The following is a 144,179-nucleotide window of genomic DNA, read 5'->3' as shown; positions in this document are numbered from 1 at the left end:
AAAGTCCTCCATTATAACAACATGAGGGAAAAATTCTATAGTCAAAAATATATTATAGCCTTCAATTGTAAAGTAATAGACAAACACTATGGGATCTATTATAACAAATGATGGAGAAAGCTTAGTGTGAGATGAAGGGCAAGAGAGAGAGATTTCAGCTAGCGTAGCAAGATCATTTTTATGCCAAGGCAGGCTTGTAATAGTTGTATATGTAGTGAGTAATAGGGGTCATTTTGGTAGTATGAGTAGTGAGAGAGTATTTTAGCTATGCTGCTAGGATTTTCTACTAAAGGATAGATAACTATTTATGAGTAGTAGTATGAGGGGTATTTATGAGCTAAGGGCTGAAGAATTTAGTTACTAACTTAAGTACTAAGAACTCAGAAGCTCATTAAAGAGCTAAGAAGATAATTAGAGCAAGAGAGTAAGAAGAGAAGTTATGAGAGATTAGTTCTTCTCTTGTGGTGTGGTGTGTCTTGGTGTGTTGATGAGGGGCTTTATTTATAGTTGAGTTTAAGGGGGTATTTGCAAAGAATCTTAACTAAAATATGTCCCAATTAGTAATAAATCTTCAGAAGATCCAACTTAGGATTTGACCAAGAATGGTATGTTCAACTTTAAGGAGTATTTGTTGTTTTAGGTAATATCAGTTGGAGGTTCTAACTTAATATTAAATGCTGGATTATCCTCAGCCAATGAGATTAAAGCATGTATTAGGGTTGGTGATCTTGGTTATCTGCTACTAGTATTAGAGTTCCTAGGGTAGATTGTGTCACCTCAAGCTAGATGTCAATCTTGGAGTCCCTTGCTGAAAACTCTGCTGGAGATGTTTTTAGTACCCTTCAAACCACATTTCCCTAAATTTCCCCATGGGGTTCATGTGCTTGGTTCATGAACTAGATAATACATATTTTTAGCAAGGTAGTAAGTTGTACAGTAATAGTTCCAAAAGCTTCCAAGGTTTGGTTATGGCTTCCCATAGCTTCTTGACTAAATTTGTTGGAGAAGAGAGGGAGAGTAGCTGACTTCAGCCTTCACACGTCAACACGGCTTTATGTCTTGTCAATCATCATAAAAAATCTACGTGCCAAGGAAGGGTTATAGCTCAACTTGACATGTGACCCCCTTTGACCTGATTTGACAAGCTAAAGGTGATTGCAATGGGTCCAACTGTCAGTCTAGTTGTGCTAAAACTGAATTGTAATCGGCCTAACCATTCTAGTCACCCACATGAGCTTGAGTTGCTGAGATTGGGCATGGGCTGGACTGTTTTAGCTAGGCCTTATCATTGAGTTTTTAGGGCTTGCATATCCCTACAAAATAAATAGTATTATCAATAATTTGTACTATACATGGGCTTTTTTAGTTGTAATTTCTTATGAAAAAATAAGTATAATTCCCATAAATTTTGTAGAATAAATAGTTTTATGAGATGGGTAATATGTCATAAATATTTTATGTTTCTCTTCAGTTATTATATTTGCTATGGGATTTAGCATGCCAAAATATGTTGTTGCCAAAGATTTTTAACTTTGGGATTTGAGCATAATATAATATTTTTGCTAAATAATACTTGGGCTTTGATAGAATAATTGTTTGCGCAAAAATTAATAGTTTTGGGTTTTTGATAAAATTTACCAAAGTAGTATTGGGCTTTTTGTAAAATGTTGCCAAAATAGTATTTGGCTTTTAATAAAATAAGTTGAGATTTTGTAAAATATTACTGTGTAGCAACGGCCTTTATAATAGGGTGTCATGTGGCAACATGCTTTGTAATATGGTGTCGTGTAGCAACCGACTTTGTAATAGGGTGCAGTGTAGCAACAGGCTTTGTAAAGAGTGTCTTGTAGTAACAGGCTTTGTAAAGAGTGTCGTGTAGCAACGTGTTTTGTAATAGAGTGCTATGTAGCAGCAGGCTTTGTAATAGAGTGCCGTGTAGCAACGAGCTTTGTAAAGAGTGTCGTGTAGCAATGATCTATATAATTGGGTGTCATGTAGTAACGGGCTTTGTAAAGAGTTTTTTTGGGTTTTGCCCACAAGATAAATGAGTTTGGGCTTTTATAGAGATGGTATAATTTTGTGACCCAATTTTGATAATAGTATAAGAAGTATTTGTGTGGGTCCAAGTTGGGCAATAATATGGGAAATATTTGTGAGGGCCCAAAATAATTTATAGGGCTTGTATGAGTATTTTTGGTGAGTGGGCAAATGAAATTAGAATATGAAAAATTATACCTCAACATGTTTGCAAAATAATCCTATTAGCATTCCATCAGTACTTTCAAGGGTGTTAGTGGGGTGATTATTTTTGCATATATGTACCTGACTTATTGGATTTTGATATACCTAACATGGTATCATTTAATATTAAATACTATTTTTTAGCTCATTTGCTAGAAAACTCAACCCTCTAAGAAGGCTTGCTATTAACCATCAATACCATGGATGTGAAATTTGAATGTCTTTACCCTTGTCTCCTTTGTTTGTCAAATTCTTTTAGAAGTGAGTTTATTTTGATACAATCGCTTATCATTAAGTCTTTTTTCATCATTCCACTACGGTAAAATTCCATTTTTGTGCCATAACATTTTCTTTCCTCAAACAAAATGATCATGTAATAAAAAACATAATTATTATGTTTATAGTTTTTTCGCTAAAATATGACCTTTCTCTCAACGGGAATCATTTACATTTATTTTTATTTTTTAAAATTTAATAGAATTAAATTAATATATTTGTATAAAAATTAGAAATTAGAAATGGAAGGATCCATATAAACCAATTATCCAAGCATTCCCTCAATTTTTTGGCTTACTTTTCAAGAGTTCAACTACATCCACATAATCATAAAAATTATCACAAGACAAATTACATGAGGACAAATCATAACAGAAAAATCGAGCTCAAAAAATGGCTTCAAAAAGTTGCTTGTTCCAATAATCAGAAGTCATAGTACAATCAAATAAGTACACTGAGTGCCTGAAGGTGTTGCTCTTTTCCCTACACTAAACTACCAGAAGTTAGTTTCTAAATTGCACTTTGAGAGGAGCATCCAATGTACTACACCATCTAACAAATCCAATTACTTCTGTTTTAGCCAGTTGTTTGAAGCTGCATGGTTAATCAGCATTTAAGGAAAACAAATGGTAAGTACAATAAATGTGCAACAGATAGAAATTATTTTTAAAAAAAAACTCTCAGATTTTTTAGGTGAAAAAACCATACCTGTGAGATACAAAGTGATAATTACAGAAACTATAATGGTAAGTGTGGATGGCTTTGCATGAACACCAGCTGAGGTTGACCTATAATAAGAATATAAATAGCTTAAGAAAACAAGTTCAATAAATAGAAATAGTAATAAAAGAATGACATCAAAAGTACATATGCCACTATGAAACCAAGCTACAAAGATTGATTCTTTGATGAAGTGATCAAGCAGATTAATTTTTTTTTTTTTTTTTTAAGAAAATCATGAGTAATAAAAGTCATGAGTAAATAATGACTAAATTGTTAGACTTTTCTTAATCATTGATAGAATGATCCTTTAGAATATAGTAATGTTTCAAATCAAATGCCACAAAAGCAAAATGGACTCAGTAACTGCTAAGTAAACAGAAAATTTATTTATGAACAAAATAAAATATCAGCGTCATCCATGACTTCACAAAACAATAGTAAGTGAAGAAATAAACCACAACAAAAGAAATTAAGCCAAGGAACCATACAAAAGGAAGGGGCAGGATAACATAAATAATCCTTTTTTTTTCTTTGCCTATAATATGAATTAAAAGTTAAGACATGAGCACTTAATAGAATTTACCATGACACTAGCTCCTTAACAGACTCAGTTGTGACTCCAAACTCAAACGGGAAAAGTGGATCATAGTGAGAATCCTGGAAATTCATTGGCAGTTGATCTACAGATCTAAACCATGTTCTAGGAAGCTTTCCACTGAATCCATAGTCACCATAAAGGACATCAGTCACACCTTGGCCCTCAGTTCCTGGTAACCATGCAGCCACCAGGGCATGAATTGATGAAAGATATGGTTCAATCACAATAGGTCTGCCAGAAATGACGACAACCACACACTTGACAGCCTCACAAACATTCTTAATGATGCTTGGTCCAGGATCCACCATAGTGAGAGTCATGCTGTCCCCTAACGTCTCGGAATAAGGGAGCTCACCAACAACAACAATGGCATATGCGAAGTTGTTAGACTTGACAAAGTCACTATCAGGATTTTCACGGTAGACAACTTCTGTGCTTGGGTCAACTGTTGAAGTTACAGCACCAAGGATAGTGGTTCCTACTCAGCAAAAGAAAATCCATCAATTTTATTGCTTACCAGTATTCATTATTCTCATGGGAAATGACTGCTACTGTACAAAACTAATCAGGGTGAATTAGAAATAGGAAAGCCAACCATAAAGCTGTAGCTTCTACCATTGTCTAGACAACACATGCTTATGTGAAGCATACTAAACACAAATGTGCTCGAGGACCTTCAAGCAATGGGCAAAAAAATTCCCATGAAGGTAGATTAGTCCCAAAGTCACTAAAGACAAATTTATACCAAGGAATATCCAGACCATCCAGTGTATTTCATCAAACTATGTAGCCAAGTTTTAATAAATTATCTGCAAAATATTCACTTGCATCCCAGTGTCACCATATAATTCCGAGTTATTTGAAAATTTTCAGAAGGGAACACTCATTTTCAAATATTTTCCAACCTAAATGGATTATCCCTACTTAATAGCAATACCTACCAGCCAAATTTCCAATATTGACACACTCAACAACTAGTAACTGGATCTTACATGTTATTGTTGTCCAAGTGATAGATGATAATAGTACTTAATGCATATTTGGTTCATGCGAAAGAACATACCCCTTGTATAGTTGTTACCACTAAATCCTTCCCATTCAATTGTCCAACCACCACATTGATAACCCAAATTGTCGGCATGAGTACCAGAAACTAAGATCTTTGGAGCCTTCTTGGATAGTGGTAATATTGGATTTGTTTTATTTTCCCCATTCTTCAGTAGCACTAGTGATTTCCTCACAGCTTCTCTTGCCAAGTCTCTGTGTGCCTAGTCAAGTAACAGGAAATTCATTTGCTCATAGCTGTTAATTTTTTATTTGCACTAGATTACCAAGCATATTTACAATATAAGGAGAGGCAAAGGAAGTCAGGAAACCACATTTTAGCCATAAAGAATCTCAGAAAAATTATAAAAACTATTTTGGCATGGGATTTTTTAATAAGATACAAATGTTTATCCCATCTAATTTAACCAACTACAATTGCAAGCCTAAATAGCAAGAGCAACTGGAAATATTTATAAGTTGACAGACAAATTCAAAAGCTGGGAACAAATTGACTGACCTGGCTACCAAGTTCATTGACTAGGCTGAAATCAGCCAGGGGATTCTCAAAGATACCCATGGTGAACTTTACTAGCAAAATCCTCGCCACAGCATCGTCAATGCGATCCATCGGGATGAAATTGTTCTTGACCAGGTAGGTAAGATCATCAATGAAATCAGTATAGTTGAAAGGGACCATTACCTGTTAAACACGAGAACCAAGCCTCTGAGTTAATTAAATAGTTTCATCTAGATTGGCATTTTTGTATGGAATACAGTACAACAGAAATGTAGTTTTCTTGTTCATTAGTTAATGAGATTTGTCCCAAAAGATCGCCACTGACCATGTCAATGCCGGCTTGAATTGCAGCTTGGACAGAGTATGTGTAGTTTGAATGCGGTGGTGAGGTAATCCTATCAACACCCTCCCAATCTGAGATAACAAAGCCCTGACAGTTAATAAAACATTAATTGTAGTTAGCATGAGACACGTGAAAAGAGATACCTACCATGGAACAATAAACAGTAACAACAACAACAACAATAAAATATTTTAAGTCTCATTTTGAAGCAAGATGTAAAGCAAGGGTAAGTAGAATATAATATGAATCTGGTAAAAATAAAAACATAATTTGTAGTGTAGATTGATGGTTGAAAACAATGAAAAAGTGACTGCTTGTGTAAATAAAAATCATTCTTTAAGGATTTTATACCTAGAAATTTAGAGAAACCTTAACATCCTTTCATTGATATAGTGTTGGATGGTCAAAATAACTTTTCAGAAAAAGAATGCAGCCAGAAGAAAATTGTTGACATTTGTTTTGGTGGGGGGGAGAGGGAATACGATAAAAGATATAAAATGCAAGCATATGAGAGAAACTCCATGTAGTACAAGATCAATGACTTGAGAAGTAAATAAGTGATATGCTTAAGTAAACAAATTAAGGGTCTGGAGGTAGTCTTCACAGAATGTTGATATATGTTCTAATGAAAAATGATATGAATCTTAAGAATTTAACAAAAGACGTGACTCTAGCAAGTGCCAGATTTTGAAAGAGATTTGTATAGCCTGCTGCGACTATTAAGTGTAGTTCTGCGTTTAATGCCACCATGAAATGGAACAATGAAGAATAGCATAGCTCACAATATAACTTGCAAGTTTTATATAATGAAAGAAGATTTTTTTTTATTGATTAAAACATGTAAGCCGGCAATATCTCAGTTCTGTGTCTGCCTAATTCTTTGTGCATAAATAAGGAGATGCAATCAGGCTATTGGTCTTCGGTGTCCATCTGATTACATTGTTAACAATAGAAAAACAACAATTAGATTGGAAATATAAAAAAGAACATTAACCTTAAACTTAAGAGTGCCTTTCAAGAAGTTAGTAACTAGTTCATGGTTTGCATGCATCTTTACTCCATTCCAGCTGGAGTAGGAAACCATGACTGTAGATACACCCTTGATGATGGCATCAGAATAGGCAGGCATGTGAATGCTGAGCAACCCATGCCGGTCAGTCACGGTGTTATTCTCATTGATGCCCTTGGTTGTCCCACCATCTCCTACAAAATGCTTTGCGCAAGCTGCTACCTTTTTCCTGCAGGAAATTTATAAATTAAATCAAGTAAATAGTGAACAATTAAATTAATAAAAAATATTTATTACACATAAATCAATCTAGGAATTTTTTAATTTTTGGGCTTGAATCCTGGAAAGTATGGAGTATGGCATTTTAGCTATGGAGATACTGTCCCTTCAATTAATAATTAAAGAATCATGAGAAAGGTAGGCATAGGGTAAATCATATTATCCATAAATGCCATAAGGTTCATACTTCCCACCAACATATGGAACTCCCTTCCGAGAATTAGAAGGAATCTCTCCTTGTAATCCAGGTATAATTTCTGTCATCTCTTGCACAATTTGGGGATCCTCACTGTAGCTTTCATAACACCGTCCCCACCTTGGATCTCTACAGACCTGGAGAAAAGATTTCAGGCAAATTTCAAAGTCATATAGCAAAACACATATAAGGCAATCATTTTGCAGCTTCAAATATGTAGCACACTATCTAAAACATTATGATTTTATTTAGGACTCTGCAGTATATCTTTTACCGCAATGCATGGAGCAAACACATAAGGAATCCCTGTAGCTCTGACTTCAAGTGCAGTTGCTTCACCAATCCTCCGCACCAGTTCAGGGTCCCTATGCATTACAAGATTATTTCAACATAAGGATACATATGTAGTTCAGTATCTTCCCAGTCAATGCATATTAAATCATGTTAAATGAGTTCCATGTTATATTACACCTCAACTCTTTGCATCAACATAATGAGACCTATTCAAAAGGAATGTAACTTTAACAGGATTTAGTTGAATTGATACATTTACTAGGCATTCCTTGTGTAACCAATGCCATATTGAATGTGTTCCAAACTAGATGCCAAAAGAATTTCATATATCTACTTGCCTCGTAGCTCCAAGACCAATGTTATGAGGAAATATTGTAGCATTATAGACATTATTGTGTCCATGAACAGCATCAATACCATAGATCATTGGAATGCCCAAACGAGTGGACATAGACCCTTTCTGAAATCCGTTAATCATATTTACCCAATCCTCTGCAGTAGCCTGTGGAAGTGGTGCACTTCCACCACCACTCAATACACTGCCTGCAAAAAAAGCCATACATCAGTCCACCCTCTGTTATATGAATTTATCTTTATTATAATTGGTATCCCAGTATTTCAATATTAAAGTGTTTTTAATTGTCAAGTTTCTTGGCCCCATATTGGCAATATGTCTTTCTGCTTTAGTTTATCTCTAATGAAGAATGGAAGAACAGACCAATTTTTATATTATAAGTAAAACAAACTATATATATAAGTAAAACAAAGTCAATTTTCAAAAAAGTGTCAGGGCAAACTTACACATAGAACAAGGTTTGAGAGAGAGAGAGAGAGAGAGGTAATTAAGTGAAGCGAAAAGCATAGAATCATCTACTAGTAGCTCAGAAAATTTAGTGTCCAAAGTTCAATATATACTTCTGTATTAAAGTCTGTACATAAATAGGAATTCCAGTATTCATATGCACTTATAATTTGATATTACAGTTCTGCATTATATGTATATAAAGCATCAAATAGAGTGCATAAGTAAGTCAAAATTTGTCCATGAAGTTAAATCATCAAGGAATTTTCTTATGAACATCAAAATTTATAACTTCCAAAAAGTTAATAAAATAATATCAATCAATTTGGTATCATTACCACCAGAGGGATTTCCACAGATTTTTCACTTCCAACTGTATGGGAACAGGTACAAATGAAATGATTTAACTTCAAAAAAAAAAATGCCACCTTTATGATTCAAAGTGTATCACACATTGTAGGACCATACAAACAAACGCTAAAATTGACCCATTAAAGATACAAATTCCAAAAGCACAAAGTGGGTTCATTGAAAACTAAACATGGAATGATGCCAAATGCGCATAGGGTAGAAGCTTTGATATGATTGATTTTTATCAGAAGTAAGTCATGGTGTTTAATATACATGGGAAAAGAATAAATCAAGTAACTCAAAAAAATAAACTTGAACAATAAGTTAAAGTTCGACTATATGTGTTCGAAACAAAATTAAATAAACCAACAGTGAATTTTTAATGCTCTCGGCTTGGCATTCACAGCCATATTCCCACATTTTTTTCACTTCCAACTGTATGAGAACAAGAACAAATGAAATGATTAACTTCAAATCAAACAAAAAAAAAAAATGCCACCTTTATGATTCCAAGTATAACACACAATGTAGGACCATAGAAACAAACACTAAAATTAACCCATTAAAGATTCAAATTCCACAAATCACAAAGTGGGTTCATCGAAAACTAAACATGGATTGATACCAAATGCACATAAAATAGAAACTTCGATATAAGTAATTTTTACCAATGTAGTAAGTCTTCATAACCTCAGCATTGGCCACACTCCTATCAATCTGAACCATCTGACCAATCTTCTCCTCCAGACTCATTCGACCCAACAGGTCCTTTACCCGAACCGCCACGGGTTGGTTCGGGTCTTTGTACTTGATGGACTCAGTCTCTGCCATTGCAGCACTCCACAACCACCACAAGCACACAACCCCCACTGCTTGGACTAATATCCTAACCATCTTCTTTCTTCTTTCACTTGCTACCCCACACTAAAACAAAGAAGACCCAGTTACTTAAACTGTGAAAAAATGACCCCCCCCCCAAAAAAAAAAAAAAAATTCATACCTTTTTGTTTCTGTTTGGTTGCTAAGAAAATGTTGGGAAAAAGAAAGGAATTTTAAAACTTAAATACTTGTCTATAAAGGATTCTTTTTTATTTCTTTTCCTGGGTCCAATCCAAAGTCTCAGAAAATAAGAAAAGCATCACACAGCTCAAAAGCACAAGATTCAGATTCACCATTTCCCTTAATTTGCTTTTGCTCACCTTTTTCTAAAAGCTTTCTCAGAGCCAAACGTACACCGTAGAAAACAGTCTCAGAAAAGAGAGAGAAAGATTACAGTAAAAGGAAAAAAAAGAAAGAAAGAAAGAAAGAAACTTTAGTCTTTAGGCCAATGGGAGTGGTGATAAGTGTCAAGTGTAGTTGAACAGAAAGAAAATGATGCACAAGTTTTATGCTTGTGCAACAGACCTACCAATTTTCAATCTCTGCTGAGTGCTGAGAGGTGAAGGCGGTAATAAAGACGAGAAGTGATAAGAGTTAAAAGAGACTAGAAGTGGGTTACACTGTCACAACTTCCATTCCATAGTTCTCCACGTCGGTCTTCCCAATATGTGACGTGGGAGTGGGCCAAACGTGTGTTTTAGTCGTGCGGTCACTCACGGATCATGCTTCATAGTCAAAAAGTCCTTTTCATTTTTTTTGGCTGAGCATGGTCCATGAAATCATGATAGCATGAGAATGTTTTCGGCGGAAAATAGGATATTAACAGTGTTGTTACAAGATTTTTATAGCGATAATTGCTAGTTTTATTACAAAGTAAATTAAAATAATAGCTTTTTTTTTATTATTTAGGTAAAATTTAAATTCCTAATCACAAATTTAATTATAAAAATTTTAACTAGTTAAGCTAATTATATTTAACATAATTTTTTTTATAGGCTAACATAATTCTTTTGAATTAGAACAAATTAGAAATTAATATTATAACCTTGGATAGGTTTGGTCGGATTTGGGTCCAACCAACATACAGGGTAACATTTATAACATTGATGGTGAAAGTGGCCCACTATTAGTCTATTACTATTTAGCAAAAAAATTAGCAATTTACCAATGTTTCAAAAATATATAGGAATCTACCACCTTTTTGAAACTCGAGTTTGTGAAACTCGAGTTTGCCATGAAACTTGAGTTCCAAAAACTTGAGTTCTTTGAAAAAATGTACTCTGAAAAATTTTAAAATTTTTTATGGTACTCGAGTTCTACCATAAAAAATTTTCAAGATTTTTTCCATGGTACTCGAGTTCAAGATTTTTTTTCATATTACTCAAGTTCCATAAACTCAAGTACCATGAAAAACTCGATTTCACCAAACTCGAGTACTCAAAAAGTGATAGATCTTTACATATTTTTGAAACAGTAGTAGATTACAACATAGTTTACAAAAAAGTATTATTTGACTATTTTCGCCTAACTATGTGTCTAGTATCACAACTTAAATTTGAGTAATTCACTACTTTCATCAATCCTGGACCACCTCTAAAGTGAAGTGTTCATATCTCCTAAATAATCCACTAAAAAAAGATTTATTATTTATCAGAAGGTATAATGATGTCTTGGATCGGGAAGGGTCAAACAATTGACTAGGCCCCATCGGGCTTTATTTCCAGGCCCAAGGGTTGGGTTATTTTTTTAATGCGATTTCTTAGATTCCTAAGAAAGTGGTTGAGAGTTGAAAGTTGAGAGAGTGCTTCAGTTCATTATCATTGGTACCCATTTGAGTATAGTTGATAAGAGCTGACCATTATTTATGCGCAACCAATTTGAGTAGTACGTGTATAATTTAGGCTATCAATAAAATACTATTAATTAATCATCAGAGAGAAGAAATATTTGAGGGTTAGGAGTTTGGCGATGTCTTTGGTATTGGTTGAAGTGGTACAGAAATTTGTAGTTGTGTGCGACAGAAGCTATGGGTGGGTTTTTAATTAGGTTTATCAAAGACAGGACAAACATGAAAATAAACAAAGTATTAGGTTTACTTCAGGGGAAAAAAAAGTACAGAAGACAATATTTTTCACTGCTCTCCCCCCAACTGTTGACATAATTTGTTGTAGTGTATAACAAAAATAATGTCAATTATAAACCCAAGTCTATGTCAATTATAAACCCAAGTCTTACTCCAATTACAATAAATCATATTAACAATTGTAAAAAATAAATTATATAAAATGTTGCCATTAACATTACTTGGAAAATAAAAGTATTTTCTTATGACAAGAAAATAATGTTAAGGTGGAGTTTGAACCATAAATTGACAAATTATTATTTACCAATTGAATTAATTAAAACTCACATTTCATTTAAGTTTAAGGTTGGCTTATTAAAGCATTACTCTTTTTTTTTCTTTTCTTTTCCTAATTCGTTCAGACCTTTTGATATATATATATATATATATATAGAGAGAGAGAGAGAGAGAGAGAGAGAGAGAGAGAGAGAGAGAGAGAGAGAGAGAGAGAGAGAGAGGTTTAAGAATTTTAAAATGGGTTTGAGTTGAACAGGAGTTTTTCCATGGTCACACACTTTTTCACACATTTTGGCACAACATGCAAATTTGTCAATGTATGATTAAATTATATCACTCACATATGGAAACCACTACTGGTATTTGTGAAAAAATAATCCAATTATCATTTGACATGTGTATTAGTTGTGACAAAGTGTGTGCAAAAGCGTATGCACTTTTAACACAACTTGCATATTAGTTAATGTGTGATTAGATTATATCACTCACATATATAGACCACTACTGGTATTTGTGAAAATTAATCCAATTATTAGTTGACATGTTTAATATTGTTTGGAAAGAGTTCGTATTTTATACCTCATATATTCATATCCAATCTGATTATGCAATTAAAATTACCAAAATACTCCCTTTTGATTATTTAATTTTCACCAAAAAAAAAACTAGGGTTTCTACCACAAAAATACATGTGCTACTCTTTTTCTCTTAAAAAATTTGTAAAAAAACAATGGATTGGCAAAGAACAAAATATATAAATGCTTTATATTCCTTCACTCTTGTGTTGTTCTTTTACTAGAGAATGTCTCTTATGACTCTCTCACAACATGTAAATTAGTTAATGTAATACTCACATATGTGTAGAATCCATACATACTGTGAATACCACGTACTATGAAAGAGATGTCTTATAAAATCACCTTATAATATAATTTTTTTCTTTTCATGAGGGATAATTGGATAAGTTGTGCTTTGCCAAATTGTGTATAATAGTTTTATTTATTTTTTGTTTCTATTACGATTCGAGGCTTGGCACACTTTTTTTTTTTTTTTTTTATAGGAAACTTGAAACGTTTAATTTGCCAAAGAAGTTTTTTGGTCTAAAAAGTAGAAAACTGTTCTTAAAATTGAAGTTACTAATAAAACATACCCTAAGCCTTTTTATATCTTTGTTTCCTATACCACCCATTGGACACTACCTATGGTAAGACAAATGAATAAATTTGGGATACATTTGGTTATATAAATATATATATATATATATATATATGTGTGTATATATTTTGAGAACAAGGTAAGTGAATTTTTATTAAAAAATTAAGACAAATCGGATTGGAGCACACACATATATAGGATGACTTTTTTTTTTTTTTTAGGGAATATTAGGATGAATTTGGGATGAAATTTCTAAATTGTAATGGGTTTGGTACGTAAAATGAGAGCCTTTGAGTTTGCTAACATATAGTTAATTCTTTCTTAAACCACTCACTATCATTCTTAACTTATTAAAAGAGGTTCTATACATTTTTTTTTTTTGTTTTTTTGTTTTTTTTATAAGAGGTTCTATAAATGTTCCACTTTTTCAAAATAATGATTAATAAAAAAACTTAAATAAGTCAAAATCTACCAAGCCGATACTAAAATAGCAACAACTAAACAATAATAGCTTAGCAAAAAAAAAAAAAAATATATATATATATATATATATATAGTGTGGACGAGGATCCCTAATCTCATTTAAGTGGGTTGCTAAGATGATTTCCGAGGATGCACCTCGGATCTCGGGGATGAGCATTGGACAACCACGAGATGAACACTCGTTGACCTTAGGGACAAGTAGTAACCATAGGAGGCTCATAAAGTTAAAATATCACAAAGGGAAGAAAGTAGATTTGGCATGGGTTATGAGAAGGGTGTAGAAGGTATCCCCTCCGCATTAAATGCGAGACAACTACTCCTCTAGCCGTATTCATGAGGAAATGACCATGAACAATGGTGGCACAGCTCAAATTGCAAGGCAGAAGCTTACTAGTATGTTCTGGATGAGATAGAAGTGTTGGGAATGTAATCTCAACCCTCCAAGTGTAAGATTAAGATAATCTATGTGTAAATATAAAAGGAAAAATAAAGATCCTTATAGATGGAGAAAGAGGGGGAGAGAAAAGAGGACTTTTTGAAGGAAGAAGAAAAGTACATGTGAAAAAGAGAAAAGGAGGCTTAGATATAAAAGATCTTCCTCGGGTTGAACCGATGATCCCTTTTTCTTCATAATTGTGTGATCCTAGTCATTTATTTGGCATTTCTTCTCATTGTGATTAACTTTAGCTCATTAAGTAGTCAATACCCTACCCATTTTCTAACAAATTCATTGTGGTAGGCTCATCAAGGTTATGAAACCCGGACCGGACCGTACGGTCCGACCGGAAAAACCTCGAACCGTTCAGTTTTGCGGTTCTTTTAGCATCAAGAACCGTTCTAGAGGACAAAAGCAGGAACCCGTGTGAACCGCGGTCGGACCTCACGGTTCTCAGAACCGTGATCGAACCGTTTCTCACGGTTCCTGCTTCCCTTTGAATCTGCAGCTTAAAAAAAAACACACACACACACAGAAAAACAGAAGAAAAAAAACACAACTGCTGGAAGTACATCATGTTTTCATAAACACTGCCACAGCCATCTCCAGAAAAAAAACAACATGTCTTCATGTTTCTTTTTCTTCTCTCTTCAGAGTACATCACGCAGCTCCCTCTCTTCAAAAACTCTTCTCTTGGGCGAATCAAGCTTTAAATTCCGGCTTTGTTCTCCCCCGGTAATGTGTGTGTGACACGGTGAGAGTATAAGAGAAAGAGGATGAGACAGAGAGAGCTAGAAATGAAGAAAGAAAAATAAAATAGAGAAGACGCTGTGGACAGTAGAGGAAGAGTCTAGAAAAATAAAACATGATGAGACTTGAGAGGAGTGGGTCAGTGGGGATGGGGATACGTGTGTGGATGAAAAAAATCAAGAGAAAAAAAAAAAAAAAAAAAGGAAAAGAAACGTATGGACGGAAAGAAAGTAAAAAGAATAAAAAATCACAATTAAATGGTACTATAATATTTTCACAATATTTCACAATAAATATTAAGTAATAGGTTGTTATTAGTTCATATTGGTGAGTAAAAAAATAATTTTAACGGTAAATTTAAATTAAAATTAGTAATAATTTTTTATATAAATTTTATTGTGAAAATATTGCTAAAAATATTGTAGACTTTTTCACTGCATCCGGAGACTTCTTTGTTGCTGCGTGCTTCAGTTATTTGCTGCCACAGTATAATGCTTGCCTGCTGTCAAGCACTTCTCCTTGGGTTTTGTTATTTATTTAACTTTAACATAAATGCATGGAGTCAGATCTAACTTTTGATATTTTTTTTCTTAATTCTTGATAAATGATGAACAGTGACTATTCAAATGGGCTTAAAAAAATATATATATATCCACAGTCAAATGGGCTTGGTCATGAGTAAATAAACTAATTTACCTCTTAACTATTTTATTGGGTTTCATAAAATAAAAATTATTGGGTGCTAAAGTATGCTTTGTCATGACTTAAAAATAATTTAAAAACTCAATAGTTATTTATGTTTTTTTAGAATTTAATAATTTTTATTTGTATTATGAAAGTTATGTTATAAAAAATACTATCTATACTTGTTTTGGACTATTTTAGTCAATTTTTCCTTTTTTTTATTTATTAATTTAATGTTTTATATATATATATTTAAAATAATTATTAAATTAATTATGACATCATCACGGTTCGACCACGGTTCGACCTCGGTTCGACCTTAAAAACCTTGAACCTCTTCCTTTTACGGTTCAATGAACGGTCCGGGTCTGAAAACCTTGAGGCTCATTAGGCCACTGTCTGGTCATTTTTGGGCTATAGGTCTATTTGTGCCGTTACATACATACATACATACATACATACATATATATATATATATATATATTATAATATAATATAATATAAAAATCTGTCATGGTTGTTTTTATTTTGCACAATTTTTACCACAACTTTTGTCATAAATTTTTTCATAATTTATTGAGGTTGTTGACTGTGAGTGGAAAAAAAATCACTATTATATGAACTTATCATTCACTAATCATAATAGACAATTTCAGCAAAATATGGGAAAAAATTGTGGCAAAACACAAAAAATTTCATGCCGTGCTACAATTCGATCTGATTCGATACAATATGCATGTGTTGTACGTATTGCTCTTTTGTTTAAGTCAGCCATATATATGTTGCCACCTGATTCAATACAGAATGGCAACTTAGATGCATTTAAAGCTATTTATCCAAAAAAAAAAAAAGGTTTGTTTAAAGCTATATATAGATCCTACACATGCGGTGTGGTGTGGTGTGGTGTGGACGTGGTGTACATCTTTCGAATCTTTGAGTTAGGTCCTACATCCAGATTTGCATCACCGATCACATTCACCAAAAAATCCCAAATGGTACTAAACTGTTGCGAGATATTCTATTATTCTACTTGCACTTTCTCGAACATCAGACCCATACCTCCTACTTGGGCCCCTCAAACATGTCAAATTGGTTAGTAACAATTTAGACCATACTTTATCATTATCAGCTAAGTATTATCAATCATGGCCTTGAAATTTTTAAAGTTCGACCATGCCGTTTTGTTGTGTATAGATTGAATAAATAACCTGCGCGCCCCGCATGACCCACCTTTACCAGTTTCGTGCTGCGCGGAATTCCCCAACCGCAAAGAGAGGTGATGAGATGAGTAATAGTTTTGCACACCCCACCTCGTCTTACCCACCGAATGCATATATATACACATATCATCTAATATATATTTAACTTATTTATACCTATAACGTAATGTTATTTTTTACATATTCTAGTTATATATAACATAATTTTTTATACTTGTTTTAGTAATATCTTCAAAATACTTTCGTCTAGTTCTCTGTTTGTACTTTGATGCACGATCTCCATTTCCCTTTGTATTTTATATGTATCTCATTAATGTTAGAGCAATCTCATTAGTATTAGTAAAATATCTTCAACTTGTCCTAAATTCAACCTACTCCACTACCGCTCCGAATGGGTCCTCACCCTAAAGAGGAGATAGGGCCGGGACAAGGCACCCATGGTCCGTCCCTGCCCCCAACCCATTGCCATCCCTATTAATGTGTGTAAATTGCTAATAGCATCTTGAATTAATGGCATTTTTACACCCCTCAACGGGATGCTCAAGATTTATTATCATGAGTAATGGTTATATACAACAACCATGTAATATGGATGTGGACCCTACAAGCAAGTGTGAGATCCATCTCTATGTAAGATGAGTGTTGTAAGCTGTTAGACAATGGAATATGTGCATGTTCTTAGGGAATATGTGGCTGCAGTACTGCCTAGTCTTTGGGCGAGGTTATCTTTGGCATGCAAGCTAAGAATATTTTCTTAGACTTGGTTAGCAGTTTATTTATTCATTTATTTTATCTTTGAAAATTGGCTGAAGTGGTTTACAGATGTATTGCGTTGCGGTTGTCAAATTTTTATTCAGATTCAAATCTTATAAAGAGGACAAAAAAGCATAAAGAGAAACAAAGAAAAATCTCTTCATATAACAAGGAAAATACAAAGAATGGCAGCTGTTAGTTAATCTAAATGTCTTCAGCACTAGTAACTTGTAATTGTAAGATTTCGTGAAAATGGTGAGACCATTAAACTTCAAATATTCCCTTGCAGTTTTTTAATCTTTTATTTTTTGGGTAAAAATTAATATTTCCGTGCAAGTCAGAACAAATGGACTAGATAGGTACAACAAATAAAACTCACTCCTGGAGAAGGAAGTAAATATTGTAAATGATTTACATTTACAAGTTGTTCCAGTGAATGAAAGTGACATCAAGAAAATAAAAATTAAAACAACAAAATGGTGAAGCAATTCATGGAAAATTATAGATGGGAGGTTTTTTTACCCCTCAAAAAAGTTAAAGCATTCATAGGGAAAGAATACTATGTAAATTGATAACAGTTAAGCAAGAAAGCTGATCGAGTACAGTCTCTAATAAGTTCAAGGAGAAGACTAACCGTGAGGCATTTACTCAATGGCATAAAGACAAGATTGCAATACTGTCTCGTCCTGCGTCTATCAATTCAATTTTACAATTAAATTATAATCACAGCACGTTAGACATCTACAACAAATAAAATAAAAAATAAAAAAACACCTGACGTGCATGTACCTAAGAAACATTTGAAACAAATGAAATCTACCATAGACAAAACTATTTACCAATTACCATGGATTCAAAACATTTGCCAAAGCTTTGAGAAAAAAATGAATTAGAAAAAGAAAAGAAAAATCATCAAGAGAATATATGAAGCCCCATAAAGGTTCCTTATACAATGGCAATATAGTCTTAGAAGCCTTTCAAATTATAAATCCAAGAAAATTGTCTAAAGAAACAGTGCAAGTGCAATAGTTAGACAGAAATTGCAAAATATGTACTTTTTTTTTTTTTTTTTTTTTGATAGCGCAAAATATGTACTTTGAAAATACATAACAAACTCATCATGAACACCATTTTTTTAAAATCTCTTTTTCTGTGGAAACATTCATTATTATCTTTTCCTGATGCATATATCTGTATATATTAGTTTGAGATATCTCTCTCTCTCTCTCTCTCTCTCTCTCTCTCTAACATAGCCCAAAGACAGAAAAACTGAGTTACTAGCTAATTGTAAGAAATCTGAGTATAGAAGTGGAGAAGAGAAATTCATTTACCTGAAATCTGAATCTGCTTGCATGTTGGTGGTTGACTAAGCCAAGTTGAGCAGAAAAGTTAATGGAGATTATAGACTTATTGTACAGAATAAGAGCGCTTGTTTTGACTTTTGAGTGAAATACTTTTTAGCAGCATGCCTTCGCCCAAACGTGAGTTCCATTTAAGAACGATCCATCTTTTTTGTTATGGACTATTATGTCCTTCATAAGTAGGTTCTCTCTTCAACTTTTCATTGGATAATTAAATAGACTAGGACATAATAATTTGGACATGGATTGCACCAAAAAATAATTAAATATATTGATTAATATAAGTTAAATGTATGGTTATATATATATATATATATATTTTTTTTTTTTTTTTAATTTTAGGATTATTGAGGTCTATATATATAATTGTGGTAACCTTGAATGATACACCAGTACTGGTACTGAAATATTTTATTTCTCTGAGTAAATCGAAACAGTTTTTTGTACTAAATTGACTTCTTTGACATAACCCCATAAGACTATATTTATTTGGATTGAGATCTTGTGCAATACATTGGGGTATTGCATGGTACAATTTTCTGACAATAAAATTTTTAACTTTTTTATTACGCTTTTCATATTTTTTTTATTCAAGCATCTAGATTGAAAGTTCCAAAAGGAACATTCTATTTGAACCCTTCAAAAGTATTGCATTGTGGGATCTCGATCCTATTCAATATTTTAAAATTAGTTTCTCTCAATAAAAATATTTCTCCTTCCACTTGTCCTTGTTTTATCTCTTAACCACCGAATCAATCATGTAAGGACCCAAATGACAACTCACAAGTCTATCAATTTGAAGAAACCTAACAAGTTAATGAGTTTTGGTGACTTAGAATCAAGAGAGTCAATTTCGTACTGAAGACCAGTTTGATCAAAAAAACAAAATATTTTGGTGCCAATCAATCAGTGGTAGCTCCATAAAATTTATTTTAGGGGCGGTCAATTTGAACAACTTATTAGTACTTTGTAATTGTTCTAAATATTGATTTTTTTTTTTTTTTTTTTTTTTGTATATAGCATTAATCATTAAAAAGATTTTTTTTTTTTGGGTCTATAGCATTAGACTATTAAGGATTCAACTCAACAATTCAATCAAAAATAATATTTGGCTTCACTCTTTACTAATCATGCCTCATATAATATAATAAACAAAGAGTAAATTACTACCCATTGATAGGTCCGTAAACTCCATACCCCTCTCATAAATAACAAATTATAAGCAATTAAGTAGTTTAAGATTTGTTTAGCTTTCTCAAAAGATAAATATTACTATTTATATCATTATTATTAAGCTATTATTAGCAAATTAAATTAATGAACTTAATATAATGTTTTTAATAAAATTCATAATAATATAAAATGATTAAATTGTGAGTTTCAGTTAGCTCTATTAGTAAAGTCTCTAATGATTGTATAAGAGATCTGGAGTTCAATCCCCACCTACACCAAAAGCTTATTGGTGTCTTAGTTTGATGATAAAGAGCTATCATTAGGATTGGACGCCATATGTTGAAACTCTCTAAAAAAAAATGATAAAATTGGTTATTCAAAAAAATATATATCAAATCTGATATTTTTGGTAAATAAACAAACATGTAGGAATATTTGTAAGTTATGAAACTTCAAAGGAAGCTTCCTTTAAACTTTAAACTATACTCCCATCACCTACCCATGGAATATCACATTTATCACTACTCTTTTTTATTTCCAAATCTCAATAGCTATCTTACTTTTTAGTTTCCCTTCTCAAATAAGTTTCAGGTGTCGACGTTAAAGAATAAAATTTCAGGCTTAAGCTTCCTCTAACATGCTTGTGAATTTCTGTTATCTTCTTCATCTTCTTCTTCTTCTTCATGTTTTTCTCCTCTTACCGTGTAGCTATGCATCTTTTAATTTCTTGATGGACCTTCCTATCTTTTTTCATCAGTTTTTAGTGTTAAGAGTGTTTAAATTTTTATTGTAGGTGTTCAAAATAAATAAATAAATAAATAAATAAAATATTATACTTTTTTTTTTTGCTTCAGGTTAGGGGGTTCATTTGTAGTTTGAAACCCCTGCTTTCAACATGGTGGCACCACTGCAGTTGATATCAGTGTATTGTTTTAAGCTTAATGCAATTATATATATATATATATATATATATATATATATTTTTTTTTTTTTTTTTTTCATTTTTTCTTTTTTGGGTGCAGGTCATGTCCAAATTATTTTAAGCCTATGCCTATGTCCAAGTTTATTTGACTGAACTTTCTCTTAGATAGTCAAATAGACTTGGACATAGGCATAGGCTTAAAATAATTTGGACATGACCTGCACCCAAAAAAGAAAAAATGAAAAAAAAAAATATATATATATATATATATATATATGTATAAAGGAGAAAAGCCCCTCATAAAATACAACACCCCTTAAACAAGTCCTTTTTGGGGAGGGGGGGGGGGGGGAATGCATGAGAGTGATAAAATCATTATTTTTTTATGAGAATTTTATTGATATATAAATATATATAGCTGTAAAATAAAGTTAATGTCAGTTAGTATAATCTATACATTTACTGTCATAGACTTAGAGTTAAGTGATTTCTTAAACCCATTGTTAAATACTGGAAGACAAAAATAAAATTAAGAAAAAAAGAAGAAAACAAAAACAAACAGTAGACCAAAAAAGAAGAAAGAAACAAAGAGCATAGTTAGGAATTCCATTCTGTTAAGCCCAAAATGGCTAGAATTTTTCATTCCAATTAATTAACCAGTATGAAACCACTCTTATATTTCACTTCATTCTAAATTCTGGCCCATTCTACTCCATTCCACTTGTTTTAGTCCATTCTACTATATTCCACATGGTATGGAGATAGTCAGTATATAAATGAATTATTAATTTTTTCCAAAATCTCACATATGATATCTTATTATTATTTTCCATAATAATGTGTTTTTCTTATTTACTTTATTCACATATGACATTTTTTTTCTTCATTAATATATGTTTTTTTTTTCTTTACTTATTTATGACATGTTATATATTTATATTATGTAATGGTGATATTAAGAATATGCATTAATTGATTTTTCAATTAATAATTTGGTATGGTATAATATCATATGATCAATGTAGACTTATGCATATAAAATTTTGAATATATATATATATATATATATATAAAATATGCTGTAGCTTTATGCAATGTTATATTACCTAATATTTTTTAATTGGATGCAAATTTTAGCAAATTTATCGTTAGATTACATTATCTTCGTATGTTCTCTATGCTTGCAAAATTTCAAGATTATCAAATATCAATAGTGATGTCTTCAATCAATTGTTTAAATTCAAGTTTTAGTAGTTTAAAATAATGCATCAAAGATGAGCTTTTTGATCGAATGATAAATAAAATCCGATTGACATGAAAATTGGCATGCATGGTAAGAACATATAGAATAGGTAATCCAACGGTAAGATTTTCAAAATATAAATTCAATAACAAGTTATTGGATAGCATAACATAACTTAGAGTTACATTTAATGTAACTTGAACCCAAATTATATATAGCTTTAGCAGTAACCCTGAAATGGTATGCAAAAATAGGCTGATACCGAAATATTTTGTTCCAATAGACAAACTGAAATGGAGTTTGAAACAGTATTTAGAACATGTCAAAGAGGCAAGGAGCAATAGATATAAGGAGAAGAAAAAAACGTCGTTACGATGATGGTAAGTTCAAGGCGAAAATGCAAAATTGACCCTCTAACTTTTAGCTTTTGTCATTTCAGTCCCCTAACTTTCAGTTTTATGATTTCGGTCCTCGAAGTTTCAATTTTTGTCAATACAGTATTCTGTTAGGTTTCAGTTACTACTACCGTTAAGTTTGACCCTTTTTTTTTTATGAAAATAATTTTTGTAATTAAAAGAAAATAAAAAAAAAAAGCCTAGAAAAAGAAAAAAGAAAAAAGAAAACATGGAACTTTTTTTTTTGTTGCTCGGAAAAATCAGAGCAACAAACCTTAGATCTCGAGCTTTCAGTCGGTTTGAAAAGATGGCTTGACTCCTCAAAGCCATCGAGAGCGTCGCCGCTGGCAGAGGTGACGCCGCTCCATGACAGCGGCGTGGTAGGACTAGCTCGCGTAGGCTCAACCTTCTTCTTCATGGTGGAGTCACCGTGTCTGGGCGCCGACTCGGAACAACGCTGGCGGACAGTCCAGCCGAGGTGGAGAACAGTCTGAACAGGCTTTGGCAGAGGAGGCTGAACTTGGAAGAGCCTTAACAAAAAATCCACCACCACCGTGTCGTCGGTCATAGCCTCCTTGACCCACTCATTGTCGCTCATATTCTCACTACGATGTCGTTTCAGGGAGAGAAAAAGAAGAATGAAAATCTTGTTGGTGTTGTTGTATAGCGTGTGTTTGTGTTAAATGATGGAGAGAGAGAGAGCAGAGAACGGGGAACTAAGGATGAAGACTGAAGGGGACCTTCCAGTTCCATGTTTTTTTTTTTTTTTTTTTTTTCTTTTAATTACAAAAATTATTTTCAAAAAAAAAAAAATGGTCAAACTTAACGGTAGCAGTAACTAAAACCTAACATAATACTACATTGACAAAAATTGAAACTTAGAGGACTGAAATGACAAAATTGAAAGTTAGAGAACTGAAATGACAAAAACTAAAAGTTAGAGGGTCAGTTTTACATTTTTGCCTAAGTTCAACATCTAAGTCTCACAACATTCTCACCAACAATGGTTGAAACTTCAACAATGTGGACTAGGTGTTGCAAGTACCAAAAAAAAAAAAAAAACTCACTTGAATCTGTACCAGTCCAAAACGAGTTTATTGCCAAAAAAACATGAAATTTGCCAAAATGATCTAGTACAGTTCAATATTTATGATGGTACAAATTAGCTTTGTTATGTACCATTTCAGGTGTCAATATGAAAAATTCCAATTGTACCAGCTTGTACGGTACGAATTTGAATTCCTTACTTTAATTTGAATGGGTAGATTAAAATAATGGTAAACAATAATGCCTCAAGTAAAGAGTACAAGTTGTAATAGGATCTTTTTCATTTGAAATAGATTCATTTTATGGTTTAGATTATAGAGATATTATTCCTACAAATTTTAAGAAACATTCATTCAATGTCATGTTATTTAAAATTTTTAAAAAAGTGACATGTATTGTTGGATTTAAGAAATAAAATCTTAATTATGAAATGGAGAGGATCTTATTCATACAAGTCGAAGTCTTATTTATAGGTAGTATTGTAAAAAGTTTATTGTTTTTATCGGTGAAATGATAAAAACTCTTACAAATAACATGGACTAAGTTTCTTTGTAGAGTAATTTGATTTTTTTTTTTTTTTTTTTTTGCAGTTGAAAGACACTCATATATAATAGAGAGAGAGAGAGAGAGAGAGAGAGAGAGAGAGAGAGAGAGCATAATCATTTGGGAGAGATAGCACAAAGAGATCTCTTTGTCGAGTGTTGAGTTTTTGTAGAGTGCAAAAATGAAGAAAAATTTATGAGAGCTTGTTTATTGTGTTAGCAGAAGATTACCATTTGATGTTTTATATAGGGTCTTAGACTTTTTTTTTTTTTTGAGAGCAAAGAATGTGTGGGAGAGCAAATAAAAATAAGAGTTTTTTCTTTGGTTGAGAGACACATAAGGATCACAAATTGAGTTTTTCTCTGGAATGAATTTAATTTTTGGATTCTATTACTAGAGAAAGTTCAAGTATTTAGAGTAGAGATGCCACTTCGAAGTTGATATTCTTGTATTTATTGTGAAACTCGGCCTTTAACTCCAACTTCAGAATACATTGTAATTAATTTGTTCATAATGGATTTGTTCGGAGCTGATTCCATACTTTTTCCCTTCAGGTGAAAGGATTCCTCACGCAAATTTTGGTGGTTATTTTGTGAGTGGTTTATTTGCTTTGTAGGTAAATTGCATTTTTACCGTAGAATTTTTGTTAGAGAATTTTTGAAACTATTTATTATAAATAACAACCAAGTTTAATTAATGTGGTAATTTTTTAAATGATTTAATTAATATTTACAAATATTTATAACCATATCTTGATTTATTTATTTTTATTATTTTTTTATACAAGATAGAAACTCTACTCCAGCCTAATCTAAATGTATATATATGTGAAACTCCTTTTAAATACTTGAACCTTGGCTCTTACCCCCCACGCCCCACACGTACTTATACTTGTGGAGTGATCATTGTACTAAGGGTATGCGATAGTACCATATCTTGATTTCAAATATTTAGTATTATCTAAAAATTAACGCGATAATTAGTTTAATTGATGCCCAGTTAACAACTTAGTGAACATACTAAACAAAATTTTTAATACGCAAATAGGACAGAAATGGGTGACGAAAATCACATACTTAGAAACTTTTGTAAGATACAATCATGTCTACTTTCTTTATGAAAAAAAAAAAAAAAAAAAAAAACGCCTTCCTATAATGGTAGTTTACGTTTGCACTGTTGGTTCAGTTGTAAGGCCATATCCAAATGGGAAGAGTGGATCATAGTTTGGATCCCCAATATTCATTGGGAGTTGATCAACTCGTCTAAACCAAGTTCTAGCCAACTTGCCAGTGAATCCATAATCACCAAAAAGAACCTCAGCCACACCTTTGCCTTCAGTACCTGGGAGCCATGCAGCCACAAGACCATCCATTGATTCAAGATATGGTTCAAGCACAAGGGGACGCCCGGAGATGACAACTACAACACACTTGATATTGCTGCATGTATTGTTGATTATACTTGGTCCGGGATCGGGGAGTGTGAGGTCCATATTATCACCATTAGTCTCTGCATATGGTTTCTCACCTACTACCACAATAGCATATGAGAAAGAACTGAACCTCACTGTGGCAGGGTCTGGGTTCTCAATGAATTCCACCTTGGTGCTTGGGTCAACAGTTTCTTGAATGCCTTGGAGGATGGTGGTTCCTGTCATAAAAAAAGTAGTTCTTTCAAAGAGATAGATTGCTGAATTATTGGAGGATAACCAAATGTAATTGCAAAAAGGGATTTAATTTGGAAAACTTGAAAATCATCCATTTTTATTAATGGCACTTAAAGCGAGCACTTTTTCTTTTATGGTGAACAATGAAAGCACCCCCAAAAGAACCAACTAGTTCCCACTTTCCAATATGGATAAATAGAGTTAGGATGTTTCATGTTAAAATGTTATGTTGTAACTTAATGGCAAGTTCATAACTACATCAAACACCTACTACCAAGTGATAGACAGTAAATTGAAATTATATTGGTATAGAGGGTTTTCAAAAAATCACTAAATAAATAAAAAACAGTAACTATCAAAAGTTTCATCACCACATAAATCATATCAAACAATTTCTTGAATCTTTTCCCAACAAATGTATGACAAACACAAAGCAGTAAGGCATGCACATGCAGCCCAACTCTATCTACTAATTATTGGTATATATCAGTACCATTATATACACAAAATACCCATATTATACATAGAAAATAATCTCATCCTATCTCAGTAAATTCACTCGAAAACAAATCATGCAATGCATACCCTAACCATAACATTATAAGCTACCATGAACATATTCCAAATAAAAGCGATCATTATTTGCATAGTCACAAAAGATATTTAAAAATGGACGAAAATTGATTGACATATATATAAATCACACAAATACAAGTACAACTAAAATAGAGACACAACACACACACACATCAAATGGATACAAGCCCTATTAACTCAAATCGAGAACCAAATACAAGTCCTAAAAACACGGTTATAGGACCTTTTTTTTGTAGTGAACAAACAATTCCTATTAATCTCTGCTGAAGCAAAACACACATACCTCAAGATGCAAAAATGCTTTTCTTCAACCTAAAATCTTGCCAATTGGCCAAGTTTTACAAATTATTCGCAATCTGTGTTGGAAATTTACTCTAGGGCTCAATTTATTGGCCTCATGGTCAATTTTCATATGATGGAAATTTAGTTATTTTAATTCTTTTAAGTCGACTTTATTCAGTGAGTAGACCTGGAATTCATGTATTGTTCACGAGTGCAATTTTCCGTCCAAGATAAACCTCAATTTAGAATGGACATTACAACAATTCTCAAATGATGAGATTAATTGGGAGAATTGAACATTTGGGGTAGGGACATTATAATTCATAATAAAGATTAGAGTGAAAAGTAAAATTTGCTCCCTTTTTAAATATTTCTCTATATGAACTTAGCTACAAAAACAAAGTCACCAAGCACACATCTAAGACCACATGCTAATGGGTATAGTTCGTATAACCCTTTTTTTGTGTGGAGAAAATAGTTCATATGACTTATAATTTGCACACAAATCTAATTGAAAAGAATATACATAGTAAGAAAGTAGACCTTTGGGGAAAATAAATTGTATAGCATTGGTAGTATATATTTACCAATTGTGAGGTCATTGCCACTGAGTCCTTGCCATTCGATTGTCCATCCACCGCATTGATAGCCCAAGTTGTCTGCATGAGTTCCAACAACAAGAATCTTTGGCTGTTCCTTGATGAGGGGCAAAAAACCCCCAGCATACGTAGGCTTTCCATTTTTTAATAAAACAAGAGATTTCCTCACAGCTTCCCTAGCAATATCTCTATTTTCCTAATGAACACATGGAATGTGACCAAGAGTTAGCCAATACAAAATATAACAAGACATTTATGTCAAAACTATAGACTATATATACGAATTAGATAGTGAATTATAACTAAGAGTTTTATACCTCAATTAGTTAGCATTTTTTTATATTTCCAATAAAGATATTCAGGATTCAAATTTTTTCTCTCCAACAATCAAATTATTAAAAAAAAAAAAAAAAAAAAATGAATTATATATTTTAATAGTTCTTATATAAATAAAAAAGGAAATAAAAGCTCATGGAAAAATTAACCAGGTTAAATAAAGAAATTATAAATTATAAAGTTCACCAAAAGTTATTCATTTTATATATATATATATATAGATATATATATATATATATATATTTTTTTTTTTTTTTGAGATACTTCATTTTTTTATACTATATGTTAGCTTTGGTGATGAAAAATTTTCCTCATCACCAAAAATACATTTTGTTATAGTGTATTCCTAGCTCAAATGACACTTTCTTAAGGTAGAGGATAAGGTAAGGGTCGAAGACGCTCTAAAATTAGGTATATGATTACCAAAAAAGAAAATATATGAAGAAAAAAAAAAAAAAAAAGGCGATTAGTTTGGGATATTAAGTGGCTAACCTGGGCTCCAAGCATATCAGCTAGACTGTTATCAGCCATAGGGTTCTCAAAGAGACCCAAGGTGAACTTAACCCGCAAGATCCTACTTACGGCATCATCTATTCGGCTCATGGGAATGACATTCTTATTAACCAGATCGGTCAAGCCATCAATAAATTCTGGGTAATTGTAAGGAACCATGACCTGCAACAAATATGAAATCAGGCATCTCTCTCAACCACAGCAATTTTTAAGACAAATATCGGTATATATGTGAAAAAAAACGTTTCTAGATTTTCATGCTACTATTTAGGGTAGTGAAAATAGATGTAAGAAGAAGGCCTCAGGGGGTTTTTGAATGATTCTAATATTCTCCTTAATTACATCAATTTGGTGTCGCTGTTAGAAATTTATCGGCATTCACAAGATAGTAGGTCCTACAGGTGGGTGCCATTACATATCATATGTAACAATGACATAAAATTCTTTTTTCTCTGCTCTAAAAAAATAAAAATAAAAAATCCTTGCAGATTCAAACAAAGCAAAAACGTGTTTTACCACTTCCCAACCATTAATGGATAAGGAAAAAAACAATTCTCATAATGGTGTACCTAAATTTTGAAGACTCATTGTCATAAATTTGTAAAAAATTAGAAAATATTTGCAAGACTACACAAAGGTTTCCAATGATATTGGAATAATTGTAGGCACTCAGTTTAACCCCAAAAAAAAAAATTTTGGGTAACCATGCACATGACTTGAAGAAATCTTTAGCTGAGTTTTGTAACTGACCATGTCAATTCCAGCTAGAATTGCAGCTTGAATAGAATATGTGTAGTCTGCATGTGGTGGAGAGGTAATCCTGTCAAGTCCTTGCCAATCTGAGATGACGAAACCCTGAAAGGTTCAACCCATAATTCAATTAGAAATATTCTCATGTATAAATTTTGTAAGAGAATGATAAAATATTACAAATTTTACTATATAAACTTTATAGATCGAAATGTCTTCTAACTAAATACAAAACAAAAGAAAAATTAAGAAATTAATTTATTATAATATTATTGAGGTGTCAATAATTTATTCATAATCATGTCAGTTTATAAGATTTATGAATTAAAATTGACAATAATTTAATAAAAATTACTAATAATAAATTAGAAATTACCTCAAAATGGAGTCTTTTCTTAAGAAACCGAGTCACCAACCTTTCGTTTGCATGCATCTTCACTCCGTTCACACTCGAGTAGGATACCATGATAGTAGAAACACCCTTAATGATTGAAATATAGTAAGGAGGCATGTGGATGCCGTACAATACTCGCGGGGTAACAATGGTGTCATTTTCATTAATGCCCTTCATTGTGCCTCCATCACCAACATAGTGCTTTGCACAAGCTGCCACCTTATTCCTGTATGCAATGCAATCATAAACATTGGTATGGATTTCACATATATTTGGCACTAGTGGCTATTGATTTCTTTTCTTTTCTTTTTGTAAACAAAAATTTGAATTTACCATCTTTGAAACAAAGATCAAATAAAGTAAAGCAAAGGAGACACTGATTCTTACTTTCCTTCAATATATGGATGGGAGACATAAGAATTATTAGGGAGTTCTCCTTGCAACCCTGAGATGATATCAGTCATCATTTTGACAATCTTGGGGTCCTCACTGTAGCTCTCGTAGCATCGACCCCACCTCGGATCTCTGCAGACCTGCATTATTCAACAGAGAATATAGCATTGATGAAAAAAGAATTGCTCATGTACTAAAATAAAATAAAATAAAAGTTTAGCACACGAGTGATTTTAGTAAAATTATTTCTTATAGATCTAACGTAAAGTGATCAACTTTAGTTCCTAAAAGACTTTGTTAAAAATTTATTTCCTTCTCCCTTGTTTGGGTGTGTATTTGTTTCTTTATATCAATTTAAATTTTAGAGACAAAAATTGTTCCTGTACTAAACTTTAAGGAAAGATATTATGTTTAAGAAAGTAGAAAAAAAAGAGCGAAATTCAGTTATTAAGGTTTTCTTCTATATAGAGTCCATTTCTATGAAGAAATTTTTACTTACCGCAACACATGGAGCAAATGTATAAGGAATTCCAGTGGCTCGAACTTCACGTGCAGTTGCACTCCCGATCCTCCTTATAAGGTCAGGATCTCTACAGTAGATCACAGAATGTGCATAACAAGTTTAATTCATGCATTGTGGAGTACCACAGAATAGTGGATTGATCTTATTATCAGTTTACATGTTGAATACAAAACAGAAACATTGTATTTAAAAACTAAAAGCAATGCATTTCTTATAAGGCTAAAATACTCATATTTTAAAAAATAAAAAATAAAATTAACTGTGAACCTCAATCAATATAGGATACATAGCTAGCAGAATAACAATAATTAAATGCAAAATCAGTATCTGATGAGTCAGAAAGGGGTAGAGTTGTTCTGATATCTAAGTCATCCTAAAATAAAATTACCATAATATTATACAAGCAGATTTATAATAAAATTTTGAAAAACAAGAATTAAAATACACTAGCCTCAGCACACACGCTTTACATGTATGATGAGACTTTTTTTTTTTTTTTTTGGGAGTTTAATATCATAATTTTTCAATTTGAATTTATCTATTGTTAGTGAGGTTACACAAGAAATGATTTTTTAAAAACTAAAATTTAGGAATTTGAAAATGAGTAAACTGATAGATTTAGTATGTGCTAATATTTAAAGGAAAATGTATCAAACGTATATGAAATATATTTAAATAAAGAGTGTGTTCTAATTTTTAAGAAAAAAGTTTCTCTAGTAGTTTTCTGTTTTTGAATTACAATTTTAACCTTATTTTTTATTTTTTAGGAATAATGATTATCTAATTAGATTAGAGGCATTTTTAACCTTTTTTTTTGAAGTCATAACTAATTTTTTGAATCATCTTAATATCTATACTAACTATAAGAAAATTCTCCATTTTGAACTGAACTTTTATGTGGTTCAAAAATACTCCAAAACTTTAACTTTAATAGAGAAAAAACTTGAGGATGACTCAGTAAAAATATAATTCCAACTCCACTTAAAATGCTTACAAAGTATAACACTTTTCTATTAATCTATGTCTTCAAAATAAACTTATTCAATTTTTTTTTTTTAAGAGGAAATTATGACACTAGACCCAAAAAAAAAAAAAAAAAAGCCTCATCGCACATGCAAAGCATATGTAATGAGGCTAGTATAGAGATAAATGCAGGGATATAAATGAAACGCATACCTGGTTTTATCCAATATTGATTATATATGCATTTTAAAATTTTAAGTGAGGTAACATGGGAAAGGATTTTTAAAAAACTAAAATTTAGGATTTTGAAAATGAGTAAACCAATGGGTTTAGTGTGTGCTAATATTTAAGGGAAAATGTATCAAACGTGTGTGAAATATATTTAAATAGAAAGTGTGCTAATTTTTAAGAAAAAGGTTTCTCAAGTAGTTTTTTGTTTTTAAATTTTGTTGAATTACAGTTTTAACTCTATTTTTTTTTTATTTTTTAGGAATAAGGATTATCTAATTATATTAGAATCATTTTAAACATTTTTTAAAGTCATAACTAATTTTTTTAATCATCTTAATATATAGAGAAAATATATAGAGATATAAATGAAATGCATACCTCGTTTTATCCAATATTGATTATATAAATGAAATGCATACTTGGTTTTATTCAATATTGATTATATATGCATTTTGAAATTTTCAGTAAGGTTATATGGGAAAGACTTTTTAAAAAACTAAAATTTAGGATTTTTAAAATGAGTAAACTTATAGGTTTAGTGTGTGTTAATATTTAAGGGAAAATGTATCAAACCTGTGTAAGATATATTTAAATAGAAAGTGTGTGCTAATTCTTAATTCTTAAGAAAGAAGTTTCTTTAGTAGTTTTCTATTTTTAAGTTGAATTACAATTTTAACCCTATTTTTTTATTTTTTAGGAATAAAGATTATCTAATTATATTAGAGTCATTTTAAAACTTTTTTGAGATCATAATTAACTTTTTGAATCATCTTAATATATAAAGATATAAATGAAATGCATGCCTAGTTTTATCCAATATTGATTATATATGCATTTTGAAATTTTCAAGTGAGTTTTGATTAGCTTTTTTTTCTTTTAATTTATAATTTATTTGTTTGTGTAGAGCATTCAAAACTTCTTTTTTTAGGTATAATTATATTTTTGTTAACTTCAAGCAAATATACTTTCAGTGAAAAAAACTAATCCAAAAAAATCATGTTGATCATGCACTTGCCTGGTCACTCCAAGGCCCACATTATGAGGAAAAATGGTTGCATTGTACGCATTGTTGTGGCCATGAACAGCATCAATTCCATATATCATAGGGATTGCAAGACGAGTGGACATAGCCCCTTTCTGAAAATCGTTCACTGCATCAATCCATTGCTGTGCAGTAGCCTTAGGAGCAGGGACACTCCCTCCACCACTTAATACACTTCCTATATATAGCAATGCCAATTTTTTCAATTTATTAAATCTCAAAAACACAATTCCTGAAATTATTGCTCAAGCAATTCAAGCAATGCAATAATAGAAGTCATTCAGTCACCAATAAAGAATTTATTCATGATTTCAGCAGAGGCATTGGCACGTTCAATTTGGACCATCTGACCAATCTTTTCTTGAAGAGTCATTCTCATCATGAGATCCCTGATCCTAATACGAATTGGCTGGTTCGGGTCTGTGTATGCCGTGTATCCTGTCACTTTTGCCATGTTGGATGCATAGCAACATAATACTAAAATCAAAAATCCCGGGAAGGGGGTTGAAATTCTTGCCATTTTGTCCCCCTACAAGTCCTGCGAAAATAAAGAATGAAAGGTGATATAGGAGACCACCAATAAACCAAGAACCATTAACATTGTATCCAAATGTATCGTGGTTACCATCACGCGTAATGGTAACTCTACAAGTACAAAGTTCTTGGGGGTAGGGATGGAAGAAGGGTCGAAATTCAAGTTTTTAGAAATGAGTTTCACGTATATATATACTTAAATTAAACTAGAATAGAATTTCTATTTTGTATAAAATAAAAAATGTATACGTGAATATAAAAAGTCATTGAAAAATCATGGTTTTGTTTCTAAGTTCACATTTTATGGAAGCTAAAGAAAAATATGATTATGAAAACCCAAGAAGTATGTGGAAAATAAAACTACCAGCAAGTCACAGGAAAAGAAGGGACAGATAAAAAAGCAATAAGAGAAAGAACTTACAGAAAAAACTAAAAAACTAACTGCAGTTTAGAAGATTGAAGATGGGTATAAATAAGGAAGCATAGTGGCATAGTGCTTGAAATGGACTGGAATAGGATTAGGAAAGTGTAAATATGGAAGGCATCATTTGCTAATATTTTCACAGGGTTACGTATATTCTGTTTGAAGCTGGGTTTCTCCTATAATATAGCGGGAGGTCAATGCATTTGTTGAATTTTGAAACACAATTCTGTCATTACTAAGTAAAGCTAGTCTATTTTGCGAGAAGGTATTTAGTATCAAACGATACCATATCAATGGTATCAAAATCCAAAAAATGAGATATGTCTGCAAAAATAACAATATCACTAATAAATAAAAGATATGTGTCAGTAGATAGTTATTTTTACAACCATATTTCTCGTTAATTTTATTTTAATAGGAATAACTTGGTATCATTCTATACAAGATACTTTATCCTTCTCTATCCACAAGCTCAACCTGCTAAGTTTGGTTGTTGGCTAAAGATTTTGGTTTTGGAGAAAGTTTGTATTGCTTTAATGAATCATTTATGTTGACAAGTGTGTTCTAAAAGTAAAAGCTAAAATGCATTTGATATTTTATTAAATACTATTATTTATATATTTTTAAAAATAAAATTTTTTCTAGAAAAAAAAAAAAAAAAAAAAAAAAAGACAATCTCTTGCACACACACACAAAAAGACACAATCACAATAAAGTTATGCGTTCAAACTAATGATTTATTTCCAAGATTTTTTTAATAAATGTTCAACAACAAGGTTTTAATGCCCTTTTTTTTCTTGAGATTAAAATCTTATTTTAGTCTAATCCAAGTGTACATGGGTGTAAAGTTTCTCTTTTGGAGACTTGAACTCCGACCTTTACCCCTTCCACAAGAACTTATAGTTATGAAGTGACCATTATGTCAAGGGTGCAAAGTGATATTGCCAATTTTTAAAAAATAAAATAAGATTCATTTATAGATAATTTACTGGTTTACATGTGCAAATTTATTATGGTTGTTTATTCTTCTCTTAAATAGACCCATTAAATGCCCCTTAATTGATTGTCCTATTTGGGTTTACTATTATTTCAATTATTTTTTGTTTTTCAAATAATCTAACTTTTAGAACATGTTTGGTAAACTATAATAGACACTGTAATGTAATAACTATTCATATGGTTTAGCTGTTCAGTAATTTGGTTATGTTTTTATTATAGGGAATAATAATTTTTTATGAATAACTATTCTTTAAAATTAGGAATAACTATTTCTCTCTAAGAGTAGGTGTAATAATTTATAACATTAATATATTTTCAAATAAACAAACTTTTCATATCCACAAAACAATTATAGAAATTAAAAAAAAAATCAAAAAATAACTCATCTCTCTCAAATTTAAAATATATTATTTTCTAAGAAATATAATTGTATAAGTGAGATATTTCTTAAAATAGATCTTAAGTTTTATTGTAATGCTACAACTTACAACCAAACTAATAAATTTTATCCCACGTTGGTTGTGTATCTAGTATCCGCTGTTTTTAACCCCAGTTTACAACTACAATGGTTAGGCCATTTTGTAGTTGTACTCTGATTATGTAACGTATTATAAATCTGGTTTAAAATATTAATATTACTATTTTAGTGTATGTTTTAATAAGTATTACTGTTTACAAAAAAAAAAAAAAAAAAAAAAAAAAAAACCCAACCAAACTAATGAATATGTTTGGTTATTTCATCATAACACATTTTATTTCCACTAATAAAGACTACCATTGCTATTGTAATTCACATTCAGTGTACCAAACGTGTCTTTAGCTTGTTTTGTTTTGTTTTGTTTTTTTGGGGAATAACTAATAAGCTAGTTTCTAGATTTTTGTCACACATTTAACATAAAAGTTACAAAAAACTATGTCTATTGATAAACATTGACCGAGGATTATGACATAAATGGTAATCTTTATTACTAAGAATTAAAAATGTTATAATAGAATAATTAAATAATGAAATTTAGTTACAAAATTTGTTGTATCCTAACTCAATATCTTTCTATTGGAGGTAAATTTTGACAAATCCACCATTAGATTATATCTTTTTCTTATATCCTCTATGCTTGCAAAATTTTTAGAAAATTAAAGATCAATAGCAATGTCATCAATAAATTGTTTAAATTGCAAGTTTTTTTAGTTTAAAATTATACATAAAATATAAGCTTATAGATCATATAATAAATAATATCCAATTGACGCAGAATTTGACTTGTGTATTAAGAACATAAAGAATATGCAATTCAATAGTTGAATTTTTAAAATATGTAGTAATATTTATTTTATTGAGTAAGTTTGTAACTTTAGACTATATCTAGTTTTGTAACTAAACTTTGTCCATAACTAAACCTATTAATAAGTTTGGTTGTAAGTTGTAATATTAGAAATAAACTTAAAATATATTTTAGGAAATATCTTACTCATACAATTATATTTACTAAAAACTAATATTTTTTAAATTTGAAAGAGAGATTAGTTTTTTTTTTTTTTTTTCAACTATAATACTATTCCCCTATTTAGAATCCTCATTTTAGATGCCCAAAGTACCCTCAAATTCATATGCATAGAAAGTTTAAATAATATGGTTAGACATGTAAAATTGCTAATTTTAAAACTCCTAAAATTTAGCTAAATTTTAAAAAAATCAATTTTTTCTCTCTCATGTTAGTCTCACTCTCTCAAACTACCGAATAGCTAAACCATTGGAAAACTATTATATTACCATGTCTATTATAGTTCACCAAATGTACTCTACGCAATAAACTACCGAAAACTGCGAGGTATCCAAATTGAATTTGAATGTTTATTGTTTTTTAACTTGTCACACACTTCAACATAACTTGGACATTTGTCAATGTGTTATTGGATTATGTCCCTCACATATGGGGACCACCATTGATACTTGTGAAAATTAATTCAATCTTCACTTGATATTTGTATTAGATGTGACAAAGTATGTGCAAGAGCCTGTGCTTCCAAACTTTTTGAATTTTTAAAGTTGTTAAGACTATAATTGTTTGGAAAGAGTTTGTATTTTATACCTCATATACTCATATCCAACCTAATTATGCATTTAAAATTACTAAAATTTCCCTATTGATTATTTTATTTACACACATAAAAAAAAAATTAAAAAAAAAAACTAAGGTTTCTACCACAGAATATGTGTTGTAAGGACTGAATTTGGATTGTACCTAGTATAGGGTTGAGTTTTAGCCCAATAAGCCCAAACAATAAATTTATAGAGCGTGGGTGAAAGAACTAGTCCTACTCCAGAAGAAATACAATAAAAGTTGCTGAATTAAGATTGTTAAACACAAATAAAATAAGAAAATCTGTCATCGGCACAGCTTGAGAAGTCTATGTTGTAATATCTTGTTTTTTTTAACAAAGTTACAAGAGTTCACAATATTATTACCCAGATTTCTTGATTTTTTTCGACCCCCCTCTTTAGGCCATCTTCCTATGCTATATACTACAATCTTGGTATCATCCTTACCATACACGTGTAGGTTAAATTCTAGGAACTCCTTCTTGCCCCATCCAACACCTCCCAGAACCATCAACTAGTAGCTGTAAGGCTGCTTGACCACTATTCAGGTATCACCTCCACATTAATGCAGTTAGAGAGTTAGTTGGGAGGCATTTAATGTGGAGGTAGCAGCTTTTGAAGATATTTGTTGCCTCCCCTTTGCTTATCTCTTATTCAATGTCCGACTTTTAGTTGTGATGCAACCTTAAAGAGTGTCCAGGGTGATAAGACATTCTTACTAACCTCAAATCTCCATTTCCGAGATGACTTTTCTCCTCAGACGTATTTTGAACTATCACATACAATCTTTATGTCTTCTTCTTATATCATTCCCATTATAACTTTATTTGACCATCCTCAGATGGGATAATATCCTCGGATTGGGTAATATCCTCAGATTGGGCCATAGGCCCAATCCATACAGTTTTAATAGTATCTTCTAGATAGTTGGCCCCCACATGTGTGATACTCTTTCTTCTAAAGAATCTACAAAAAATACAATGGAGTAGCAGAGGAAAAATCTTTAAATGCCCTTGTTCTCCTTCATTCTTGTAATGCTCTTTATTGAAGAATGTATCTTATGAGGTCTCTCCTTCAATACATGTGAGACCCACATATGTGTGGTCCTTTTACTGAGAGATTTATTGTTCTTTGTCAAATTGTGTTTATTGGTTTTGTTTTTTGTTTCAATTAGGATTTGAAGGTTGGTAACTTGGCATGCTTTAAGTTGCTAAAGAAATTTTTTGGTCTAAAAAGCATAAAACAGTTCTTAAAATTGGAAAACTTAAGGGGGGAAAAAGTTACTAAACTTACCCTAAACCTTTTTATATCATTTTTTCCTATAAAACCAATTGGATCCAACCCATGGTAAGATAGCTACAACTTTACTCACTTTCTTTTTATTAGATGTGAATTTTGAAAAATCCTCTATTAGATTACATTTTCTTCTTATTGCTCTATGTTTGCAAAATTTCAAGAAAACCAAAAATCAATCACTATGTTATCAATCAAATGTTTAAATTTTAAATTTTTGTAGTCTAAAATTATACATAAAAATTAAGTTTATGTATCGAATAGTAAATAGTATCTAATTAGCACGAAATTTGACATGCTTGTTAAGAATATAAAAAACATGCAATTCGATGATTAAATTTTCAAAATACATACTCATATTAATTTTTTTAGTGTAAGTGTAGAATACTGTTCAAACCGTTGTTGGACCATAAACCCACATTTAATTTGGAGGTGATGGCTACGAAGTCTATACGCCACTGTCTCCTATTCTTCTGACGAAGTCAACATTCTTGATACAAAGGCTATCTATTTCCCCTTTTTACTTATTTGGGGGAGGCTATTGTCTGACGATTGAGGAGTTGGTGTGGTCCTCGGCTGGCCTCTTCGAGGGCGTGTCCACTCCCAATTGACCTCCTTTGGTGGACCTCATGTTATCTTGGACATCTCGAGCTCCTGGCCTTTCTCTTTGGTTCCATTGGACCGAGCCCACTCTCCTCTTTCCTTCCACATTTCTGCCCCAACCCTGTTCCTTTTTCTCTGGCTCATGGGCTCGTAATTATTATTTGGTCCATACAACCCCCCACCCCAAAGGACAAAAAAGCATAAAGAAAAACAAAGAAAGAAAAGTCTCTTCATATAGTAAGGAACATATAAAGAATGACAACTATTAGTTAATCTAAATATTGTCAGCATTAATAACTTCCAATTGTAAGGTTATGTGAAAATGATGAGACCATTAAACTTCAAATATTCCCTTGCAGTTTATATATATATATATATATATATTTAGAAGCTTTTGAAAGATACAATCATGTATACTTCTTATATGAAAACCTAAAAAAAAAAAAAAAAACCTCTTCCTATAGGAGATGGTTGTTTACATTTGCTTTATTGGCTGAGTTGTAAGGCCAAATCCAAATGGGAACAGTGGATCATAGTGTGCATCCCCAACATTCATTGGGAGTTGATCAACTCGTTTAAACCAAGTTCTAGCCAACTTGCCAGTGAATCCATAATCACCAAAAAGAACATCAGCCACACCTTGACCTTCAGTACCTGGGAGCCATGCAGCCACAAGAGCATCCATTGATTCAAGATATGGTTCAATCACAAGGGGACGCCCGGAGACGACAACTACAACACACTTGATATGGCTGCATACGTTCTTGATTGTATCTGGTCCAGGAGCGGGGAGAGTGAGGTTCAAATTATCACCATTAGTCTCTGCATATGGTTGCTCACCTACTACCACAATGGCATATGCGTAGTCATTGGAAGTGATAAAGGCTGTGTCTGGGTTCTCATTGTAGACCACTTGGGTGCTTGGATCAACAGTGTCTTTAATGGCTTTGAGGATGGTGGTTCCTGTCATAAAATAGAAGTTCTTTCAATGAGATAGATTGCTGAATTTAAATGATAAATGGAAGGCTGATGTATTATTGGAGAATAACCAAATGTAATTGCAAAGGGAGATAATTTGGAAAACATGAAAATCATCCATTTTTATTAATGGCACTTAAAAGTGAGCACTTTTTTGTTTATGGTGAACAATGAAAGCACCCCCAAAGGAACCAACTAGTTCCCAATATGGATGAATAGAGTTAGGATATTTCATGTTAAAATGTCATGTTGTAACCTAATGGCATGGTCATAACAACATCAAACACCTACTACCATGTGATAGATAGTAAATTGAAGTTATATGGCTATAGATGGTTTAAAAAAAAAAATCACTATATTCTCTTTAAAAAAACAAAGAAGATAAACACAGTAACTAATTGAAAAGAATATAGTCAGAAAGTAGACCATTGGGGAAAAAAACATACCCGAAGTGAGGTTATTCCCACTGAGTCCTTGCCATTCGATTGTCCATCCACCACATTGATAGCCCAAGTTGTCTGCATTAGTTCCAGCAACAAGAATCTTTGGCGCTTTCTTGGGGAGGGGCAAAATAGGCCCAGTATATGCAGACTTTCCATTTTTCAATAAAACAAGTGATTTCCTCACAGCTTCCCTAGCAATTTCTCTATGTTCCTAATGAAAAAACATGGAATTTGATCAAGAGTTGACCAATACAAAATATAACTAACCATTTATGTCAATCTATAGACTATATATGAATTGGATAGTGGATATAACTAAGAGTCTTGTAACTCAACTAGTTGGCACTTTATTGTATTTTTAATGGAGACATCCAAAGTTTAAATTTCCTTCCACTCTTCTAACTATAAAATTATAAAATAAATAAAAAAAATCATTGAATTATATATTTAATATTTTAGAAGCTATTATATATTTAGAAAAGGAAATAAAAGCTCAATCGAAAAATTAACCAGCTTAAATAAAGAGATTATAAAGTTCACCAATTAGTCGTAGCTCAAATGGCATATTTTCTTAAGGTAGAGGATAAGGTCACCCTCTAAAATTAGGAATATAATTACCAAAAAAAAAAAAAATGAAAAACAAAGCTTAGTTTGGGATATTAAGTGGCTAACCTGGGCTCCAAGCATATCAGCTAGACTGTTATCAGCCAGAGGGTTTTCAAAGAGACCCATGGAGAACTTAACACGCAAGATCCTCCTTACAGCATCATCTATTCGGCTCAAGGGAATGAAATTCTTGTTAATCAGATTGGTCAAGTCATCAACAAATTCTGTGACATTGTAAGGACCCATGACCTGCAACAAAAATGAAATCAGGCATCTCTCTCAACTATAGCAACTTTAGACAAATATCAACCAAGCTTCAGGTAGAACTATGAAAAAATTATATTGAAAAATAACAATTCTAGTTTTTCATACTATCATTTAGGGTAGTGAAATTAGATGTAAGAAGAAGGCCTCAAGGGCTTTTTGAATGATTCTAATATAAGCAAAAATGCGCTTTGCTACTTCCCAACCATTAAAGGATGAGGAAAAAGAATTCTCATAAGGGTGCACCTAAAATTTTGAAAACTCATTGCCTTAAATTTGTAAAAAATTAGAAAATCTTTGCAAAACTACACAAAGGTATCCAATGATATAGGAATAATTGCAGGCACTCAGTTTAACAAAAAATAAATTTGGGGAACCATGCACGATTTGAAGAAATCTTTAGCTGAGTTTGTAACCGACCATGTCAACACCAGCTAGAATTGAAGCTTGAATAGAATATGTGTAGTTTGAATGTGGTGGAGAGGTAATCTTGTCAATTCCTTGCCAATCTGAGATGATGAAACCCTGAAAGGTTCAACCCATAATCCAATTAGAAATATTCTCATGAACAAAAGAGAAATTAAGGAAACTTATTTATTATGTTGTTGAGGTGTCAATAATCTACTCATAGTCATGTCAGTTTATAAGATTTATGTATCAAAATTGACAATAAATTTATAAAAACTACTAATACTGAATTAGAAATTACCCTGAACTTGAGTCTATTCTTAAGAAACCCAGTCAACAGCTCTTGGTTTGCATGCATCTTCACTCCATTAAAACTTGAGTAGGATGCCATGATAGTAGAAACACCCCTAATGATTGAATTATAGTAAGCAGGCATGTGGATGCTGTACAATTCGTGCTGGCTAACTATAGTGTCGTTTTCATTAATGCCCTTGACTGTGCCTCCATCACCAACATAGTGCTTTGCACAAGCTGCCACCTTATCCCTGTATGCAATGTAATCATAAACATTGGTATGGATTTCACATATATTTGGCACTAGCGTATAATAAAGGCTTTGTAGATACATACTAATAGAATTAATTGTGGCTATTGATTTCTTTCTTTTTTTTTTTTTTTTTTTTTTAAAAAAAAAAATTGAATTTACCATCTTTGAAACAAAGATCAAATAAAGTAAAGGGGACACTATTTCTTACTTTCCTCCAACGTATGGTCTGCCCAACCAAGATTTATCAGGGAGATCTCCTTGCAACCCAGAGATGATCTCAGTCATCATTTGGACAATCTTGGGGTCCTCACTGTAGCTCTCGTAGCATCGACCCCACCTTGGATCTCTGCAGACCTGCATTATTCAACAGAGAATATAGGATTACTGAAAAAAAAAAAGATAAAACTAAAGTTTAGCACACGAGCAATTTTAGTAACTAAATTTTAAAATGATTTCATTTAGTCTAATGTAAAGTGACCAACTTTAGCTCTGAAAAGACTTCGTGATCGATTTATTCCCTAACAAATTTAAAAATGATTACTTTTAGATGCCCTTATGGAGTGATGTCATGTCAATTTTTCAGTTGACCATATCATGGAAGGGACTAAAGCAATCAATTCAAATTTCAGAGACTAAAATTGCTTTTGTGCTAAACTTTAAGGACAAATACAGATGTTCAGGTTATCTTTATATATAGTTCATTCCTATGAAGAAATTTTTACTTACCGCAATACATGGAGCAAAAGCATAAGGAATTCCAGTGGCTCGAACTTCATTTGCAGTTGCAATCCCAATCTTCTTTATAAGTTGAGGATCCCTATAGTAGATCACAGAATGTCACAGAATAATGGATTGATCTTATCAGTTTACTTGTTGAATACAGAACAGAAAAACTCATATTCAAAAAACTAAAAACAATGCATTTCTTATAAGGCCAAAATACTCATATTTAAAATAAAATAAAATAAAAAATCAAATCAACTGTGAACTTCAATAAATATAGGATACATAGCTAGCAGAATAACAATAATTAAATGCAAAATCAGCATCTGATGTGTCTAAAAAGGGTAGAGTTGTTATACTATTGATCTCAAGTGGATGAACAGATATCTAAGTCACCCTATTTATTGTCAAAAGAAAATTACAATTAATATCATTCAAGCAAATTTATAATAAAATTTTCTAAAACAAGAATTAAATATAATAAAATACATATACACGAAATGCATATATACCGGGTTTTATCCAATATTGATTATATATGCATTTAGAAATTTTCAGGTGAGTTTGGATTAGCTTTACTCATTTAATTTTAATTTTTTTTGTTTGTGTAAAGCATTCAAAACTTCATTTTTGTTAACTTCTTGCTCAAACGCACAAAAATCATGTTAATTAAGCACTTGCCTGGTGACTCCAAGGCCCACATTATGAGGAAAAATGGTTGCATTGTACACATTGTTGTGGCCATGAACAGCATCAATTCCATACATCATAGGGATTCCAAGACGAGTGGCAAGAGCCCCTTTTTGAATTTTGTTCACCGTATCAATCCATTGCCGTGGAGTAGCCTTGGGAGCAGGAACACTCCCTCCACCACTTAATACACTTCCTATAGCAATGCCCATATTATTAGAACCTCAAAAACACAATTAGAAGTTATTCAATCCCATTTGCATAGCATACCAATATAAAATTGCTTCATGATTTGTGCGGTGGCATTGACACGTTCAATTTGGACCATCTGACCGATCTTTTCTTCGAGAGTCATTCTCTTCATGAGGTCCCTGATCCTAGCACCGATTGGCCGCTTCGGGTCTTTGTATGCCGCGTATGTTGCCGCTTGTACCATGTTGGATGCATAGCAACATAATACTAAAAGAAAAATTCCCAGGAAGGAGGTTGAAATTCTTGCCATTTTGTCCCCTTAAAAGTCCTGCAAAAATAAAGCAAGAACCATTAACATTGTATCCAAATGTGTTGTTGTTGTTTATCATCAGGGAAAAAAAAAAAAAAAAAAAAAAAACTTACAGGATAAAAATAAATGGAGTTGAGAAGATTTTGAAGGTGGGTATAAATAAGGAAGCTTATTAGTGGCATAGTGCTTGAAATAGACTGGAAAAGGATTAGAACAATGTAATATGAAAGAAAAAAGAAAAGTGACATCATTTGCTGATTTTGAATGCATTTTTTGAATTTTGAAAGGCAGCTCTGCCATCGACAATTAAAAGCTGGTCTTCTCTCAGTTCTCTGCCCAAAAGGTCAACTGGAGAAACTTTGTCGATTGCTTTAATAAATGGTTTATGTTAACTGTGTTTAAATGCATTTAATGTTTTATTAAATAAATTTTTTGACACTATGGTAAGTCAAGAAAAAAAAAATTCAACCCAACTTAACACATCACATAAATTTAACCTAATCCAACTCACATGAGTTGGATTGGGTTGGATTGAACCCATAGGTTAGACAAATTTTTTGTTATTATTAGTATTAAATTGACTAGGAAAAAATATAAATATAAATATATTAAAAAAAACTCAAAAATTAGTATCAATGTAACTCCTTAAAGGCAAACAAACACTAATGACTAGACAACAATAGTTATTTACTAGGGTTTGTGTAAACTAATTGGTTTTTATATAAGATAGAAAGAGCTGGTTATTTTAAAAAATTTATTAATTATATAATATTTTTTAAATATATATATTAAATATATGGGTGGGTCGGGTCGAGTTTGGCAGGTTTGGAATTTTATGACCCAAACTCAACCCGACCCGCTATCAAAAAAAATTTTGTAACCCAACCCAACCCACCAAGGTTTTGGCGGATTGGCGAGTTGGCTGCACACCCATAGTTTTTATGGAAAAAAAAAAAAAAAAAAAACACAATTACAATAAATTTATAAGTTCAAACTAATGATATTTCCCGATTTTTTTTCTTCTATTTTTTTCTTCCCAAAAGAGACCTGGCATGTTAAAAAATAATAGATATTGAGATATTCTTTTTTTTTTTCAAAAATAAAAAATAGATACTTAGCCACAAGCTTTTAACGCTTTTTTTTTTTTTTTGGTATAATTGAGATAGAATTCATACTTTAGCATAATCTAAGTGTATATGTGTGTAAAGTTATATCTTGAAGACTTAAGTCATGACCCTTACCCTTTTCTCAAATTATAAAATTTAAAATAAAATTAAAAAAAAAAAAAAAAAAAGTCATGACCCTTACCCCTCCTATTAAAATTTGTACCTATGAAGTAACCATCACACTAAGGGTATATAGTAGTATAACAACCCAAAACAAACATTAAAAAAAAAAAAAAAAAAAAAAAAAAAATCTATGCTATTATAATTTAAGTGAGGGTAGTTTTGTAACCCCTTCCCCAAGATATTTCTAACAAGTGGCACATATTGCTCCACCGGAAGGATTGCTAAAGTGGTCATTCCAACCAATAAAATGATGTCACCTATGCAAATATATGAGTCAGCTTTCTAATCAAGACAAGAAATGAAAAATAAAAGGCCAAAATACTAAACCCACCCTTTAAGTTTTACCACTTTTCATTTCAATCCTCTAAATTTGGGTTTTGTCATTTTAGTTTTCTAAGTTTCATTTATTCCCAATTGAGTCCTCCGTTAGTGTTTTGTTAGTTGTTGTCGTTAACTTACCAAAACGATGCAGTTTTGGGAATTTTTTTTCTAAATAACAATAAATATTAAAAAATTTAGTTAGTTGTTACGTTTCAAAACAATGTTGAAAACTAGCATCTCGAGTGTCTAAAACTCGAGTTCTAAGATAAAACTCAAGTTTTTAAGTCTCGATTTGTAAGAGGATTGGTTTAAAGTGAGAAAAAAATCGACGTGAAAATCGAGTTTTAAAGACTCGATTTCCATAAATTGCAGAAAAACGCCGCTATAGGGCTTTAAAACGTTACTATAGGGCTTAAAAATGCCACAATAGGGCTCCCTAAACTTGGTACTTATAAAAAAAAAAAATTTGCAGGAAAACGCCGCTATAGGGTTTTAAAACGTCATTGTAAGGCTTAAAAACGCCATTATAGGTGAAATTTTTTTTGCATGAAACTCGAGTCTTAAAGACTCGAGATCTATGTGGCATTTTCACACTCGCAAAGCGAGTCTTTGGGACTCGAGTTCTAATATAGATCTCGAGTTTCTAAAACTCGAGATGTTACTTTTCTTAAATCTTTCAAACCGTTCCTAACTTACTATTTTGAATCACTATTCACATCTGTTCTGCACAAAACCTCCAGTTTTGGTCTTTAGTTAATATTTATTTTTTATTTCTTAATTTCACAAAAACATTAATTAAAAAAAAAAAACAAATACTAAATTAGAGGGGAACGACATCTTTCCCTCCCTCACGCCCTTGAAGAAAAAAATTAATCCCCACCTCTCACACTCGACATCTAAGAAACTGGGATGAGAGAGAGGGGGAAAGAGAGAGGAGTGAGAGATCAAGAGGACCGGGGGAAAGAAAGAGACCGCAATAGAGAAAGAGAGATCGAGAGAGGGAGAGACCGAGAGGGGGAAAGAGGGAGAAGAGAGATCAAGAACTGGTGTTTATGACAGCTCGGTCTAGGGATACTCGATGGCTTCGCTCCGGTCGAAGAGGTGTACTCAACGACTCTGAAATTTTTTGGGTAAGTTGAGCTAGGTTTTCAGTTTCAATTTTTGTTCTTGTGGATATTAGCTTAATTGTGGGAGCATTACTTATTTTGAAGCACATATTCTAAGAACGATTTTGCTCTCTTAAAATGATTTAGACATAACCCACTATATTTTATGTCCTAGATCAATGAACCATTGATTACTATCATTATTATTAACTATTGAGAGAGTTTCTTTACATTTTGGAAAGATTTTGACAGATGTGAAGGTTGATAGTATTAACTATGTAATTGTTTAATTATTGTGAACATTATACATGTTGCATGCTAAGTGTTTGGAAAAATGCCTATATGAGTTAAGGGACTGAATTTCTTGGCTTGTGTTGTGATGATTGTCATACGAGGTTGTAATTTCATGTGTGCTTTCTTCAACAAGTGTTTTACTTTGACTAATTTTATCATGGTTTGATAATGACATATTTTGTATCAAATTGGTAAATGCACATTGTTTGCAGTCAGGAATCAAAATGCTTGATTGTGTTAGGGTCCTTTGGATCACTTGTACACTTGTTTGATATCCTTTGAGGATAAGTGCCTTGGGATAGGCAAGTTAGGCTCTAGGCCCTCAATTTGATTTTAGGGGATCATTTTCGATCTACGAAGACAAGTTTGATGGTACTTTGTAATAGGCCTTGTTATTAGGTGGTGCTCGATTGACATAATATTGGTTGGCCATCCGAGGTAAGTGGCTTCTCAATGGGATAGTGTCATGTTGTGTGTGTGTGTGTATATATATATTGTAGGAAGGCAAAAGTCTGGCCCATACTGGGCCCAATTCAAGTATCTCTAAGTTTGGGTTTGGCCCAAACTTAATGAACACTGAGCTACAACACAAACTTACATGTCCTTGGTAAGCAAATCTGAACAAACCCCACTACCCCGAGGATGGAAGGTAATGTCTTGGGGGAATCCGCTTGCTAAACATGAGATAAGGTGTCAGGCACAAGTGATATAATTACAATAAATTTATGCGTTCAAACTAGTGATTTATTTCCAAGATTTTTTTTCCCCAAAAGAGTCCTTTTAAGGACACGTGTTAATATTCAACCACAAGCTTTTAATGCCCTTTTTTGTATTTTTGAGATAGAAATATTACTTTAGCCTAATTTAAAAGTATGTTTGGGAACAGTTTATTTAATTTTTTGTTGAAAATATTTTACTGAAAGTATTCTAAAGTATACTTGTACCTTAAAAAAATTGAAAAAGTGAGAAAATGCGGAAAAAAAAATAAGATTTTAAAAAGTTGTACATAAAAGCTAAAAAAAGTTAAAAGTTAAAAGCTAAAACCTAAGCTTATAAGCTGATGCCAAACAATCTCTAAGTGTATATGTGCGTAAAACTCTCTCCTGAATACTTAAGCATTTAACCTTACTCCTCCCACAAGAACTTGTACTTGTAGAGTGTATATGCCAAACATTTTTTTTTTTTTCTTTTAGGAAATAACTAGTAAGCTAGTTTTTAATTTTTTATCACGCGCACAATTAGTAAATACGTGTAAGATAATCTTACACGTACTTTTGTAATAATTTAAAAAACTTGCATCTCCCAAACATTTGTCAAATGTACGAAATCTTAAAAGTGATTTTGAGATTGGAAGTACCATACACTGCATTAGGGGGGGGGGGGTGTAAATACCCACAGTTGTTATTTTACAACCAAAACCCCGAAAAACATGCTCCATCCAGGTTGGCAAATAGTAAGTTTCTACATATACAACCCATTGTTCAAAGGTTGTAAACTTAAAATCTAATATTTTATTCTCTCTCCCATTCTTCTTTCTTCTTTGACTCTTCCTCTTTTCTATCTCTACTTTTCTCTGTCTATCTCTCTTTCTATATCTCTCCCCTCTTCACTCTATATTTGATTTTTTTTTCTCTCTCCTCAATTTCTTTCTGAGTTGTTTTTGGTTGGTTTGAATAGGTGGTTATTGGGTTTAAAGTGGTGGGTTATTTTAAATGGTTGCTCCATTCGCATTGGTGGTGGGTTTCGGTGGTGGTCGTGTAGGTGTTGGATGGGTTTCATAGTGGAGATCAGGTTTGGTTATAAGTCACTATGGAGATCAAGTTTGAGATTAGGTTTGGGTTTCAATTGTCTTTCCCTTTTTAGTCGTTTGGGTCTCAATTTCGGTGGTGGCCAGTGTGGAGAGGGCTGGAGCCGTGGCTTGAATCAGTTAGGGCTAGGTTGAATTGGTTGCATGCGATGGGTATTTTGGCTTGGGTTGAATCAGTGTAGAGATTGGGTATTTTGGCTTGGATTTTAATGGTGTGGTTGGGTTTTTGGTTGGTTTTGTGTTTTGGTGGTGTGGATCAGCGATTGGTTTTGTTGGTTGATTTTGGTGTTTAGGTGGTTGTTGGCGGCATTGGGTTTGTTTGTGGTGGTGTAGCGGCATCGGGTTCAGTGGTTTTGGGTTATTTGATTTGGGTTTTTTGTAACTTTTTTTGTTGGTTTTGGGTAATTTTGGAATGGGTTTGTTGGGGTTTCGCTATGTTTATTTTGGGTCTAGATTCTTGTTGGTTTGGTATAGATTTAATTAGTTGATTTTGGTAGGGATGGATTTGGTTGCTAGGCTTGTGGTATAGATGGGTTTGGTTGTTGGATGCATCGAGAGGAGAGGAAGACTTTCTAGTAAGCAATAGCAGAGTGAAAAAAAAAATGGAGAAGAGAGAATTAATTTGTTTAAATTATTTGTTGATATAGAAAAATAGAAACTGAGATGTTGGGTGAGTTGTAAAATGAAATGGTAAAATAAATAAAATAGATTTTAAGGGTATAAAATAGGAACTTTTTTGCATCCTCGGATGCTAATGCTCTTACAGATCAGATAAAAATTAGTTTGTAAAACGGCTTTTTAAATGTTTAAAAGATAAAACTTGATGGATGTTAACTTGGCATTAACGTAAAAGTTCAAAGTTCAAACACATGTATAATACAAGTAAACATATTTTCTATTTATAGTTAGTAAAATATGGTATGAGTTTAATATATGGAAAGTTATATATTCGTATATTTTTTAAAATTATGTTTCGAAAATTCGGCATAAAAATACAAAAATGGAAGAAAAAAATGGTACATGTATATAGTATGTTGTGTTTATCTTTAAAAAAAGTCATAACAATAAAATGGAGACATTTACCCTTTTTTGTCAAATAAATAGAATAATCTTTGTATCACGACCTTTACTTCTAGTCATATGTGATTAAATTAACATCTCAAACAAATTTCTTTTAGAGTGATACTATAAATACTACAAATTTTACTATATGTCTTACATAAATGTGTCATTCATAAAAGATAATTTGAACATTGATTTTTTGTGTTAAAATGAAACCAATTACGTTCTTTATTATATAAGTTTATAATTTATATATGGATTCCAGTTAGTTCAATTGGTAAAGTATCTTATGTTTTAATAAGAGATCTGGGGTTTAATCCCTACGTACACAAAAAACAAATTGGTGTCTTGGTTTGATGATAAAGAACAAATATCACAAAAGCGGATGCCGTAGATTGAAAGTCTATGGAAAAAAAAATATATAATTTATATGTAGTAAAATTTGTAGTAATTTTAGATTTTATTTTTTATTTTTTATAAAAATTATCATTTTAGCATGGGGAGCATACAACATAGACTCTAAAGCAACAAACAAAATTGGGATGTATGTTTTGGCAAATTTTTATATTTTTTTTGGTTTATAATATTAGCAAAAGATTACGATTGGGTGTTTTAGGTTCTTTGAGTATGTCCAAATTTTTGTATTATTTAAAGAGTGAATAATTACATTTACCCTTTACCTACCTACTTTTTCAAATGCACTCTTTATCCTTTCTTTATCTCATTTAAATATTATTTCTTTATTTGTTATTTTTTTTTATTCATTCCAAACAACCATATTTTTTTAAATCTCCCAATATAGTGAGTTGTTAGTGTTTATTGTAATTCAAAATTTATCAAATTTATGTTGTTCCTAAGCAATTTTTTTTTTTAAATTTTAAATTCTATGTAATTTGAAATTTATCAAATTTGTGTGATTTAGAATGAATTTAGCTCAATAACATAATTTTCTCTAAAAAAATTCATTAATTTTACCTTTTTTGGGATTATTATTATTATTTTTTATTTTTTATTATTCATTAATTTATTATTATTCGAAAATGAAGAAAAAAGTATGGGACAATAATTTTTCTAATTTATCATCAACCCATTTTTTCCACCATACACGAACACACCCCTTTTGTATATACAACCCATTTTTCCACCACACACTCCTTTAAAATTACAATTTGCAACCCATTCTCCACTGCATACCAAAAGTTTAGAATAGAAAATATCTCATCCCTAGGAATGGACCTAGACTTGTAGTTAGGGGGGCAACTTTGTAGCTGGTTATGTGCGGTGGCTTAGCCTATAGGTGTTGTTTTTTCTTCTCTTTTTTTTTTTTTTTTTTTTTTTTTTTTTGAATTTGGTGCGTGTTTTTGGGTAAAATTGGTTGATTAGATTTTTTTTTTTTTTTTTGCTTCATTATTAGTAATTTTTGTTGCTGGGCTAATTTTTTTGGGATTGAATATTTTGTTTTAAATTTTAAATTTATAGATTTTTTTTGTGGTCTTAAAAAATGAAAATGTTAGAGCTACAAATGTTTTACAAATTACTGATATGGTAAGTGGTTATTAATAAGTAAAAAAGTGATATAAACGGCGGGTTTAGATACGAACTAATAAAAATTTGCTACCTCAATAATTTGTAAAAAATATTGTAGAAAAATTTGTGATTATAACATTACTCTTAAAAGAATTAATGATATTATTGAAGGGGCAAAGTGTAATTTTAAAGAAAAAATTTTCTAAAACTAATACCTAGTATATATTCTAAGGCTACCTCCATCCCTGCTCATCCCAAAACAAAAACTCAAACTTAAAGACTCAAACAGAGAGAGAAAACTGGTGGAGAACAAAGACCCATAGAGATCCTTCACACTAGAGAGACAATCAAGTTGTCTTCGTCTTCTCATGATGTCTTTCAGACCATGCAAAGCCTCATTGTCAATCTGCTCCGCCTCCACAGCAGCTTGTCCTCCTCCCCACAGCCAACAACATGCAGCTCAGATAGGTCTTTCTCTTTTTTCTTTTTTCTTTCATGCTATTATTATTCTGATTTCATTAGGCTTATGAGAAAGACTATTTTTGTTTTGGAATCTTTTGATTATGTTTTGTGTTTTTGTTCTAATTGTGGTATGTTGTATTTTGTAACCGTTGAGAAAAAGAAGCAAGAGAGTGTGAAGAACGAAAGAGAAAAGTGATGAGAGACAGAGAGAGAATAATTTTTTATTCAATTGGGATTATTTTAAGAGAGAAAAATGTTTGGAGTTACTATAGTAATTGCTACAGTGCTCTCTATTCTCCAGGAGAGCTACTGTAGCAACTCTTAGCCCTCATTTGGGAGGAGAAAATAGAATGAAATGGAAATGAATAAAAAGAATAATTTTATAATATTCTTTCATTCTCTTGTTAGAGAGTTTAAGTAAATGGGTAGGAATACTCTTTATTATCTTCAAACCTCAAATTTTCATTCTCCCGAAATTGGAAGAAATAGGAGGGAATGAAAATAAATTTGATGAATTTTTTTACTAAAACTCTCAAAATATCCCCATATATTCAACCATTTATTTTAAAATTGGGGTCCAATAGTAATATTGTCATAAAATAATTTCATTCCATTCCCTCTATGTTACTCCCAAACAAGATTACTTACATTCCATTCATTTTCATTACTTTTCATTCCTTTATTTTAAAACATCCAATAAGATTACTTAATTCTATTTCATTCCATTCTATTCCATTCCTCTCTCTTGTTTAAATACATTCTATTCCATTTTACTCCATTCTCTTATGATCATTCAATTTTATTCCCTTATGAACACCCAAACAAAGCCTTACTTTTGTGATACTATATATACAATGGAATGGCCCATTGTTCCCTTTCTTGTGACTTGAGAGAAATTTCTTTAAAGTTTCTTGTAAAAATGTTTCTTTTCTTATGTTCTCTTGGAAATTAATGGAGTATTAGCTATATCTTTAAATAATTTTATAATCAATTTCTTAACTCATCACTAAGCCAATATCATTGTGCAGAAAAGTGCAATATTCCAGCTGCAATGATGTGTTGATCCTGTAGCTCATGTAACAAAGTACTTCCTAAGGCTTGCACTCCAAAAGAAAAGCAAATACAACATCAATGTCATAGACTCATAGTGGTGACTCTAGAGAGGCACTATGAAGAAATGGCAATATTCAAACATAAAGTCTGATGCATTTGCAACTCTAGAAGCAAACAAATTTTGTCAGATTAGAAGCTTTTGAGTTTTGACAAGAAAATTTCAACATCTCAAATATTTAGAAGCTTTTGAAAGATACAATCATGTACTCTTATATGAAAACAAAAAAAAAACCTCTTCCTGTGGGAGATGGTTGTTTACGTTTGCTTTATTGGCTGAGTTGTCAGGCCAAATTCAAATGGGAAGAGTGGATCGTAGTGTGCATCCCCAACATTCATTGGGAGTTGATCAACTCGTTTAAACCAAGTTCTAGCCAACTTGCCAGTGAATCCATAATCACCAAAAAGAACATCAGCCACACCTTGACCTTCAGTACCTGGGAGCCATGCAGCCACAAGAGCGTCCATCGATTCAAGATATGGTTCAATCACAAGGGGACGCCCGGAGATGACAACTACAACACACTTGATATGGCTGCATACATTCTTGATTGTATCTGGTCCGGGAGCTGGGAGAGTGAGGTTCAAATTATCACCATTAGTCTCTGCATATGGTTGCTCACCCACTACAACAATGGCATATGCGAAGTCATCAGAATTGATAAAGGCAGGGTCTGGGTTCTCATTGAAGACCACTTGGGTGCTTGAGTCAACAGTGTCTTTAATGGCTTTGAGGATGGTGGTTCCTGTCATAAAATAGTGGTTCTTTCAATGAGATAGATTGCTGAATTTGAATGGCAAATGGAAGGCAGATGCATTATTGGAGAATAACCAAATGTAATCTTGCAAAAGGAGATAATTTGGAAAACATGAAAATCATCCATTTTTATTAATGGCACTTAAAGTGAGCACTTTTTCTTTATGGTGAACAATGAAAGCAGCCCCAAAAGAATCAACTAGTTCCCAATGTGGATGTTTTTTATATAAAAAAAATACAGGTTCCAAATATGGATGAATAGAGTTAGGATGTTTCATGTTAAAATTTCATGTTGTAACTTAATGGCAGGGTCATAACTACATCAACTATCAAGCACTTACTACCAAGTGATCGTAAACTGAAGTTATATGGGTATAGAGGGTTTAAAAAAAAAATCACTAAAATCTCAGTAAAAAATAAAGAAGATAAACAATAATTATCAAAAGGTTCATCATACATAGTTATATCATCACCAGCATAAACCATATCAAACAATCTCTTGAATATTTACGCAACAAATGTATGACAAACACAAAGCAGCAAGGCATGCACATGCAACCCAACTCTACTAATTATTCGTATATATGAGACCATTTATATACACAAAATACCATATTATACGTAGCATACAATGTCATCATATCTTAGTAAATTCAATCGAAAAATAATCATGCAATGCATACCCTAATCATGAACATATTCCAAAAAAACAATCCTTATTAGCACAATCACTATAGATATTTAAAAATAGAGCAAAATTGATCATCTCATATATAAATCACACAAATACAAATACAACAACTCAAATAGAGACACAACACACACACACATCACATAGATACAAGCCCTATTAACTCAGATTGAGAACCAGCACACACACATATACATCATACAAATAAGACCTACTAATCTCAGCCAAAGCAAAACAGATATACCTCAAGATGCAAAAATGCTTTTCTCCAACCTAAAATCTTCCAAATTGGTCAAGTCTTACAATCATGCTTGATTTGTGTTGGAAATTTACTCTAGGGTTTCAATTTATTGGTCTGATGGTCGATTCTCATATGCAGGAAATTTAGTTATTTTAATTCTTTTAAGTCGACTTTACACAGTGAGTAGACCTAGAATTCATATATTGTACGCTAGTGCAATTTTCTGTCCAAGATAACCCTTAATTTAGAGTGGACATCTATCATCACATCAATTCTCAAACTACGGGATTAATTCCAAGAAAAATTAGGATGAAAAGTAAAATTTGCCTCTTTGGTTTTTCACCACATGAACTTAGCTACTGCGCACACACATACACATCACATGGAATTCATTATAATTTGCACACAAACCTAATTGAAAAGGAAATAGTCAGAAAGTAGACCATTGGGGGGAAAAAACAATGTATAGCATTGGTAGAGTATATGTACCAGAAGTGAGGTTATTGCCACCAAGTCCCTGCCATTCGATTGTCCAACCACCGCATTGATAGCCCAAGTTGTCTGCATGAGTTCCAGCAACAAGAATCCTTTGCGATTTCCTGGGGAGGGGCAAAACAGGCCCAGCATATGCAGACTTTCCATTTTTCAATAAAACAAGTGATTTCCTCACAGCTTCCCTAGCAAGTTCTCTATGTTCCTAATGAGAAAAACATGGAATTTGATCAAGAGTTGACCAATACAAAATATAACAAGCCATTTATGTCAAAATCTATAGACTATATATGAATTAGATAGATAGTGGATTATAATCAAGAGCCTTGTAGATCAACTAGTTGGCACTTTCTTGTATTTACAATAGAGACATTTAGGGTTCAAATTTTCCCTTCCCAAGTCCCCCAACTATCAAATTATCAACAACAACAAAAAAAAAAAAAAAAAAAAAAAAAAAAAAAAAAAAAAAACAATAGTGGATTTTATATTGTAGTAGTTAATATATATATATATATATAAAAAAGGAAATAAAAACTCATGGAAAAATTAACCATGATAAATAAAGAGATTATAAAGTTCAAAAATTAGTCCAAAAAAGAGATTAGTTTGGGATATTAAGTAGCTAACCTGGGCTCCAAGCAAATCAGCTTGACTGTCATCAGCCAGAGGGTTCTCAAAGAGACCCATGGTGAACTTAACCCGCAAGATCCTCTTTACGGCATCATCTATTCGGCTCACGGGAATGACATTCTTATTAACCAGATTGGTCAAGCCATCAATAAATTCTGGGTAATCGTAAGGAACCATGACCTGCAACAAATATGAAATCAGGCATCTATGATCTATCTCAACTATAGCAATATTTTAGACAAATATCAACCAAACTGGTAGAACTATGAATAAGCTATATCAGTATGTGAAAAATAACATTTCAAGATTTTCATACTGCCATTTAGGATTTTATGTAACAGTGACATAATATCCTTTTCTCTCTGCTCTCAAAAAAAATTCCTTGCAGCATGAAAACAAAGCAAAAACGCGCTTTATTGGATAAGGAAATAGAATTCTCATAAGGGAACATATCTAAATTTTGAAGATTCATTGTCATAAATTTGTAAAAAATTAGAAAATCTTTGCAAGACTACACAAAGGTTTCCAATGATATAGGAATAATTGTAGGCACTCAGTTTTTAAAAAAAACAAATATAGGGGAACCATGCACATGACTTGAAGAAATCTTTAGCTGAGTTTTGTGACTGACCATGTCAATTCCAGCTAGAATTGAAGCTTGAATAGAATATGTGTAGTTTGCATGTGGTAGAGAGGTAATCCTGTCAATTCCTTGCCAATCTGAGATGATGAAACCCTGAAAGGTTCAACCCATGATTCATTAGAAATATTCTCATGCATATATTTTGTAAGAGAGTGATGGGATTTTACAAAATTTACTACATGAACTTTACAAATTGAAATGTCAACTTCTAAATACAAAAACAAAAGAGAAATTAAGAATTATTTATTTATTTATTTATTTTTTTATGTTGTTGAGGTGTCAATAATATATTCATTGTCATGTCAGCTTATAAGATTTGTGTACTAAAATTGACAATGACTTTATAAAAACTACTAAAACTAAATTAGAAATTACCCTGAAGTTGAGTCTATTCTTAAGAAACCCAGTCAACAGCTCTTGGTTTGCATGCATCTTCACTCCATTCAAACTTGAGTAGGATGCCATGATAGTAGAAACACCCCTAATGATTGAATTATAGTAAGCAGGCATGTGGATGCTGAGCAATTCGCGCTGGCTAACTATAGTGTTGTTTTCATTAATACCCTTGACTGTGCCTCCATCACCAACATAGTGCTTTGCACAAGCTGCCACCTTATGCCTGTATGCAATGTAATCATAAACATTGGTATGGATTTCACATATATTTGGCACTAGTTTATAATAAAGGTTTTGTACATACAGTGTGCAAAACTTTGGAAATTTACCATCTTTGAAACAAATATCAAATAAAGTAATAAAGTAAAGGAGACACTAATTCTTACTTTCCTCCAACATATGGTCTGCCCAACCAAGATTTATCAGGGAGATCTCCTTGCAAACCGGAGATGATCTTAGTCATCGCTCGGACAATTTTGGGGTCCTCACTATAGCTCTCATAGCATCGACCCCATCTCGGATCTCTGCAGACCTGCATTATTTAACAGAGAATATACGATTGATGAAGAAAAAGAAGATAAAAGTCTAGCACACGAGTGATTTTAGTATCTAAATCTTAAAATGATTTCATTTAGTCTAATATAAAGTGATCAACTTTAGAATCTAAAAGACTTTGTGATCGATTTATTCCTTATCAAATTTCAAAATAATTACTGTCATTTCAATTTTTCATTTCACCATGTCACTAAGGGACTAAGCGATCAATTTAAATTTCAGAGACTAAAATTACTCTTGTGCTAAACTTTTAAGAGCAAAAACAGGTGTTCAGGTTATTTTTATATATAGTTCATTCCTATGAAGAAATTTTTACTTACCGCAATACATGGAGCAAAAGCATAAGGAATTCCAGTGGCTCGAACTTCACGTGCAGTTGCAGTCCCAATCTTCTTTATAAGTTGAGGATCCCTATAGTAGATCACAGAATGTGTATAGCAAGTTTAATTTATGCATCTTGTGAGTATCACAGAATAATGGATTGATCGTATCAGTTTATATGTTGAACACAAAACAGAAATATTGTATTCAGAATCTAAAAGCATTGCATTTCTTATAAGGCTAAAATACTCATATAAAAAAACATCAGATTTTCTGTGAATTTCAATCAATATAGGATACATAAAAATGATTAAAGGCAAGATCAGCATCTGATGTGCCTAGAAGGGGTAGAGTTGTTATAATTTTGATCTCAAGTGGACGAACCCGTAACTAAGTCGTCCTATTTATTGTCAAAAGAAAATTACAATTAATAGTATTCAGGCAAATTTATAATAAAATTTTTTAAAACAAGAATTAAATGCAATAAAATACATATACATGAAATGCATACCTGGTTTTATCCAATATTGACTATATATGCTTTTAGAAATTTTTAGGTGAGTTTGGATTAGCTTTTTTCTTTTAAATTTTTAATTCAATTGTTTGTGTAAAGCATTCAAAACTTCATTTTTTAGGTGTAATTATATTTTTGATAACTTTTAGAAAATGAACTTTCAGTAAAAATGCTAATTCAAACCTCAAGCACTTGCCTGGTGACTCCAAGCCCCACATTATGAGGAAAAATGGTTGCATTGTACACATTGTTGTGGCCATGAACAGCATCAATTCCATATATCATAGGGATTCCAAGACGAGTGGAAAGAGCCCCTTCTTGAATTTTGTTCACCGTATCAATCCATTGCCGGGAAGTAGCCTGAGGAGCAGGGACACTCCCTCCACCACTTAATACACTTCCTATAGCAATAACCATTTTTTTTTTCAATTTATTAAAATCTCAAATACACAATTCCTGAAATTATTGCTCAAAAAATTCAGGCAATGCAATAATAGAAGTCATTCAATCTATATGCATACCAATATAGAATTTATTCACGATTTCAGCAGTGGCATTGGCACGTTCAATTTGGACCATCTGGCCAATCTTTTCTTCAATAGTCATTCTCTTCATTAGATCCCTGATCCTAGCACCAAGAGGCCGTTTCGGGTCTTTGTATACCGCGTATTCTGTTGCTTGTACCATGTTGGATGCACAGCAACATAAAACTAAAATAAAAAATCCTAGGTAGGAGGTTGAAAGTCCGGCCATTTTGTCCCCCTACAAATCCTGTTAAAATTAAGATTGAAAGATGATATAAGAGTCCAACAATAAACCAAGAACCATTGAAGTTGTATCCAAATGTATATTGGAAAACTTGTAAGAATCCTAAACTAAGGCTTTGTGTTAGATGAGAAAACTAATGCACAAAATGTCTTCTTGAGAACAAAGAAGCTTCTAAAACAAGTCATTGATCATGGAGCATTTCTAAGTTCTACTTTCCGTGGAAGCTAAAGAAGAATAAGATTACGAAAATGAAACTAGCAGCAAAAGTATCTGGAAAAGAAGGGGTAAATTTAAATAATAATAATAATAAAAAAGCAATAAGAGAAAGCACTTACACGAAAAAATAAATGCAGTTGAGAAGATTGAAGTTGGGTATAAATAAGGAAGCCTAGTGCTTGAAATAGACACGAAAAGGATTAGAACAATATAGTACGATGGAAAAGAAACGTAACAACCAGCTTTAGAGACATTATTTGCTAATTTTTTTTCACTGGGTGTTGTCTGTTTGAAATTGAACGTGGGTTTCTCCTGTAATGTAGGGGGAGGTTAATGCATTTGCTAAATTTTGAATCGCAACTCTGTCATCACCAATTAAAGCTGGTCTTCTCTGCCCACAAGCACAACTAGCTAAGTTTGGTTGTTGCCTAAAGATTTTGGTTGTGGAGAGAGTTTTTTTTTTTTTTTTGATGAGGTTGCGGAGAGAATTTGTTGATTGCTTTAATGAATGGTTTATTTTGACGAGTGTGTTCTAAAGTAAAAGTTAAAATGCATTTAATATCTACCAATCCATCTATACTATATACATATAAGAGAGAGAATCACCTCTTTTTGAGCTAGACTTTAACGTGGTTCAAAAATATTCTTAGACCTTACCTTAAAATAGGGGACAACCTAGTTAAAATATATCTCAAACTCCATTTAAAATACTTATAAAATAAGACACTTTCTTACTAATTCATATCTTCAAAACAAATTTATCCAAAAATTTGATAAAAAAAATTATCAGTCCATTTTGAAAAACAGTCTAAACAGATTAATCTCTCTAAATGAGAGCTTTAAGGCTTTATTTTTTTAGTTGTGTCATAATCTAAAAATTTAAATGAATGGAAAATTATGACACTAGACCAAAAAAAAAAAAAAAAGCCTCATTGCACGCACAAAGTGCATGTGATGAGACTAGTACTACTTATAAGAGGATTCTCCTCTTTGAACTGAACTTTTATCTGATTCAAACATACCTTCATTAATGAAGAATAACTTTTCTTAGAAATAAGGTCATAAATGTTAAATAATAAATTTTATGGGTAAAACCCAATCCAATCCTACCAACACACATTCAACAATATCAAACGCACATCTAAATGCATGAAACATTGTTAAAATGCAATGAGAATGCAATACATGAGCATATAACATCAAATCAAAAACACCCAACCCAACAATTTCACAAAAATCTCTTTGAACTGAACTTTTATCTGATTCAAACATACTCTTATTAATGAAGGATAACTTCTCTTAGAAATAAGGTCATAAATGTCAAATAATAAATTTTATGGGCAAAACCCAATCCAATCCTACCAGCACACATTCAATAATATCAAACGCACATCTAAATGCATGAAACATTGTTAAAATGCAATGAGAATGCAATACATGATCCTATAACATCAAATCAAAAACACCCAACCCAACAATTTCACAAAAATCTCAAAACCCCAAAAATTTTCAAAAACCCCAAAACCTAGGTCTAAAAGTGCATGAATGCATGAAAAAGAGGGTTTAAGAATACTTACCAAAGGATTAAAGCTTGATCTAGGCCGAAAAACACGAGGGGAGAGGGTTTTGAGTGAAAGAAAGGGTTTGGAGTGAGAGAGAAAGATTTTCTGTCGAGAGAGAGAGAAGTGAGAAATGATATTTGCTACGCGCTCAGCCCTTAAATAGAAATTGCAGCTCAATGGATCGAAGTATTTGTCGAAATTTGTCAAGCACTAAATCTTGACAGAAATGAATCTGTCGAGGTGCTGTCGAGGATCTGTCGATGGCAAGAACACTTCAATGGATCGAGAATCTGTCGAGAATATATCGACCAGATAGAAGGTTTAGAAAAATGGCTCGATGGATCGAAGAAACTGTCGAGAATCTATCTAGAAGAAACCCAGAAAGCTCGATGGATAGAGATTCTGTTAAGATCTGTCGAGAAAAGAAGAAAGAAGGGCTCGATAGAAGAGAATCTATCGAGAAGCTGTTGAGCTTAAAGAAAATGAGGTTTCAAGAAGGGAAAAACATAGAGAGATGAATGCACAAGAAAGCTACTCAAACAAATATCCAACCAACATGTTAAGCCCTTAAAACATCTCTCAACAATAATGTAAAACATTCAAGATCCAAAACACACACATACACACTAAACAAGTCTAACCAATTTTATATTTCAAAAACAAGTTAAGACAGTTTAGTGAGCATATATTAACACATGTATTCCTTGTGATGGCCAAATCATATTGTACCTGCACATGTATCAAAAGTAGTAAAAAATTTTGCGTGTTGTGTGTGAAAACATAGCAAGAGTGCATAAATGTCTCATATTATGATGATTTGAGATATGAGAAAATCAAATACACTCACACATAATCATAACTGCTTGATGGGGACTGTCACCTTCGAGGTACATCCTATAACTCCCACATGTCCTAGAAACACGCTTTCAATCATATTTAAAAGCATTTTGATTCTTTTTTACTTTTGTTTTTCTTTGCATATTTTCTTTTTGAACATATAATGCATGGGCATATAAAAGAAAAGAAATACCCAATTATGTAAGCCAAAAACATCACAATTTTGTTATGTCGAAGCACATAAATGTTATACATGATTGGCGGGCTTTAGTGGTGAGGTAGTCATTTATGCCTTTCTTTTAGGATTTTCTAGTCCTTCCCGTCAAAAAAAGTGATATGAGTGTTAAGATATAAGAGATAACTTAATCGTACTCATCACAAACACAAGCCACAAAGCTCACTTACTTAGTTGTGCATTGAGATGCTCATCTAAGCTATAAGAGATATAAAGTTTAGAAAACTTTATTTCAATGGCCATCCAAGGTACACAAATACCAATATACATAAATACACACTGTTTTTGTATTTTTCTGACTTTTCAATATTTTTTATGAAAAGCAAAAATAAACAAAAATTGAAAAACAACCAAGCAAAAAATAAAGAAACACGCAAAGCATGAAACTAGATGCAAATGCATGAGAAAGGAGGAGAAAGAGGAGAGATCACTCCGTGGAGATTACACCAATGTTTTGGCGTAGGAATTCAAACCATTTGCTATCAAGAGGTTTAGTAAACAAATCGGCCTTCTGATCATCAGTATGGATGAACTGAAGAGTGAGTGTGCCATCTTCGACAAGCTCCCGAATGAAGTGGTGTCATATCTCTATATGTTTTGTTTGAGAATGTTGAACAGGATTTTTAGAGATGTTAATGGCACAGGTATTGTCACAATAAATGGTAAGATATTCTTGACGAATACCATAATCAAATGGGAGTTTTTGCATCCACAAAAGTTGGGTGCAATAGCTACCGGCAGCAATATATTCAACCTCAACAGTGGATAATGAGATGGAATTCTGCTTCTTACTCATCTAGGAGACAAAATTATTACCCACATAAAAGCAACCCCCCGAAGTACTTTTTCTATAATCAGCATTCCTAGCCTAGTCTGCATCAAAATACTCATCTAAGATTATTACCCAAATCAGCAGTGGATTTGACATATTTTACAATTTTTTTATAAAAGTAATCATATGAGACTCTTTAAGGTTTGCCTGATATCTAACACACACTCCTACACTGTAACTAATGTCAGGTCTACTAGCAGTAAGGTAAAGGAGTTTACCTATCATACTTCTATATAAAGAAAAATCAACACTTTTGCCGAACTAGTCAACAGTGACTTTAACATTAGGGCTTATGGGGGTTCTAATAGGACTAGCAGAATCCAAACAAAACTTTTTCACAAGATTTTTGAAATATTTAGATTGAGATATGAATATACCTTACTCTTGCTGACGAATCTGCAATCCAAGGAAGGAATTTAACTCTCCTATCATGCTCATCTCGAACTTAGCTTGCATAAGCTTTGAAAAGTCATGAGCAAGTTCATCCTTTGTAGATCCGAAGATGATATCATCAACATAGACTTGAGCTACTATTAACTTGCCATTCTCCCTTTTGATAAAGAAAGTTTGATCAGCATGTCCTCTTGTGAAACCACGTGAGATCAGGTATTGTGTAAGCTGGTCATACCAAGCTCTAAGTGCTTGCTTTAGTCCATAGAGAGCCTTCTTGAGGAACAACACATGATCCGGAAAGTGTGGATCAATGAATCCTTTAGGCTGAGCAACATAGACACCTTCTTTAAGAAACCTGTCCAAGAATACACTCTTCATATCCATTTGGTAAAGCTTGAACTTCAAGTGAAAGCCAGGGCTAAGAGAACCCTAATGGATTCCATGCGAGCTACATGAGCAAATGTTTCATCAAAATCTACTCCTTCGACTTAAGAGTACCCTTGGGCCACTAGATGAGCCTTGTTGCGAATCACATTTCCCTCCTCATCAGTTTTATTACGAAATATCCACTTTTTGCAAATGATGTGCTCTCCTTCCGGTCTAGGGACTATGGTCCAGACATCATTCCTTTGAAACTGGAGCAGTTCATCATGCATGACCTCAACCTAGCTTTCATCTTGGAGAGCACCCTCAACCTTGGTGGGTTCAACCTACGACAAATAGCAAGAATAAGACACAAAGTTAGCAACACATTTATCAACTGTACGATTTTTTAGTGTAAGTTCATTCATATTTCCCACAATAACTTCAGGAGAGTGATTCAGCTTGATCCTTGAGGAATGTCCTTTCTCTTCATGAGATTCAGACTTAGGTGATGTAGGAATATTTGTTGAGACTTCTATAACACTTGGAGTGCTTGGAGAAACGGGCTCTTGGTCAACTTCTTCATGAACAACCTTAGGCTTTGAAGGAAGAATTTCCTTAGGTATTTCCTCACTACTTTTCTCAGAACCAGAATCTGAAGCTTCATCAATAACAACATTAACGGTTTCCATCACCTTCTTGGTTCTTTTGTTGTACACCCGATAAGCTTTGCTTGTGGAGGAGTATTCTAAAAATATTCCTTCATCGCTTCGGGAGTCAAACTTTCCCACATTCTCTCTATCCTTAAGGATGAAACAAGTACTTCCAAAGATTCTAAAATCTTCACATTCGGCTTCTTCCCTTCCATAATTCATAAGGAGTCTTCTTTGTACCGGGTCTAAAATATACCTTGTTAACTGTATGACATGTGGTGTTGATTGCTTCTCCCTATAAATTTCTAGCCACATTCTTATTGTGTAATATGGCTCTAGCCATCTCCTGAATGACTCTGTTCTTTTTTTCTACTACACTATTTTGCTGAGGAGTAATAGGAGCAAAGAATTCTTGAGATATACCAAATTCAGTGCAAAAAGATTCCATGTGTGAGTTCTCAAATTCTTTACCATGATCACTTTGAATTTGATGAATTTTCATGTTCTTCTCATTTTGCAATCTTGTATACAAAACTTCAATGTGCTTAGGAGCATCTGACTTGTATCTTAGAAGAATGACCCAACTGTACCTGGTGAAATCATTTACTACAACCATGATGTATCTCTTTCCTCCAAGAGATTCGGTTCTATTTGGACCCATGAGATCCAAATGTAGTAGCTCCAAAGGTCTAGATGTAGCTGATGTCTGAGTGCCTGGATGTTTTGCTTTCGTCTGTTTCCTAAGCTGACACGGTCCACACACAACATTGCTAACCATGCTGAGCTTTGGTATTCCCAACACCGATTCATACTTAGATACAATTGACAGATATTTGTAGTTAGCATGTCCCATTCTTTGGTGCCATAAGTCTTCATTTGGCAACGAATACTATTGCACACAATATTAGCATTAGATACCAATCCATAGCAGTTATCCAAAGTGCGGACTCTGCTTATGAGTTTCTTTCCAAACTCATTCAAAACGAGACACTTTCCTTTTTGAAAACAACACCATGAAGTCTTGATCACGTATCTAACTTATGCTCAACAAGTTCGCTCTCAGACCTTCTACATACAACACATTTGTAATTTCTAGCAGTCTAGGTAGAGAGACGGTTCCCTCCCCTTTTATTTGTGATTTGTTCCCATCACCAAAAGTGACATTTCCACCTTTCTTAGACTTGAAATCCTTAAAGAGAGAACGGTCTCTAGTCATGTGTCTTGAGCATCCACTGTGAAGGTACTATAAACACGTGTTCATTACCTTAATTGCAAACTTCATCATAAAGCACACTTCATGCTTGCTTGACAAATCAGTAGGAATGGTTTTCTCTCTCATTTGCCATTTATGAATAAAACCTTTAAGTTTCATCTTTCTCATACGAACTCCTTTGCACATCTTCATTTTGAGACAGTCTAGTTTCTTCCTTGTCACACTAAGACATTTTTCAATAATCATCAAAATAGCTTTCAAATAACTTTTAGACTTATATTTTCTGAAACACTCAATCAAAATAGAGATTAGAAAAGCAAGATGTATTTAAAGATCTTTTCATGCCACTTATAGCCATGACAATAAGGGTCAATGGATCACACAGTAAATATTAAACTTAATCAGAATGTGTCCACTCTAATACCACTTGATAGACAAAAAATGTATTGACCAATTTGGCAAATTAATTAATTAATTATCCAAATTAATTATTTAAGACAATTTAACATGCAATAGCATGGTAGCACAAACAAATCACCAACTAAGTTAAATGCAACAGAAAATAAGTTTGACTCGGATGATTTGTTTATGAATGGAGAAAACCACCGAGGCAAAACCCCACTGGGTGAATTTAAAGTCACTATTCCTGAGAATCCACTATTATCAAAACAAACAGTTACAAGTAAAAGGAATCCCAGTACCTAATACCAACTTACAGTTGAACCTTTACCCCAATACCCAATTGGACTTGTATTGTAACGGCAATCTCTCTGTTTAATGCACGAATCCCAGTATGTGACTAACCAATGATTCACAGATCCCAATACGTGACTAACACACCAACTTGAGGAAGATTGTTGGCTGCAAAGTTCTTTAATTCATCAACAGTGAAGATTAGGAAGCTTCTTGGTCACAAAACCCTTAGCGTAAAGACGTAGTAGCTTCTACAGAGAATATGATGAACTAGAGCAATTTCTATCTTCGGTCATAATATGCATGGATTATTCTTTTACAACACCTTGCATCTTCTTTGATGGCTCTTAAATTAATCCTTATATATGTCTAGGGTTGTGAAAAAAGAAACCCTACACAAATACTCAAGGATATACGTGTAATTAGATCTGGAAAACCTGATTTCGTAAATCTCGACAGATACAGCTTGTGTCCAGCTTCTGTTGAGCTTCAATATTAAATCTCAATAGAAGTCTTTTTGTCGAGACTGTTGTCAAGTTTTAATGAACAACACTTCCTTCACTTGTTTCTTGGTCAGACTTGCATGGGTTCAATACTAAACTTGAACACTTGTTTTTTGAAGTACTAAACCCATCCAAGATCTACCAAATTACAAGTAAAGTGCGTTTTGTCAAAAGATTAACCAATTACATCAAATATGTCCCTAACAAAAATAACTTTCCAAGGTAAACCATGCTAGCTTAAGGTAGATTTGGAGGTGGAATTAGCATGAATCCAATCCATGATAGGTTCAATAAATGGTCCTTTACAATCATAGGGAACCCCCAACTCCCTCCAATAGGAATTTGCATAAAAGCATTCTTAAAGGAAATGATTTAGGGACTCATTTCCCTTTATAGAAGATCGAACAGACGCTATCAAGGGTAAAACCCCTTGAACCCAACACTTTGCAAGTAGGAACACTGTTATGCCAGCACAACCATTGAAAAAATATATATAATTCGAGGTGTGATTGAAACTTTCCATAACTATTCACAAGAATCAGAAATTGGGTTCAAAAGATTTAACCCTTTAGCTAGTAAATATGCAGATTTAAGAGAGAATGACCCATCCTTAGAATAGGCCCAGTAGGAGGCATCCTCAGAGCCTAATTCCACGGAAAAGGGAACAACTTGAATTGCTTTACACACATCATCAGGTAGAGCAAAGGAAAGAACATGGTGAAACTAGTTACTCCCCTGATTTCTAATATCAACCACATATAGACTGTATTCTTCTCGGGTCTGAAGCCCTTCCATAATGGAAGCCAGAATTCATACCAAAGATTGGTGGAAGCACCATTTAAAATCACCCGTTTGAGCCCACTATGTAAAATATAACCACCCTTTTTATATGCAGCCCAAATCTTGGAGCAAGAGAGCTTCGTTCCCTTATATGAAATCCTAGCATCAGTGAAATATTTGGTCATCAACATTTTTGCCCAAGGGGCCTCTTGCTCATTAGCTAAACTCCAACACAACTTAGTAAGGATAGCCTCATTTCTTGTTCTCATTTCCAAAATACCAAGTCCCCCAAGATGCTTAGGTAGGGTAATAGTACTCCACTTGACCGTATGAAGTTTCTCTTCTCTTGAGTTGACCCTCATAAAAAATCTTTATTTAACTTATTCACTGCTTCACATACTTTTATTGGAGGAGCACAACATTGTATATAGTACTCCATGATTGGGGTAAAGGCAGAATTGATGTGAATTCTTTTGCTTGCTAGTGACAAAATCCTTGCCTTCCAACTACCTAGCTTCTCTTGGGCTCTCTCAATCACAAAATTAAAGGCATTCCCATTTCTCTCTTGATGATAGATAGGAAACCCCAGATATCTCCCCAGATTGGTAGTGGCTTGAATACCAAGATGTTGGCGTATGACTAGTTTCTTCTCAGTGTTTTCATCAAAGGCTTTTAGGCATAGATCATAAATAAATACTCTTAAAAAAAATTAATTTACGAGTAGGCCTTTCTCAATAATTTACTTGAATAGTTGGTGACTTGGCGGTATGTCTTAATTTAATTTATTCTTTTGTTTTCAATTTCTTATAAAATACCCTCTCTTTGACTTTTCAAAAGCAAAACTTCCCTTATTTTTTAAGAGTGCGCTTGTGATTAATAAAAACTAGCTTGTAATTTTGTGAATATACATGGATATACTTAAAAGATATACATTAAGATACATAATATAATTCATATATATATAATTTAAATACTATTGATATATAGTCATTCTTATATTTTGTTAACTCTTCAAAAAATCTTGTAAAAATATTATTAAGTAGAAAATGTAAATTGTCCATATTTTTTAATTTTTTTTATTAATTCTTAATTTTTGATATTGTGAAGCACACTTTTTTTTTTTTTTTTTTTTTTTTTTTTTTTACAGTGAATTAATTATAAACTCTCTAGTTTTTGTACTTAATAACTCACTTGGATGAATATTTATGATGTGATTTTACATTTAGCTCAAAAATTAAGAAATAAAACTCTAAAAAAAAAAATTAAGACACATAAGATAAAATTGGACTTCAATTGTAGAATTTAATTGAATTTTCTCTAATTTTTACCTATCAATCTATATATAGATTATTTTTATAATATTCCTATTGAAAAAATAAGTACCAGAAGGCTCAAACTGTATATAAGAGGAATTAAAATTCCATTAGGCTATGAATCATTGATTTTTGTTTCTTTTTACTCAATGTTGAATGTTATATCTTTAAACATATTTTATGTTCGCTGTGTGTGTCCCTTTAGTTAAATTGAAAATTATTTATTTATTTATTTTTTATTTGTTGAGAGAAACGTAATTATTTTGAACTCGAATAAAATTTGAGTCAGTGTAAGCAACTTTCTTCTTTCAATTTTTTTTTTTTTTTTGGGTTGGATGTAAAATTTTAAATAAATAACCTCCTAATGCACGCATTGAAAAAGTATAGACCAAACAAAGAACCAACTTTTTGCTGGGTACAAAAGGAACTCTGATCTTTATTTGTAGAAGAAGTTATACTACGACTTGTTGGAAACAATTGAAGCTCATAAAACATCACAATCCCAAAAAGGCAACCCAAAAGTAAGTCTCAAAAGCCCGTAATATCATCACAAAACCAATGCAACCAAAAAGGAATAGTCTCATTGATAGGAAAACTCAATTGTTATGCAACTTCAAAAGTATCACGTATATAAAGGTATGCACAACTCGCAAAGCTTTACCAATCAAAAGCATCGAACATCGTCACAGTTTATCTGTGATAGAGAGAGGCATAGAATTCAAACAAAAAAGCAACTAAAATGGCTATGAAACAACGATCTGGAGGGATTTCGGCCATCCTTCCAGGACAATCTGTACGTTCAGTATATGAGAATTTCCAGCCAATTTCTGAAAGGAAGGAAGATGAAGGATCTACAATTTTGCTTGTTCATCTTCCTGGTTTGTTTAAAAGCTTACTACTCATCTTATATTCATTTACTAATTTACGTTTTAACATGCCATCACGCAATTGTTTAAATATAAGTTTTATATTAGTAGTTGTTGCTTAGATTTTCCCATTAAACTCAACCATGTGTTGTACTTTAACTAAAAGAATTTGGTCTAGAAAATAAATAAATATATTAGAAAAGTAGATTCATGATTCAAAATGTTTCAATTATTTATTAGGATTTTAGAAGAAAATTCTTCCGACCCATCACATGAAAATTTAAATTAATATACTCCTACACATTTAATTGTATGAATTTTTTTAATAGTTATATGACTTGTTTAAATTACTTAAATGAAGTTTCAAAAACCATTTACCTTAACCTCAAGAGGCACAAAGCTAAGAGAAAAAGATCTTCTACAATTTAAGTCCAGTCCATTTTGTCCATTTCTTGGTTTAAATTAAATTTTACAAATTTAAAGATATAGGGTTCAATTTCAAATTTTCCTAAAAAAAAAAAAAAAAAAAAAAATAAAAAATAAAAAAAAAAAAAAAAGAAAAGATGTTCAATTTCAAATCAACCCCTTTAATGTTTTGCTTTTTCAGGCTTTGTGAAAGAGCGAATAAAAATCATATATCTGATCAACGCTCGTATGGTAAGGGTTCATGGAGAACGACCACTTGGAGATAACAAATGGAGCCGTTTCAATGAAACTTTTCCGGTTCCAGAGAATTGTGACGTAGATCAAATTCATGGCAAGTTTAACCAAGGAATACTAACCATTACAATGCCCAAGCAGGTCATAGCAAAAGCTGGTCCTAGTAAAGAACAAGCTAAAGCAACTCAAAAAGCTCCACACCCTCCAAAATCTAGTGCTGAGACAGAGCCTCAAAAGGTCCAAGAAGTTATTCCTCCTAAACCTACTTCATCTACGTGGGATGAAAAGCAAAGGGAAAACAAAGCTTCCATTAAGCCAAAGGTGCAAAAGGGTGTGGAAGATGTTCCTCCAAAAGCAACTTCAACTGCCATAGACTCAAAAAAGAGGGAAGTGAAGATTGGTCAATCTGAGAGCCCTGAGAAGGCACAGAAGGGTCAGGATGTAACTCCTCCAAAAGCTACTTCATCCTCAGATACCAAAAGGCAAATGAAGGAAAAGAATGTGGAGTTAAGAGATTATAAAATTGTTGAAAAAAAGAACTTTGAATGGATCGGAGCAAAAGAGAATGAGAAAGGTGTAGAAAAGAATATGGTCATCAAGGGAAAGGAAAGTGGTGAGACAAGTGCAAAGTTAGAGATGGGTGAAAGCAGTACTGCCTCAAAAGTTTCAGTGGAAAAGAAAAAGAAAAGGAAAGAGATATATGGTGGTGATAATAAAGAAGAGCCTGAGTCTAATGGAGTTTATCATGATGCTGAGGAAGAGGGATTCAAGGGTGTAACAGTTTCTGCTATGAAGAGAGTGAAGAATCTAACCAAAAGGGTCAATGAAGATGAGAGGCAGATGCTGGTAAATATTGGTGCAGCAGTTCTTGTGATTTTTGCACTTGGAGCTTATGTCTCCTACAGCTATATCTCCTCTGGAAGAGCCAAAAACTAGTTCTTATAGTACTTTCCTGTGCTAACATAAGTTCCAATTTGTAAAAATAAACTGCCTATGAATCCCATTGTGTAATATTTGGCAAGCATCAACTCTTATATTGCAAAACATACTGATTACAAGTTACAAGTTTGTAGTGCTCTATGTTTGTAATTCGAAATTTGAACCCCATCTCCTCCTCCCCCACTATCTACCTATCTCAGAAAAAGGGAAAAGAAAAGAAAATTACGATAAATACTGGTAAAAAGGTACAACCTGTTAGAGATATATTAGCTCATTAGCATAGGCCCAAGCCTAATTCTACTTTGTGTGCAAACCAAGTTTCCTACTTGTACTAAAAGTCTATTAGTTTAGGGTTTAGTCTACTATATATACACATGTTATAATTCATTGTAACACAGGATTTGTATTACACTCTAATATATTATTAATGTAGCCCTTTTAGGGTTTCCTCCGTGGATGTAGGCCGTTAGGCTGAACCACGTAACCCCCGTGTGTTACTATGTTTTATACTTTATACTTTTGCTTCCGCATCTATACTAGCATATTCAACATGGTGTATCAATGGTAATATTTAACATGGTATCAGAGCCACCTTCTTGTGACCATGGTTTTCTGTTCTTATGGTATATTTAAGAGCAATCTTTGTCTTCCTCGGTGTTTTTTTTTTCGCTGCGTTCATCTTCTTTGGCTTCCTACTGCTGCCGTCAAAACTCTCTGGTATAGTCAAGCCACCGTTAGAAGTCGCATCAACACTGCAAGATTATTGCCTTCCTCAAATTACCGTCACAGACCCAAACTTCATTCAAGGGACCTTCTCAACCTTATCAAATCTTCACCATTGATGAGAAGAGAATTGTGTCTTCAACGGGCGCATTAGCTTTGACGAAAATCCCAAAGTTTTCAAGGGACCTTCTCAACCTTATCAAATCTCAAGATTTCATCAAGTTTTCATCTTGAGTTTGAGAGGGGGTGTTAGAGATATATTAGCCCATTAGCATAGGCCCAAGCCTAATTCTACTTTGTGTACAAGCCAAGTTTCCTACTTGTACTAAAAGTCTATTAGTCTATTAGTTTAGGGTTTAGTCTACTATATATACACATGTTATAATTCATTGTAACACAGGATTTGTATTACACTCTAATATATTATTAATGTAGCCCTTTTAGGGTTTCCTCCGTGGATGTAGGCCGTTAGGCTGAACCACGTAACCCCCGTGTGTTACTATGTTTTATACTTTATGCTTTCGCTTCCGCATCTATACTAGCATATTCAACATGGTGTATCAATGGTAATATTTAACACAACCAAAGCAAGAGATGGTTAATAATTTAATTGGTTACATAGCATTTCTTAACCAGAAAGGATGAGCTCATTATTAATTTTTTTTAATATATACCAAACGATTTGGGGAAGCAACTAGTTGCTGTTATATTATTGATAGTAAAAGGACCTAAGATGCTCTACGTAATTTCTCCCCTTCAATTATTCTGTCTGCTACAATTCCAAATTTTAGGTTGTCTTGGTCACCTAATACAAAAGTAGTTTCTCTTATTCATTAACATCAAAGAAGTAAACAAAAAACCTTTTCTAGCACAAGTTGTGTTAATGCCCAACACTGGGACATCCTGCTCTAATACCATTTTAAATTGCCGATTGTCTCAAAAGCTTAAACTATTGAAATATGATAACTTTAATCATTTAACAACATACTTCTAACAAATTGATAAGCTAATTTATGCAACAATGTTATCCAATCATACACCATGAAAATTATTTTGCAATCCCATCTTAAGCTTTAAGATTCAGGCCCATCATGAATATATATAAACCTATCACTTCTTCCATTATCTATTGACCTATAAGATTCAAATACACACTTGCATTCCAACACATGCACAATAGTAGGAAGTCATTATCTCCAATCCGGCTTTTCTACAGAGGGCGTTAATGTGGTGAAGATATAGATGTGCCCAGCATCTTCTTCCTCAAGACCGTGATCATCAGCTTTTGGCCCGAATAATTGCAATGCCATTGACATATGTAATATTTCTTTGCTGGAGTAGTCAAGCTTATCTTGTCATTGCCACTGTCAAAGGCTCCCAAGTTCGGAGATGCGAGGCACGTATCATATCCAGTAGCATTGACTACTATGACATTGTGCTCTTCCTTGGCATAGTTGAAAACTAGTAAACATGAAAGCAAAGTTGTAAATCACACAAACATTTTAGACTAAAATTGGTATGTGGTCGAATTTGTTAACTAGATTAATGTTGCCTATCGAAAAAAAAAAAGTTAACAAGATTAATGTTCCATTATTGGATTGACTAACATACAACATTTTAAGTTATTAACTAAATCACCCGAGTTCAAATATTTCAGAACTTTAAGCTAAATATATAGAACTAGTGAATTAAACAAGGCTTATTTGTTTCCTGAAGAAGACCAATTGTGAGAAGGGGATTTTTTTTTTTTTTTTTTTGGTTCCAGCACATGCTGCATATATAATAATAAATATTCATTAAATTCTGTTGAAAATTGTTTGAGAAAAGGAACAAAAAATTTATACTTCTAAAAGTAATTTTCACGGAAATTCTGTATAAAATTGTTCCATTTCAAGAATCTTGTTTAATTTTGAATCGCAACTCTGTCATCACCAATTAAAGCTGGTCTTCTCTGCCTACAAGCACAACTAGTTAAGTTTGGTTGTTGCCTAAAGATTTTGGTTGTGGAGAGAGGGTTTTTTTTTTTTTTTTTTTTTTTTTTTTTATGTGGTTGCGGAGAGAATTTGTTGATTGCTTTAATGAATGGTTTATTTTGACGAGTGTGTTCTAAAGTAAAAGTTAAAATGCATTTAATATCTACCGATCCATCTATACTATATACATATAAGAGAGAATTTGCCTTTTTTAAATTGACTTTAATGTGGTTCAAAAATATCTTTAAACCCTACCTTAAGTAGGGACAAAAGTTAAGGACAACCTAGTAAAAATATGTCTTAAACTCTATTTAAAATGCTTACAAAATAGGACACTCTCCTACTAATCCATATCTTCAAAACAAACTTATCCAAAAATTTGATAAAAAAAATTCTCAGTCCATTTTGATAAATAGTCTAAACAGATTAATCTCTCTAAATGAGAGCTTTAAGGCTTTATTTTTTTGGTTGTGTCATAATCTAAAAATTTAAATGAATGGAAAATTATGACACTAGACCAAAAAAAAAAGAGCCTCATCGCACGCACAAAGTGCGTGTGATGAGACTAGTACTACTTATAACATGATTCCCCTCTTTGAACTGAACCATTATCTGATTCAAACATACCCTCTTTAATGAAAGATAACTTCTCTAAAAGTGCATGAATGCATGAAAAAGAGGGCTTAAGAATACTTACCAAAGGATTAAGGCTTGATCTAGGCCGAAAAACACGAGGGGAAAGGGTTTTGAGTGAAAGAAAGGGTTTGGAGTGAGAGAGAAAGATTTTCTGTCGAGAGAGAGAGAAGTGAGAAATGATATATGATACACGCTCAACCTTTAAATAGAAATCGCAGCTCAATGGATCGAAGTATCTGTCAAAATTTGTTGAGCACTAAATCTCGACAGAAATGAATCCGTCGAGAATCTATCAACCAAACAAAAGGTTCAGAAAAATGGCTCAATGGATCGAAGAAACTGTCGAGAATCTATCTAGAAGAAACCCAGAAAGCTTGATGGATCGAGATTCCGTTAAGATCTATTGCGAAAAGAAGAAAGAAGGGCTCGATAGAAGAGAATCTATCGAGAAGCTATCGAGCTTGAAGAAAAGGAGGTTTCAAGAAGGAAAAACATAGAGAGATGAATGCAACAAGCAAGCTACACAAACAAATATCCAACCAACATGTTAAGCCCTCAAAACATCTCTCAACAATAATGTAAAGCATTCAAGATCCAAAACACACACACACACTAAACAAGTCTAACCAATTTTATATTAACACATGTATTCCTTGTGATGGCCAAATCACATTGTACCTGTACATGTATCAAAAGTAGCAAAGAATTTTGCGTGTTGTGTGTGCAAATATAGCAAGAGTGCATAAGTGTCTCATATTATGATGATATGAGATATGAGAAAATCAAATACACTCACACACAATCATAACTGCTTGACGGGGACTATCACTTTCAAGGTACATCCTATAACTCCTACATGTCCTAGAAACACGCTTGCAATCATATTTAAAAGCATTTTGATTCTTTTTACTTTTGTTCTTCTTTGTATATTTTCTTTTTGAACATATAATGCATGGGCATATAAGAGAGAATAAATACCCAATTATGTAAGCCAAAAACATCACAATTTTGTTATGTCGAAGTACACAAATGTTATACATGATTGGCGGGCTTTAGTGATGAGATGGTCATTTATGCCTTTCTCTTAGGATTTTCTAGTCTTTCCCGTCAAAAAGAGTGATATGAGTGTTAAGATATAAGAGATTACTTAATCGTACTCATCACAAACACAAGCCACAAAGCTCACTTGCTTAGTTGTGTATTGTGATGCTCATCTAAGTAAAAAGAGATATAAAGTTTAGAAAACTTTGTTTCAATGGCCATCCAAGGTACACAAGTACCAATATACACAAACACACACTGTTTTTGTATTTTTTTTTACTTTTCAATTTTTTTTTTATGAAAAGCAAAAATAAACAAAAACTGAAAAACAACCAAGCAAAAAATAAAGAAACACACAAAGTATAAAACTAGATGCAAATGCATGAGAAAGGAGGAGAAAGGGGAGAGATCACTCCATGGAGATTACACCAATGTTTTGGCGTAGGAATTCAAACCATTTGCTATCAAGAGGTTTAGTAAACAAATCGGCCTTCTGATCATCAGTATGGATGAACTCAAGAGTGAGTGTGCCATCTTCGACAAGCTCCCGAATGAAGTGGTGTCATATCTCTATATGTTTTGTTCGAGAATGTTGAACAGGATTTTTAGAGATGTTAATGGCACAAGTATTGTCACAATAAATGGTAAGATGTTCTTGACGAATATCATAATCAAATGGGAGTTTTTGCATCCACAGAAGTTGGGTGCAGCAGCTACCAGCAGCAATGTATTCAGCCTCAACAGTGGATAATGAGATGGAATTATGCTTCTTACTTATCCAGGAGACAAGATTATTACCCACATAAAAGCAACCCCCCGAAGTACTTTTTCTATCATTACCATTCCCAGCCCAGTCTGCGTCAAAATACTTATCTAAAACATCATTGGTGTCCTTGCTATACCACACTCCGAAATCGGCAGTGGATTTGACATATTTTATGATTTTTTTTAAAGCAATCATATGAGACTCTTCAGGGTTTGCCTGATATCTAGCACACACTCCTACACCATAACTAATGTCAGGTCTACTAGTAGTAAGGTAAAGGAGTCTACCCATCATGCTTCTATATAAAAAGAATCAACACTTTTGTCTAACAAGTCAATAGTGAGTTTAACTTTAAGGCTCATGGGGGTTCTAACAGGACTAGCAGAATCCAAACAAAACTTTTTCACAAGATTTTTGGCATATTTAGATTGAGATATGAATATACCTTACTCTTGCTGACGAATCTGCAATCCAAAGAGGGAATTTAACTCTCCTATCATGCTCATCTCGAACTTGGCCTGCATAAGCTTTGAAAAGTCATGAGCAAGTTCATCCTTTGTAGACCCGAAGATGATATTATTAACATAGACTTGAGCTACTATTAACTCGCCATTCTCCCTTTTGATAAAGAAAGTTTGATTAGCTTGTCCTCTTGTGAAACCACATGAGATCAGGTATTGTGTAAGCCGGTCATACCAAACTCTAAGTGCTTGCTTTAGTCCATAGAGAGCCTTCTTGAGGAACAACACATGATTCGGAAAGTGTGGATCAATGAATCCTTTTGGCTGAGCAACATAGACATCTTCTTTAAGAAACATGTCCAAGAATGCAGTCTTCATATCCATTTGGTAAAGCTTGAACTTCAAGTGAAAACTAGAGCTAAGAGAACCCTAATGGATTCCATGCGAGCTACAAGAGCAAATGTTTCATCAAAATCTACTCCTTTCACTTGAGAGTATCCTTGGGCCACTAGACGAGCCTTGTTGCGAATCACATTTCCCTCATCATCAGTTTTATTACGAAATATCCATTTTCTGCCAATGATGTGCTCTCTTTCCAGTCTAGGGACTAAGGTCCAGACATCATTGCTTTGAAACTGGAGCAGTTCATCATGCATGACCTCAACCCAGCTTTCATCCTGGAGAGCATCCTTAACCTTGGTGGGTTCAACCTGCAACAAATAGCAAGAATAAGACACAAAGTTAGTAATATATTTATCAACTGTACGCTTTTTTAGTGTAAGTTCATTCATATTTCCCACAATAACTTCAAGAGAGTGATTCAGCTTGATCCTTGAGAAAGATCCTTTCTCTTCATGAGATTCAAACTCAAGTGACGTAGGAATATTTGCTGAGACTTCTACAACACTTGTAGTGCTTGGAGAAATGGGCTCTTGATCAACTTCTTCTTGAACAACCTTAGGCTCTGAAGGATGAATTTCCTTAGGTATTTCCTCACTACTTTTCTCAGAACTAGAATCTGAAGCTTCATCAATAACAACATTAATAGTTTCCATCACCTTCTTGGTTCTTTTGTTGTACACCCGATAAGCTTTGCTTGTGAAGGAGTATCCCAAAAATATTCCTTCATCACTTCTGGAGTCAAACTTTCTCACATTCTCTCTATCCTTAAGGATGAAACAAGTACTTCCAAAGATTCTGAAATACTTCACATTCGGTTTTCTTCCCTTCCATAATTCATAGGGAGTCTTCTTTGTACCGGGTCTGAAATATACCTTGTTAACCATATGACATATGGTGTTGATTGCTTCTCCCCATAAATTTCTGGCCACATTTTTATTGTGTAATATGGCTCTAGCCGTCTCCTGAATGAGTCTGTTTTTTCTTTCTACTACACTATTTTGCTAAGGAGTAATAGGAGCAAAGAATTCTTGAGATATACCAAATCTAGTGCAAAAAGATTCCATGTATGAGTTCTTGAATTCTTTACCATGATCACTTCGAATTTGATCAATTTTCATGTTCTTATCATTTTGCAATCTTGTACACAAAGCTTCAATGTGCTTAGGAGCATTTGACTTGTATCTTAGAAGAATGACCCAAGTGTACCTGGTGAAATCATTTACTACAACCATAATGTATCTCTTTCGTCCAAGAGATTCGGTTCTATTTGGATCCATGAGATCCAAATGTAGTAGCTCCAAAGGTCTAGATGTAGTTGATGTTTGAGTGCCTGGATGTTTTGCTTTTCTCTATTTCCTAAGCTGATACGATCCACACATAACATTGCTAACCATGCTGAGCTTTGGTATTCCCAACACCAATTCATGCTTGGGTACAATTGACAGATATTTGTAGTTAGCATGTCCCATTCTTTGGTGCCATAAGTCTTCATTTGGCAAACGAATACTATTGCACACAATATTAGCATCAGGTACCAATCCATAGTAGTTATCCAGAGTGCGGACTCTGCTTATGAGTTTCTTTCCAAACTCATTCAAAATAGACACTTTCCTTTTGAAAACAGCACCATGAAGTGTTGATCACATATCTAACTTATACTCAACAAGTTCGCTCTCAGACCTTCTACATACAATACATTTGTAATTTCTAGCAATCCAGGTAGAGAGACGGTTCCCTTCCCTTTTATTTGTGATTTGCTCCCATCACCAAAAGTGACATTTCTACCTTTCTTAGACTTGAAAACATTAAAGAGAGAATGGACTCCAATCATATGTCTCGAGCATCCACTGTCAAGGTACCATAAACATGTGTCCATTACCTTAAATGTAGACTTCATCATAAAGCACACTTCATGCTTGCTTGACAAATCAATAGGAATGGTTTTCTCTCTCATCTACCATTTATGAATAAAACCTTTAAATTTCACCCTTCTCATACGAACTCCTTTACACATCTTCATTTTGAATCAGTTTAGCTTCTTCCTTGTCACGCTAAGACCTTTTTCAACAATCATCAAAATAGCTTTCAAATAACTTTTAGACTTATATTTTCTAAAACACTCAATCAAATAGAGATTAGAAAAGCAAGATGTATTTGAAATAAAAAATCTTTTCATGCCACTTGTAGCCATGACAACAGAGGTCAATGAATCACACAACAAATATTAAACTTAATCAGAGTGTGCTCACTCTGATACCGCTTAATAGGCCAAAAATGTATTGACCCATTTGGCAAATTAATTAATTAATTATCCAAATTAATTAATTAAGTCAATTTAACATGCAATAACGTGGTAGTACAAACAAATCACTAACTGAGTTAAATGCAGCGGAAAATAAGTTTGACTCGGGTGATTTGTTTACGAATGGGGAAAACCACCGAGGCAAAACCCCACCCGGTGAATTTAAGGTCACTGCTCCTGAGAATCCACTATTATCAAAACAAGCGGTTATAAGTAAAAGGAATCTCAGTACCTAATACCAACTTACAATTGAACCTTTACCCCAATATCCAATTAGACTTGTATTGTAGCGGCAATCTCTCTGTTCAATGCACGAATCTCAATACGTGACAAACCAATGATGCACGGATCCCAGTACGTGACTAACACACCAACTTGAGATAGATTATTGGCTGCAAAGTTCTTCAGTTCATCAACAGTGAAGATTAGGAAGCTTCTTGGTCATAAAACCCTTGGCGTAAAGACACAGTAGCTTCTACAGAGAATATGATAAACTAGAGCAATTTTCATCTCCGGTCATAATATGCATGGATTATTCTTTTACAACACCTTGCATCCTTTTTTACGGCTCTTAAATTAATCCTTATATACGTCTAGGGTTTTGAGAAAAGAAACTCTACACAAATACTCAAGAATATGCATGTAATCAGATCTGGAAAACCTAATTTCGTAATTCTCGATAGACATAGCTTGTGTCTAGCTTCTATCGAGCTTTAATATTAAATCTCGATAAAAGTCTTTCTGTTGAGACTGGTGTTGAGTTTTAATGAATAGCACTTCCTTCACTTGTTTCTTGGTCAGACTTGCATGGCTTCAATACTAAACTTGAACACTTGTTTCTTGAAGTACTAAACTCATCTTAGATCCACCCAATTACAAGTAAAGTGCGTTTTGTCAAAGGATTGACCAATTACATCAAATATGTCCCTAAAAAAAATAACTTTCCAAGGTAAACCATGCTAGCTTAAGGTAGATTTGGAGGTGGAATTAGCATGAATCCAATCCATGATATGTTCAATAAATGGTCCTTTACAATCATAGGGAACCCCCAACTTCCTCTAAAAGGAATTTGCATAAGAGCATTCTTAAAGGATATGATTTAGGGACTCATTTCCCTTTATAGAAGACCCATCCTTAGAATAGGCCCAGTAGGAGGCATCCTTAGAGCCTGATTCGAGGGAAAAGGGAACAACTTGAATTGCTTTACACACATCATCAGGTGGAGCAAAGGAAAGAACATGGTGAAACCAATTACTCCCCTGATTTCTAATATCAACCACATATAGACTGTATTCTTCTTGGGTCAGAAGATAAGAGACCTTAAAGGAAGCCAGAATTCATACCAAAGATTGGTCGAAGCACCATTTCAAATCACCCATTTGAGCCCACTATTTAAAATATAACCACCTTTTTTATATGCAGCCCAAATCTTGGAGCAAGAGAGCTTCGTTCCCTTATATGAAATCCTAGCATCAGTGAAATATTTGGTCATCAACACTTTTGCCCAAGGGGCCTCTTGCTCATTAGCTAAACTCCAACACAACTTAGTAAGGATAGCCTCATTTCTTGTTCTCATTTCCAAAATACCAAGTCCCCCAAGATGCTTAGGTAGGGTAATAGTACTCCACTTGACCGTATGAAGTTTCTCTTCTCTTGAGTTAACCCTCATAAAAAATCTTTATTTAACTTATTCACTGCTTCACATACTTTTATTGGAGGAGCACAACATTGTATATAGTACTTCATGACTGGGGTAAAGGCAGAATTGATGTGAATTCTTTTGCTTGCTAGAAACAAAATCCTTGCCTTCCAACTACCTAGCTTCTCTTGGGCTCTCTCAATCACAAATTAAAGGCATTCCTATTTCTCTCTTGATGATAGATAGGACACCCCAGATATCTCCCCAGATTGGTAGTGGCTTGAATACCAAGATGTTGGCGTATGTCTAGTTTCTTCTCAGTGTTTTCATCGAAGGCTTTTAGGCATAGATCATAAATAAATACTCTTAAAAAAAATTAATTTATGAGTAGGCCTTTCTCAACAATTTACTTGAATAGTTGGCGACTTGGCGGTATGTCTTAATTTAATTTATTCTTTTGTTTTCAATTTCTTACAAAATACCCTCCCTTTGACTTTTCAAAAGCAAAACTTCTCTAATTTTGTAAGAGTGGGCCTGTGATTAATAAAAACTAGCTTATAATTTTGTGGATGTGCATGGATATACTTAAAAGATATACATTAAGATGCATAGTATAATTCATATATATATATATATAATTTAAATACTATTAATATATAGTCATTCTTATATTTTGTTAATTCTTTAAAAAATCTTGTAAAAATATTATTAGATAGAAAATGTAAATTGTCCATTTTTTTTAATTTTTTTTATTAATTCTTAATTTTTGATATTGTGAAGTACTTTTTTTTTTCTTTTTTTTTTTACAGTTTATTAATTCTAAACTCTTTAATTTTTGTACTCAATAACTCATTTGGATGAATATTTATGATGTGATTCCACATTTAACTCAGAAATTAAGAAATAAAACTCTCTAAAAAAAATAATTTAAGACACATAACATAAAATTGTACTTCAATTGTAGAATTTAATTTAATTTTCTCTAAGTTTTACCTATCAATCTATATAGATTATTTTTATAATATTCCTATTGAAAAAATAAGTACCTGAAGGCTCAAACAGTACATAAGAGGAACCAAAATTCCTTTAGGCTATGAATCATTGATTTTTGTTTCTTTTTACTCAATGTTGAATGTTATATCTTTAAACATATTTTATGTTCGCTGTGTGTGTGTCCCTTTAGTTAAATTGAAAATTATTTTTTTTATTTTTAATTTGTTGAGAGAAACGTAATTATTTTGAACTCGAATAAAATTTTAGTCAGTGTAAGCAACTTTCTTCTTTGTTTTTCTTTTTTTTTTGGGTTGGATGTAAAATTTTAAATAAATAACCTCCTAATGCACGCATTGAAAAAGTGTAGACCAAACAAAGAGCCAACCTTTTGCTGGGTACACAAGGAACTCTGATCTTTATTTGTAGAAGAAGTTATACCACGACTTGTTTGAAACAATTGAAGCTCATAAAACATCACAATCCCAAAAGGCAACCCAAAAGTAAGTCTCAAAAGCCCGTAATATTATCACAAAACCAATGCAACCAAAAAGGAATAGTCTCATTGATAGGAAGACTCAACCGTTATGCAACTTCAAAAAGTATCATGTATATAAAGGTATATATGCACAAATCGCAAAGCTTTACCAATCAAAAGCATCGATCATCATCACAGTTTATCTGTGATAGAGAGAGGCATAGAATTCAAACATAAAAGCAACAAAAATGGCTATGAAACAACGATCTGGAGGGATTTCGGCCACCCTTCCACGACAATCTGTCCGTTTAGTATATGAGAATTTCCAGCCAATTTCAGAAAGGAAGGAAGATGAAGGATCTACAATTTTGCTTGTTCATCTTCCTGGTTTGTTTAAAAGCTTACTACTCATCTTATATTCATTTACTAATTTACGCTTTAACATGCCATCATGCAATTGTTTAAATATAAGATTTATATTAGTGGTTGTTGCTTAGATTTTCCCATTAAACTCAACCATGCGTTGTACTTTAACTAAAAGAATTTGGTCTAGAAAATAAATAAATGTATTAGAAAAGTAGATTCATGATTCAATAATTTTCAATTATTTATTAGGATTTTCGAAGAAAATTCTTCCGACCCATCACATGAAAATTTAAATTAATATACTCTTACACATTTAATTGTATGAATTTTTTTAATAGTTATATGATTTGTTTAAATTACTTAAATGATGTTTCAAAAACCATTTACCTTAACCTCAAGAGGCACAAAGCTAAGGGAAAAAGATCTTCTACAATTTAAGTCCGGTCCATTTTGTCCATTTCTTGGTTTAAATTAAATTTTACAAATTTAAAGATATAGGGTTCAATTTCAAATTTTCCTCCCAAAAAAAAAAAAGAAAAAAAAAAAAAGATGTTCAATTTCAAATCAACCCCTTTGATGTTTTGCTTTTTCAGGCTTTGTGGAAAAGCGAATAAAATTCATATATCTGAACAACGCTCGTATGGTAAGGGTTCATGGAGAACGACCACTTGGAGATAACAAATGGAGCCGTTTCAATGAAACTTTTCCGGTTCCAGAGAATTGTGACGTAGATCAAATTCATGGCAAGTTTTACCAAGGAATACTAACCATTACAATGCCCAAGCAGGTCATAGCAAAAGCTGGTCCTAGTAAAGAACAAGCTAAAGCAACTCAAAAAGCTCCACACCCTCCAAAATCTAGTGCTGAGACAGAGCCTCAAAAGGTCCAAGAAGTCATTCCTCCTAAACCTACTTCATCTACGTGGGATGAAAAGCAAAGGGAAAAAAAAGCTTCCATTGAGTCAAAGGTGCAAAAGGTTGTGGAAGATGTTCCTCCAAAAGCAACTTCAACTGCCAAAGACTCAAAAGAGAGGGAAGTAAAGATTGGTCAATCTGAGAGCCCTGAGAAGGCACAGAAGGGTCAGGATGTGACTCCTCCAAAAGCTACTTCGTCCTCAGATACCAAAAGGCAAATGAAGGAAAAGAATGTGGAGTTAAGAGATTATAAAATTGTTGAAAAAAAGCACTTTGAATGGAATGGAGCAAAAGAGAATGAGAAAGGTGTAGAAAAGAATATGGTCATCAAGGGAAAGGAAAGTGGTGAGACAAGTGCAAAGTTAGAGATGGGTGAAAGCAGTACTGCCTCAAAAGTTTCAGTGGAAAAGGAAAAGAAAAGGAAAGAGATATATGGTGGTGGTAATAAAGAAGAGCCTGAGTCTAATGGAGTTTATCATGATGCTGAGGAAGAGGGATTCAAGGGTGTAACAGTTTCTGCTATGAAGAGAGTGAAGAATCTAACCAAAAGGGTCAATGAAGATGAGAGGCAGATGCTGGTAAATATTGGTGCAGCAGTTCTTGTGATTTTTGCACTTGGAGCTTATGTCTCCTACAGCTATATCTCCTCTAGAAGAGCCAAAAACTAGTTCTTATAGTACTTTCCTGTGCTAACATAAGTTCTAATTTGTAAAAATAAACTGCCTATGAATCCCATTGTGTAATATTTGGCAAGCATCAACTCTTATATTGCAAAACATACTGATTACAAGTTACAAGTTTGTAGTGCTCTATGTTTGTAATTCGAAATTTGAACCCCATCTCCTCCTCCCCCGCTATCTACCTATCTCAGAAAAAGGGAAAAGAAAAGAAAATTACGATAAATACTGGTAATTAACAAGGTACAACCAAGCAAGAGATGGTTAATAATTTAATTGGTGACATAGCATTTCTTAACCAGAAAGGATGAGCTCATTATTAATTTTTTTTAATATATACCAAACGATTTGGGGAAGCAACTAGTTGCTGTTGTATTATTGATAGCAAAAGGACCTAAGATGCTCTACGTAATTTCTCCCCTTCAATTATTCTGTCTGCTACAATTCCAAATTTTAGGTTGTCTTGGTCACCTAATACAAAAGTAGTTTCTCTTATTCATTAACATCAAAGAAGCAAACAAAAAACATTTTCTAGCACAAGTTGTATTAATGCCCAACACTGGGACATCTTGCTCGAATACCATTTTAAATTATCGATTGTCCCAAAATCTTAAACTATTGAAATATGATAACTTTAATCATTTAACAACATACTTCTAACAAATTGATAAGCTAATTTGGGCAACAATGTTATCCAATCATACACCATGAAAATTATTTTGCAATCCCATCTTAAGCTTTAAGATTCAGGCCCATCATGTATATATATAAACCTATCACTTCTTCCATTATCTATTGATCTATAAGATTCAAATACACACTTGCATTCCAACACATGCACAATAGTAGGAAGTCATTATCTCCAATCCGGCTTTTCTCCAGAGGGCGTTAATGTGGTGAAGATATAGGTGTGCCCAGCATCTTCTTCCTCAATACCGTGATCATCAGCTTTTGGTCCGAGTAATCGCAATGCCATTGTCATTGCCACTATCAAAGGCTCCCAAGTTCTGAGATGCGAGGCACTTATCATATCCAGTAGCATTGACTACTATGACATTGTGCTCTTCCTTGGCATAGTTGAAAACTAGTAAACATGAAAGCAAAGTTGTAAATCACACAAACATTTTAGACTAAAATTGGTATGTGGTCGAATTTGTTAACTAGATTAATGTTGCCTATCGAAAAAAAAAAAAGTTAACAAGATTAATGTTCCATTATTGGATTGACAAACATACAACATTTTAAGTAATTAACTAAATCACCCGAGTTCAAATATTTCAGAACTTTAAGCTAAATATATAGAACGAGTGAATTAAACAAGGCTTATTTGTTTCCTGAAGAAGACCAATTGTGAGAAGGGGATTTTTTTTTTTTTTTGGTTCCAGTACATGCTGCATATGTAATAAATATTCATAAAATTCTGTTGAAAATTGTTTGAGAAAAGGAACAAAAAATTTATACTTCTAAAAGTAATTTTCACTGAAATTCTGTATAAAATTGTTCCATTTCAAGAATCTTGTTTAAAAATTTGTCTATAAATCTCGAGAAATGTCTATCATTGACCAAGAGTCTTATAACTCAACTAGCATCTTTTACCCTTCTAACATTTCTAACCTAAACATTTAGAGTTCAAGTCCCCATTATAACTATCGAATTATCGAAAAAAATGAAATTACAAAATAAATAATTAAACTATCCTTGAGAGTCAATAAGTACTTGCACAATTAATTACCTAATAAGTCTCCAGCATAAAAAGTCTTGCCATCTGCCCATGCATAGTAATCAACTTCATAATTCCAGCCATTCTCATCTCCAACAACATATTCTTTTGCAAACACCAATTCTGGAAGAACCAGCAATCCAATCCCAATAGTAAGAGCAATCATTATTGGCAACATGTTAATTATGCTAGTTCTTGTTAATTTGTCCCTAGAAATTAATTCAGCTATACCCTATAAAATTCATTTAAGTACAGGAACAAGCTAGTCGTATTTTGCACTTTTATGTGAAAAGCTGGCTGCTAGATAATTAGCAAAGCGTAAGACAGGCTAATAGCTATTAATTAGTGCTTTGGTGACACCGTTTTGATAAAAGTTAATTTCTTTGCTATAATCTTCTTATTGGAAACATAGTCATACTGTGTCGTGTTTTCCTTTTGTTCTGTTTTCTCTATGGTTAATGTTGTTGTTGTTGTTCTGTGCGTGTATTCTGAGTTCCTTTTATTTATATTTTAGAGTTTTGAAAGGATTATTAAATATGTAGTGTCTGTATCAAAACACATAATGGAATACCCTACTTCAACATGAGATGAACATAACATGTCTAACACAAAATTGTCACCCCTATAATCCATTGCACCATTTTCTTATTTTACCATGATTGGTCATGAATAATAAGTTTACATTATTGCAGCAGTAGAGCCACGTTCAATTAATTAGGCGCAATTTGTAAAGAATTTATGTTCATATACAAAAATTGAGTGATTTAAGGTTTTTTTTTTTTTTTTTTTTTTTTTGGCAATATTACACCCACTAAAAATTATAGGGTTATTTTTGAGAACTTCGATTAAAAAAATTGGTAGTCCATGTAATTTTAAACATATTGGCATATATAGAATAAAATTAAGTACACCATATTTTTAAAACAAAAATTAAATGGCAAGTTTTAAATAGTATTTTTAAAAGTAATGTCAATAGTGATCTCAAATAAGAAGTCACATAAAAAAATAAAAAAAATAAAAACTAGTAAAATTTTGCCACTTAGACATCGTTGTGAAACAATTGTGATCATAGTACTTATAAGGTTTTTTTGAAACCTAATTGTATTTGATTGGGATTAGGACCCACCTGAAATAATATTGTTATGATTTTTAATGAACTAAGCCTATAACAGCCCAATCCAAAAGAAAAAAAAAGAACAAAAAAAAAGTCAGATTTTTAAGGCTCACATGTGCCCCACCTAACCCATCCTCCCCCACCACATATCTCACAATTCTCTCTTTTCTCTATTTGGCCGGTCACTCTTGTTCTTGTTCTTCCTTTCTTTTTCATTTTCACTCAACACAACACACATGCACGCACTCCTTTCCCTCACTCTCCCACCAGTATACTCCTCATCACCTCCACCATTTTTTTTTTCTGGCAAGATCACTGGAAAACCCTCAAGAACATCACACCTTCACATAAGTTGTTTGAGGTAAAATTTCTAATCTCTTTTTATGGGAATTATGTTCTTGTTTGAGGTTATTTTTACCCAAACTTTAATAATGATGTTTTTGAGATTTATGAGCTTCTTGGGTGATATGCTTGTAATTTTGTATATGGATTTTTGATTCGGTGGACTAATTTGATGAGTGGGTTTATGGTTTTACTAGTGGTGGCTAACTAAGGATTGTGAATGGTGAAAATTTAGAAGTTTTGAGCTATATCATATGAAATAAATGGTGAATATAATTTTTATGGTTTATTTGGAGCTAGTAAAGATTTAAATTGTTTGTTTTGAAGGATATTGTGATTTTGGTGTCATGGGTCTCTTGATGATGTTGTGAATATCTTGTGGAAACTACACATAAATTATTGAGGTTTTGATGTTAGAGATAATATCTTAAATGATTTATGAATATAATGGGTGTCAATACCTTGTAAAGGAATTGGTTGAGAAACTTTGGAAGTGGAAAATATTATTTGTGAGGCTAAATCTAGGCTTGTCTAATTTAGTGCTTATTTGGTAATTCCTAATTATGTAGCTAGATACAATTTCAAGCTTTATGCTTATTGTGATAGGTTTGCTTGGTATTATTTAGGTTCTAACTAATCTTATTTGGAGCTTGGAAAATTAGGCTTTTGCGGGTTGCAATATAAGTAGCTTTTTAATGGGATATTTTTTGCAAAATAACCGTGTTGCATAAATGTCATTTTTGGGTCAAACACATTTTGAAAAATTATTTGCGGGATTATACTTTCTTAAAAAGTGTTGTGTTGTGACCTTATTGTATAGGACTATTTATGAAAAATGACATCATATTTGGCAACGCATATGAGGAAATGCATTATTTGTTAGCATGGAAAAGAGTAGCATCTTTGATTAAATTCTTGAGAATGAGTTTTATTTCTGATTACATTATTTGCAAAATTAAAGATGCTTTGATATTTGGGAAAATTGATACAAAATCTTCTTGACAAGAAATGAGTTTGAAAGCTTTGAGAACTTTGTGAATATTTTGGATATTTCAAAGGTTTTTGTGAAACTATTTGAAATTAAACTGTGTTTTGAATTCCTGTAAATTATAAGCTCTTTATGTTTTAAGCTATGACATGTGATTACCCGGTGATTACCCAACTAGATACTCTAGTCAGTGTGACATTGGTATCTTAGCACCCGTCTTTGTGATGGTTATGAGTTCCGGCTTTGTGTCGGCGAAGAGTTCCGGCTTTGTGTCGGCAGATTAGTTCTGGCTTTGTGTCAGCAATAAGTTTCGGCTTTGAGTTCCGGCTTTGTGTCAGCAGATCCATTCTGACTTTGTGTCAACGATGAGTTTCGGCTTTGTGTCATCAGATAAATTCCAGCTTTCTGTCAGCAATTGTCATGTGGCCTTAGGTTAGATTTTCCGGTTTGGAATGGTGGTGTTATTGCTCACAATGTATAGTACGTAGTTTCATGTTGAGATATATTGAGAAATATTATATATGTAATTTCATGAGAGCATTTTGAGAAGCTTTGTGCCCTGTCATTTTATTTATTCTTATCATATTATTTTTGGAAATGGTTTTGTAGAAATTATTTGGAAATTCCCAAATTAAAACATGATTTGTAAATTGTTGTTATCATGAAACTTACATTTCCCCCTTCCCCATTAATTATGCTATTTATTAGGTTCTATCTCATTCTATTATTTTACAAACTTCTTCAAAGTAGGCAACTATCGTTTTGAGATAGCTTTTTGGTGGCTAGCAGTGGTTAGACTAACTGTTGATGGAGGTTGACTTTTGTGATGAAGATAAATAATGATGTATAACTTAGAGTAGGCTTGACTCAATTCTTTTGTATCTAATAGTGGTTATGACTTTATTTCCACTAATGGGACAAGTTGATGTTATGTAATTATTTTATTCAGATCTCCATTTTTTTGTGACCAATGGTCATTGTATTTATTGCATAGAGCTCTGACTTACTTTTGGAGTATATTTAATGGAATTATTACGATAATTCTTAATGTTGGTACTTGATATGATTTAACTTGGATTAAATTGTTGAAATGAACAAAATCTACAGGTATTTTTGAGATGTTTTTCTCATGCTTTGGGCTCTTTTGGGTTTGGAGCGTGACAAAGTCTCCTTGGGGGTCCAAGGGCAACGCTCCCAGGAAAATGTTTTTGCCCATTTTGTAACCTATTGTGAATCTTGTGCGTATGATAGAAAAACTGTTTTTTTTTTTTTTTTTAACTCACATAAAATAAAAATAAAAAAAATAAAAACTAGTAAGACTTTGCCACTTAGACATCATTGTGAAACAGCTATGATCATAGTACTTGTTAGGTTTTGTGGAGCTCAGTTATATTTTATCAGGATTATGACCCAAGCCAAAATAATATTATTATGGTTTTTAATGGGACTAAGCCTCCTTGGGGGTTCGGGCAACACTCTTGGGAAATTTTTTTTGCCCATTTTGTAGCTCATTGTGAATCCTATACGCATGATAGAAAAACTGTTATTTTTGAGATTAGGGTTTTGGTGTTATTTTTTAGAGAGAAAATTATATTGTTGCATCTTGTATTTTTTCCTAAGAATAGCGAAATCCTTGCAACTCCGTGATGTAGGCAAATTGTCTAATCATGTAAATATTGTCTTGTGTGATTGTTTGTTTGTTTTTTTTTTTTTTTTTTTTTTTTTTTTTTTTTTTTTTGCATGTTTTTCTCTATTTTTACATCTTACAAATCTGGAAATTTCGTGAATATTCCCTTTTAGTACGGGTCTAAAAAAATACTTGTCTAAGTATGGTTACTTAAACAAATTTCCTATAGTTTATTTAAAAAACACCAGTGTTTTGCATCCTTTATATTCCAATTTTTACGCTAGCTGGAAATTTAATTGTTTGATCAAGGAAAAGAAAAGGATAAAGAAGAAATGGATAATCCTATATTTAAGATCTATTTTTTAACAATTATGGAAGTATATAAGTAACAAAAATGTGGCCCATAATAGAAGCAACCCTGCCAATCCCGCCCATGAAAACAGTATCAACGAGACCAGTATAATAATAATTGAGATTTTTTTGATGAATATAATAATGATTGAGATAGGGACCTATAATCAAAGAATTTGCACTAACAAGCTTATAAATCTAGGATTTCTCTATGCCTAGGAAATGTACAAAAGCTAATCACGCAACGTATCATAATGATTCTTTAGTGAGATCATTACTGTCTTAGGCAACTGAGTGCTTGAATCGATGCCACACCAGTCCAAAAATCTTTGTTTTTTTCTTTGCAAGGTATCCCATTAAAACGTCAGCCATCTTACCACTAGTGACTAGTTCATCATTATTGATTATAATAATAAGTTAGGGTTTTCCTCTCATTATTTATTAGTTTAATTATATAATTCATTATTTTACAAATTCTATTATTTAGTTTTTGAATAAGGATTTTCTTAAGTAGTTATTATATTGGTACATATATATAATTGTTGGTAACTTTATTAAAATATTTTTTAATTAATTATGAAATTCATATTTTATTATTCTTTAAACAAAATATGAATTTATATTCTATAAAAGCGTAGAGTGGAAATCCCAACCTTATCTTTAATATTTATAATGAAAATCTTTGAATTTTTTTGACTTCTTTTAATGTTGCCATAAAAGTTTTGAGAGCTACATTTTTTATGTCATTAGTGTAATATATATTTTTACTGATTTAAAATTTTATAAGGATTTTCTGTAAAATCTTTTATATTTACAACTTTATTTTGTATCATGTTACGTTATATTTTCTTTAAATGGTTGAATAAATAGCTTTATATACAAACACAATCAATAAATAAATATCTATTAATATATATATATATATATATATCATAATTAGTTAATTGTGTCTTTAGGAAATATTTTAAATAGAGAGAATATCATATTTTATTAAACTTTCAAATGCACTAGCATACTAACTAGTTATATTACTTAAAATAAATAAAAGAGAGAGAAAGAGAGAGAGACTAAGATAATGTGGTATCACCAATTTTCCATGAAGACATGCAAATGTCATTTTGGATTTTTCTATAGATAATAATGCCATACTTGCATTTTACCCCTTACGAGCTTCATAAATAAAAATTGTTTAGTAGTCATTCACACAAAATTAATGTTGTTTGTGAGATTCAAATAAGGTTAAAGGGTTTCTTAAAAAATAGGTAAGCTTTATTACTAGTATGCAAAGACCACCATCAACAAACTAGTTCGAAAATAGAATTTCGATAAAATAAATAAAATGGCTTGTTCTAGAAAATTAAATAAAAAACATAGAGCAACAGTCTCATGCTACGTAGGCCAAACACCTGTCCTTTATTAATTATTATTTGAGTAACAAAAGGGCAAAATGCCTAAACAACATTAAAAAAAAAAAAACATAGAGCAACAGTCTCATGCCGTGTAGGCCGAGCACCTGTCTTTTATTCATTATTATTTGACCATCAAAGGCAAAATTCCTGAACTTTATTCGCCATTATTTAGTACTACTATTATTGAAATGGTGAATAATCTCTTCATTCCCCACTACTAGTGGATCCTTTGCTTGGAGGATCAGATGACTGTCCAGGTTCAATATGTGGAAGTAGCTGTAGAATGAACAGCAAACAAATCAACATGTCACTCATTTAGCTTGAGCTTAAGCAAGAAAATTAATTTAGAGAGAGTGAGAGGAACCTCAAAATAGGCTTCCAATTTGTTCTCCAGAATGTTATATTCTTGTTTCATGGTAGGAAGTATAGTCTTCATCCTGCTCATAGTTATTGACAAGACCATAATTCGCAACAATGCTTTAGCACTTATACTAATAATTAATGTGGCCTTCAAATTCAATATGTTTATGAAATAACATAAACTTCTAACAATGGCAGTAATAGCATTCTCCCAATAATTTTCTATGAGATATTTCATATGATACTCTACGCTCATTTGTAAATTGTAAAACCTATATATCTCAATCCTACAATTGTATAACATACGGTGAAAGTGTCACTTTGATTTCAGATTTCAACATAATAATAATTAACTATTAGATACTCCTCTAAAATCATAGATGAGAGAACAAATTAAAGATAAATAGATAAGTTTATATCTAATACTACAACTTATCATGACATGAGGAAACAGATTAAGTATATAAGTATAAACTTACCCTTCCATGTCGCCTGCTTCGTAACATTGCAGCATTTTCTCAACTTCAATAGGCACCTTTTTAGCTCCAATTCTGCAGATAACAAAAAAAATAGAGGTCATGTCCAGTGCAAAATAAAGGAAAGAAAACAAATCTTAAAAAGAAGAGTTTTTCTTTGTACCCGAGGCAGCCGCTTTTCAGTCTGTGAAGAAACTTTCCCAGTTCAGTGATATCGAGGGGTTCATCAGCCTTCAAATGTAGCCTAATATTATTTAATCATAATCCAATCACAAGGGGTGTAAGTTTAGAATTTGAAGATAATATTATTACTATTATCATTGTTGTTACATTATTTTTTTGTTAAAATTCATAAAATTTGCTCAGAAAAGAAACTAACTAATGTGATTTAAACTAAGTAGAAAAACATCATAAGAAAATTTATACTATGCAACTCACAGAGATTCTTCTATGCCAGTGACATTTTTCAGTGAGTCAGTTAGAAATACATTTATAACATTCTTAACAAAGTTTGGGTCGCTCGCATCCTCCAATTTCTCCAATTCAATGAACTGTTCATTTAGGAGTCCCTGCAAAACAATGGTACTTTATTAGCACAATTTGATTATTAGTACTATATCTTAGCATCTGAGATTCTGAATCAAATTTTAACTTTCTTATTAAAAAGTTTATGAAAATCATTGGGATTTCCGGTTTTCACACTTCCACCATAAATTTTGGTGAACATTATAATATGCAACATATATTATGTCTAGTATTATAATTTATACAAATTAAATAAAATGACTGAAGGCATAATACAACATTTTAACAAAGCCCCCCCACCCCCCAAAAGAAAAAAAAAAAAAGAGATAACTAAAGATCTATTTTCGTGGTAAGATGGTAAGTGCATAATTAAGTTTTATTTTGCTACTCATTTGTTCTATTTTTAATAAAATATTCCCCCATAAATATTTCAACAGTAAGCTTCTAGGGGGAAAAAGGAGAGGGGGTTGCATATTCAAATAATTTTCATGAAGGGAACTAAAACTGTGGTATAAATAACCATGCAGAATATTACAGTATATGGTAATGGGGTATTGAAAATGAAGTGAAAACAACTACAACGTTTTTTCAGCAAAGAACTAAAGAAGAGAAAAACCTCGTCAAACAAGGATTGCCTCATGGAGGCAATCTGTTGTTGCAAGGAGCTGCCAGCCATTCTTACAGAAAACGGTGAAATCAAAACAACAATTAAACTAAGATCAAATTTTTAAGGCTTGAATGACAAATGGAAAGCCACTTGGGCTAATATATAGGCAGAAAATAAATTAGAGGAAAACACATGTTTAGTGTGCATTAATTAATTGATTCTGAAAGGTATAATTACAAAATCTAAGAGGAAAATGGCTTTAATTTTTGACATAGTTACTGCTTAGTAATATTAACCAAGAGGCAACAATCAGAATATGTAAACATAAAAAAGCAATGACTACAACATAAAAACTATGTGATAAAAAAATCATTTAGAAAATATGACACAATAATTATGTGAAAAGGAGTCATCTAAGAAATGTGTGAATATGTGAGACTGACAGTTGCCATGTTTGCAGGACAGTTAGTGGACTCGAAGAATTGAAGTGTCAAGGCATCCTATTTTGATTATTGAATTAGCATTTTAATATCTTTTTTTTATCTTCTTTCACCGAGGATGAAACAAATGAATGGATTTATATACTTTTATGTTTATAGAATTTTATTTTTCCTTTTTTTAATCCATTAGTTAACTATCCAATGAAAGCTAGTGATAAAAATTTGTTAGGAATACACATGTAAATGAAGTTCCCTATGAAATAAAAATGACAAAAGAGAGTAGTTAATATATATATATATATATATATATTATGAAAAGAGTAGTTAATAATTAATATAATATAGTTGGACCCATGGCGTAGCTTATATGGTTGTACCATGGTACATTCCAACTAAATGTAATAAAATTGGTAGTATTGAAATCTTGAGTTGGAGACACAATTTTAATTATGAGTAATAACATGTCTGTAACACTTTTTATCCTAAGTTCTAAAGCAGTTATAAGAGCATATGACAATCGAAGCAATTTTATAAATAACTTTTTGTATAAGCATTGAGAAGTGTATCAAAGATAGGAGAGTCTACTATGAGGATATTATAATTTCTCCAAAGGTAGACAAATCTTTAGCTCTTCTTAATGTTATCAGGTTAATCTATGATACACATCTTATATAAAATTACCATTTAGCTAAAGGAAAATGAGATTTTGCTATACTGCTTATGCAAATATACAACTCCATTAGTTATGTTAGGAGGACAGTCAACTTTGTGGCACCCATTCATTGGCTAAATTTGCTAGACTGATTGATAGTGAACTGGTATGGTCGGAAGAATCTCTACCACCTGCTCTTGAGGCATTGTATTTTGACAGTTGCAATCTTATGAATGAATGAATTGGTTCGTTTTCCCAAAAAAAAAAAAAAATACAAGTCACTATAACTTATACAAAACGATTTTTTTATTTTATTATTATTTCTTTATGTTATCCAAGAATTAAGGGAAAAAGTTGATGATGATAGTTGTTTGAAGGGAGAGAAACAACTACAAAAATTATAAATAAAATTTATATTTTAATAAAATAGAGTATATAATACATAACCAAATGTGGATGTTTTGAAAAATGGCTAGCTAAAATTTATTTTATAAAAAAAAAAAGTAGGTTTTTATTTTAAGTGGACAATAGTTTTTGCATAAATTAATGTGAATGCTTTAGCTATTTAGAAATTATCCGCCACAACAAACTATCCACTTGTCTTTTTCATGGTTTTTTTGAAAACAAACTGATAATTTAATTAAGAAGCAAAATGTGCTAAATCTTTTATGACAATTAGGCATAAAATGAACCAACTAACTAAAATGAACTCCTAAAACAAAAAAACAAAAAAAAAACAAAAAAACAAAAAAAAACAAACAAACAAACAGGATAAACCTTGACCATGACAATTAATATAGACACATCGCAATTCTGGTATATATCCATAAAATAGTGGAATATTGTGTTCCTTTAGCAATTTTACATATATATATATATATATATATATGATGCCGGAAATAATACCACCAGTGAATCACACGTTCCTCGTACGATCGCAAATGGCACCTGCACAACGAAAAGGAATAACCTAGTGGGGAGTACCGGTGTGGTACCGGCCAAACACCCTCCGAAGGTCAAGTTAGAATTATTCTCACTGCTCTAGAGTGCTAGAGAGGGTAAATTATGCGTACCTTGGTTTGTGAGGGTGCTTGGGTTTTTATAGTAGCGAGGGCTGCCCCTCTTTTCCTTGGAGTAGAAGTCTTTTCCTTATAGGAGTCTTCTTGGGCGTATTTTACGGGATTCTTTCCATATAGAAGTCCTTAGGTTTCATGAAATGTGGGGAGCAAGTTATTTACTTGTACACGTAAACGTGCAGAACAAACATTCCATAGACTGACGCCGTCAGTTTATGTTATCCCGTCAGTCTACGCTTATCCCGTCAACTTCAGGATGTTCGGCCCTATGTGGAGTTCTTTTACTTCAGGTCACCGTCAGCCTTGAAGGAATGCTGACGGCAAAACCATCTCGTCACCCATGTCAAGTTTGTCCCGTCACCCTTGTCAGGTCTGTACCGTCACCTTTGTCAAGTCTGTCCCGTCACCTTTGTCAGCATAATTTTATCCTCATCAATATATATATTGAGTAATGTAATATTGCTTAAACTTACATTAAGTGTAGTATATATATAGTTGGGTTCAAGTTACACTTGATTTAAATTTAAACAATGTTACATTACTTAATATTTTAACATTGGATGTAAATTTTGACAAATCCACCGTTGGATTAAATTTTTTGTTATTATCCTTTATTTTTGCAAATTCTCAAGATAATCAAAGATCAATAACTATGTCATCGATAAATTATTTAAATTCAAGTTTTTGTATTTTAAAATAATGCATAAAATATGAGTTTATGGATTAAATAGTAAATAACATTCGATTACTACAAAATTTGACATGCATGTTAAGAACATATAGAACATGAAATCTAATGGTGAGATTTTTAAAATATAAATTCAATAACAAGTTTTTTTTTTTTTTTTTTTTTTTTTGAGAAACTTCAATAACAAGTTATTAGGAAATGTAACATTACTTAGAGCTCGTGTAACTTGAACCCAACTCAATTATTTGAATTCAAGTTTTTGTATTTTAAAATAACATATAAAAGATGAGTTTATAGATAAAATAGTAGATAACATCAGATTGGTACAAAATTTGACATGCATGTTAAAAACATATAAAACATGAAATCTAATGGTGAGATTTTTAAAATATGAATTCAATAACAAATTATTGGGTAGTGTAATATTGCTTAGAGTTAGTATAACTTAAACCCATCTCTCTCTCTCTCTCTCTCTCTCTCTCTCTCTCTCTCTCTCTCTCTCTCTCTCTCTATATATATATATATATATATATATATGTAAGCGACTAAATTTCTTGTTTGAAATAAATCAAACAAGTAAAATAGTTTCACAAATGCGAATTTGTATTTATGATTGTGTGGTACAATTCTCTGAAATTACAAAAGAGTGATCCTCTGATTCGATCTCCTTGCAAGACTTATTGATTGGATTTGTGGTAATGTGGTTTTGACTTGAACACAAAATATCCTTCAATTTGGTTGAGGGATGGATCGAAGATTACTGAAACAGAATTACAATGAATCTCTGGCTATGAGCTTGTTTAGAAATCCTTTGTTCTTCGCGTTCTTCGTGTTCTTCATGCGTTCTTCGTCTTCGAAGGTTTGTGGTGGAAGTTCTTCAGAGCTTTAGAGGCTTGAATCCGTTGAGCTTCACTGATTTGTGGTTTGTTGATGTTTTCGGACACTTCTGGCTTGATTCCCGTGAACTTTAGGATCTAGGCAGATGATCTGGATGATTCTGCTTCGAATGTTCTCCGATTTTGGGGTTGAAGTTCTTGAAGTTCTTGAAGGCTTTGAGGCTTGATCTTCGCAGAGCTTTTTCCCTTTTGAATTCTGGTCCTCCTAAATGTCTCAGGAAGGCTTCTATTTATAGGAGTTTTGGGGTGGGTGAGCGATACGTGGCGGAACTTGATTGGTGACACATGTCACAGCCTGATTGGTCCGCTTGTGTCATCGCTTACACGTGCTGGACTGCTTGAGTCATCGCTTACACGTGCGAGCCTGCTTGAGTCATCGCTTACACGTGTGAGGCTGCTTGAGTCATCGCTTACACGTGCGCTGATGCGTGATTGGTTCTTGCATGACACTTGGCAAATTTCTGTTGGCTTCTGAATAGTGATAGCAAAACCTAGCAGTAATACATGGTGCTCTGTAATTGGCTGTATTTTGTGGACTTGGTAATGTGACGTGTCAGCTTGCGATAGGTCGGGAATTTTCCCTCTCTACAAATGCCCCCTCGAGACTCGTTCACGCACACAGTCTTGGAGTGTGGTATGGGAATGAGTTTCGAAAAAATTGATTTTTGGTACTTGACTCTTTAAGTGAAGTAGTTGAAGGTGGTGGAGTTGAAAAAAATTTTCAAAATGATATACGCTAAGTGTCCGTTTGGAAACAACTTATCTAACTTTTCACTAGCAATTTTTTACCAAAAGTGTGCAAATTATACTTGTAAGGACACGATTTGTAACGACCCAAAACGATACTGGGTTCGCACGTAAATAGGCCCAAACAATATAATTTGTAGAGCGTGGGTGTTAAGAGCTAGATTAACTTTTGTGGAATGAAAAGATTCACCCTCACGTATATTGAAGGCTCAAAGCTGGCGCAACGATCATTTTGTTTTCGTAATCGATATAGTTCTTTCGCTTTTTTATGTTCTTCTTCCCCAGTCTGTGCTTTCTTTCTTTCTTTTTGTGTTCCGATCCCCTTTGGCGCGTTCTTCTTTCAGTTTATATACCACCCTCTGTGTTCCATCCTCACCACACACGTGTAGGTTGGGTTCGGGGGATTTCTTTCTGTCCCATCTAGCACCTCCTGGAACTTCTTATGGGCAGCTGTAAGGCTGCCTCCTTACTGTTCAGGTATCACCTCCACATTAATGCGGCCAGAGAGTTGGTTGAGAGGTAATTAATGCGGAGACAGCTGTAGTTATAGATATTTGTTTGTCTTTTCCTTCTTACCCTTGGTCTGTTATCCCATCTTCAGTGGTGACATAATTCCGAGGTCCGGTTGTAACAAGACCGCGTCTTGATCATCCTCGGACGCATATTGCCGAGGAGTATGGCGTCCTCGGACGAATACGGAACTCTACTTTTGTGATATTGACTACCATCCCCCCTCGATAATCACCCTTATGACCTGACTTGGCCTCCTCGGACTGATATGCATCCTCGGATGGGCCACAGGCCCAACGATCCTGACCTTAATAAGCCTGTTGATTGACTGGCCCCCACAATACTTGTACCTTGAAAATTTTTGAAAAAGTGGGGAAAAAAAAAAAGCAAAAAAAAGTGAGATTTTAAAAAACTGTACATAAAAAATAAAAACTAAAAGTTGAAGCTGATGCCAAATAGGCTCTAAATACAACAATAGTTTTTAAATCTACACACACTGAACATGAGTTTGATTTTCTTGTAGATAAGAAAATTTCATGAATTTTAATTTTTATAATTCAAGACATGTTCTTTCCTTAAGTCATTACGTAATTATCATTTAAATTATATTAATAAAACTCAATATTTTTTAAACATTTTAAAGCATTTTTTTAATTAAATAAATTAAAGATTACATATTAGAGTATGATAATGGTTTTAAGAAAAATTAAATTTATTGAAAATAATTATTTTACATAAATTAAATTATAAATGCCACTTTTATTTTCCTTAACATATATAAAATGCACTAATATTAAAAGAAATATAATAAAAATGCTAAATAAAAAAATTTTCATATGTTTACTAATGACAAAATAGAACATGTCCTTTAATCATAAAAATCTTTTTTTCTAATGGGAAAAAGGTAACAAAATGAAAAAGAAAAAAAAAAGTGGAGTTTTATTTGTATGTTTTTAAAAACAGATGCATGAAATTCTCATAAAGTTAATGAGTTTTATATGGTATTAAAATTATATTATATATTATAAGGAAAAAGCTAGTCATTAATATTTTAATAAGGTCTACACTACATACAATTTTTAAATTTAAAAATAAATAAAACCCCATAACTTGATTTCACGTTTATGCTTAAGTGAATGGTTTTGACTTTTGAGTGAGTACAAGTGTTTCAAATTGAAAGCATACCCACATATCCAATGCATGCCCTTGGATTTCCAGACAACAGATCGACTGTGCACATTGGTGCCTATGAGCCAGCCCATATACATTATTTATACACGGTGAATCGTTTAGTGATGGAAATCTCAACTTTTTATTCTTATATGAAACTATATACATAAAACCGTTTAGTGATGGAAATCTCAGCCTTTTATTCTTATATGAATCTATATGCATAAAAAAAATGTATGTCATATAAAGTTAATTTAATTCGTATAAGAATTTTGATACCTATTTGCTAAAAGAAATATCAACTCATTAAAAATTTCTAAGAATGATAATGAATATCATCATTTTCCAATAATAAACAACTAAGATTTGCTAAAATCTTGTCACAATAGTTAAATTTTTATAACGAATTATGTCATATGCTACAATTGAAACTCTTCTTCAATTACTTTCAACCATACACAATGAAAACTCTATCATTCATACTTTCTTCTTTATCATTCTACACAAGTTTAGGTGCAATCTTTAGCTTAATTAGTTTTTAATTAACACATATTTTAGGCAAGAACAGAAAAAAGAAAAAAATAACAAAAGGCATGTGTCATCAAATTTTTCATTAGATAAATGATAAGTATCAACGATTTAAACCTAGAAAATTAATGTTCTCAAGGTAATGAATAAAATGCCTTATATTATCATTAGAACTTTCTAAGGATTACTACCATCTAAAACTCAAAATGCGTGAAGAAAAATTTTGGAATGTTAAAATTTAGTTGGAGTATTTTAGACATTACATAATAGAATATTTTAAGAATAATAAGCTTTTATTAGGGTTTAACTGAGAGAATAATAATATGACATATTTGCTCTTTTCTAAAATAGTAAAGGGGAAATTGCTTGATTTTAAAGTTTAAGGAGGAATTGTGAACTACCCCAAACAATTTTTTTTTTTTTTTTTTTTTTTTTTTTTTTTTGTAAGTGTGAACTACCCCAAACATAAAGGATGAAAAGTGTTTTAATCCTAAGTTTTTTTTATGTTTATTTTGTGTGTGTGTGTGTGTGTGTGTGTGTGTGTGTGTGTAAAACTATGTTTTTACTTAAAATGGTACATAAAGAGAAAAAATACAAAACAAAATACAAAAATTCAACCCAAGAACATTGTACGTGAAATAGTGAATTCTGGCTCACCAAAAATTGACTAATAAAAAGAAATTCTAGAAACACAAAGAATGACACAACATTTTTATAATACCTGTATAACTTTGTTATATTTACTTTGACTCATAAAGAATTGATATCTCAGCAATTGTGAAAATATTGTAACGACAACAAGATGACTTAACATTTTCACAAGAGAAATGGTATGTTCACGATCTTTTCATTACAAATTATAAATAGTAAGTTGTTATAGATTTCTATTGGTGAGTAAAAAAATAATTTCATTAATAAGTTTAAATTAAAACCAATAACAATTTACCACCTATGATTTGTTATGAAAGTATTATGAAAAATTTTGTGGATGTAACACTTCTTTTTTCACAATAATTTTATTTTTAGTTGTAGTTAGTTCCAGTATGATATTTTATTTTAACCTATAAGGAATTAACACCTCAATAATTATGAAAATATTGTGATAATTTGTTATGTTATTATATATAAACAAGGTAACTAACCGTTCATATGTATATAAAAATAATAATAAAAAGAGTTCAACATGTGATATTACCAAAAAAAAAAAAAAAGTGCTAATTGAACAAACCAAAATTCTCTAGAATCATTTTCTCAAGAATTGAAAAGGCTATCAATACTTTTTCAATTCTCAAGAAATTTTTTTCCAAAAATAAAAATTATTGTGTGTTCTTAAGGCACACATTAGCAAAATCCTTTATGTATAGACAAGAATCTAGATGCAAAGTCGCGAGTTGCTCACGGGCTAGTAAGCATAGTTCTCAGAACTGGATCAACCGGATCGGGAGGTCGGACCGTGAAAATCGAAAACCGGAATGAAAACTGGTTTTTAAGCATAAAGAACCAGGCATATATGGCAATTCCGTGAACCCCTAAAACCGTAGTTGGACCACATGAACCGGTGGCAAGAATCATGCAGTCCAACCCCTTAGAAATTTTTTTTTTTTTTTTTATTCTACTTAATTAAATTATTCATCTCTTATAAGGAATAAAAAAAAATTATAATTAAAATCCTTCAAAGATATTCAACTTTACTTCAAAAATTAATCATAAATTTTAATGTTTTCATGGTTATTATTTTATTTTATTAACTTTCTTATTTAATTATTAAATATATGCTTAAAAATCATTAAATTTTCCTTACATATATAGATATATTAGTCAATTTTACTAGTTTTATAAATTTAATATCTATATTTAGGCTTTAATTAATTATTAAATTAATTATGATGTTATCACAGTTCGACCTCGGTTCGACCTCAGTTCAACTTCAAAAACTTTGAATATCTTCTTTTTACGGTTCAATAAGCTGTCCGAATCTAAAAATCTTGCTAGTAAAAAAGCGAAATGCTCGTGACACAAATTGAAAAAGCTCTCTCCTTTTGAGACACATGGTAGCATTGCGGCCAACGCATGGGGCAGACAAATAAATCACATGCAACACCACTTTCTCAACAGCTTTGACTAGTATTTGACGAGCTCAAGTACGCTAACTCCCCCAAAAAAAATACATCATAATATTGAGAATTACACGCAAATTTGACACAAAATAAATCCATCCAAAGAAAAAAAAAAATTGGGTTAGGTCCTAATTTAAAGCATTTGTGACTTGGTCGGTTCTTAGGATTTTAGGACAACAAATAAAAGGATAACAAATGACTGAAAAAAAAAAAATTAAAAAGCCTTCCTTTTATTATTATTTTTTTTGGTGAATTCAATTGTGCTATTACAATAGGAGGTAGCACTGTCACATTAAAGCAACTGTCATATTCACCTAAACATGCATTGTGCGCTAAGAAGCACAAACCTTGAGAAAAATTTAAAATTTTAGTTTTGGAAGGCAACAGGGACGCAGAGTGATCGCCAACATGATCACCAGGAATACAAGAACCAGCTTGTGAAAAAGTTGAAAACGCTGCTGCTCCTTACTTGGTGAATTGTTAGACTTTTTTTGTGAGCTCTATATTATATATGAATTGATCGAAGGTAAGAACCTCATGTGGGAGAATGTGGATTCTTAATGTGGAGCGCTCCTTAGATTTCTTGTTATTAAACCTTCCACCTCACCAAATTTTACATTCATGTGAAATTAGAGTAATGTTATAATTACAAACTATTTTACAAAATATTTACAAAATGTTGATGTGGCAAACCTCTTATTGGTTTTCATTTAGGCACATTATTAATATCACTTTTTCACCAATAATCACTCACCACATTAGCAGTTTGTAAAAAATTTTGTAAAATAATTTGTATCTCTAACATTATTTATAAAATTATTACTAATTAATAGTCATGTTTTAATTAGGATTAAAGCATGTATTAATTATCTTATTATACTAACTTAATGTGGAGCACTCCTTAGATGTTTAATGTTTTCTCATTAAACCTTCCACCTCACCAAACTTTGCATTCATGTGAAATTATTACAAATTAATAGTGATGTTTTAATTAGGATTAAAGCATGTATTATTTATCTTAATATACTAATTATACACACATATTATTTATATGTGGGTTCTCAATGTGGAGCACTCCTTAGATGTTTTCTCATTAAACCTTCCACCTCACCAGACTTTGCATTCATGTGAAATTATTACAAATTAATAGTAATGTTTTAATTAGGATTAAAGCATGTATTATTTATCTTAATATACTAATTATACACACACATATTATCATGCTAGCTTGTAACTCATGCATAGGCATAGGTATTCATTAAAATGCATAGCATAATTCTTACATATATAATTTAAATATTATTAATAGACTTTTTTTAACTCTTTAAAAAATCTTGAAAGAATATTATTATGTAAATTGTCCTTTTTTAAATTTTTTTTCTATTCATTAATTCTAGACTCTTTTGGTTTTTGTACGCAATAACTCACTTGGATGGATATTTATAATATGGTTCCACATTTGACTCCAAAATTAAAAAATAAAACTCTCTCTAAAAATAAATAATTTAGGACGCACGGCCCAAAATTGGACTTCAATTATGGAATCTAATTTAATTTTCTCTAAGCTTTGCCTATTAATATATATATTTATAGATGTGGGTTCTTAATGTGGAGTACTCCTTAGATGTTTTTTCATTAAACCTTCTACCTCACCAAACTTTGCATTCATGTGAAATTATTACTAATTAATAATCATGTTTTAATTAGGATTAAAGCATGTATTAATTATCTTAATATACTAATTATACACACACATTATTTATATGTGGGTTCTTAATGTGGAGCACTCCTTAGATGTTTTTTCATTAAACCTTCCACCTCACCAAAATTTGCATTTATGTGAAATTATTACTAGTTAATAGTCATGTTTTAATTAGGATTAAAGCATGTATTAATTATCTTAATATACAAATTATGCACACACATATAGTCAATATCAATATATTTATATGGAATTTGTTAATCAATTCCCTAATCTTGGTCGTTACAATCATTGTTATTAAACCCAAAAATCCAGTAACCCATCACCTAGACCGGTTCGGGTACTTGATTAGATTATTTTTGCACATGACCCCATAAAACTCAATCAAACCTAGTGGGTTTGAGGCAAACTATGTAACCCAGTTGGGTTTCTGAGTTTTGTAAAATTACATCTATAGTTTTACGTTATTACTTCTTTATTGTTTAAGGTGTGATAATATAATAATTTAAAAAGGAAAAAACTATTCTGTTTTTAAAAGCACTACTCTTTGCCATTTGCATTTGCAGTGTCGTGTCCAGTCCATGTCTAGGACCCTCATTCCATCAAAAGACTACTATATTATTATCATTTTATCACTTTTCAATTTTCAATCTATTTGATTACACATCAATTAGCTCCTGACTACACTTTCCACTTTCAATCGTAACCCATAGGTATATATATCCATCTTTGTTTTAGTTTTACTACTATAGGATTTTTAAGCGTTTAGATTTATTAGTTTGGGTGGCACATGCAAGGCACGTGCTGCCCCTTTGAGTGAGAAAATTAGGATAGAACTTCTATTTGAAGAAGAATGAAACCAGTATTTAAACTTAGAGTAACTATTTTAATATATGAGTATTTATTTGTCATGATAGTTTCTTAGAACCTATTTGCTAAAAGCAGTATCCACTCACTAAAAGCTTCTAAAAGTGATAATGAATATCATCTTCTTCCAATAATAAGCAATCAAGTTTTACTAAGACATTGTCACAATATTTAAATTTTCTCAAGGAATGATGTCATATACTACAATTGAAAGTCTTCATCAAATACTTGCAATTATCAACAATAAAGATTTTATTATTCATACTTCCTTTTTTATGATCTTACATTTTATGAGTCTAGTCACGATATTTAGCTTACTTAGTTTTTAATGAACAGCCTTTTAAGTAAGAAGAGAAATAAAAATAAATAAAAAGAAGAGGATAACAAAAGGCATGTGTCATTGAAGTTTCCATTAGATAAAATTTTAAGTCTAGAATATTTAACCTAAGAAAATCAACATTCTCTAGGTAACAAATAGAACACCATATATCATCATTCCAACTTTTCAAGTATGACTACCACATAAAACTCAAAATACTCGGAATTTTTGTTTTTTGGAATATTAAAATTTAATAGGGGTATTTTAGACATTGTACAATGGAACATTTTAAGAATCATAAGATTTCAAAATAATTTAACTAAGAGAGTAATAGTTAGGGGTATTTCCTCGTTTTTAAAGTTTAGGGAGGAATGAAATTACCCCAAACTTAAAGGAACTAATTTTATTTTTTTACTTTTGGTGTAAAACTGTTTGTTTGTTTTATTTTATTTTATTATTATTTTTTTTTTACTTTAAAATTTAAACAATGTGAAAAAAAATAAAAACAAACAAAAAAATCAGCCCAAGAAAATTGTGCTTCAAAAAGTGAATTTTGGCTTACCCAATTTAACTAAACCAAAAAAAAAAAAGTCTAGGAACACAACTGTGGGGCCCAATAATTTGTGGCCCTGGCCCATTTTTACATTGGGGCCCAAGGCCCGAGCCGAGGAAGGGTATAGCCAAGGATGTGTAATAAAAGTCCAAATAGTCTCGAGACATAGCCGAGGATGATTCTGTCCTCGGCATATCCAAGGTCCCCCTGGAAGAAATGGCAAAAACGGTATAGAAACAATTTGGGAAAAAATCTAAAATATCTATGTCAATAGAGAAGGAGATGCTGGATAGTATAACGACCAAGGATAAAGGGAAAGCTACCATTACTGCCATTCAATACTCAACACCTGACAGAGCCATGCTCTTCAGCTTTTACAACCACCCCCAACCACTCTAGGTATGGGCTGACAAGACAAGTTTTAAGTCCTAGGAAATTGAACTTACACGTGGACGCTGGTAAAAGGATAAGTGCCCGTATAAAAAGATAATAGAGGCAGTGTGAGAGAGGGGGGGGACAACCCATCCTCCCAGCCATGGTATCCTAGAAACAAGAAGAATAAGAAGAGTATAGAGATCCCCAGACTCCTCGGACGAGATTCGCTGACTGGAGCCAATCCGAACTACCATCCGGCGACCAAGACCTAGCCTTTCAAACCCACGCTCTATAAGTGATATTGTTTAGGCCTTTTTATGTGCAAACCCAACATCATTTTGGGTCGCTACAAATTGAGTCCTTACAATTGGCGTCGTCTGTGGGAAAGGCTTGTGTGTTGGCACAGGCGGTGGGTTGAGACAGTTCCCCTGTCATTTCCAACAGCCGGTTGTAGTACTCTAGCGTAAAGTTCCACTAAGGGCTACGTTTCTTCACTAGGGGCTGCGCTTCGTAGTGTCAGCAGCACAAATGGTTCTACGAGCTTGGCCAAGGAGCTAATCCCCCTAAACCAAGGTCCCACGCCATAGCCGAGGGGTTAACTCGCCCAACTACTTAAAAAATCAAGTTTTGGACAGAACCAAGGTATTGCATGGTCCTCAGACTCAAACCTATGGGGAAACCAACTACTTAAAAAAATCAAGTTTTGGACAGAACCAAGGTATTGCATGGTCCTCGGACTCAAACCTATAAGGAAACCAACTACTTAATAAATCAAGTTTTGGATAGAACCAAGGTATTGCATGGTCTTCGGACTCAAACCTATGGGGAAACCAACTACTTAAAAAATCAAGTTTTGGATAGAACCAAGGTATTGCACGGTCTTCAGACTCAAACCTATGGGGAAACCAACTACTTAAAAAATCAAGTTTTGGACGGAACCAAGGTATTGCATGGTCCTCGGACTCAAACCTATGGGGAAACCAACTACTTAAAAAAATCAAGTTTTGGATAGAACCAAGGTATTGCATGGTCCTCGGACTCAAACCTATGGGGAAACCAACTACTTAAAAAATCAAGTTTTGGACAGAACCAAGGTATTGCATGGTCCTCGAACTCAAACCTATGGGGAAACCAACTACTTAAAAAAATCAAGTTTTGGACAGAACCAAGGTATTGCATGGTCCTCAGACTCAAACCTATAGGGAAACCAACTACTTAAAAAAATCAAGTTTTGGACAGAACAAATGTATTGCATGGTCTTCGGACTCAAACCTATGGGGAAACCAACTATTTAAAAAATCAAGTTTTTGACAGAACCAAGGTATTGCATGGTCCTCGGACTCAAACCTATGGGGAAACCAACCACTTAAAAAATCAAGTTTTGGATAGAACCAAGGTATTGCATGGTCCTTGGACTCAAACCTATAGGGTAACCAACTATTTAAAAAAATTAAGTTTTGGACAGAACCAAGGTATTGCATGGTCCTCAGACTCAAACTTATGGGGAAACCAACTACTTAAAAAATCAAGTTTTGGACAGAACCAAGGTATTGCATGGTCCTCGGACTCAAACCTATGGAAAAGTCAGTTACTTCAGGAGAATTCTAAGTCGCTCAGTCCTCGGACCAAATACCAGAAAAGGCTAAGGCTGTGAAGGTCATTAGGAAGATGGCGAAATGCCTTATTACTCAGCGACCTGCAGGGGCTGTTCATTTTGGGTTATATATCCTCGGATGATTACTTCCTACACGGCACCAAGCATTCAGCCATCATCTCGTTCAAGTTTGGGGTATACCACCCATTTTCAGGTCGGTCTTATTGTACACGATAGCTCCAATAAGTTCATAATAAAATCTTTTTTCTTGGTAAGGGATTTCGGTCTTAATTATTGTTTTCTCAGGTCGGCGTTATTATGCCAGACAGCTCTAATAAGCTCATCATAATATCTTTTTCTTTTTTCTTAGTAAGGGTTTCTGCCCTAAGTATCATTTGTTCAAATCAGCATTATTATGCCGGATAGTTTCAATAAGCATAGAGCAAGGTCTTTTTATTAACTAGGATTTCGGCCCTAAGCATCGTTCAGAATATAAAAATAAAAAAGAAGTCATATGGTAGTACGTCTATTCACAGCATAACCATTTCAGAAAGAAGAGGTAGAATATACAAAATAAAGCAATGTTAACTTTTATTAATATAAAAAGGTATTACAGCGTACAATGAAGGGCTTAAACAAGCCTATATAGAAAACGAATTACAAAAACAATAAAAAAAATAAAAACAAAAAAAAACAAAAAAAAAAACAAAACAAAAAGCAAACAAACAAACAGCCAGAAGTCTTTTTAAGCTCTGCTCCGAAGTCTTTCCAAATTCTGCCCCAGTAGCACCCATATTGAGAGGGGACCTCCCTTGGTGGAAGAGGAGAAGAAGAGGAAGAAGGAAAAGCACTAGGATGGATCTGGTGATGGGAAAGAAGAAGAAGGGGAGGCAAAAGGAGGCACCAGTGAAGGAAGAGAGGAAGAAGCGGGGATACTTTGTCCCTGTGTCAGTCCTGACTCCTAACACGCTGGTGTCATGTTAGCTATGCTCATAAGAGAGCGGCTGGTACTGATAATGAGTGACCCCAGCTCAGTCGCACCAAAAGTTTGACGCGACGAGCCCCTACTTCGAATTTTGGCTGAAGGGAGGATGAAAGGTATCTTGAGTCTTTGCCATCCCTGCCCTGACCGAGCCATCTTGAGTTTCGGAGGGACAGAACGCTTCTGAGAAGGATGTAATCTTTTCATCCCCACTTATACTTCAAATGTGTCACACTATAAGCTTTGGCTATGCTGATAAGGAAGACTTTGAGCACAGTTTGAGGGTTGAGGCTTTAGGAAGGTTAAAGAGTCTTCACGCAAAGGGAATACCCTCTCGTTTGGCTTCTTATATGGAAAGCGAATTCAGTGGCATTTAATCCATACATATCTCCAAGAAAATCTGCAAGTAAGGTAGCGTCTGTTCAACTCCCTAATGTCATCTGTAACTGTCAGGTTTGATTGGCCTCGTAAAGGAAATTTATTAAAGACGCGCCTCGAACACTGAAACGATAGGAGCGCATCGTGTGTAAATCTAGAAGAATGTCTCGTAACCCGGCGCATTTCTTAAGCAGATGAAGGGACACCAACATTAATGAAGGGCAGAGCTAAACGAACCGTAATAAAGGCTTGGCATCACCAAAACCCATCTCTCCGACCAAGAGGTCGAACAGTAGGATTTTGAGGGGCTATTGTGGGGCCCAATAATTTATGGCCCTGGCCCATTTTTACATTGGGGCTCAAGGCCCAAGCCGAGGAAAGGTACAGCCGAGGATGTGTAATAAAAGTCCAAATAGTCTCGAGACATAGCCGAGGATGATTCTGTCCTCGGCATATCCAAGGTCCCCCTGGAAGAAAGGGCAAAAACGGTATAGGAACAGTTTGGGAAAAAATCTAAAATATCTATGTCAATAGAGAATGAGACGCTGGATAGTATAACGACCAAGGACAAAGGGAAAGCTGCCATTACTGTCATTCAATACTCAGCACCTGACAGAGTCATGCTCTTCAGCTTTTACAACCACCCCCAACCACTCTAGGTATGGGCTGACAGGACAAGTTTTAAGTCCTAGGAAATTGAGCTTACACGTGGACGCTGGTAAGAGGATAAGTGCCCGTATAAAAAGATAATAGAGGCAGTGTGAGAGAGGGGGGGGGGGGGGGGACAACCCGTCCTCCCAACCATGGTGTCCTAGAAACAAGAAGAATAAGAAGAGCATAGAGCTCCCCAGACTCCTCGGACGAGATTCGTTGACCGGAACCAATCCGAATTACCGCCCGGCGACCAAGACCCAGCCTTTCAAACCCACGCTCTATAAGTGATATTGTTTGGGCCTTTTTATGTGTGAACCCAACATCATTTTGGGTCGCTACAAATTGAGTCCTTACAACAACAAAATATCACTACATTTTCATAATACCTATATTTTCAACTATGGTGGATCCCATTCTAATATTTTATTATCTTATTTTGACCTATAAGGAACCTACATCTCAATAGTTGTGAAAATATTGTGATAACAACAAAATGTCACGATATTTTCACAATACAATACTTTTATTTTTAGTTGTGCTAGATCTCAGTTTGATATGTTATTATTTTATTTTATTTTAGTCTAACCCACAAGGAATTGACACATGTGACACAACATTTTCACAATATCTCTATTTTTACATTGTACTTATAATGTAAACTTATATTATAGACACACAAAAATTGACAAATATTGTACAATATTTACCTTTTTTTTACAAATATGTATAATATTTAACATTTTTTTGTGTGTTTACATTCTACGATGTACGATTACATTGCAAAAAGTACAAAGTAAACATATAAAAATCATTAAAAATATAAAACAAAAAACAGAAACAAGCTTAAACCAAATTGGTGTACTTAGAGGAAAAAAAGAAGAACAGTTCACCAATTCTCCTTATTTTAAGGCTTTTAGGTAATAGTATTAAATACTAAGTGTTATGTCTACAATATTTCTACAATACTTTTATAACAAATCCTTAAAGGTAAGTTATTAATGATTCTAATTTGAACCCACCACTAAAATTATTTTTTCCTCACCAATAATAGTCAATAATAACTTGTTACTTAAGAATTCTTATGAAAATATTGTGGACTTCACATTTTTTTAATATTAAAAAAATAATTCTCACCCAAACTCACCCTTTTTGCTTGTTATAGAAGATAAAAGTTGAATAAACCAAGACTACTATAGCTAGAGACATTGGCTCTTTTTATATAGTTAGTAGATATCTATAATATTTATTAAATTTGAGTCCTTGACTTTTATATTGTTGGCTTATACTAATTTCAATTTGATACATAAATTTTTAAAACCCACACTTTTTTCACATTATTATTATTGTAGTCAATTTGGTTCTTGTTGTCAACTCACTAACAAAAATTGACTGTCAGTTGAAAATAACAAGGATCAAATAGACAATAACTCCAACATTTAGATAGTAAAATGGCTTTTTCACCTTAAATTTATAAGGATTCCTCAAAATGGTATGTTCTCTCCATTAGAACCTTGTTACATCAAATTTTCTTTAAATGGTTGAATAAATAGTTTCATACACAAACACAATTACAATTAAATGTCTATTAATAAATACCATAATTAACAAATTTTATATAAAAAGAGTGATATTTTGTTAAACTTTCTCGTGCATTGCTTTGTCACACAAGAAGAGAGAGAGAGAGAGAGAGAGAGAGAGAGAGACCACTAATTTGAGACCACTAATTTGCCATGAGGCCATGCAAAATGTCATTTTGTCTTTTTATAGATAATATTTGGATAAAAGTTTTTTGAAGTTCTTAGAATAATTCTAATGATACACGAAAATCATTAGGCTAGAATGTTTGGGGCTATGGTGATGGCTATAAATCCTGAAAAGAAAGAAAGAACTATCAAAGGTGACCGGTGTGACCCAGCCAAGGACCCTTCGACGGTTAAGTTAGTTTTCTCTCTGGGACACAAGGATGGAGAATAGTGAATGGGATTTGTTCCTTTTTTAGAGAGTTAGTAGTGGATCTACTTGTTTGGATCCATTATCATCATAGATGATATGGGCGGTTAACAGAGAAAATGGAGTATATATGGAGCGAAGTCTGAGGAGTCTCTTCCACGTAGTTAAAGCAATGTGTCGTGGTATGATTATGTGGAACCTTTGGGGAATTCTTCATAGGATTTATCCAAGTATAATTCAGTTGTCTATGCATATATATATATATATATATATATTACCAAAGTACTTTTGCTCAGTCTGAAAAAGATCGTGTTAAAAGGAAATGGAAAAAAAAAAAAAAAAAGATGAATCAGTTGAAAAAACACATTTTGTTTTCTGATTTTCTTGAAAACTGTTATGTTTCAAAGGATGAAATTTCCCAAAACCATTTGAATGTAATAAAAAAAAAATCAAATTTTGTTAAAGAAGATAAAACCATTGTTAGGTCTAGTCGTCTGCCCCTAGAGACATTTCTTGTAAAATGTAAAAGGACTGAAGTGAAGGCCTCTCCTTTCAAAATTGCTGATGATCAAACTCCTATTATTAGTATTATTGAACAAAACAATTTTACTAATGAATCTTTGCGTGTTATTGGTCAATAGCTTGACCGTATTGAAGAAAAAATTGTTGAAACAACTACTACTTCAAAACCTAAGAAACCTTTGATTGATTTACCTAGTCAAAGAGAAAAGGTGAAATTTGAAACTTCTCAGGCTAAAACTCTTGACATTGTTGAAAAAATGCTTTCTAATTTAACTTTCTAATTTAAAGGTTAAAACTGAGGGTACTTCTACAAGTGTTGCTTGAACTATTTCAAGAAATGAGAAGGAAATTGTTTCTGAATAAAATACAGATTTCGACTCATAATCTTTTGTTTCTGTTAAAAATGTTTTTGATGATGATTTACTAGAAATTAAAAGATTTGTTGGATAATCCATTCCCATTTCTTTCACAAAAAAATTGGTATTCAAAACCTACTCCTCCTAATATGTTCTATTTCTGCTGATAAAATTTATGAATAGAATATTAATGGTTTGTCTGAACAGGAAATCATTAATAAAATGGGTCATATGTCTATGGTTGGAATTGCTTATATGAATAACCATAATCTTGACCACCCTGAAATTGTTGATCTTCTTGTTATTGGTTTTTCTAGCACTCTTCATGAATGGTGGGATTCATATCTCACAAAAGATTCAAGAGAATCTATTAAAACAACTGTTAAAAAGAATGATGAAGGTTTGCCTATTTTTTATGAAAGTATTGGTCAAGGTATTCCTGATGGTGTTAATACCTTAATCTATACTATTCTTAAACATTTTGTTGCTACACCATCTTATATTTCGTCTCGAATTTCTAATTATCTGAAGAATTTGAGATGTCCTACCACATTTGATTAAAGATGGTACCAAGATGTCTTCATTTCTAGAGTTATGCTTCGAAAAGATTGTTACAAGCCTTATTGGAAAGAAAAGTTTATTGATGGTCTGCCTCCTATCTTTGCTCATAAGGTAAAAAAAAGAGTTAATTGGTATCTACTGATTATGATAACTTAACTTATGGTGATATTTTAAGCACTATTAAGAAACTTGGTATTAATATGTGCAATAATGAAAAACTATTAAAATACCAATTAAAAAATAAAAGAAAAGCTAAATATGAAATGGGTAATTTTTGTGAACAATATGGTTTGCCCCTTATTGCTCCTTCCAGACAAAAGGGGAAAAACATGATAAAATTCACAAAAATTATAGCCATAAAAAATATAGAACCAACTTTGTTAAACCTAATGATTTTTATGCTAAAAATAAAAATGTTTCTAAAAAATATGATAAACAGAAATTAGGTAAATGTAAATGTTTTAATTGTGGTAAACCTGGACACTATAGTAAAGACTGTAAGCAAAAACCTGATAAGTTAAAGAATAAGTTTAACATGTTAAATATTGATGATAAAGATCAAGAAGATTTATTCTAAATCCTTGAATAAAACAATTCGTCTGATTCTTTGGAAGAGTATTTTTCTTCCTCATCTAATTCTTGCTATCAATCTGCTAATGAATCTTCTGATTCACCTAATATTAAAATTGGTTGTAGAGATTCATGTTGTAATGTTATTAAAACTATTAATGTCCACGCTAAAAGTGAAGAAAATGAAAGTTTGTTAATAAAACTGATAAGTCAGATTGAAAACCCTGAATTGCAAAAAGAATATCTTGATAAACTTAAGAAAAATTTAATAAAAGATGAAAATGTTAAAAAACTAAAATCAACAATCAGTTTTGAAGAAACTTAGGAAAGATTTAATAAAAAGAAATTCAAAGATTTAACTGTTAATGATCTTCAACATGAGATTAATGTTGTTAAACAAGAAATAATTGAATTAAAAAATAAATTTAAAAACATTAAAAGTGATAAAAATAATCTTAAATAAGAATTGTTATTGTTGAAAATTGATAAAAATCTTGATAAACATTAATCTGATAATGAACAAGATGAGCACAAAGATGGAGATGAATCCTGTCAACAGGCTCTTCTTTCTGATAAAGGTATAACTGATGTTTTCAATGATTCTCAACTTAATCTTGTTAACAAAATGATTCCTCCAAAATGGTTTACAAAAGTTAAAATTGTTGTTTCCCATGATTATCATTTCACCGTTATTGCTATGATTGATTCTAGTGCGGATATGAACTGTATCCAAGAAGGATTAATCCCTTCAAAATATTTTGAAAAATCAACTGAAAGATTGGTTTCTGCTAATGGTACTCAAATGAAAATTAAATATGAATTGAATAATGCTCATGTTTGTCATGGTAATGTCTGCTTTAAGATTCCTTTTGTTCTTGTTAATAATATGACTGATAAAGTGATTCTTGGTTTGCCATTTATAAATGCTTTGTATCCTTTTCTTGTTGAACATGATGAAATTACTACTGATCCTTTTGGACAAAAAGTTAAGTTCAAATTTGCTTCTAAGTTTGAAATTGATACTGATCATGCTTTAAATTTGATTCATGCTAAACTAAACATCTTAACTTCCTTAAGCAAGAAGTTAGATACAAGAAAATTGCTGAATAGCTTTCTAATAAGTTGTGACAATAAAAAATAGATACTTTTCAAAAAATTCTGATTGATGATGTTTGCTCTAATGTTCCTAATGCTTTTTGGCATAAGAAAAGATACATTGTTAATCTGTCTCACTTTGAAGATTTTCCTACTAATGTGCTTATTCAAGAACCAAGGATGGGTTCTTGCCAATATTTCATAGATGTTTTTAAAGGTAATGTTCATAGTGCCAAAATGTTAAATACTGCCGATTGTCCTAGCATTCTCGAAGTTTCTTCATAGGAATCGGAGGATATTGTGTGGATAAGTACCACTAATAAGTGGAATAATAATACTTATACCACTAGTAAGTGGATTAATATGACTTCCTTTGCAGAAAGGAAGAACAAGGGAAAAGCACCTGCACAGGGCTATTCTCAAGACAAAAGGCTCCCTGTGAGACAACCTTTTGTAATGCATGAAGGTGCATCTTCTAGGGTAAAACCTAGTGGATCAACATCCCTTCAAAAATTTGTCCCGGCAGAGGTGATATATTCCAGTGGTAACATGGTAATTGCTTTGTAGGAAGTTTTATCTAGGAGTTTACAATTCCACAGTGGAACCTATACAGAACTACCAAATTCTATCAAATTTATTCTTGATAATCTCCAAGCTGCTTTTGCTATAAACCACCATACTCTTTTCCAAAAAACCCTCCAAGCACTTGAAATCCACTTTGTTAACCTTACTGCACAAAATGAGGCTTATACAAGCCACCATGCTGACCTTGTTTCAGAAAATGAGGCTTTTACAAACCCTCCTATTAACCACCCAAATATTACAAATGACCCCCAACACTAGTCAACTCTTTAGCAAAGAGGAAATCCATTCAATGGATAAAAAGACTATTATGGGCACCGGTTATGCAAGATTGAGTCTTAAGACCCAATCTCTGTTAAGAAGTGCTATTGCCAACTTGCCAACTGAAATACGATTTAGTATTTTAGAAAGCAAGGCTATGTTCAGGTCTTTTGACCTATGGTACAAATATTTCAAGAAACTTGTTACAACCACTATTCCTGATCCTAATGATTTAGATTATTCTAACAACATCTTTATCCAGCTAGACTGGGAAGAACACTTTGGGAGCAGTCTCAGAGTGTATGAAAAGAAGCATTTGTTTCCAGGTCTCTTGGTCAATTATGAAAATAGAACAGATGATGATGACAGGGATCCTGATTGGCTGTCCCAGATGTTTGAATATGGCTTTATTATAAGCTAACCAGCCATGACCAGATTAGCCAGTTCCCTCATATTATCCAAAGGGCTATTTCACAAGTCAATAGTCCTTTTTTTTTCCATCAAATGTTGGAGCACCTTGCCAAAATAGGAAAGAGATAATTGGATGAATGTTCAGCCTTCCAAACATTTCGTTCTTATTAATGGGTACACCCATCAAGGACAATGGTATGAAGGAGATTCCCGCCTATCCTTTAGGGACCCCTATGCTCTTGCTGAATGTTGGAGAAGTTATTTCAATAATCAAATCCTTGAAGTCATCCAAGTCCTATGGAAAGACTACCATTTTATATTAAGCACGGATAGGATTTTTGTTTTTGGTCGTCGGCCTTATGATACTGCTATCTGTAATCTAAGAAGAATTGAACATATAGATCCCAGAAACTATCTTACAAGTGAAAACCCAAAGTATGAACCACTTCTATATTGCTGATTTTGTAATCAGTATGCTATTTACCCTGAGCATGAATGTAATGATGATCCCCCATGAGATCCTTATGACGGCTATCCATCTAATGCCCCTAATACTAATTATGCCATGCTAATGCGTCTGATAAATCCATTAAGCCCTATTGATGATATTTCCTCTTAAAGATGTTCGAGGCTGTTAACAATCATGTCTTCTATAGCAAAACCCATTTTTCCTTAACAATCAGGAACCGTTTGGTCATGATGAAGATACTCTTGATAGGAAGGATTGATTGATTCTCTTATTTGTCTGGCCTGCACAACGGCCAAAATGCTACAATGTTTACCCCTGGTAAAAGATCCCACTATTGTATTACACTGCTGGCCCACGCAAACGATGATGTTTTTGAAGATTCCTTGTGTTACTTTCGGCATAAAATGCCAAATGATGAAATCTGAACTGAAGATCCACTCTGCTCTTTCTCATGCTGATTAGAGTCAAAAAGTAAAAAATTACTGTTCATTTTTTACTGTTCACTGTTACTGTTTACTACGCTTTTTTATGCCTATTTAAGGGGGGATGTCCCTTATGTTAAACTCAGAATTTTCTTTAGGCCTACTTCTCTCCTTTAGAATTTCTCTCTAGAATTTCCACTACTACCACTATTTCCTTGCAAATCTTGTAACTAGAACTAGTTTCAAGTCTTGTACTGTTGAACTGTTTCATTCCTATAACTACTACTACTGTAAGTACTCTTATCTATTTCCAATAATAACTACTTTCAGCTTTGTGTTTATTATATTTGCTGTTACCGCCTTCTTGGACGATTTTATTTTCAATCTAACTACTTTTAGTCTTGTTTAATATACTTGCTACCGCTTCTTAACTGTTTCTACTTTCAATTATATTATTTTAAATTGTTGCTACCACCTTCTTGGCTGGTTTTACTTTGATTATTTTACTTTCAACATAATATTACTATGCTTTTGCCAATAATAACTACTTTCAGCTTTGTGTTTATTATATTTGCTGTTACCGCCTTCTTGGACGATTTTATTTTCAATCTAACTACTTTTAGTCTTGTTTAATATACTTGCTACTGCTTCTTAACTGTTTCTACTTTCAATTATATTATTTTAAATTGTTGCTACCACCTTCTTGGCTGGTTTTACTTTGATTATTTTACTTTCAACATAATATTACTGTGCTTTTGCCTTCAGCATTGCGTTCCACCTCCCTTTGTGGTATCAGAGCCAATTCTTTTCTAGCCAGTGATAGTGTTGTTGTGTTCTCTGTTGTCTGTCCGTGCCACATTATGGGCTATTGATTTTTTTTTTCAATAGCATTATGACACCATTATTTTGTTCTCAATGTATAGATTTGGCAAAGACAATTTGATTTCCAGTTTATATGTTATATATATATAGAAAGAAAGCTATTGATTTTCTATTGATTTCAATAGCTTTATGACCATTTAATTGATATCAAACCTTTTGATTCTTTGGCTAAGGACAAGTTTCACGTCCGGCTCTATATATATAGAAAGAAAGAAATTTGAAAAATCTTCACATTATTTTTGGATTACAAAGCTACAAACTTTCAAAACAATTTTATTATTGCTCTAAACACTCACCATCTACTGCTTCTTACTATTAACAAAAAATATTTTATCTTTTACTAAATTTTCTAGGAAAAGAAAGTACTATAGACAGCTTATATCCTACAATCAGTGTAGGCTCGCAAGGATAATAAGCAAAGGTGGCTTGGCTGTTGTATCCTGGGGACAACATGCAGAAGCTATTTGTTTAATTACATCGGATATACCGTAGATGGCACAATTTGTCTCAAGATAGTGACTTGGTCCACGCCTCATCTCCACCACCTCTTTTGGTAAAATCATATTGTGTAATTTCTATGGAAAAGTCAAGTAATATCTCTCCTTTATTTCCAACAATTTGAGACAAATTGATATGGAGAACACAAAATCATCCTTGGAAAATGGCAATGCTATGTCTAATTCCTTTGGAGTGGGTGATCTTAATAAGCCATTCCGCTTTTGTGGTGTTAACTTTAAGAGGTGGAGACAAAAGACTTTATTTTATCTTACTCTTTTGAATGTGGCTTATGTGTTAACTGAGAAAAAAACCAACGAAAAAAAATCTGAACAATTGACTAAAGAAGAAATTTCTCACCATGAACAAGATGTTAAGAAATGGGATAAGGATTATCTTTACTGTAGAAATATTTACTTAATTGTCTTTCTGATGATTTGTATGATTATTATGATCAAGCTTACAAATCAGCCAAAAAGATATGAAAGGCATTGAATCAAAAATATGATACAAAGGAAGCTGGATCCAAGAAATATGCACGTAGCTGATTTTTCAGGTTTCAAATGGTTGAAGGCAAGTCCGTGGTGGAACAAGCCTATGAACTCCAAATGATTTCACAAAATGTTCGATCTAAAGGCATTTGAGTAGATAATCAAATGCAAGTTTCAGCCATCATTGACAAGCTACCTGAGTCTTAGAAGGAGTTTACCAAAGTCCTAAGACACAAGAAAAAGGAACTTTCCATTGAATCCCTTATCAAGCGTTTGAGAGTGGAGGAAGAGACAAGGAACCAAGACAAAGCTGTTGAACTCCATGGAGCAAATGGTCCGAAGGTAAATTTTATTTCTTCAAATGAAAACATGCCAAAAGCCCATGTAAAAAATAATGACTATGTAAGGCCTAAGAAAAGAAATTTCATATGTAGACCAAATGGATATTAGCCTCAACATAAGACCCACTCTAATCAAAGAAAAAACCAAGCACACCATCCTAAGCATACTCCAAATAATGGCAACCACACTAATAATAGCAATTATGCATGTTTTGTATGTGGAAAACCTAGACATTCTGCTAGAAATTGTCGTTTTCGAAAACATGGGCCTATGTCTCAAGCCAATGTCACTGAAGCGCCTCTTGTGGCTATGGTTACCGAGATTAATATTCTCGAAGGCTGAGGAGTGTGGTGGATTGATTCTAGGGCAACTAAACATGTTTGCTATGATAGAACTTGGTTCAAGACCTACACCATCCTAGATGAGAAAAAGAAAATTATGCTTGGTGATTCTTATACCATTAAGGTTGTGGGTATTGGAGAGGTGCTTCTCAAATTTACTTCTGGGAGAGAAGTCACACTCAAAGATGTCTTTCATGTTCCTGACATTAGAAAGAGTTTAGTTTCTAGCTTTTTGTTGAATAAGGCTAGTTTCAAAAAGTCTTTGAGACTGATCAATATGTACTCTCTAAAAAGGGCATGTTTGTTGGCAATGGCTATTCATGTGATGGCATGTTTAAACTTAATATTTAGATGAATGAAAATTCAAGTTCTGCATATATCGTTTCTTGTGTGAATGTTTGGCATGGTAGATTATGTCATATTAATAATAAATATATGAAAAATATGAGTGGTTTAAATTTAATTCCTAAACTTGAAAAATGTGAAATTTGTAGCATGATTAAAATTACTAGAAAACCTCATAAATCTATTGAAAGAAATACTGAATTACTAGAACTTATCCATAATGATATTTGTGAATTTGAAGGACATTTGACACGTGGAGGTAATCGGTATTTTATAACTTTTATAGATGATTTTTTAAAATATTCATATGTCTATCTTATGAAAAACAAAAGTGATGCTTTTGAAAAAATTATCAATTTTCTTAAAAGAAGTTGAGAATACTTTCAATAAAAAGGTCAAAAGGTTTAGAACTGATAGAGGAAAAGAATATGATACTCTTGATCTTAATAATTACATTCGATCTCTTGGTGTTGTTCATGAGACTACTGCCCCCTATTCTCCATCTTCTAATGGAGTAGCTGAATGTAGAAATAGGACTCTCATAAATTTAACTAATGTTATGCTTGTTAGTTCTAGGGCTCCTAAATATTTTTGGGGTGAAGCTGTCTTAATTGCCAATTTTATTTTGAATAGAGTACCTCATAAAAAGACTTTTTTAACTCCTTTTGAATTATGGAAAAAAATATAAACTAAATCTGAATTTTTTTCAAAGTTTGGGGTTGCTTAGCATATGTGAGGCCATCTAACCCTAAAAGACCTAAACTTGGGGTAAAGGCTTCTACATGTGTATTTTTGGGTTATTCTTTATATAGCACAAATTATAGATTTTTTTATATTGAAAATAATACAATAATTGAATCTAGATATGCAATTTTTCATGAAAATAAATTTCCATTTAAATATAAAAATAGTGGGGGTCTTGAACAACAAGAGAAATTTGAATGTTCAACATCTAATTCAAAAGATGTTAATGAATATGAGATTGAACCTAGGAGGAGTAAAAGACCTAGATTTGAAAAGGTTTTTGGTCCTTAATAGTATGTGTATAATTTACAAGGTGACCCTACTTCTTTAGAAGAAGCTTTATCTTCTCTTGATTCAGGTTTTTGGAAAGAAGCCGTCAATGATGAGATAGATTCTACTATCTCTAATAATACTTGGAAACTTGTAGATTTACCTCCAGGTTGTAAAACAATTGGATGTAAATGGGTACTTAGAAGAAAATTAAAGCTGATGGATCTATCGAAAAATTCAAAGCAAGGCTTGTAGCTAAAGGTTTTAAACAAAAAGAAGATATTGATTTTTTCGATACTTTTTCTCCTGTTACTAAAGTTACATCTATTAGATTATTGATTGCTATAGCAACTATTCATAATTTGATGATACATCAAATGGATGTAAAGACAACATTTCTAAATGGAGATTTAGAAGAAGAAATCTACATGGACCAACCAGAAGGTTTTACAATGCCAGGTAATGAACACAAGGTATGTAAATTATTAAAATCTTTATATGATTTAAAACAAGCACCTGGATAGTGGCATAAGAAATTTGATCAATGTTTGCTTTCTAATGGTTTTAAAACAAATGAAAGTGACAAATGTATATATCATAAAACTTTTGATGATGCTCATGTTATAATCTATTTATATGTTGATGATCTTCTAATTTTTGGTCCTAATATGGATATTATAAATACTGTCAAAATGCTTCTTAATAATAACTTTGACATGAAGGATTTAGGAGAAGCTAATGTGATTCTTGGCATGAAAATTTCTAGAACTTCAAATGGCATATTTGTAGATTAATCTCATTATATAAAAACAAAAATTGAAAAAATATAATTACTTTGATTGCAAACCTGCAAGTATTCCTTTTGATTCTAATGTGCATCTATTTCCTACTAAAGATGAAAATGATATTTACAATCAAAAGGAATATGCTAGTATTATTGGTAGTCTTAGATATGCTACTGATTGTATTAAACCTAATATTGCTTATGAAGTTATGTCATAGGAGTTCTAGCAAGATTTACTAGCAACCTAATTTTGAGCATTGGAATGTCATGACTCAATTAATGAGATATTTAAAAAGAACTGCACACTATGGTTTGCTCTATCAAAGATATCTTGTTGTTCTTGAAGGATATATTGATGCTAGTTGGAACACCTCATTAAGTGATTCTTTGTCTACCACTAGCTATGTATTTACATTAGGTGGTGAAGCAATATGTTGGAAATCTAAAAAACCAACAAATTATTGCTAAATCTACCATGGAGGCAGAATTAATTGCCTTCTCTTCAGCTAGTGAAGAAGCAGGTTGGTTACGTGATTTATTGTCTGAAATTCCCATGTAGGAGAAACATATTCCAGTCGTCTTAGTTCATTGTGATAGTAATGCCACTATTGTTAGAGTGCACAATAAATACTATAATGGTAAATCAAGATCTATTAGAAGAAACCACAATATTGTGAGAACAAACCACAATATTGTGAGATCATACATAAACAATGGTACCATAAATGTTGATTATATTAGTACAAATGATAATATTGCGGATCCATTAACTAAAGCTCTAACTAGAGAAAAGATCTGGATAGCATCGAGGGGATGGGACTTAAGCCCAAAGAAGAATAAACTACCTATGAGGATACCCTACCTAAGGACTGGAGATCCCAAGAACTAGGTTCAAAGGGAAAACTAATCATAGAGTAGTTTGATTAATATGCACTAAATATATGTATGAGTACTAGTACTCATGACCCTCCCTATGGTGTGCATGCATGTATCTTGTAACGTTATATAGGATGAGTTTTTATTTATTAAAAAACTCTTAATGTGAACTATAGCTCTTATGAGTGGGATGTTAGAGTTACAAGAACATCCTTGATAGCCCCACCTAAGTGAGCATGGAAGTGAAGCCACTTCCTTTGAGAATAGGGCTAGTTCTCTAACTAGCTCATGAATGCTGGGATTAAGCACAAGGCCATCATGTGCTAGCTTAGAAGCTCATAGTAGAGAACTGGAATATTATGTGTGTGATGTAATGTTTTGTTTCCACACAAAAAGTTATAGTTCAAGACTTAGCTCACTATTAACTTTGGAACAATGTTGCTGAAACACTAAATGAGGATTCAAGTCATTGGCACTCTCATTATGCATAATTTTCTACTTAACCCAAAAAAAATTTCTTATATATATATATATATATATATATGTATTTACCTATTTATTTTTTATAAAAATAAGTGGGGGATTGTTGGATATTTTTATAAAAATATCATCTTTTATTTTAATACTCATTTATGTGAATTGAAATTATCCCTTAATGACAGATACATTGATGGCTAAATTTTGAAATTCAAATATAATTCAGAATTTGAATAGCTATTGTCAATGGTTTTAATTAGGAAATTTCTGAACATTAATGTGATATTAATACTATCTTTGCCAGCATATTTGGTTTTTATTACAAATATATACTTTCCATTATAAATGTTTTGCATTCAAACGTTTTTATTTGAATATAATATATTAACATTTGAAAGGTTTTTCAGCAAATTAAGTATACAAGCTATTTCTGAATTATTATATATTATAATAAGTTACCATATATACAAGTATTTACTATTTGGTTTAATGGAAAGTCAAAACTACTAGCAATATTTGTAACATATGTTCTGAAGCTTTTTAAAAGGATTTGTAATAAAGTTCAACCACGTTATGGGCTATTGATTTGTTTTCTATAGCATTATGACACCATTATTTTGTTCTCAACGTATAGATTTGGCAAAGACAATTTGATGTCCGGTTTATATTTTATATATATATATATATATATATATAGAAAGAAAGCTATTGATTGTCTATTGATTTCAATAGTTTTATGACCATTTAATTGATATCAAATCTTTTGATTCTTTGACTAAGGACAAGTTACATGTCCGGCTCTATATATATATATATATATATATATATATAGAAAGAAATAAAATTTGAAAAATCATCACATTATATTTGGATTACAAAGCTCTTTCAAAAACAATTTTATTATTGTTCTAAACACTCACCATCTACAGCTTTTTACTATTCACAAAAAATATTTTATCTTTTACTAAATTTTCTAAGAAAAGAAAGTACTATATAGAAAGCTTATATCCTACGAGCAATATAAGCTCGCAAGGGTAATCAACAAAGGTGGTTGGATTGTTGTATCCAAGGGACAATATGTAAAAATTATTTGTCTAACTACATCGGATATACCATAGATAGCACGATTTGTCTCAAGACAAATTAGATTGACTTGGTCCATGCCTCAATCAAGTTAGTCGGTTACTAGAGTTCATACAAACTGGATCTAAATAAGGATAATAACAATACATAAATTGGATTCACATTTAAAAGCAACGTAGAAGGGTTTCCTGAAATAGGTATCCTTTATTACAAACAAACTTGACGAAGGAACTGGTATCCATCCATGGTACACCATGAACAAACTAGTTCTAGACAAACAAGAAACGTAGAGGCATCAAACTCATGCACATAGGCAAAACACCTATATTTTATTAACTACTATATATTTGAGTAATGAAGGCAAAATGCCCGCAATATATTCGTTATTATTAATCAAGTACTAGCATTATTGAAATGGTGAATAATCTGCTAATCCACCACATACCATTTATTCCCACTTAGGCTATGTAGTTTCCGTTTGCTTGGAGGTTTAGGTGCCATTGCAGCCCTTTGTTCAAGTAGCTGTAGAATGGATGGAAATCAAATCCACATCTTACTCATTTATCCTGACTACAAGCAAGAGAATTAATTGAGAGGGAGAGAGAGAGACCTCATGATAAGCTTCCAATTTGTTCCTCAGAGTGTTATACTCTTGTTTCAAAGTAGGAACTGCAGTCCTAGCTCTGCTCATAGTTATTGATAAGTCAATAAATATGCTAAAAATGGTTTAACACTTATACCAATGAATGTGGACTCCAAATTCAATGTGTTGATGAAATAACATAAACTACTAACAATGGTAGTAGCATTCTCCCAATAATTTTCTATGAGATATTTCATATAATAGTCTAAGCTCATTTGTAAATTGTAAAACCTATCTCAATCCTATTATTGTTAATGGCATATTGTGAAAGTGTTACTTTGATCTCAAACTTCAACATAGCAGTAATTAACTATTAGCTTCTAGTCTGAAATCATAGATAATAACAAAATATTAGCATATATAATTTTATATCTAATACTGCAATTTTATTATGACTTGAGGAAAAGGATTCAAGTAGGTATAAATGAACTTACCCTTCCATGTCAGCTCCCTTGCAACATTGCAGCATTTTCTCGACTTCATCAGCGACCTTTTGATCACCAATGCTGGAAATAATAACAAAATAGAGATTGCGTCCAATGCTCAAAATCATATTACTATAAAAACAAAATGTCGTATCCAATGCATAAAGTTTCCATTAATTTTTGTGGGGTCTGAGAAAGATTATAGTAAGCAGTCTTAATAATCCTAAAAAGAAGTGTTATTCTTACTTGAGGCAGTCGTCCTTCAACAGTTCAAGACATTTTTCCAGTTCAACGACATCAAGGGATTTAGCCTCACTATATAAACAAATATAGCTGAATATTATTTAATCTTAATTAATCCAATCACGGAGTGTAAGTTTAGAATTTTATGGTGATACGTACTGTTACTGTTCTCCTTGTTCTTATATTATTGTTTATTAAAATTTCACAAAATTTACTCAGAAAAGAAATTAACTAACGAATGTGGATTTAAACTAAATGGAAAAGCATCACAATAAATTTTATTTACCATGACACTCACAGTGCTTGTTCTATGGCATTGAGATTTTTCAGTGAGTCACTGAGATATACACCTATATAGTCCTTAACAAAGTTTGGGTCGCCCCCATCCTCCAAATACTCCACTTGAATGAAGTGTTGACGATCTAGGATTCCCTGCAAAACATTAACTTTGTAAAATATGTTATTATCTGCGTCAAATTTCAAGTTTCTTGTTGAAAACTTTATGCAAAACATTGGGATTTTATTATTTAGTACTATATGTTAATATCTGCACCAAATTTCAAGTTTCTTATTGTAAAGTTTATGAAAAACATTGGGATTTTTCCTTGGAACGATTTCACGTTTCCACCATAAATTTTGTTGATAACTAGAATATTCAACATATAATATGTCTTAGATAAGATGTGAAATGCACGATTAAGTTTTATTTTATTACTCATTTTTCTTTATTAATAAAAATATTCTCCCATAGAAATTTTAGCGGTGATCTTCTAGGCTTGACATTCAAATAATTTTTATGCATGGTAATGGGATGTTGAAAATGAAGTAAAAACTATTACAAATGTTTCTTCAACTAGGAAATAAGAAGATAAAAACCTCATCAAACAAGGATTGCCTCATGGAGGCAATCTGTTGTTGCAAGGAACTGCTAGCCATTGTCCCAGAAAACAGTGAGATGAAAACAACAATTAAACCAAGATCAAATTTTGAAGGCTTGAATGCCAAAGGGAAAGCCACTGGGAGAATATATAGGCAAAAACTAAATAAATTAGAGGAAAACACATGTTTAAATGTGCATTAATTGATTCTAAAAAGTAAAATTACAAAATTTAAAGAGGAAAATGACTTTTTATTTCGACATTTTACCACTTAATTAATAATATTAACTAAGAGGCAACTATCAGAGTACATGAACACAAAAAATAAAAATAAAAACAATGAGTACAACATAACAAGTTTGTGATAAAAAGAAAAATTCATTTAGTTAGAAAATACGACACAATAATTATGTGATTATCAAGTCATCTAAATAATATGTGAAATGGTGAGAGTGATAGTTTGCCATGTTCGCAAGAAAAATAATGGATTTATTATACTTTTATGTTTATAGATTCTAATTTTCTTTTCTTTTTATCCATTAGTGAAGTACCCAACGGTGGCTAATGAAAAAGACAATGGGATAATGCACTTGTACAAATTAGTTGGTACAGTTGTGCCGTTATATTCCAACCAATTGTAATAGAATTGGTTAAGTTACCCCTAATAGATTGGGGTGACAATATTTGACACAACTTGTAAATACGACAAGAAGTTAGCAAGTTAGGGTTTAGACTCAATAGGTTCGTATTAGATTTAAGTCAACACAAATTGACTTGTTTAATAAATATGTCAATACGAATTTGACACATGGAGCCTGTTCGAACCAATTTAATCCATTTAACTAAATGTCAATTTTACCAATTTATCTAATTTATGGTTATAATTATATTTTAATTATTGGTGATTATGTTTGGAATATATTTATGATGGTTTATAAATTGACCCGAGTTAATTAATCCAATTACCCAAGTTTATTAATTATCAATTACCCAAATTGATTAATTAGTCAATATTACATGCAAATCAGATTAGGGCACAATCAAATCACTAAACCAAATTAAAGAGCAATGGAAGATAAGTTTGACACGATGATTTGATCACGACAGAGAAAACCCTCACATGCAAAAACCCCCCATCGAGTGAATTTCAGGTCACCATTCTCAAAGAATCCACTAATCAAGACTCAAGCGATTACAAGTAAAGGAATCTTACCCCAACCGGATTATCTCAAAATACATACCTACAGCAAAACCTACTAACCTATACCAATATCAGCATTAATACCCAATTGGACTTGTCCTTATTGAGACTTCTTCTTTGTACGAATCCCAATACGTGACTAATACTACAACAACTTGATTGTTGTAGCTTTGGCAAAGTTCTTCAATCCACACTTGGAGATGTAGAAGCAACTTGGTACAAAACATTAAGGCGCACAAAAAGTCATAGCAACTTCTGTTAAGAGTGTATCTTTGTATATCTCTCTGTATGTATGATGACAACTGTAAAATATAGCTTTTATAGGCTTTGAAACCCTAGTACACAAAACCCTAGGAAAGCCTTGTCATCATGGGCCAAAAACATATCTTGGATTTCAATTTTCCCGTGGCTTGTTAGATCGAGAGGTATCAAGCTAGGCATCGAGGTTCATTAAATCTTAATAGATCGATAGGTATCGAGCAGGTGTTGAGATCTATAGTTTTAACTTTTCATGTACTAATTCTTGAGAATTCTTATGTCTTCAATAATACATCTTGTTGAACACTAAATGATCTTCTTGAACATATTAGAACCTAAGACTCAAATACAAGTGAAGTGCATTTTGTCTCGGGATATGCCAATTTGCAAATATAACCCTTACAATTTGTATACTTATACATTCTATCAAATATGAGAATTGCTAACAAGTTATTCACGTTAGGTAAACTTATTAACCTAACTAAATGACTTATTTATCAAATAGATCGTGTGAACCATAGCACAACTTGTGTATTAAACAAGTTGTGCAAGTTTTATTATGTCAACCTATTTAATAAACAAATCATGTTAGGATAAAGGGATCTTAATACGGTTAATAAACATATCATATCTGTATCAATCTATAAGTTTGAATACTTATGAGTCAATACAATTCAAACACGCATGATTGTGAATTGCCACCCAAATCCCAAAATATGGGAATTAAGGCGAGTAAGCAACTCTATAAATACCTTGTGTATAAGCATTGAAAAGTGTATTATCTGAAAAATAAATAAATAAGAAAAGCATTCAGAATTGATTCAAAGATATACATTATCTTTCGGGCATTTGTGTTGTGTATGCACTTTATTTTTTCCTCGTTTTATTTCTTATTCAGTTTTCTGAAATATTTTAAGATGCTCTTTCAGGAAATCAAAGTAAGCTGAAATTCTAGCCACGTCTTCCTCAACTTTCTCAATATCAACATGTTTCAGTTCATCCACAGGTTTTTCACAATAAAATTTTTATTAAACAAGTAGTTCAAATTTCAAAATAAAACCATATTAAAAAATTAACTTAAGGGAAAAATGCCAAGAGACCCCTTAAACTTTGAAGCAGTAGCCAGAACACCCCCTAAACTTTTAGTTTAGCCAATTTGCTTCTTTAACTATACAAACCTGCCAAATAAAGCTATCTGTTAGTCTTTCTGTTAAGTGACTAACGGAACACAACACACACGTGTGTTTCATTTACATCAAAGAAAAAAAAATCCACGGATTAATTTTAAGAGGGGGAGAGAGAGTTTGAGATGTGGAGATTAGATTTGGGATTAGTTTTAACTTCTGAGAGGCTAGAGCTTGAGAGTTTTTGGCTATGGAGGCTACAGATTGGATAGAGAGGGAAAATTGAAAGAGAAAGAAATTGCTGGAGAGAAGTTAGAGAAGAGAGATGGCTTGGTCTTAGGAGCCACAGCCGGCAGTGGTGGTAGCGGTCTTGAGTCAGCCATGGTGGCTGATCTTTGAGTTTGAGAGAGAGGTTGATCTATGGGTTTAGAGAGAGAAGTTGCATAAAGAAGCTTTGGTTTGGGCTTTGAGACTTTGCCAAAACCCAGGATGGTACTTGTCAAACATGATCCGATGGTGGTGCATACCTCCAGCGATTCTGCAACCTCCTCGATGCTTCCTGTGCTTGCCAATACAGCCATGTCTGACGCTCACTATTTATGGCCTCAAACAAGTTTACATCATTTGAAACTCTCTTTTCTTTCAGCAATAGAACAATTGATAAAGAAAATCAATTCTGGGAAGTGATATAAATAAATTTAAAGTAGCCATGACAAAAGGATTAGAAGCTTATGAATTATAATGAAGAAAAGAGTGACAGAAGTGATGAACATGTTGAAAACACATCTATATAGTGTCTTCACAAATGTGCTTATCTTTTGACTTAAATGAAGAAGCTAGTAGTTACGAAGATGGTTATATTGCCAAGGTAGGTGGACTCAACATTGAATATGATGTGACGAGTCCATGCTTCTTCTGTTCTTCCTATTCCTCTTCAATCGTGTTGACATTGTTGGGATCTCTCAATTGGTTTCGAAAGTATTTTTTAAAAAAATAAATGAAATGCACGTGAGTTCCGTTAGTCACTTAACAAATAGACAAACAGATGGCTTTATTTGGCAAGCTTGTATAGTTTAAGGAGCAAATTGGCCAAAATAAAAGTTTAGGGGGTGTTTTGTCCACTACTTTAAAGTTTAGGGGGTCTCTTGGCATTTTTCCCAATTAGGCCCTCAAGTTTATCCTATATGCACAATTGTCTCTCAAGTTTCAACTAAGCACAATTGGTCCTTCAAGTTTTCATAATGAGCCATATAAGTCTTTCTGTTAACTTCCATTAGTGGTGTTGCTTACGTGGCTAACGACTGTTGATACTCATTTTTGCAACAAATTTCGTACAAACCCAATTCAAACAAGCCCAACTTCCTTGTGAGCTCAATTCATGTATTATATTAAATTTTATTTTTTTGGGCATGGCTCAAGCCCATGCTACTTATGGAAAAATTGAGGAAGTGTGGTTTGGAGGGTATGGGTCTGTTCCTTTCAGACCTTTTGCATGAGCCTAGCCCATGCATGCTACCAAGTGGGTAAGGGACACTGGTAGCACTTCAGGCTCATGGAGGAGGTCTTGTATCCAAAATTTCTACCCCAAAATAGCTTTTATGCTCTGGGTGACTGTGGCCTAAAGTTTCTGCCCTAACCCACTTTTACCTTTAAAACATAGTTGGCTCCCATAGGCCAACTTCATCTGCTAGGCCTCACTTAGGTAAGCCTTTCAATGGTCTAAAATGTCTGACCAAAGGCAACCAATTAGAGCAAACCCCCTTTATTTCCAAAATTATATAAAAACCTTACCAAACTCTTCCCTAAACAAAAGCAACCCAAGCCAAAACACCAAATTGGTATCATAGGGGATAAAAGCCTCTTCCATTACTCAAAAACCAGTCAAGAACAACACCCCAAACTCTATATAAAACTCTCTCTTCAGCTCATAAAAGAGGGAGCCACGTTTTACCTAGAGCCCTGAAACTTCAAAGCAAAAAACTCATTCAACTATTCAACAATCTTACAATTCCAAAGTTTGGGGGTGGAAATATGGGTATAGGGGAACCTTCCCTCTCTTCCTTACGACCTCCCTCAATTTCCTCTTCTGTGTGACTGTGGGTCAAAGTTTCAGACCTGTTAAACCATGTTTTCCCTATAGAGCTGAAACTTGAGAGCAAAAACCCACTGAGCCAAGAGACATTCTCACAATTCTAAACCTTAGGGGTGGAAATATGGGTACAGGGGAACCTTCCCTCTCTTCCTCACAACCTTCCTCATTTTCTTCTTCTGTGTGACTGTGGGTCAAAGTTTCAGACCTGTTATGTTTTTATACTTTTTCTGCACTTTCATTATTAGCATTTTGATTTTTCTCTTGTCAAAGCACCATTAGCCTTTTGTTCATTATACATTTGGAATTTTGGGCTTGATTCTCCACAAATAAATACTTCTAAAGAACCCAAGGGGAGATTTGGGTCATTCTTGCATTTTCGGCCCTTGTCGCAAAAACGTCCCCGACATTTGGCGACTCTGCTGGGGAGATTTAGGCCATTCTCGCATTTTCAGCCCTTGTCGCAAAAACATCCCCGACATTTTGGCGGCTCCGCTGGGGAGTCAAGCAGCTAAAACAAGAGAAGTCATGTGTTCGAAGATGCAAAACCAGCAAAAAGATGATGTTTCTCACACCAACTTGTCATTCTAAGAGAAATTGTATGATGCTTTGTAGTGCAAGAAGAGCATGGTGAAGTTGAGCTGAAATAAGTTCTATCCTTAACTCATTGAGCTGCTGGAGATGCTCCAAATCATGTGACAAAATCGCTCCAACTTCCAGAAACCACCCAAGAAATGAAGGATGTAGGGAGAATCAACTTTCTTATGCAATTGGAGAGTCAAGCAGCTGAAACAAGAGAAGTCATGTATTCGAAGATACAAAACCAGCAAAAAGATGATGTTTCTCACACCAACTTGTCATTCTAAGAGAAATCAAATGATGTTTTGCCGCGCAAGAAGAGTATGGTGAAGTTGAGCTGAAATAAGTTCTATCCTTAGTTCATTGAGCTGCTGGAGATGCTCCAAATCATGTGACGAAATTGCTCCAACTTCTGGAAACCACCCAAGAAATGAAGGATGGAGGGAGAATCAACTTTCCTATGCGAGGAAAAAAAAAATTTCCACTCATCTATATTATTTTTTTTTAGCTATCATTCTTATGGATGAATCATCATATATCTCTTGCTTTACATGACATTTGTGAAAATTTTTGTTGTAGTTGAAAATGCAAAAATGGCAAGCCATGAATCCAATCACGAAGGGAATGACAGTTCCAACCAATAATCAACAATGCAAAGCTCTAAACATAAATTTCAAAACCAAGAACCCCTCACGCACTGAGCATATGGGAGCTGTGGGTGATTGACTCATTTTGGCGTAACAATAATCGCTGCTGTATGCAACCCTTCATAGCTTAATATTTTTGGTGCCACCATTAAATAAAATCTTCACCAAATAGCTAAAGGCCATAACTAAATGGCCCATCGCAAGACGCTAGATATTCCATACACCAAGCCTTGAGGTAGTGACATACCATACATCAAGTTATATTATTGCTAAGTTAGCACCGAGCACATGGGGGCTGCCATGAGTGATTAAATTATTTTGGCACAACAATAATCGTTGATGTATTCACCTCTAAATGAAATCTTCACCAAATAGCTAAAGGCCATAGCTGAATGGCCCACCGCAAGTCGCTAGATATTCGACACACCAAGTCTTCAAGTAGCGACATTTCATAAACCAAGTCTTGAAGTCATACAAGCGATATGCTATTGTCAAAGCACACTTGAGCTAAGACTTTCAAGCTTTCTCTTTACTAATTTTTTTTTTTTTTATATACATATCTTTTAAACCATTTTAATCTTTCAAACTTTTAATCAAAATATTTTCTATAAGTCGTTTATGCTACTTCGCTTGGCCATGACTATCGCTTACTAATATAAATCACATTTGCACTTAAGGTGAAATGGAAACCTTCTCGGAGCACCCAACGACAAAGAAAATCCGAACTCAATCCCCTCTCACCGAAGCCATGACACGCTCATGAACGCTAAGCTATGACGAGCTCACGCATCCAAAATCATGGTTGATCCGCGCACGCCAAGCCATGGCATGTTCATATATCTCAAGTCATGACAAGCGCATGCATTCTAAGCTATGCCAATGCCTTAATCCTTCTTGAATTTAAGATTATACATGAAGAGGGAAGTTCAAATGTTGCCATCATCAAGAAAGTTGTTCTTGTCACTCAATTCTTGCAATTGAAATCTACGGCCAAGCCAACTAATAAGGAAAGTTCGCGCACACCTTTGAAGAATGCTTCACTAGAGCTCGCTCTAAACATTGATGTCAAACAACTCAAAAATCACAAGCTAGTTGATGGAAATTGATTCCAAATATTTTCGAGTGGAATCATAGTATTAATGTGAAAGCTCGGCATAAGCGGCATAGAGGCCAATGAGAAAAATTGTTGTGCTAGGGATGCAACAATCCTATACCAACGTCTCTAATGCTTAGCCCATCGTTGTCCAAAAGTTAGAAGCCAAGCAAGCAAAGTATGGAGCCACTGTTTGCGGTACCATGTATCTTCGACAAAGAGGCTAACCAAAGTGTGGAAAAAAAAATCGTGCTATTGGGAATAAAACAACCCTATACCGACATCTCGAACGCTTAGCCTATCATTGTCCCAAAATTAGAAGCCAAGTTAGCTGAGTATGGAGACACTGTTTGCGACACAACAAATTTTCGACAAAGAGGAATTATATTCTACCCTCTATATAGTAAATGAGGAACCCCATTTTTGGAATTCATCTTGAAGAAATATGGTGAGTACCAAGGGAGGAATAAATCCTACCAACAACTCTTGGCGATGGGATACCATTGGTTTGGCATAACCAAATTCGCTAAAGTCGCCACACATCCAAGTGCACTCCAAGCTTATAAGCACACAACATATAAGCCTTCAAGACGTGAGCACTCCATAGCCTTTTATACTCGGGGGCTTGAACTAATTGGACCTATCCATTCGTCGTTGAATGAGTACATTCGGGTCTTTGCCACAACTAAATAGTTCACTAAGTGGGCGGAAGCAATTTGACTCAAGAGAAGCGATGGGAATGGTTGTAGCCAAACTCATCAAGAAGCATATCATTTGTTGCTTTGACATCTCGTTTATAAGCGACAACAATACGTCTCGCTTATACCAATTTTCGAAGGCAAGCCCTATGAAATGCTAGGAAGCCGACGAACTATCATGTTATACAAGTATGGTGAGATCCCTACATGCGAAGGTGCAATGCCTTCAATAAGGTGGGGAAAGCCAACGCTTTCTTCTAATGAGAAACCCTGCGAAACGACAAGAAAACCAACAAATTACTCTTACGGCAAAGCCTCTACATGCGAGGGTAAAAAAAAAAAATACTCTCAATAAAGTAGGGAAAGCCAAACACATACTCTCTCAATCATAAGTCCTATCAAATGGCTAGGAAACCAATGAGACGTTTTATTATGGCGATACCCCTACTTGTAAAGGCATGACTAGCCCTCAACAAGGTAGGGAAGCCAATGTGTACTCAAAGGAAATCCCTACCAAATGATTAGGAAGCCAGTGAGATGTCATATCATTCACATGTAGCAAGACCCCTACTTGCGAGGATGCAATACCCTCGACAAAGTAGGGAAAGCAAAAATTTTTTAACGACAAGCCTTACAAAGCGGTAGGGAAGCCAACAAAATATCTTAAAATTCAAGCATAGTGGTCCATTACATGGTGGACATAATCATCCCTAAAACATTATGGGAAAATCGATGCAACAAATCACTATCTCATTGCCACATGGTAATTTGCTATACGCGAGGATAAAATCCTTCCTCAAGAAATTAGCAAGCCTATGTATGTGAGAACACGATCGCCCTATGAAATAGTGACGAACAAATGCACCATGAACCGTAATGCGCAAAAACGCAGCCCATATGTGGGGGCTTCTTGAAACTAAAGAAATAGCAACCTAATACATGTCGAGAATAAGTCGACTACCAAGCAATGAGCTAAGCTTCAATATGTATGAGCGGCTGTATGTGAAACCAAATCTACCTATCAATAGAGCACTGAAAAATGGTGCACAGACAGCGAGACATGCACTTAGCCAAAGCCTGTTCACAAAGACACGACAAGCAAGCAACATATCTCCTGACTTGCCATTGCAAAGGTAAAGCCATATTCACAAGTTATCCAATCAACCACAAGTCATTCTCAAGAGACTAAGTGCATATAGTCTTTCAAAATTATGCTACTTCATCGCAAGGTGCACTCAATCCTTCCAAGCATGCTTTTCTCAACATATTCAAATGGTCACAGCCATATAAGAGTTGTTTTCGCAACAAAATCACGCTCATAGCCTATCGAAGAAAGGTAGAAACTCATTCACAAAGTACAAAATACAAACTATTCACACCGTTGAGTACAAACTCAAAGTTTCACCAATATAACTAGACAGGAGCTGCTCTATACATAAGTGGGCTGTCCACAAGGGTGAAATACAAGAGAAAATGTTTCCAAGGCAGCAGCCCATATTACACACTTCAACTAGTTCGAAATTTCAAAACTTGGGGATCAATACAAGACAATTGGAAAAAAAAAAAAAAGGGGGAAAGCAAGAAAGAAGGCGAAGAAAAAAGTTGAAGTAATGTCATAGTCCCTATCCAATATCACCATCTTTGGGACATTGGCTTGCAGTCGCTTTGTTCTTTACTTCGAAGCCGCAAGTGAGAAACGGACCAAAAGATTTCAAAGTTACTAACAGCGGCCGTGGTTCCATCTATTGCAGCTCTATATTGCTATCCGCAGTAGCTTCAACCTCAGAAAATGATGCATTGGTAATGAGATTGGCCTCGTAGATGAAAGTCCCAACGACTGCACCACAATTCTCTAAGCCAAAGTCATCCTACAAGAAACCATAGTACGGCTCGTTCAATATACTATTATATGCAATCAAGAAAAGAAAATGAAGAAGATATGTGACTTACCAAGTGAGTTACAAAGTTCCCACTCAACAATGGTGTATCTCCCAAAGTACACTTATTCTTCTATGCAAGACGGCAATTCGGGGCACTCAATAATCCCTTTTGGCATGAAAAGGGGTTGGCAATGAGTATTGACTTCCCACAATAGATTTTATGTTGCCAAAGAAATTTGCGGCTTCATTCTCAAACAAATGGAGCTGCGACATTATCACATGCGAAAGCATCTCAACACAACAACGTTTCATTGAACATTTTTTTATAGCCACGCAACAAAGAGGAATCTCCTACTTGCTCACAAGTTATGCCGTTCATCATTTTAGCGTACACAACAACTATTTTACAAGGCGACCTCTCATGCTATCATGGTCAATCTGGTCCTATCAAGGCCCAAGACGCGAGGGCTGTTATAGATGGGCAATACCACGATCAAATAATAGACGCTCTATGGAATCATTAATAATGGTTTTGCCAACACTCTCCTCATCATCACAACAAACATGAAGCAACAACAATTTGTGACTCTAGATTTTTATTCGCATTCGCCACGATAACACAATACTAGGGGCTGTCAGTGCCAACACATACAGCAGCTATGTCACACCTATACTACATCGCTGAGTGATATTTTCGCTCCATTCTATCTCAAATAAGTGATATTTTTGCTCCATTCTATCTCAAATAAGCTGTCCCAAGATAGCCAGTAGTATCGCTCATGGCTACGACTTCATCGAAATTAATCTTGGCAAACATGATCTCACCAAATTGGCCAACAATAAAGCTACTAAAATATTGAATCATCCTCAATATGTCGTTTCATCATCATCTCCTCATATGGACCCAATTCGCTCATTCAAATTTACAACAAACAATGGGGACAATTTGCTTCCAACACGAAGTCAAGCATAGCCGCATTGCAAACTAATTTCCATGACTATCGAAATCAATGGGAATTAGCTTCGACATGACCTTCGGCTTCAATGAGAACAATGGCTCAACCTCATGAATCAACGCAATGAGACTATCATTTTTCCAACGAAAAGCTACTCTACAAATTTAATTAAACAATTTATTCAACACAATGCCAAATATAGCCAAGATATCAGCAAAAACAAAATTAGCTCAGTTGGGTGGGTCGCATCTGATTTTATCGAGCTTGCGCAAAGAAGGGAATCAACATCTAGGTAGCTTATTCAGAATTTTTCTCCTACAACAAAACCTTGCTCCTTAGTGACGACGATTCTTTTCTCTTCACCGACGGCATCGCTTCACCACCACCACCATTGGTGCCAACAAATTTTCCAATGGAACCCACTTGCTCCCCATCAATAGAGATCTTCTCCATTTCCCCACCATCATCTCGTCTCCCTTTGGTTTTAGTAAATATGGGTGGAGGATTGAAAGTGGGTGTCGCAAGATTTGACAGAGTTTGAAGGGTTTTGAAAAAGAAAAAAAGAAAAAAAAAAGAAGGGAAAAAAAAAAGCTTTAGAAATCTTGATTTGGAGAGTTCGACCTTGAAAGACTAAGAGAAGTAAAAGATTTTGGAGTCATGCCTGAAGCAAACCAGACTAAGAAAGGGCCCACCGCCATACGAGAAACGGCTATTGAAAATGTAGGGCAAATGGTGCGTTGGTTTAAGGAAAATAAAAAGGAGGATATAAGTGGCGTGAGAAAGCTTCAAGAAAATTAAGGAAGCTAAGATGTAAAGACAAGAAAGGACAATATGGGTTACATGTGAGAGTAGCATGAAGGCCAAAGACTTTAAAGAAAACAGGGCTAAAGCTACATGGCCTTCATGAAAGGCAAGCCATTTAAGTGCTATAAAGGGCTAAAGTTACCTTAAGTAGCATGAAAGACACATAAAGAGATGCTAGCTAAAATCACCATGGTGGTCACAAAAGTCATCAAGGAGAAGATTCTAAAGCTACATGCAAGCATGAAAGCCAATCCTTATAGCTTTTCTTGAGGTACATTGAATCATATTATGCATAAGATGCTACATATATTGGCTGATTGATGTTCTTTAGTGGAACAAATAACCATCATGTGTCTATGATCATGACCCGCGAAATTTTTAAAAGCGAACTTCTTCAACCTAATGTCTTTATGCAAGATTGGCTTCACAATCCATGACATCTCAACAAAAAATAAAGTGTTTAGGTAAACTAATTCCCAAAACCGCAGCATCTACAGGCAATGGGAAACATCAACTACTCATACCACATTCTGCAAGCACCACGCGTGCTCGGGGGGCTAATGTTGTACCCATTTTTGCAACACATTTTGTACAAGCCCGACTTTCTTGTGGGCTCAATTCATGTATTATATTAAATTTTATTTTTTTAGGCATGGCCCAAGCCCATGCAACTTATGGGGAAATTGAGGAATTATGGTTTGGAGGGTATGGGTCGGTTCCTTTCGGACCTTTTGCATGAGCTTAGCCCATGCATGTTACCAAGTGAGCAAGGGACACCAGTAGCACCTCAGGCTCATGGACGAGGTTTTGTATTCAAAATTTCCACCCAAAAATAGTTTTTATACTCTGGGTGACTGTGGCCTAAAGTTTATGCCCTAACCCACTTTTACCTTTAAAACATAGTTGGCTCCCATTGGCCAACTCCATCTGCTAGGCCTCACTTAGGTAAGCCTTTCAATGGTCTGAAATATCTGACCAAAGGCAACCAATTAGAGCAAACCCTCTTTATTTCCAAAATTATGTAAAAAACTTACCAAACTCTTCCCTAAACAAAAGCAACCTAAGCCAAAACACCAAATTGGTATCATAGGGGATAAAAGCCTCTTCCACTACTCAAAAACCATTCAAGAACAACACCCCAAACTCTATATAAAACTCTCTCTTCAGCTCATTAAAGAGGGAGTCACGTTCTACCTAGAGCCCTGAAACTTCAGAGCAAAAAACCCATTCAGTTATTCAACAATCTTACAATTCCAAAGCTTGGGGGTGGAAATATGGGTATAAGGGAACCTTTCCTCTCTTCCTTACGACCTCCCTCAATTTCCTCTTCTGTGTGATTGTGGGTCGAAATTTCAGACCTGTTAAACCACGTTTTCCCTATAGAGCTGAAACTTGAGAGCAAAAACCCACTAAGCCAAGAGACATTCTCACAATTCTGAACCTTAGGGGTGGAAATATGGGTACAAGAGAACCTCCCCTCTCATCCTCACGACCTTCCTCATTTTCTTCTTCTGTGTGATTGTGGGTCGAAGTTTCAGACCTGTTATGTTTTTATGCTTTTTCTGCACTTTCATTATTAGCATTTTGATTTTCTCTTGTCAAAGCACCATTAGCCTTTTGTTCATTATACATTTGGAATTTTGGGCTTGATTTTCCACAAATAAATACTTCTAAAGAACCCAAGGGGAGATTTGGGCCATTCTCGCATTTTCGGCCCTTGTCACAAAAACGTCCCCGACAACAACTTACCCATTTCAAATTGTGGACTTAGAGATTCAGATTTGATTTGGTTGATTCGGGTTACTTGTTTGATTTGTGAGGGTTCTTATGTGTAAATTCAATTTTGTAATTTTTTAACAAAAAAAAAAATGCCACATCATAAAATAAAATAAAATAAAAAGTCAGGTCATTATTCCATTAGTGGTGTTGCTTACGTGGCTAACAGAATAATGATCTGACCTTTTTTTTTTATGATGTGGCATTTCTATTTGTTAAAAAATTACAAAATTGAATTTACACATAAGAACCCTCACAAATCAAACAAATAACTCGAATCAACCAAATCAAATCTGAATTTCCAAGTCCACAATCTGAAACGGATAAGAGAGAGGGGGGAGGAGTGATAGATTGAACCCTAGACCCATCGTCCTCCTCCACACAACGCCATCTCCCTATGATGGCGACAACATTATACTCCATAAGCCACTTTGTTTCATAGTCATGCCCGCACAGCCACTACCCTCCACCTCCCTTCTCCTCTCCGGCTAACCCATCTCAAGTATTGCTATTTTCCACTCTTTGTGGCTGTGCAACCCATTTTAGGGATTTTAAAAAGTAATCAAATAAAATCTGAGAGAGCAACTTGGAGAGGAGAAGCTGGTCATCGACAACATCATCTTGGACGAGGCCATTAGTATTGGAGGTTTCTTTGATTTTCCTCTCCCCAACAAGTCTCTGGATTGCGATGTTAATGAGTTCTAGCTCCACCTTTTGATTTGACTCCCATCACTGATGACTGAGAGATGCAACTTTGATGAAAAGATAAACTAAAGACTCTGAGTGAGAGTTCAAGAACCAAGTCAAACCTTTGATTGTGTTCCGTTGGTCTTGTGTCTGAATGAAATATCAATATTTTATTTTGAAATTATGAATGTGTCAAAATTAGTTAGGCAGCATACAAATATACAATCTAATATTTTTCCTCATCATTTGGGTGATCTTGGATGGCCTTTGTTTATACTAACTATTGTAATTTTTAAATAAAAAAATGTCACATCATTAAAAAAAAAAAAAAAAAAAAGTCAAGTTATTATTCCATTAGTCATGTAACACTATTAATGACAGTTAGTAAAAAGACTAATCCAACTCATTTTTTAAACTTAAGGGATTAATTGTGCTCCCAAAATAAATTTGAAAGATCAACATTGTAATTTTGCCTATTATCTTTTCCCACTTATTGACATCAATTGTACAATTAAAACCTAATTAAGGAAAAAGTACTAACTCCATATTCCATTAGATGCAGTTTTCTGTTGAAAACTTATTTACTTTTTTTACTCTTCTCATTTAAACTACTAAGTACAGTCCATTATTATTGATAGTGCTGTGGCAAGGCTTTGGGAAAACCAAAATAACGCGGCTCAAGGGTTAAGCCCTTGTTGCCTTGTCTGAGAAGGCCATTCAAATACTAAAAATGAATGCTTGTTCAAACTTTAATAAGAGCACTTTATTTTACCAACGCCCTGAAAAGTGATCAATCTATTTCGTCCAAACTCCAAACTTTATCATCGATTTAGGCCTCCATTTACCAAGTCACAGTGGATGGTTCTATGCAGTTAAAGTGGATGGTTCTGTGCAGTTGAAGTGTGTTGTATGCAGTTGCAGGTTGGGTGGCATAACTGGAGAAACAAGATCTCTTAGTCCATATTAGACCTGCACCCGAATTCATACTTGTTCAAAATCTGGCTGCTTTAGTTGAAGCCACTGGTTGTCTACCAGTTCTCAAATGTACAAGTTACCGTTGTCTTCTGCTGTACATGGAGTATAATCAAAACAGCCAATAACAAAGTCGGAAAAGGCCTCTTATACACGTGAAATATACAACTTGGTATTAGGCACATTAAGCCTACAGACACTCAAAGTCATAATATTTTTCCAAACTTGCGGAGATTTCTTATTACATAAAATAGGTCTTGATAGGTCTAAAGACACAAACCTACTATTTTTCGATAATTACAATAAAGAATTTAAACCTAGTTCTTCTCATAAAAGAAAACTAACAGTGTCATTGAGCTACAAAGGCTCTTGGCAAAGATGCAAACCTATTATTAACAACCAGTTAGGAAAATTTTCTGTAATTTCTTGCTTTACTATTGCTAAATCATAACAACTAGTTTGGCAAAGACCCAAAGTTTTACTGATCAGAAGATGCAAACATGTGGAGAATCTCTGTAACACCTACCTTTAACATTGCTAAATCATGCTACCAAAACTAAGTAGTATCCAAAGAAAATATACATATTTCAACAGGCCAACCACAAATTTAAAAAAAGAAGGGGCAAAAAAACCTAAGCCTCTAAGTTGTCCACAGGAAAAAGAGATTACAGAAATACAGATGGAAAAATATATAAGATTCAATATCTAATTGTGCTAATCAGAAACATCATCCCCAAGAAAACCATTACCGTTATCCAGATCAGCCACAGATTTATTTTTAACTTTTGACAATCTACCAGAAGGCTTCAAGGGTTTCTTGACCTTCTCTGCCTGCAATTCCAAAATTTTCTCTGAAGGCTTCCGCTTCCTTTTCATGCGTGATCCTCCTGCATCATCTGCAATAGAATTATCTATAACAGCATGAGTCAGTGCCTCATTTGAAGGAATCCCACACAGAACATTGAGCTTAAGAAGAAATTCCATTCTATTTACAAGCATATGAGATTAAGTAAATTTTGGTTTTTCAAACCTTAAATTCAACCCACCCCCCCCCCCCCCCCCCCACCCCCAACTTCTCCCAAAAAAGGTTATGTTTACAACTTTACATCTTGTACAATAAAAAAATCTAATTTTTTCGATTAGATTATTATGTCTTGATAGCATTCCATAATTCCCCAGCAAAAAGTTCAATTATTGTCTTTAATGCTATAAAAACTAAATGTAGGAAGTTCCACTCTCTCAAATGTTTAGTGGCACTAGATTATGTAAAAGAAAAGTTCTAGCATATGACATGAAAATCAATTGGGACTGCTGATTTTGAGATTAAAAAAAAAACACACACACAGGCACATCAAGCATCACTTTCAGAACATTTACGACAATGCTTTCTCACCCAACAAATCTGATTCTCAACCATTTCGAGCACAAAAATCAATTGAATTTCATATCCAGCTCAATATTTAATGGCTGATCATAGTTCAAGTAACACTTTAATTAGAACGATTTTTATCTTTACTTAATAGTTTTTCTTATAGGATCTAACCAATTTTTTTCCCCCCTTTTCGTAAAAAATATCACTAGAAGCACCAAAAACAAGGGGGTGAAACCCAAGTACACAAGGTCTACAGAAGGACACTGTTCAAAGGGAGAAAGGAAAGGAGTAAAAGGTACTAATAAGGTACTAACAATTTTTCACATAATACCTTTCCTGTTATTTAGGGATGGGGTGGGACTAAAGAAACTTGTTTCATATCAACAAATTTAAGAACTTATGTTCTGTACTAATTTTTTGCTTAGGCAGTGAAGAGGTAAGGCAGGTTATAAAGGTGTTTACTATATATTTCATGAGGTTAAAAAGCTAAAAATGGAACTATTACTGTCAGAGCCACCCATTTTTTCCTTTGTAATGTATTGCTATGGCAACAATTTTTAGGTGCAAGACAAAGGTAGATTCGAAATTGAGGTTTTCAAAATCAATGTGGGAGTTTTTGAACCCAGACTTTGGATATGAGATATGAATCAAAAACACATCCAAACTTCACTTCTAAAGCTTGCTGGAATACTTGTTCAGTTGTTCCTAGTAAAGGTCAACTCAAGGTATGTTATTACTTGGAAAAATATATAAACAAGACATAATTTTACCTTCAAGAGGGCTAGATGCATGGTTTGTTGCACGTCCATTTGGTCCAGCCTCTTCTGAAAGAGGAGATCCAGAATGATTACTGTCCACCAACTTTGACGAGCTTTCTACGCCCTTGTCTTGCTGCTCAGGAACATCAGGAGAAGGAATGGCCGGCAAGAAGCACAATTCGTCTTGGGACATATCTGAATCACTGAAAGCCGAATCCTTCTCCAATGTCACTATATCAACTTCATCATCTTCATTAACATCTGATTCTTTTACCTGCACGCACACATATATTTTAGAGATAAAGAAATGAACAAATAATCTGCTTATCAGGTTAAATGCCTCTCACCTTTTCAGTTTCAGGCACCAGATCAAATTCATCTTCACGTTCTACATACTCCTCATTTTCCTCTAGCTCTTTGAAATCAGGAGCAAATGCACTCCAGTTCTCAGTATAATCTTTAGCCCAAATATAAACCAAGCCAGTCAGGGAAACAGAGACAACAATGGGGTGAACAGGATGCCATGCTAAGTCAATCAAGGCTTCCTTTGGACCTTCAAGGATTTTCACAAGATGCCCAGCCCTATCCCATATATAAATCTTGTGCTCTCCTTTGCTTGCACAACCACCAACTACCCACTCACCATCACCACTAAAGCAAGGTGCTTTCCAGTGCACCTTTGTGACAGAATCTTGAAAGTCCCGGAAAAGTGTTAAGCACTTTGATCCAACCGCCTTCAACTTCTCAACACCATGTAGCTCTTTATGGGTCTCCTCTAAGTCATCAAGAGCTCTACGCCCATCTTTCAAGGGCAAAAGGTTTTCATAGATCCTAAGCGTCCGATCATTTGAATTTGTAAGCAGATACTGCCCATTTCTGCTGAATACTATGTTCTTGATCACAGCACCCCCAGTAACAGGAACCATGGCATGCACTTGAATGGTTTTGTAATCTATTATCAAAATTTCCCCTTTGGAGTTCCCTACATAAACAAGGTCCCCATACTTGTTAAAGCAAGCAGCAGTTGGAGTGAATGGAGGAGTTCCATCTGAGAATTTGTTGCGTGATGCAGGGACAAGTCCGTTGCCCGCGTCAGGGACTGAAA

At 33.2% G+C, this 144,179-nt stretch overlaps 9 protein-coding genes and 1 long non-coding RNA gene across 15 annotated transcripts in view; 3 read left to right on the top strand and 7 right to left on the bottom strand.

The window, feature by feature from the left end:
- Positions 1–2,886: 2,886 nt before the first annotated feature.
- On the bottom strand, positions 2,887–10,105 carry LOC126722002 (uncharacterized). Of its 4 annotated transcripts, none has more exons than XM_050425143.1 (12): positions 10,085–10,105; positions 9,345–9,600; positions 7,862–8,066; positions 7,504–7,594; positions 7,221–7,366; positions 6,740–6,983; positions 5,728–5,832; positions 5,403–5,585; positions 4,902–5,106; positions 3,824–4,316; positions 3,226–3,305; positions 2,887–3,111 (listed from the first exon to the last, which is right to left on the bottom strand). In XM_050425143.1, the coding sequence occupies exons 2-12, from the start codon at positions 9,568–9,570 to the stop codon at positions 3,083–3,085; spliced, it is 2,007 nt and encodes a 668-aa protein (XP_050281100.1). In that variant the 5' UTR covers positions 9,571–9,600; positions 10,085–10,105; the 3' UTR covers positions 2,887–3,082. The 4 variants fall into 4 exon arrangements, with proteins under 4 accessions (XP_050281100.1, XP_050281099.1, XP_050281098.1 ...); XM_050425142.1 differs by lacking the exon at positions 10,085–10,105 and adding an exon at positions 9,677–10,078; XM_050425141.1 differs by lacking the exon at positions 10,085–10,105 and adding an exon at positions 9,876–10,078.
- A 15,136-nt stretch (positions 10,106–25,241) lies between these two features.
- On the bottom strand, positions 25,242–32,888 carry LOC126721999 (uncharacterized). Its single transcript, XM_050425138.1, has 9 exons — positions 32,657–32,888; positions 32,342–32,546; positions 30,109–30,199; positions 29,604–29,749; positions 29,199–29,442; positions 28,823–28,927; positions 28,052–28,234; positions 27,212–27,419; positions 25,242–25,729 (listed from the first exon to the last, which is right to left on the bottom strand). The coding sequence occupies exons 1-9, from the start codon at positions 32,886–32,888 to the stop codon at positions 25,242–25,244; spliced, it is 1,902 nt and encodes a 633-aa protein (XP_050281095.1).
- Positions 32,889–38,571: 5,683 nt separating this feature from the next.
- LOC126721997 (uncharacterized) lies at positions 38,572–43,832 on the bottom strand. Its single transcript, XM_050425136.1, has 10 exons — positions 43,597–43,832; positions 43,252–43,501; positions 42,973–43,177; positions 42,295–42,385; positions 41,777–41,922; positions 41,323–41,566; positions 41,034–41,138; positions 40,416–40,598; positions 39,747–39,954; positions 38,572–39,285 (listed from the first exon to the last, which is right to left on the bottom strand). The coding sequence occupies exons 2-10, from the start codon at positions 43,481–43,483 to the stop codon at positions 38,798–38,800; spliced, it is 1,902 nt and encodes a 633-aa protein (XP_050281093.1). The 5' UTR covers positions 43,484–43,501; positions 43,597–43,832; the 3' UTR covers positions 38,572–38,797.
- An 8,737-nt stretch (positions 43,833–52,569) lies between these two features.
- On the bottom strand, positions 52,570–59,189 carry LOC126721998 (uncharacterized). The gene is made up of 10 exons (XM_050425137.1): positions 58,805–59,189; positions 58,223–58,472; positions 57,898–58,102; positions 57,187–57,277; positions 56,698–56,843; positions 56,291–56,534; positions 55,904–56,008; positions 55,270–55,452; positions 54,640–54,847; positions 52,570–53,207 (listed from the first exon to the last, which is right to left on the bottom strand). Exons 2-10 carry the CDS (start codon positions 58,452–58,454, stop codon positions 52,720–52,722), a joined length of 1,902 nt encoding a protein of 633 aa, XP_050281094.1. The 5' UTR covers positions 58,455–58,472; positions 58,805–59,189; the 3' UTR covers positions 52,570–52,719.
- Positions 59,190–68,704: 9,515 nt separating this feature from the next.
- Positions 68,705–84,015, top strand: LOC126721993 (inactive protein RESTRICTED TEV MOVEMENT 2-like). Of its 2 annotated transcripts, XM_050425134.1 has the most exons (3): positions 68,705–68,940; positions 69,536–70,554; positions 83,918–84,015. In XM_050425134.1, exons 1-2 carry the CDS (start codon positions 68,802–68,804, stop codon positions 70,522–70,524), a joined length of 1,128 nt encoding a protein of 375 aa, XP_050281091.1. In that variant the 5' UTR covers positions 68,705–68,801; the 3' UTR covers positions 70,525–70,554; positions 83,918–84,015. The 2 variants fall into 2 exon arrangements, with proteins under 2 accessions (XP_050281091.1, XP_050281089.1); XM_050425132.1 differs by lacking the exon at positions 83,918–84,015 and having other exon boundaries at positions 68,706–68,940; positions 69,536–70,653.
- On the top strand, positions 82,033–84,015 carry LOC126721994 (inactive protein RESTRICTED TEV MOVEMENT 2-like). The gene is made up of 2 exons (XM_050425135.1): positions 82,033–82,325; positions 82,898–84,015. The coding sequence occupies exons 1-2, from the start codon at positions 82,187–82,189 to the stop codon at positions 83,884–83,886; spliced, it is 1,128 nt and encodes a 375-aa protein (XP_050281092.1). The 5' UTR covers positions 82,033–82,186; the 3' UTR covers positions 83,887–84,015.
- Positions 84,016–86,911: 2,896 nt separating this feature from the next.
- On the top strand, positions 86,912–89,011 carry LOC126721992 (uncharacterized). Its single transcript, XR_007653938.1, has 2 exons — positions 86,912–87,090; positions 88,810–89,011. It is a non-coding gene; the product is annotated as an uncharacterized LOC126721992 (long non-coding RNA).
- A 2,639-nt stretch (positions 89,012–91,650) lies between these two features.
- Positions 91,651–93,483, bottom strand: LOC126721928 (pseudo histidine-containing phosphotransfer protein 2-like). Its single transcript, XM_050425014.1, has 6 exons — positions 93,424–93,483; positions 92,721–92,851; positions 92,446–92,526; positions 92,286–92,357; positions 91,811–91,883; positions 91,651–91,722 (listed from the first exon to the last, which is right to left on the bottom strand). Exons 1-6 carry the CDS (start codon positions 93,481–93,483, stop codon positions 91,651–91,653), a joined length of 489 nt encoding a protein of 162 aa, XP_050280971.1.
- A 30,937-nt stretch (positions 93,484–124,420) lies between these two features.
- LOC126721927 (histidine-containing phosphotransfer protein 4-like) lies at positions 124,421–129,344 on the bottom strand. Its single transcript, XM_050425013.1, has 6 exons — positions 129,291–129,344; positions 125,601–125,734; positions 125,306–125,374; positions 125,069–125,140; positions 124,602–124,674; positions 124,421–124,513 (listed from the first exon to the last, which is right to left on the bottom strand). The coding sequence occupies exons 1-6, from the start codon at positions 129,342–129,344 to the stop codon at positions 124,421–124,423; spliced, it is 495 nt and encodes a 164-aa protein (XP_050280970.1).
- A 12,101-nt stretch (positions 129,345–141,445) lies between these two features.
- Positions 141,446–144,179, bottom strand: part of LOC126721989 (protein RBL) — a 4,291-nt gene continuing 1,557 nt past the window's right edge. Inside the window, exons 3-5 of one of the 2 annotated variants that reach the window (XM_050425128.1) lie at positions 143,422–144,179; positions 143,087–143,348; positions 141,446–141,840 (exon numbers count right to left, since the gene is read on the bottom strand). The exon at positions 143,422–144,179 is cut by the window's right edge and continues 330 nt beyond it. In XM_050425128.1, coding sequence (XP_050281085.1) covers positions 141,659–141,840; positions 143,087–143,348; positions 143,422–144,179 — 1,202 coding nt within the window. In that variant the 3' untranslated portion in view covers positions 141,446–141,658. Of the gene's footprint in view, positions 141,856–143,086; positions 143,349–143,421 lie in introns of both variants that reach the window. The other variant, XM_050425127.1, reaches the window with a different exon arrangement.

This window comes from Quercus robur, chromosome 4 (assembly GCF_932294415.1).
Source record: "Quercus robur chromosome 4, dhQueRobu3.1, whole genome shotgun sequence".
In the NCBI taxonomy this organism is placed as follows: Eukaryota; Viridiplantae; Streptophyta; class Magnoliopsida; order Fagales; family Fagaceae; genus Quercus; species Quercus robur.
Note: the sequence above shows the minus strand (reverse complement) of the source record. Positions and strands in the feature narration are given on the sequence as shown.

Excerpts from the sequence above, each read along its gene's own strand:
- LOC126722002 (XM_050425143.1), bottom strand. The coding sequence starts at position 9,570 with ATGGTTAGGATATTAGTCCAAGCAGTGGGGGTTGTGTGCTTGTGGTGG. Across the intron at positions 8,067-9,344 it reads TATGAAGACTTACTACATTG|GCAGTGTATTGAGTGGTGGT; the intron begins GTAAAAATTACT and ends CTTTTTTTGCAG. Across the intron at positions 5,586-5,727 it reads TTCAAGCCGGCATTGACATG|GTAATGGTCCCTTTCAACTA; the intron begins GTCAGTGGCGAT and ends CGTGTTTAACAG.
- LOC126721999 (XM_050425138.1), bottom strand. The coding sequence starts at position 32,888 with ATGGCAAGAATTTCAACCCCCTTCCCGGGATTTTTGATTTTAGTATTA. Across the intron at positions 29,750-30,108 it reads CATTTGCTCCATGTGTTGCG|GTCTGCAGAGATCCGAGGTG; the intron begins GTAAGTAAAAAT and ends TGAATAATGCAG. Across the intron at positions 28,928-29,198 it reads AGAAAAGACTCCATTTTGAG|GGTTTCGTCATCTCAGATTG; the intron begins GTAATTTCTAAT and ends TGAACCTTTCAG.
- LOC126721997 (XM_050425136.1), bottom strand. The coding sequence starts at position 43,483 with ATGGCAAGAATTTCAACCTCCTTCCTGGGAATTTTTCTTTTAGTATTA. Across the intron at positions 41,139-41,322 it reads AGAATAGACTCAAGTTCAGG|GGTTTCATCATCTCAGATTG; the intron begins GTAATTTCTAAT and ends TGAACCTTTCAG. Across the intron at positions 39,286-39,746 it reads TGGGAATAACCTCACTTCGG|GAACCACCATCCTCAAAGCC; the intron begins GTATGTTTTTTT and ends ATTTTATGACAG.
- LOC126721998 (XM_050425137.1), bottom strand. The coding sequence starts at position 58,454 with ATGGCCGGACTTTCAACCTCCTACCTAGGATTTTTTATTTTAGTTTTA. Across the intron at positions 58,103-58,222 it reads CGTGAATAAATTCTATATTG|GAAGTGTATTAAGTGGTGGA; the intron begins GTATGCATATAG and ends TTATTGCTATAG. Across the intron at positions 56,009-56,290 it reads AGAATAGACTCAACTTCAGG|GGTTTCATCATCTCAGATTG; the intron begins GTAATTTCTAAT and ends TGAACCTTTCAG.
- LOC126721993 (XM_050425134.1), top strand. The coding sequence starts at position 68,802 with ATGGCTATGAAACAACGATCTGGAGGGATTTCGGCCATCCTTCCAGGA. Across the intron at positions 68,941-69,535 it reads TTTGCTTGTTCATCTTCCTG|GCTTTGTGAAAGAGCGAATA; the intron begins GTTTGTTTAAAA and ends TTGCTTTTTCAG.
- LOC126721994 (XM_050425135.1), top strand. The coding sequence starts at position 82,187 with ATGGCTATGAAACAACGATCTGGAGGGATTTCGGCCACCCTTCCACGA. Across the intron at positions 82,326-82,897 it reads TTTGCTTGTTCATCTTCCTG|GCTTTGTGGAAAAGCGAATA; the intron begins GTTTGTTTAAAA and ends TTGCTTTTTCAG.
- LOC126721928 (XM_050425014.1), bottom strand. The coding sequence starts at position 93,483 with ATGGCTGGCAGCTCCTTGCAACAACAGATTGCCTCCATGAGGCAATCC. Across the intron at positions 92,358-92,445 it reads CTGAAAAGCGGCTGCCTCGG|AATTGGAGCTAAAAAGGTGC; the intron begins GTACAAAGAAAA and ends TGTTATCTGCAG. Across the intron at positions 91,723-91,810 it reads AATTGGAAGCCTATTTTGAG|CTACTTCCACATATTGAACC; the intron begins GTTCCTCTCACT and ends TTCATTCTACAG.
- LOC126721927 (XM_050425013.1), bottom strand. The coding sequence starts at position 129,344 with ATGGCTGTATTGGCAAGCACAGGAAGCATCGAGGAGGTTGCAGAATCG. Across the intron at positions 125,735-129,290 it reads AGGTTGCAGAATCGCTGGAG|GGAATCCTAGATCGTCAACA; the intron begins GTATGCACCACC and ends AATGTTTTGCAG. Across the intron at positions 125,141-125,305 it reads TTGAAGGACGACTGCCTCAA|CATTGGTGATCAAAAGGTCG; the intron begins GTAAGAATAACA and ends TATTATTTCCAG.